Below are 144,179 nucleotides of genomic sequence, written 5' to 3'. Positions count from 1 at the left end.
AAACTCTTGCCATGTCCTAGGAGGCCCACCCTCTCCAGCTTCATCTCCACTCTCTCACGTTTGCTAAACACTAGTGTCCCCACCTCCTTTGCTCCTCGGACACATCAACGTCACTTCACTTGCAAACACTCTGCCCGTCACTCTCTTTTTCTACATGTTTCTATTGCCATTTCCTCACTTCCTTCTAGCTTATTTTCTAACGTCCCATTTCTAGAGATTGCTCCCTTGACCACCGTTTCTAAAATAGCCTTCATTCATTCTCGTCTATCCCGTCCCAGCTGTCTGTGTCTCCTGATGCTGCCTTGGGTGTTTTTTTTTTAACCTAACACTTTATCACTGTCTGAAATTGTCTAGTCGATGCATTTGCTTACCTGTTTCATATCAGTCTCCCTCCACTAGAATATAATCTCCATGAGAACCTAGACATTGTCTGTCTTTTCCAGAGCTGGGTCTTCAGAACCTAGAACTATGCCTGGCACAGAGTAGCTGCTCAGTAAATGTTTGTTGAATGAAGGAACAAAGTTATAATCTCACCATCATGTTTCTAGCTTGGGGAAGATAAAGAAAGAAAAGAAAGTGAAAAGACAAATAGAAATTAGAAAAGGGGAAGGAATGTAGTTGTGTCTTTCAAGTACCAGCAAGGAGTGAGCACGGGGCCTCAAATACAGTGAGTCCCCAGCAAAACTGTGTTTGTTGACATTCTATGCCCACAGATTTGCACACAGACTTGCACTTACTCCTTTCATAGATCCTGGAGGGAGACATCAGTGTCCCATTTTTACAGAAAAGTGACAGCATAAGATCCTGAAGCCAAAGATGTTTTTTCCCCTCCCATCACTCTGTGACTTTAACTACTACCTTTGAGATTTACTGGTGTGACCTTATGCCCTTGCATTATCTCCTTCAAAAACTTAACTGAAAAGAACATGCCTCCTAAATCCTAGGAATGTGGCCAATCCAAAAAGATAATGTTCAAAAATTGTTTCGGTCTCTTGGAAGAAGAGAACCCACTGACGGCAAAGTGTCTCTGAATTATCTGGAAGGCCAGAACAAGTCGCGTCCACATTGATAGAGTGAGGTCCATAATTGAAGGCCTGATGTGTCCACTCCTGCTCACAACCTTTCAACATAGCTTCTGTGTCTGCTGGTCTCTGGTAAGTCATGTACTAGGACCCTAGGTTTCCCCACCAATTAGGAAGCCTCACATTGCAAATGAAACACACTGTGGTCAGAGAGAATGATCACAAAACCATGAACAAATTGGTTTTTCCCACTTGAAGAACCTTCATCATGAAACAGTTTCTGAAGGAATGAATACTCTATTTTTTTTTTCAATAAAAAAGAGCACGTTGGTGTATAAAATGACATGGGCACTCTGAAAGACAGTTGTGTAGTTTCTAACACACACACACACACACACACAAAGCTAAACATATGCTTACCATATGACCTAGAAATTGAATTTATTCCAAAGAAACAAAAATACATGTGCACACAAACCTCTACACGATGTTTATAGCAACTTTAATCAAAATAGCCAGCCAACCGTGGTATATCCATGCCATGGAATACCATGCAGCAACACAAAGGAATGAACTGTTGATACAACTTGGATGGGTTTTAAGGACATTAGGCTGAGTGCAAAAAGCCAATCTCAAAAGGTCATGTACCATATAGTTCCACTTATGTAATTATCTCAAAATGGTAAAATTACAGAAATGAAACACAGATTAGTGGTTGCCAGGGTTTAGTTATGCGGAGGGAGGGGTGAGAAGCAAGAGGGAAATTTTTGTGGTGTTAGAATAGCTTTGTGTCTGGATTGCTGTCGTGGTTACACAAATCTACAGGTATAATAAAATGACATAGAAGTACACACACTCACACACACACACACACACACACACACACACACACACAGTACCAGTGTCAGTTTTCTGGTTTTCATATTCTCTAGTTATGTAAGATGTAACCAATGGGGAAACTGAGTGACATGGACAAAGGAATTCTCTATACTGTCTTTGCACCTTCCTGTGAATCTGTAATAATTTCAAGATAAATGGCTTTTTTGAAGTGTATACTTAAGTCACTCTGAGTCCCAAAGAAATGACTGGCATATAGCAGAGCACTGTCCCTTAATTAGAATAACTAAAACTTCCTATGCCTCATGAGGATTTGCACTATATCTCTTTAAATTTTCCATTCTCATTAATGACCTGAACAAAGTGTCCTCTAAATAGCTGACTTGCAACAATGGTTCTCATTTTCCAGAGGTTCTCACCCACAGTTAGCTTCCACCAGTTAGGCAGGGCTTGGTACATCCCGGTTCAGCAAGGGCCCAGTACACTGTGGCTGCCCCAAAAGAACTGGCTGAGTGCATGCATGAATTTAAAATAGTAAAAAGAAAAGAAATGTATTTAAGGATAGAAAGAGACAAATTGCCAGAGCAACCTACCTAAGAAATAAAAAAATAATAATAATAAATGAAATAACTTGTAATGCTAGAGAATCATGACTGGGATGGGGCAGGAAGGTGTTTTTTATTTAGTGCCATGAAACTTTGTGCACATGCAGAAAATACAATTCTCTCCAAAATCAGACATTCTAATACAAACTATTGAAATGAACCCTACTCTTAGGGTAGTTCCAGCAAAGCCCTTTGAGTTCCAAGTCAATCCAAAAACCACAGGTCTATCTAGGTCAATGTAAAGTTAACCACCTTCTGAGGGGTCCTTCTATTGATTAGAAATCTAGGGAGCTTCCTGAGTAAAATCCAGAGCTGACCCCTGTACACAGAGGGCCAGAAGAGACTCAAGAAAGAGGCAGACCACCCCAGATTGGTAGGTGGCAGGTTTAATAAGCAAGAGAACTTCCATGCAAGGCTATCCTGGGTGACCACAAGGCAAGTAGCTTTCCACATTTGTCACCAGAATCCTAAAAGTTTATATGGAGGCCTTACGTGGATTCAGTCACGTATACTGACCGGATGATCTCAACACCTTACTGTCCCGAGAGGCTGTGTCCTTGAAGTGGCTCCCACTGTGGGAACGGTGGGCAGAACGTACATTCCAAGGGCAGGGGAAGGGGTGTGGAGCCTCTGATGGCCCAGGTCCAGCACATGGGTCAAACAGTGGTCACATTCTCGCAGTGACTTCTTCCAACACCTTCCAATACTGATTTCAACATAGTTCTGGAGGCAATGATTAAAAATGCTAATGGTGCCCTGGCCAGTTTGGCTCAGCAGTTGGAGCATCGGCCTGAGGACCAGAGAGTCCCAGGTTCGGTTCCCGCTAGGGGTACATACAAAAAAAAAAAAAATGCTAATGGTTACATGTATCCTAGGATGATAAAGAAGCATCTGTTTTTCTCTGTATTTTCCCTACTTGGCCCAAATAAGCTCAGACTCAGTGTCTGGGCTGGCAAAGTCAATGCCTACAGGGGCTGGGCAGGTAACATAAATGTGTGAGTAAATAAGATAGATGCAGTAAAATTCAGGGTCAAGAAAAGAGCACTCCTCACCTAAAGTCATTCAAATTCAAATATTATAAAAAGAAAGAAAAACCACATGCATTGTGCCAGCCTAACACATGTGCAACCTCTGGTTTAGACCATCAGGGCCCAGCACAATTACCACTCAGCCCTGTAAACAGCAGTCTTGCAGGTGTACAGTCACTGAGGTGGAAGCCCGGCTTGTTTGTTTTCTTTTGATTCAGGATGAGGAGGCACCCATAATGAGGAAGTGCTGAATTTGTTGCCATGAAATACTGAGGGCTCCTCCCAAATCACCCACCTGTTGAGCTCTTTGCTTTACAGACTTTGGCATGAAACTTCAAAGTATCACTGATGCAATGAAATAGGCTACAACCCTAAAAACCACAGGGGTGGGATGAGCACATGAGGGTGCCCAAATGTTGCTGAATATTCTGCTTCCTCTCTCTCACAGTAATCCAATGCCTGTAACGTGGAACATGTATGTTGTTCTGGGTAAATCGCAAGGAAAGTAGAAGACGTGTCAACAGGAAGTCCTTCCTAAAAACGGTGCTAGTTGCTCTCTGTTGAGCTTCTTTTAGCACTGTAGTTCTAAATCCCACTAATCACAAAATCTGTTAGAAATACCTGCAAATTGCCAAACTCTGATTCCAGCCCCCCATCTTCCAGCAAAATAATTCTAAATTCACTAATGCACACTACAAAGCTGGAAGCTTTCGGTGTGTGAAATTCAGAAGCTCATTTGATTCAGGATTCAAATTGTTCATTAAAAAATGTCGCCCTTATGTCTGTTTACTGCTAAATGTTATTCAAATGGCTGACATCTGGTCTATTATAAAATCCTATGTAATTTGAGTTCTGATTATATTATTGTGTCTTCCTCTGTTCCCTCCTGATAAGATGCTCTTACGAATGACTTCCTTTTTAATTTCAAGAAACCAGGGATTATTTAGACTTTTTTTTTTTTTTTAGCTACGGGACAAATATAAATCAGACTTACCACTTTTCAGAGTACACATTTATTAATTTATTTACTTAATGGCATTTTTGAACAGCAACTATGTACTAGGCACCATGATAGATGCTAAAAATAAAAGAATGTGTAAACCATAACACTCCCCTCAGCAAAGTCCAGCAGAAACAAACAGAGGAGGTGGACATTTGGGATTGTCTACTAACGTGATTGCCACCAATCTAGTAAGCCTTCCAAGCAGAAGTCTGGCAGGAGAGTAGATTTATTCCTCTTATCAGTGATTGGGCAGGTGACAGTTCTCACCTACAAGCCCAGAGAAGAGGCAGGCCAGGGGGCTGGCCCATACTCTTCAGAATGAGCTTTGTGATGCTCTCTTCTGATGCATTGTTCATGAATTATATGTTTGGAATTGCTGCCTCCAATTCACTACCAGCCTGAGGATGGAGCTGACCCATGAGAGGTACAGAGCTGAGCGAGTCACAGGGAAACGGAGCCAGACTCTATGGATTAAGACAACTGAAAATCTGTGTTATGTCTTGGCCTTCTAGTTATGGGAGTCCACCAATTTTCTTTTTCATTTAAGTCCATTTGAGTTGAGTTTCCTTGTAGTTGCAAACAAAATTGTTCCGTATGTTTTCCCCAACAGCTCTTCCCATGAGAAGATCCATGGATCACACCATTGTTTTCTCAGTGACGATCATGACATGTAATGCCACCAACACGTCATGGCATTTGCATTAACTGGGCTGCTTCTTTTCCTTTAAGATACTCGAGGTTCTTGGATACTTGCTTCTCTCTCTCTCTTTGTCCTTGTTTTTGCAGGAACCCTTCCTTTCTCTCCAGCCAATTTAACCTAAACTACACCATGAGAAATGTAAGGTAAGCATAGGAAAGTTTATTAACATATGATTGTTTCTGTAAGTATGTTTTCAGTTATAAAACTCATTTGCAGTGAAAATATATTTAAAAAGAGAACTCAGTTGCATTCATCGTACATGGCTTAAAGATACTTCTAATGAACCACAGCCATAGAGAATAGATGCGGACAGAGTGGACAATCTCTCAAGAGTGGTTCCAGCCCGATAAGTCTGTGAATCAGGGCTCTTTGTGTAGCACCCTCAGCAGAAATGTTAGCCAAATTCTACTCGTTACTATTCTCAATAGAAAAGAGCTGAAAGTGGAGGAAAAAAAAAAAAGAAGGTCATTTTAGGTGGATCAACTGAGAAATGGGGACTCATCACCTAAATGGCTAATTCTAACTCTGTGTCTGCTGGTCTTGAACTAGTTGTGGCTTTGGTTTTTTACCCATCAGTATTTATGTCTCAGCTGTCAAGGGTGATGTTCTGTGTACGAACCATCATAGATTCTAAATTGGGAGGGGGGAATAAAAGAGAGAATATTCCAGGACTGATTTTAGGAAAATTGAGTTTGATTTCTGGCCCACACAGGGATTAATTGGGGATAATAGTATAGGATCCAATCCCACTCACCCAATCTCTGACCTTGCTTGCCCTTCATTGTGAGCAGCCACATGAGTTCATATATATATATACACATATATACACACACACATATATATATATATGAACAGGAGCAACAAAATGTCAAAATCTTTAAAAGAAACATTTTTTAAATCTCTCAAGTGTTTATTAAAATGCATGATATATAAAATCCTATAATGCTTATAGCTGTTCTTTGAAAGGAAAATACTTCAAGCCCAACTGTTAATGTAGCTATAAGCATTCAAATTTTACTTGTTATAGTCTATGTTGCTAAATAAAGCAAATGATGACAATTCTATTTAGGGATTTGTTTTCCTTTTTTGCTGTTATATTTCTATATCCGAGAAGAGCTTGCCCTTTTCAAAATACCATTGCTGGTTCCTCCAGCTACTGGTGATGGGCACAGGACCTGCTGAGTATTTTAAAGGGTATTTGGAAGCTCACATTGTATTCAAAGATTAAATGTACAGAAAAATATTTAACATTTCTCACTATGATGATATCACCTTTTATTTCTATGATACTTTTTGTTTGTTTGTTTATAACACCTCTTTGCGTGCATTTTCATTTTACTTTTCACTTGTTTGCGGGCTAGGTCTCATCATGCCAACATAAAAAGTGAATACACAATGAACATAAAAACAAGCACTGAGTGAAACTTAAACTCAAGTGTTCTGCCAATTGGGGCCTTTAAAAATCAAGTTCTTGCAAACACTGGCCATCCCGAGGATCGTCACTGACCAAATGCCATCTTCTTTGAGGAATTCCTCTGAGAAATAAATATCAAGGGGGCACAGACTCTGTTACTGATGAACTTACATTGTCATTGTTTTAGACGATGATGAAACTATTATTTCAATTTTAATATGTTAATCACAACTAGTTTAAGGGCAGCACCCACATGACTTCTCTTTGCCCTACATTGCTTAACTTAGTGCTTTAAATATAATAGGGTTTCAAATATTCTATGCCTTCCACCCTGCATAAGAAGGATTCAATACAGGGTACCTGCCTGGGGCAATTTCAATCCTCCCCAGAGGTTCTTCAACACATCAACAGGGGTCAAAGGGAAGTATCTTGCTCTGACTTCCTCACCTCCAACAGGGTCAAAAGGGAGCTCCAGATATCCCCCTTTGCCCAGCCTCTAACATTCAAAGCCTCATCCCCACTGCCTTGAATCTCCCAGAACAAATCTCATTAAGCCTCATATCTTTGTGCCTGTCAATCACCCTAACAAGGCCCAGATTTTCAGGTCACTTGGAGCCTTCCTCGCTCTAACCCCTCTAAAGCTCTAGCCCCTGTCCAACCCCATCTGCTGCTCCCCCCAAATCTTGGAACCCAGCCCACACTGCCCTCTGAAATTCAGAGTCTACCCTTTGTAAAACCCCTATGCCCACAAGCTGTCTCTGAATGTACCCTTCTTTTTCTTGCTCTAACTGTAACCTGGTTCTCCCCTAAGGATGCCTTTTCCCCTGCAGCCTCTCAGCTGATAGACCCCTTTTCTCTCACAGTCCTTGTATCACTTGGATGTCTAATGAGTATCTCAAGGCTGACATGTGCAAAACAACTCTGATCTCCCCCGATAAACCTCCTCAACCACAGACTCCCCTATTTTATTGATGGCAACCCCACCCTTCCAGTTGTTCAGGTCAAAATTGAAGTCAGCTTTGATTCCCTTTTCTGTCACACCCCACATTCAACCTAGAGAAATCCAGTGGGCTCAACATTCAAAACAGATCCAGAATCCAACCTCTTCTTGGCCACCCCCAGTGACCTACTACCATCCCTTGCCTAGATTACTTCACCAGCATCTTTAGACGTCTCCCCTCCTCCACCTGAGTCCATTCCACCTTCCTGGAGTCTATTCTCAATTCAGCAGCCAGAGGAACCCTTTAAATACATAAGTCAGATCATGCCACCCGCTGGAGACCTACCAAAGACTCCCTGTTTAAACCAGGATAGCATACGTTAAGGTCCTTTTAATAGCCGAAGAGCCACTACAGGATCTGGCCCCTTTGCCTGTCAGATCTCTTCTACTCTCCCTGTATTACTTTGTTCTTTACTCCCCATGCTCCCAGGAGAAACTAGTAAACACTGTCTTAGGGCATTTGAACTATTTTCTCTGCTTAAAATCACTTCTCCACATATTCCCCACCTCCACCCGGCACTCCCGATCCCCTTACTCCTAGCTCTCATCCCTTCTAACATCTATATCATTTTCCTTACATCACACATTTGTCCCCCACTCTCCATGAGAATGTAAGGGCAGGGCTGGAAGTTTTGCTTGTTTTATTCACGGAGGGGTCCCAAGAGCCCCCCTAGAGCATAGGACTGACTCTTGATCACCTCCCACAACCTGCTTCACCACAGACCCCTTCATCTCAGTTGATGGCAACTTCATTCCTTCAGTGGCCCAGTTCAAAAACACTGGAGGCATCCTTGACTCTTGCCTGTTACACCCACAACCGATCAGTCAGGAAGTCATTTGGGCTCCACCTTCGAAATAGTTGTTTAATAGTTTAATGTTGAAAGAAGGACTGATCTTTGTGAAATTGGCCAATAACATGACCCAATCCTAATAAAACACCATGACCTAATCCCAATATATCTAATCCTTTCACATATCCCACATCTTGATATACTCCTAATTACATGCATATGTATGGGTAGTCGTTTGAAATATTAATTTTGAATTTACTTTTGTCTGGCTTGACTTCTACTTTGTATAGACTTCATTAACTTTCCTAAGTGCAGGGACCATGTGTGAGATACTTTACAATCTTCTTGGTCCAGTTCAGTTCTTCTGGCGATAAGGATTATGCTGGTAATGAAAAGAGTGATTTCACAATCAGCAAAGTGAAACCTCAGAGTTCTTGAGATCCTATTAAAAAGTCAATCCAATTCGCCCTGGCCAGTTTGGCTCAGCGGTTAGAGCGTCGGCCTGCGGTCCGGAGAGACCCGGGTTTGGTTCCCGCTAAGGGCACGTACTTCGGTTGCAGTTTGTCCCCGGCCCTGGTTGGTCGTGCGGGTGGCAGCCACTCGATGTGTCCCTTCACGTCGATGTTTCTCTCTCTCTCTCTCCCTTCCTCTCTCTTCCTCCCACTCTATCTGTACAAAAAATGGAAAAATATCCTCGGGTGAGGATAAAAAAAAAAAAAAAAAAGTCAATCCAATTCAACAGATCTTTATTGCATGACTATACTAGGAATTCTACTGGATGCTACAGAGAAGGAAATATATAACTCTTGTCAAGACACACATCATCTGATAAAGAATACAACCGTTTAAACAAATCATTTGAATCCAGTGTGATACACGGAATAAGAGCATTCATAGAAGCAAGAGTGCTTTACCCCAGAAAGCCAGAGAGAGGCAAGGGCAAGTCAGAATTCATCAGGAATATAGTACGTGGCAAAGACATCCCAAGCAAAGAAAAATTGAACAGGACTTTTTTTACTTGTTGTTTAGCTTCTGTTCTTTCTTATTAGTGATGTTGTTTTTGTCTATAACAAGGCAAGTGGGCAGGAAGGAGTCAAGTCTTGGACTAGAACATGTGCATTAGGTAAGAAGTTTGGATTAAACTCTTTTCAAAATCCCTTGCAAAATTTTGGTATATAATGACTCGAATGATTTTTAAAAAGGACTTTATTAATTTAGTCAAGTTTTGACTCATAGAATGCTTTTAGCCAGGTTTTCATGAATAATATTATTTCCTGTCTCTGGTGCCCAAAACTGAAATATTAATAGAGTGGGTTAAGATTTAAATCTAGTCATAAACATGTCTCCAAGATAAGATGCATTATAATTAGGAGAAAAAATAATCTAAAGCTGTTTCTTTCTGTGAACCATTAGAACTGTGAACAGCTACAATATGTCTTTGCATTTTCCTTGAAAGTAAAATTATAAAACAACAACAAGCACAACAACAACAAAAAACCCTGCTTGTACCTATATAAGCAGTATAACTCTGTTTTAAGAAATTTTGACTACTTGTTCATGGAAACATTTTCTTCTGAAAACTAAATTAATCTAGACTTTTTTTTTTCAATAGGCATGGGTAAATACACTCACATCTTTATAAAACTAAAAATAGCACATTTTGTCTTTCTTTGGGAATAGTATGCTTCCTTTGACATTCTTTAAGCTGTTTTTGAAAGTAGAACTCATCTTAGGTGCTGACTTTACTACTTAGTAGACAATTATTTCTGAAAGCCTCAGTTTCTCTACCTGGAAAATAGAAATAGCAAGCCTTACTTTTATCTCACAAAGTATTTGTGAGGTCCAAATCAGATTTAAAAGCACATCATAAATACTAAAACATCACCTACAAAAAATATGTAGGTGAATATTTATAGCAGTATTATTTATAATAGCCAAAAAGAAGAAATAACTAACTTAAATGTCCCCCAATTGACAAATGGATAAAACAAATGTTTAGAATAGCTACACAGTGGAATATTACTTGGCCATAAAAAGGAATGAAATACTGATACATGTTACAACATGGATGAACCTTGAAAACTTTATACTAGGGGTAGAAGTTAGCACACAAAAAAACCCACATTTATATGATTCCATTTATATGGCATGTCCAGGGTAGGTAAATCTACAAAGACAGAAAGTAAATTAGTGGTTCAGGGCTGGGAGGAAAGATGACTAGAAAGTCACTGCTAATTGGGACAGGGGTGAAAAAATGTTTTGAAATTAGATCACAGAGATGGTTGCTCAAGTCTATGAATACACTAGAAACCCTTGAATTGTAAACTTTAGAAAGGTGAATTTATAGTACATGAATTATATCTCAACTTTATAAATTATATAGTACAAACGCAATATACAAATATTTTATTATTATTGTCACTATTCAGGAGTCTCTAATTCCAGATTAGGAGTCCTTTTCTGAGAATGTGCTACAATTCCTCCTCCCCGTCCCCCCTCCCACAATCTCTCTAAAGTACTAAGAGCTGCCCTACAAGCTTCTGGACAATCACTGAAAAAGCAATTAGTACTTTAATAAAAGCAGGGGTTGGGGCAGAGATGGAGTTCATAAACAGGACCACATAGAACAAGTGCCCTCAGGAGCTAGATGTATTGTGACATCACTTTTTACTCAAAGTGCTCTAGTCAGTAATTTCACCTGGGTAAAGGGGTGTGTGTGTGTGTGTGTGTGTGTGTGTAAGGAAGAAATCAATTTGATCAGGGCTCTTTTTTTCCTACCACTGAAGTTCACCAAGTTACTGCCATTTCCCATGTTTTTGAAGATGTTTTACCTAAGTACTAGAAATTTTCATTTAAAAAAATTGTCAGTAGAAAATAAATGAACAAAAATATAATACTAAAACTTTCACTAAAATTATATAATATCTTCACCCCAAATGTCCCTCAATATTCATTTCCTATCCACAAACTATTGGTCCAGTTACAATATTCCTTTTCAAACCAAAGGGAATATAATTTTATTTTGTAAGAACAACTAAGATACATCACACCAAAAAATATACTCAGTAAGAGCACAACATGAGTTGCATAGAGAATTAATTTGTTATTGGGCTAATTATTATTTTTTACCATCCATAAAGAAGATGATAGAGCAACAACCAAAATAATTTATTAAAAATAATTTCTTTAAGAGTGTAAGGGCAGAAAAAAGAGTGAAAATATTAAAAGGCAATATAGGAGATGTTCTTATTCTCATTGTTTTTAGTGCATAAACATGAAAAAAGAGGCTATGGAGAGCCGTTAATACTGGCTGTCTCTGAACAGAGGATGAGGTGAGGTGCGGTCTAATCCGCTTTGTGATCGATGGAATTTTCTGACTTTTCTGTAATAAAGGTGTAATGAAAGAAAAGTTATTTGTAAATAAAAACTCATTTTCTGAGTTCAGTTTTATCACAAGAGGCTCCCTAAAATAAAGCTAGCTTCTCTGTGATTTTGGGAAGACTGATAACAATTCCAACTTGAGAATTTTGATCAAGAGAAATTTGGTCAGATTAAGCAAGGGACATACAACGTAAATCCTTTCAAAGACAGAAACTTTTCTTATTGAATTTATTGGGGGTGACATTGCTTTGCAAAACCGTACTGGTTTCAAGTGTACAACTCAATAAAGTATCATCTGCACACTGCCTCGTGCACCCGTCACCCCAAGCAAAGTCTCTTTTCGTGTCCCCTTCTCCTCCCCCTTTCCCCACCTCCACCTACCCACACCCTCCTTCTTAAATCATTTATATTGACTAGAGTTTTCTTTTTTCAGGTTTATGGTGATCATTAAGGACTCAGTCTGAATTATAGAATGTTTAAAAAGTGCTTTCTTTTCTCATTTTAAACATATATTTTAAGAATAATTTGTAATTAGGACATTGTATGCAATGTTTCAAACTCAAACATAGGTTGTTCTTGGTTCTTGAGCCTGCTGGCCTTCGGGCCAGACCTACATCATTGGCTCTCCTGGTCTCCAGCTCGCTGACCACAGACCTTGGGACTCGTCAAGCTCCATAATCACATAAGTCCACTTCTTATTTTTTACATGGATACATATATCCATCCATCCTCTGGGTGCTGTTTCTTTGAAAACTCTGACTATTACATACCAGATTCAAAGAAATATGATCCCAGAGAAGCTGAGAAACCCAGATCACACTATTTCCCAACTATTAGAAGTGACCTCTTCCGACAGAAAATTGTACCAGGGCCAGGAAAATGATTTAGATGCACACTTTAACACTTTTACCAGAAACATTACTGAGAAATCTACCTGTGCTGGCTCCCCTTTTTTTATTTGTTTCACATATTTTTAAGTGAATCTCAGCTCTGTTATGTAGAAGGGCAGTGAGTATTTCCTCTGCTCCCTTTAAGCTGGTGTATATGGACAGATATAAACTGTACACAAAGGTTCACTTATAAGTGAACAGACTAGCTAGACCACGAGAAGAGGCTGACTTTCTAACACTTATTCTTCTATCCACGGCAGATAACTACAACTACAACAGACAACACATGCATTTTTGCAGGTGATTTTTGTATTAAAATGCCAGCAAAGCAGTGGTTGGTGTACATGTGTCAGGACCGAAAACTGTCTCGGCTCAATTCAGTTGCAACTGACAAAGGATAATAAAATCTCAGGATTTATATATCTTCCCGACATCAGGGCGGGGGAGCGTAAGAATATTTTCAAAAGGAGTTTGTCTTATCACTCGTGAGGAAAGTCAAAGGCATATGAAAAGTCTGGTAAATAGGCATTTTCTGAGGGGGAGATTAGAGCTGAATTTAAGCTTTCAGAAAATGGAACAATTTGGTGCAAAAAAGGATAAAGAGATCAAGAAAACATTTGCAGACAATGACTACAAATGCAAATAAGTAGACAGTGGAAATGTTAACATCGCTATACTTTCCTATGCGGCCTCATTTAACTTGTACATATCCATGAGGATACAGTAATGATCTCATTTTTACAAATATAGGAAATGTGAAGTTTGGAGGTTTCAGTCATTTTAGAATCCTAGACTCCAATTCTGGGCAACACAGAGTCTTATTTTATTCATTGCTTTCTATGCAGTTCCAAGACAATACTGAGTTCTTTCCAACAGAAGTGCATTATTGTGTAACCCAGGGGACAGACCTTTTCCTCCCTCTTTGTTCCTCTGATCTATTCATGGTCTACAGAAGATGCTTCTGGTACCCAGTAGCTCACAAGGAGGGCTCTGTGGGACTAGGAAGGGAAAAGAGGGCTTCCCCTGCTCTTTTTTCTTTTTTTCATTGATTTTTAGAGAGAGAGGAAGGGAGAGGGAGAGAGAGATAGAAACATCGATGAGAGAGAGAATGTCTATTGGCCGCCTCCTGCTTGCCCCCCACTGCGCATCAGGCCCACAACCTGGGCATGTGCCCTGACCAGGAATCAAACTGGTGACCTCTTGGTGCCTGGGTTGACCCTCAACCAGTGAGCCACACCAGTTGGGCCCCTGCTCATTTTTATAGTCACTGCCTCTTGTATCTTTGGCTGAAGCGATGTTGCACGAGACTGCTTAAAGAAAGAAGTCAAAGCTTGCAAACAAAACAAAAATGGGCAGAACCTTTTGGTAGAAAGGGCATTTTTCCCAAAACTTGAATCTAAGGGCCTGGAGGTGAGACCCACACACGCTACAATCCCCAGCTCTCTTACACTTAGATGCCTCTGACGTTTGGACGCCTCTCTGGCCCTTGAAGACATTTGCACCTGGAGCTCCTTTGTCAGGTCTGCACTCCAGATCTCTGTACTGAATGGGGAGTGTACGGAGATGGAGGTGGGATTGAACCCCGTGCCCCTATCTAGGTGCTCAGGTTTCTTCAGCCTGGCGATGGCTAAGATTTCATGTCTCACTTTCCCAGGCAGGGGTCCAGCCCCATGGAAAACATCTCTACTTCTCAGAGGGTGCCTTCCTGGATATCCAATGCTTCCTATCTGCTCTCCCCCTGTAACTCCTTCCCTTCTAATATCCCATTTCCATCTTTCCCAGGACTCCTTAGCCCTCTGTAAAGAATTAACCAAGTAAATGCCACAATCCCAAGCATTGAGTGCCAGCGATAATAAGAAGAAGAGTTAACATGATAGAGTTTATATTATGTGCCCAGCACTATGAGCTAAGAGCTTTAATATTTTAGATGATGCTCAAGGAACTTATTAAGCCCATTTTACACAGGAAGAAGCTGAGGCTCCAGGCAGAGAATGGCATTCCCAGTGCTACCAGGCTATAGGATTCCAATCCAGAGGGCTCATCCTGGGCCATCGACCACATTAACTCTTTGGGCTCCCCCACCCCCACCCCAGCCATTCAGCATATTCAGCTCTAAAGAGGAAAGGGCTGGTCTGTGACTCGAGAAATGGAGGCAAGCCATTTACCAGGCACGGAGTCATTTAAAATGATCATAAGGGTGCTCAAGGAACTTAGTGAGAACTTCCAGATATAAAAGTCTGCCCGAGGGAGGAGAAGGACTGGGGGTGGGGCAGAAGAGAGGGAAGTGAGAGTCATTTTTCCAGGCTGCTACCCCTTCTCCGCTGAGGCAAACCAAACCCGACCGCCAACACGAAGATTCATTTCCTTCTGAAACTTGGTCTGAGGGCTTGAATAAAAATTCATCTTCTCCCATTGACATAACTTTGACTTTTTTTCTTTCAAATTCATACCTAACTAAGTCTTATTAGGCCAAAAAGCATTCACCCTGACTTCTCCCCAGACCCCATCATGAGCACCCGGATGAACCAGACAGTGAATACCACAAAGCCCAAATCACCTTTCCCGAGAGAGGAAGTGAGGAAGGGAAGGGAGAAGAAAGCAGGGAAGGAGTCAGTGTTTCCTTTTGCAGACAATGAATACATTATATAAGCTTAATACATGATCAATTTTGATTAAACGTTGTTGCTTTTTTTCATAGTATGTCTTTAAAACTCAACATAAAAAGAGAAAAAAAGGTACCCAGAAATTGCATCCTGCTATTGGGTCCTAGGGATCCAAAAATACCCACCGATCTCAAACCTGGCTCTGTCCTTGTGCATCACAAAAGGCTGGCTTTTTAAATGGAGGTAGGGGCTCTGTGGGCCACCAGAGAGAGGCCCGCTAAGTGACCCGAAAGTCATCCACGTGATGGTAACCACAGAGCTTGTAAAAGTTAAATAAATGACTGAGAAAAATAAATAAGGCATACATGCCTTCGTACATTTGTAATGTATTCAGGGTAAAAATCCATTCAGAGTTAATTGCTAAGCAAATTAACAGACTAACTGAATTGCCCGAAAATTGTTATTTAGTATGGGTAACATAATGCAGTGTGTTAAATACAAACTGTCGTTGACCCTAGAGGAACTTTTATTTAAGAAGGGGGAGAAATTATACCTCAGAGCCTTCATTTTTTAAGCTCTTCACCATCTGTTTGGGTGAAAGACTATATAAATACCGGTAATCACCATTATCACTAATTATCTGTCAGTAGAAATCTTTTTCACTTTACCATTAGCATTCAATTTGAAGCAAGAAGCAAGCTTATTAAATCCTAGAATAGATTTTTATTTTCTACGGAGACATATAGTTTGCAAAACACTTTTGATATTTTAATGTGGACTCTAAGTCCAAAAATGTAAGATTCAAGCCAACTGTACCTCTGTGCATGGAATGCCTGTCTGGCCCTCAGACTCGGAAGGCTGCATGATCTGGGCTCAGTTTAGTTCTGGACTTGGTTAGGTTGTAGCTGGTTAGTCAGTTACCAGGGAGACTCTGATAACTGTTACAAGTAATTGCTAGAGACACCTGCCCCTGGCGTGGATGCCAAAGGCCTTGCAATTCTAAGATTTGGTGATTCTGGTCCCTGAAAGAGAAAGGTAATATAGGGTTACTGGATAGTGAATAAAACTCACGTATCTTGCTCCATTCACACAACTGCTGGTCCATAGAAGAAGCTTGATGCACAGTATTTTTATTATTGTTGTTTGTAGTTATGGTGGAACAGCTCTTGGCTTCTTGGCTTGATTTTTCATTAACTATTTTCTAGTGATCTACTAACGTTGTTTTTAGAAGTTGAGATATCAGGTAGTCTTCTTGATTACCTTACTAAGCAAACTAACATTCCAGTTGCCTTGTATCTGATTGTTTTATTTCATGGCTTGACTTCTCCCTATACACACTATAAAATCAAATTAACCTGCTACTTGATTCCGGAGCCTAGGAGCCAAAAACTATTTTCTAGAAAAACAAGACAGCTTTCTTCCATGATGTGCCCACAGAGATGACAGACACCTTGGGAAGTCCACATGCCTTGGCCTACTGCTTAATACCCTTGACAATCTTATACAATCTGCTCACACATGAAAGCTGTCTTAGATAGGATTTCAGAAATGAGTCTTACCAAACTCCTTTTCCTGAGAACTGCCATGGTGCACCACGCCCCACTAGGTCTGCTCAAGGGAAGGGTGTGGGCGACTGTGTTTGTATCGTGTATTCCCATTCCAGTTATCAGCTGAATGAATCATGTCAGGTGCACAGCTGAGCAAAACTGGAACAATGTGATTTTTTCCTGGAAATCTGGAATGAACACCCTGAGTCAATGTTGAAAGCTATGGGAAAGCTCATCTGGGGTCTATTCTACAGCTAGTACCACGTCAACCCAAAGCCATATTTGTGCAAGACAAAGTTACGAAGCATCAGAGACCAAGAGTAAGCAAAGAAAGTCAGTTTGTTAAACAGAAGAGAGCACGCTTGCAAAATTATGCACAGAAGGAGAATTATGCAGCCACTGAAAGAAAAAGCAACTGTGTGGTCCTTGGCAGCTCCCCAGTTTGCAGCTCCATGCCCAGCTGTAACTCATGTATATGAGCACTCTATATCCTAAAAATAACCACTCTTTTCAGTTGGAATTTATCTGAGTGGGTTTCTGTCCCACACAACCATTGAGTTTGCCTTTGAAAAAAAATACCCCCTCTGAGATGACAACTCATCCCAGCTGGAACCATTCTTGCCTTGCAACACTACCTTGTCACGACCTGCCTATTGTCACTGCTTTCTAGTCACTGCACCCCTTTTAGAGGCTGAACCTCCACCCTGAGACTCAGGACAGATTGTGCTTTATCCTTGGAGAAGAATGGAGAAGTCCTAGTGTAACCGCCTACTGCTGTTCTGATAGGAGTTAAAACAGTTGGACTGTAGCTTGTATCTGTGACCAAACTCATTTTGATAATTTGGTATATGAGATCTTCCTAAGTAGATTCTACCTTGCCCTGACCGGTTGTTTTCCGAAAGTCCAGTTCTAAGGCAGGGGTTCTGCCAGGGCAACCTGAGCTTAGGAACCTCTTGGTATTAGACCAGTGGTTCTCAACCCAGGGCACATTTGGTAAGGTCTGTTATCACAACCAAAGAGGGGAAGGGTGCCGCTAGCATCTAGTGGATGGAGAACAGAGATACTGCTCCAAAATGTGAACAATGCTGAAGGTGAGAAGCTGTGCTTTAGAGTACCAGAGAAATGACATTGAACCCTTATCTAACTACTCTGTGCTTCAGAATTTCCCTCCATAAAATACAGGCATGTTTCATGTAGCGTTATCACAGTACTTAATGCTGAAGTTGAGAAGCTGTGCTTTAGAGTACCGGGGAAATGACATTGAACCCTTATCTAACTACTCTGTGCTTCAGAATTTCCCTCCATAAAATACAGACATGTTTCATGTAGCGTTATCACAGTACTTAATGCAATGCCTTTGGAGCCTTTCATACTTTGTCATAATTATATTTGTATAATGAAAAAAATTAGTAAATACTTATGCCATTATCTAACTATTTCTTCTTTGTTCTATGTGTACCTTGAAGTTGGAAAAATTATTGGCAGTGATGAATTCCATATTTACTCATCAAATGTCTCAGGAGTCTAAAGGCTATGATCATATTCTTCTCTTGATTTTTTCAAAAAATAAGATGTTTTAATAAAAATTTTATGGTGGGCCCTGCCAGTTGGGCTCAGCAGTTAGAGCGTCAGCCCACGGACCAGAGAGACCTGGGTTCAGTTCCCACCAAGGGCACTTTCCTCAGGTGCAGTTTGTCTCCAGCCCCGGTTGGGGTCGTGTGGGTGGCAACCACTTGGTGTGTCTCTCTCACATCAATGTTTCTCTCTCTTCCTCCCTCTCTCCCTCCTTCTCTATCTGAATATAAATGCAAAAGTGTCCTTGGGTAAGGATAAAAAAAGAATAAAATTAAAAAAAAAATTATGGTGGTAAAACACACATGATGTAAAACTTACCATCTCAAACATTTTTAAGTGTGCAGTGTGGTGGTATTAAGTGCATTCATATTCTTGTGCATCAATCACCACCATCCATCTGCAGAACTCTTTTCATCTTGAAAACTTAAAATTCTGTACCCATGAAATAATAACAACCCATTTCCTCTTTCACCATTTTACTTTGCTCCTCTATAAATTTGACTCCTCCAGGTGCTCATGTAAGTGAAATCATAGAGTATTTGTCTTTCTGAGTCAAGCCTATTATACTTAGCATAATATCCTCAAGGTTCATCCCTGGTGTAACATATATCTTAATGCCCTACTTTTTTTTTTTAAATCCTTATCTGAGGATATGTTTTTTATTGATTTTAGAGAGAGGGGAAGGGGGAAAGAGAGAGAAAATCAGTGTGAGAGAGAAACATCGATAAGTTGCCTCCCACGCACACTCCAACTGGGGATCAAACCACATCTTAGTATGTGCCCTGACCAGGAACCGAACCTGAAACCGTTTGGTATACAGGATGACGCTCCAACCAATGGAGCCACCCAGCCAGGGGAGAATGCCTTCCCTTTTTAAGGCTGAATAATATTATATTGTACATGTATACTGCATTTTGTTTACCCGTTCAGCTGTTCGTAGACACTTGGGTTGCTTCCACATTTTAGCTATTGTGAATAATACTGCTGTGAACATGGTTGTACAAATATTTCTTTAAGACCCTACATCAGTTTTGGGAGATATATATCCAGAAGTGGAATTGCTGGGTCATACAGCAATTCTATTTTTATTTTTTTAAGGAATTGCCATATTATTTTCCATAGCACTACACCAATATACCAATTTACATTCCCACCAATGGTGCCCAAGGGTTCCAGTCTCTCCATGTCCTCAACAACATGGGTGGTTCTTTTATATATATATATATATGGTAGCCATATATATATATGGTAGCCATCCTAATAGGTGTGAGGTGGTGTCTCCTTATAGTTTTCATTTGCATTTACCTATGATTAGGGATATTGAGTGACTTTTCATGTGCTTATAGGTCATTTGCATATTTTCTTTAGAGAAATGACTATCCAAGTCCTTTGCACATTTTTGAATTGGGTTGTTTGGGTTTTTTGTTGTTGAGTTTTAAGAGTTCTCTGGGTATTCTGTATATTGTTACTTAATCAGATATATAATTTGCAATTATTTTCTCCCATTTTATAGATTGCCTTTTTACTGTTGAGTATCTTTTAATGCACAAAAGTTTTTATTTTCATGAGGTCTAATTTGACTAATTTTTATTGCCTATGTCTTTGGTATCATATCCAAAAAATCATTGCCAAATCCAATATTGTGAAGCTTCAGTCGTATGTTTTCTTCTAAGAGTTTTATAGTTTATTCATATTTTCCTCTTGATTTGATCTTAGAACTTTATTTTCTCATATAAAGTTTATAGCCCAAACATGTCTTGGGTAGAATACACACAGATGTATCATTCATCTGCAAAACCCAAAGGTAATTAGCTATCATGCCTGTGCCTGCATGTGTGTGAGTGTGTGTGTACACCCAGGTGCTCACATGCATGTGTTAGATTATCACTTGCTGCAAGAAATAAAAAATCCATATGATACCAATATAGGATAATATGGGATATTAAATAGGGTAGACTTATGGCTAAACAAATAAATGCAAACATGTATAGCATGTATAGCTGTTCAAACACAAATAGGGTTTTATTTTTATTTTTTTGCTTATGTCACATCAAAGCAAATATTTCCAATTGGTGGCAGGCTCTCCTTACAGTGATGATTCGAAGACCCATGCTTCTTCCGTCTTGTGCCATGTTTAGTGGACCACACGCACTTGTACTGCATCAAGCTGATGTAAAGGGACAGAGAGTGGAGAAGCCACACCAGCTTCTTAACCATCTTTATTTAGAAGTGACATACATAATGTCTACTCCCAAACCTTTGACAATACTTAGTCTCCTGGCCTTTCCTAGATGCAAGATAGCTAGAAAGTGAAATCCCTGACAGCAAAGTTGCTTTTCAGTGACAGCCCCATTCCCTGCACTGTTCAATATGGGAGCCACTGGTCACTGGGCCCTTGGAATGTGATTCATCCAAATTGGATTGTGACATAAGTGGAAAATGTACACCAGAATTCAATGACTTATCATAAAAATACGCATGTAAACATCTCATTGAGAGTCTTTTTATTGCTTGCTGATTGAAATGGTAATATTGTGGATATATTGGGTTAAATAAAATGTTTTATTATTGATTTTGCCTGCTTCTTTTTACTATGGCCACTAGGAAATTTCAAACTATATACAATGCTTGCATTCTATTTCTATTGGATAGCACCACTATGAAAATCAGCCTGCTCTGTACACTGATTATCTCCCAGAATCAAGATAAGGAATACATCCGGGCCACCTATGGAATCAGAAGAAGGAATTAGAAGCTCTCTGTAATCAAGATATGTATTCTCTTTTTTGTTCTCTCTCTCTCTCTCTCTCTCTCTCTCTCTCTCTCTCTCTCTCTCTCATCTCTCAATCTCTCTCTCTTTCAACACTTGGTCACTGGTTTCTGTTTCCATACCCACTGGCTTTCTTCTTCGTTCTCTCTCTGTCTCTGTATCTCTCTTTCTCTCTCTGTCTTTTTCATCTCTGCTTCAATCAGCTGTGGTCAGGGGGGTATGGTCAAAAGGCTTGCTGCCCATTCACTAGAAGAAATGGGAACAGCTTCTCAAAAACAGGGCACAGAGAGGTTAGACAAATTGATTGACATGTTGGCTCAGCATGTAAAATGTGTAAATGTTACATGGGCTTGGCAGCTGTTAACATTCCCCAATTTTTACACTTAATAGACGATATTTGCTTTGAGGTCTTTTGTAAGAACTCTGTGTTGAATAGGTGACAAATTTAATCTGAGGGTATTACTATTTAACTCATGTCATCACTAAAGAAAACATGTAACTAATCTTTCTTGCTGGGGCTTGTACAAGTGCCCAGAAACATTCAACCTCACTGACATGTCTTGAATTTCCAACAGTGCGTCTTGGGCTCAATGCATATTTATAAAACACCAGATTTAGCCCAAAGGACCAGCTTTAATCAAACCATATGCAGAAATTATATGAGGGTGCAGAGTTAATAAGTGGAGGATATACCCCCAAATACAACTCTTCTTTAGGGCTGGAACTTGTAAATTTTAGTGCCATTCTCTGGAGTTTAAGAAATGTCTTAAAATCCTGTTAGTATATACACACACTATATATTACAAATAATATATACACATATTATGTATAATATATACAGTACATATTATATATAATACATATTATGATGACTTAGCATAAAATAAGAATGCAAACATCCTATTGATAATTTTATATTGATTACATATAGAAAAATACAATATTGTTGATTTATTGGAGTGTGTGTGTGTGTATGACCTAAAGAGATTATCAGATGCTTTCATATTTTCTCAGGAAGCATGTATATGTCAGATATGATCCTAAATCTATTATGACCATTAACAACAATTAATCAAGAATAGATTTTTCAGCCCTGGCCAGTTTGGCTCAGAGGTTGGAGCGTCGGCCTGCGGTACAGAGAGACCCGGGTTCAGTTCCCGCTGGGGGCATGTACCTCGGTTGCATTTTGTCCCCGCCCTGGTTGGTTGTGCGGGTGGCAGCCACTCGATGTGTCCCTTCACGTCGATGTTTCTCTCTCTCTCTCTTCCTCTCTCTCCCTCCCACTCTATCTGAACAGAAAATGGAAAAATGTCCTCGGGTGAGGATAAAAAAAAAAAAAAAAAAAAAAAAGAATAGATTTTTCAGATTATGTTTCACCTGGCAAAAAATAAATAAATAAAATGGGAGGCCCATAAAGAATAGAATACAGGGTAATAACTTTTGTTGAAAGATAAGATTTGGTTAGTTTCAGAGTATGTACAGGGAAGATGAACTTCAATGGGGCTCTTCAGGGGAACACTGCACAGCCAGGTGTGGCTGAGGACCCAGGGCATCAGAGAGGAAAGAGGAGGTAAGAGATGATGCGAGAAGAGGGCCAATATTGTCACCAAATATACTTTGGACTGCTTTATCTTTCTGATGGAACTTGAGCTTTGATAATGATACTATTTTTGCTCGTTGAATTTCACAGCTCTGCATTGAAGCTATAGACTTCAAGGTTAGCAGGAATCTCCCAAGTCTCTGAGGTTCGTTTGGACTCATCTCTGTAAGTGGAAGACCTTCCTGAAATGAGCTAGCATTTCTTACAGCACGTTTGGGAAGCTGAGCAGGGCTGGCTGTAACTGAGCTGCATTCTTTGCCTCTCTCTCCTGCAAAGCCTGCTCAGAGTCCAGTGGGCGTGCAGGTCTGCCAGGAGATGGCCTCACACCGCCAGCACGCTGAGCTGGGGCTACCATCTCCCACGGAAATGATGACCTACCTCACGAGAAGCCTAGGCTTTTCCTGAGGGTAATTCTTTTACCTTTTCACTAAGTAGAGATGGGATGATCATGCTTCTGACAGCTGTAATCTCCTCTCAGTTTGGAATCTAGACAAATGCCAGAGGGGACATTTGCCAGGGAGTGGGATGAAGTAATGCAAACAGTTTAGGTATCTTCCACAACTTGTGGGTGGCTTTGAGGTCTACACATACATCTGGATGAATCATTGGCCTTGTGATTTCTATAACAAATAGTTCCTTCTTAGCTCATTCTCTTTCTAGTATATGTTCCTGAAATTAAACATGCATCTTATACATGTTCACCACATTTTACTAGAATTAGATTATTAGCTCTATGAAGACAAGATCCACTTCTGTCTTATTACCTTGTTTTTCCTTATATCCTTGGAGCTAAACAGTGAGTGAATGTGTGAACAAACAAGCAACAAATTTATGTATTCTCTTGGTGTTGTCTATGTTGATTGTCCATCTTTGCTATAGTCATTCCTTTAGGAAAGAATAAGATGTATTTGTCTCAATAAGACCCAGATTCCATGTTTTCATTCTGAAATTCTACTTGAACATGATCTCCATTTTTTCTTAGAAATCATATACAATAAACGTTTCAAGTTGTGCAAAAGCAAATTCTTGGCTTTCATTAGAAACTTTGGTTCTGCGTTACAATCACAGATTTACAAATTTAACTCAGGTGTTTTTTTTTTTAATTACTTAAAACATGTTCAATATTATTAATGAAAGTCAAATAGTTTCAAGTCAATGAGAAAGATTGTTATTAAAAGATTTTAAAAACATCTGTTTTACTCTATAGGAGATAGCAATTACAAGGAACCATTTGCTAATAGGCAATTGGGCAAGAACACCCAGAAATTTTAGTTGTGAAGAACAAATAACTCTTTCCTCTAAAGCACCAACTCCTTTTTTCACTTGCTTTGTGAAAATAAATAATGCCCTGGTCAGTTTGGCTCAGCGGTTACAGCATCAGCACATAGACCAAAGAGTCTCAGGTTCAGTTCCAGACTTGGTTGCAGTTCGGTCCCTGACCCTGGTCGGGGTCATGCAGGAGGCAACCAATCAATGTGTCTCTCTCACATAGATGTTTCTCTCTCTCTCTCTCTCTCTCTCTCTCTCACTCCCTCCCACTCTATCTGAAGATAAATGGAAAAGTGTCCTCAGATGAGGATTTTAAAAAAAGAAAGAAAAGAAATAATAATGGAGATCATATAGAGATAAAAGAGTATCTGCACAAAACTCTATGATGTGAAAAACGCACTTTCACTTACTTAATTTTTTTCTAATCTTCTCAGAAATAGAGCTTACATTATAATCTGTGTTATTAATAAAAGAGTAGCTTAAGACCCAGATAGTTGAAGTGTAGTTGAGCTAGAGTATCTGTGATGAAACTAGAGGGTGGGGCTCACTAATTATGATGGGCTGCTTACTTTAACCATGAAATCTGGAAACAATTTTGCATAGTGACTCTCAGGTTACAGTCTTGAAATTGTAGCTAAAGCTGTATTTTATGTCTGACTGCTACACATCCCTCAGATCTCAATTCAACTGTCTCTTCCCCCAGGAAGCCCTCTCTCTGCTCAGCAGGTTGGGTCAGGTCTCCCTAGGGTATGTTCTCACAGAGCCTGATAGCTTTCATACGTGGTATTTGTCACAGTTGTTTCTCACAATCCTTTTCTTTGTGTGTGTGGCATTATGTAATTCCTATCTTGTCTCCTTGGCCAGAAAGCATGCTAATATTATGGTGTTCACGGAGCCTAGCACACAGTAAGCATTCAACAATACCATAGCATTAATGAGTAAAAGTTGAATTTTTTTAAATGGAGTTTAAAGTCCAAGAAGGCATTCAAAAAAAAAGGTAAGAACAGAAGGTCCTTTTTTCAGAGAATTTGGATTGATGTTTACATTTTACAAGAATTTAGAAGAATTTTTACATTTTAAATGTACCAGGGATTGAATTTAATCAGTTATTACTAAATCACATTTTTATAATTACATGTAAGCACTACAAGACTATTTAAAACACTTCCTAACATCCATAAATCAGTAATACAATTTGAACTTGCTTTTTGAAAACTTGGTTTATTTTATGCTTTCTTTATAAAAGCATAAGTGCTGAATTTCATTAATTTTTCCTCCCTAATAGCCTGAGTATCCTATTTAAGATAAAAACATTTGATTCATTTTGTTTATAGCAATATGGTTTATTAAACTGAGGCTGAGTGAGAAAGAAAATGGTAAGAAAATATGAAGAAATAAAAATAAAGTCACAGTACATATGGATAAAATTGATAGGAAACTTGATCCTACTTCTTACTTTAAAAAGTTTTATAGAGCAGAAAGACATCCAAAAAAATGTTTTTTAAGTTGACTAATGGAAGAAGAGAAAGTTTACAAATTTTTTTCAACTCTACTTGATCCATAATAAAATTAAGTACCATTTAATAGAATTTAAATGTGAAAAAAAGTAGCTAAATGTACCTTTCAGTCTTATTAAAACTGTCAAAGTTTTAATATGAATCATTTTGGTTACTTTTCTTTCAGTCTAAACACCGATAATATATTTATTAAAAATTGTAATTTTCTTAACTTTGTTCATATTTGCATATATACACATATATGTTGCATTAAGATATCCTTAGACTTAGACAAAGAAATTATTACCTAAATAAGCAACTGCAAAAACGAAAAAAAAAAAAAAAGATTTTGGGTAAAATTCTTGAGACAATTTCCTTAATATAAAGACTTGGGAAATATGCAAAAGTGAGCTAGGTCTTTAAACAAGAGATTCGGAGCAAGCCAAGAGAACTGTCTGGGGAGAATAAAAGGGAATGGAAGTCAGAGAAGTTACTAGACTAGGAAATAGGCAAATCCAAAGACCTCTGAAAGTTCCCATAAATATGAGTCTCTTCCCTGGTAAGCTATAATTTTCTACTCTTTTGTTTAGCTTAATAGTAGAATTTTACCTTAATCAAGATGTAAGTAGGCTTACGAAAATTCTTGAGTATTTGTTTTGGTGAATTCCATAGTTACCATGATGCTGATTCACGGGAGTCTGACATAAATGGTACATAATGCTAGAAAATTGAGATTAAAATATACTTCTCTTTTATATTCTCATTCCCATAATAGAATAGAAAAGTGAGTCTAATGCTGCTGTGTTACTGACACTTCAATAAGATTTAATTAGTTTCTCTGACAAAGCAGTAAATCTTTAAATTAAAGAGTTCGGGAGTGCTTAGCCCCATAAATCTTCTAAAGAAATTTAAATAGGAATAATAAGGTTTAACACATCTTTCTTGGTGCTTCCCATGAGGCAGCCAATGTTGGCCTTTGACAGATGGCAAGTATAAATATGCCATTTCAGGTATTTAATAAAATAAAATTTCATAGTGTTAAGGAATTAGAAGTCAACCTCCAGAATATCAAAAAACGATCAAGACAAAATATCTATCAATCAATCAACGCCATAGTCTTCTAAAATACAGCCAACATTTATTACATGCTTAGGTAATGTTACAGCCTCTTTTAAGTGCTTTAAGTGGGTTGAATTTTCTTTAATCCTATCAACCCAGTGTGATTGCTGCTGTTATTACTCCCATTTTACAGAAGAGGAAACAAGGGGCATAAACAGGTTGAGTGACTTCCTAAATATATTGTTAGAGGATGTCTGTTGCAAAGGCTTTGGGTGTGCCAACTGTATCCCCTTCGGCCTTATCAATGTAGTGTACACCCCCCTTCCAACTGCCAACGCCCACTGCAGCCAAGTTGGCGCTGTACGCAGGACAGGCAGAAGAGCCAGAGCTCGAACACTGACCACCTCCCAGGATCCCTCAATCAGTGATAAGTGGGATTTTGTGTGAAATATCCCAGATTCCTTATCCCTCAGGTAGGATAACTCGGAGTTGCATGTTCCATATTGGCTACTAAGAGCTCTCAAGTGGGACTAAACTTTTGTTACTGACTTGAAAATGCATAATTTATTGGTTGCCTTTTTTTTTTCCTTTCATATTCAATTCTTACCAGTGATTTCTGGGATCACCTCCAAAATAAACTGTTTTCACTCCTATCCTTATCATAGAGTCTGTGTCTAGGGGAACCTAAACTAAAAGAGAGCCCTATATGGGGTTAGAGCCCTATACAGGGTGAGAGCCCAGTTTGGTCACAGAGTCTCTGTGTTTAATTACTACAATGTTAGTAATTCTTCCCAAAAGTTGATGTATATTTTATAAAAATTGTCTCAAGACATGATAGAAGGAAAAATCTTTGTATCCATTTTATACTCAGCTTTTCAAGAACTGTGAAAGGTCTGAGATTTTACCTTCTTGCCAGCAAACAAATTAGCCTGCCACAGTTTGCTGCAAGCTGGTAGAAGACATGAGATTGTTGGGTCAGAGACAAGAGACTCTGTTACACACAGCAACAGCAGTAGCCGGAGAATCTACATTTGCACCCGTTTCCCGAGGCCCATTTCCCACAGGGCAACACAGATGAGCCCAGATAGATACCTGCACACACAGTGGGCTGTGTTGTGGTAAAGAGACCCTGAGGTGAGTGGCCTCAAAACTTTTATACTGAACAGTAATCATACTGATCTTTGATCCAGAGAGAGACACAATCTCTGTCTTTCATAGATGCTATCTATACAAAACGTTTTGAAACGATAATCTTTCATGACGTTAGTCAGTGCCTGACTTGAAAGGTGTGCAGAAATGCAAGAAACCCATGGAGAGTTGTCTTTTGCCTTCTGAAATCAAGAAAGATGTTCATAGTTTCATTACACAATGAAACATGATTATGCCTTACATAAAATGGCAAAGACAAATGACAAAAATTTTAAAAACTGTTTATTGTATTGTTCTTAGTTTTTATCTTTTCGTTTTCAAAGCATCAATATATTTTCCTTTGATGCCCACGGAAAACCTGGCAGGTAAGTATATCATCGCTGATGAAAAAAATAACTCGGAAGATAATGAGCTTCACTGACACTTTGTGCGTGGTGGAGCCACAAGTAAACTCATGACTTCTAACTCCAAAGTAGCAAAACATCTGACTAATAGCATTAGAGTCGACAACATCTGCCTAGAACTTTAAACTAAAAATGTTAGTAGATCTCTTCATTTCTTCATGTCAGAATAAGACATGAGTTGGGGTGAAGGGAGAGATGCAAGTGGAAGAAAAGAAACAAATATGTTCTTTTTAGCTTTTTAATGCTCATCATCGTTTTCCTTTGTCCATGCTTTTTAAAAGTGGTTTGCACTATGTAAATCAGTCACTTCTAAAAAAAAAAAAAAAAAGTCTCAGAAAAGTCATGGGTTTGGAATTGAACTGTAAAAAAGAATTCCAGAATTATCTGAATTATAACATTTTCACTCAAATAGATGCAATAATATTTATTTCAGAATTTTATGCACTTTTTTTCCCATCAGGGAAATGTGCATAATTTGAGTTCATTCGAATGCTCAAGCTAATGTTACGTTTGGACATATAGTTTATAGCAAGAGGGTGCCATCATTTATGACATATATTACACCTGAAAAAAGTATATAGATCAAATCCCACTATGTCAAATTATTGCTAAAGTGCATAATGGAAATCTGTTACTTAAAGGAATCCTACAGTGAATCCATTTTGTAAAAAAAACACTGCACTCAGAGAGACATCATGATGAGTAGCAAAAGCCTCGGTCAAATAGTAGAAATTCTGGGATTCTAGTGCGACTGAGCCTTCTGTCATTTGTAATAAGGAGTGGGGAGGTTGAACGAGACCATCTCTCATTGCCCGCGGTTCGGATTTCCCTTTCCTGGAGTGCAGCGACGAAGGACGCTGGTTGTAGACTCGGCTGTGGTTGGACTCTCAGCTGTGCCGCTGACTGTGCGCACCCTCTCCCTTCCACAAGTTATAAAACTTTCCTATACCTCTTCCTAACTTGTAAAATTAGAATAATAATGCTTGCATTAAATTAAATTAGAGAATGCTTATTAAGCACTTTGTACAGTGCCTGGCACATACTCAGCACTCAATAAATTACAATCAATATCATTGTTAATTCTACGTTTTCATGTATCAAGTTCACTTACTGTGAGATTTTCTATAATATTTACACATCCTAGACTCTTTTTTTTAAAGAAAGTCTTACTGTAAGTAATTTAATCCATGCATTCATGGTTTGTCTAACGCTTTACTGAAATTTTTCAAACCTATTATTAAATTGAAAGAACTATGCAGTGAATATCTAAAAACTCACCACCTATATCCTACAATTAACATGTCACTAGATTTGTGTTATCACATATCTGTCTACTCATTTCTATATCCATCAAACAAAACTTTCTTATTCATGTTTGAAATTCAATGGAAGACCTCAGTACATGTTCCTCCTAAACATATCAGCCTATATATATTAGAGTCCAGAATTTAATGTGGGCCCCTTTTTCCATTTGAGGTAAAACTTAACATAAAACAAAATTATGTGTTTAATTTTATGTTTCGAATGATTTAAATACTCCAAGTAGACTCTTCTGTGGTGACTTAAATATTCAAAATCAAGTCACCAATTATATTTGCTTTATAACCTTATACTGTATTGACATGCCTTTAAAATCTTGGTGTCCAAGGGCAATCCCACCTTATTGGTCAGCTAAACCATATCAAGTATTTAATTGGTGGTGGTTTTATTTGGGCACCATTCGATGCTGGTGTTGTACATACAAATCCAGTTGTATATCAAAACCCATAAAATAATAAACTGTAATAGAAAAAAGTTCCATCACACACAAAATTTGTTACTATGTGTGGTGATGGATGTTAACTAGACTTATTGTGGTGATCATTTTGCAATAGATACAAATATTGAATCATTGTGTTGTGCACCTAAAATTAATATGCTATCAATTGTATCCGTTTTTAAATAAGAAAAATAAATAAATACCTAAATATGTAATCAGACATCAAGAAAATGAATAATGCAAGTCAATAATGAGACAAAGGTCACATTCTGGTTCTACAGTTTTTTGTTTGATTTTCCCATGTTCAAGCTCTCAAACCCAGTAGTTCCCACAAGTAGCATTAAGGTAAAGATGAGTAAGAGTTCCTCTACTGCCCAGCCAGTGTGGTTCAGTGGACCGAGCATTGTCCCATGGACTGAGGGGTCCCAGTTCAATTCCTGGTCAGAGCACGTGCCCTAGTTGTGGGCTCGATCCCCAGTCGGGGGCCTGCAGGAGGCAACTGATTGATGTTTCTCTCTCACATTGATGTTTCTATCTCTCCCTTCCTCTCTCTCTAAGAAAAAAAAAAAAAATGTTCCCCTGCTGAAAGAAAGGGCTTTTGCAATCTTGAGTTAAATTGGGTGCACTTTAAGAGAAAGGAATCCAACAATATTACCCCCTAAAGTGTACCTGTTCAAAATGTTTAATCATTCACCTTCATCCTACCCACTTCTCATAACATGTTTGTTGTACAGAGTAAACCCTGGACAGAAAAACAAAGAATTTCCACTCTAGTTACTGGAAAACATCAATTAACCATAGCTGGGACACTCAGTTATTTCTAAGTTTTCTGGTGAACTAAAGAAATTCATTATGAACCAAAATCTCTGTTGAAACTTTGGTTCCTTTCTCCAACATGCTACGTTATGTCTTCAAGTACGTAGAGATGGTCTTCATGGGTTAAGATCAGAGTGACAGAAATAATGAAGCTGCAGAAGACACGAAGATTGACTGGCTCTGTATGACCTTGTCTCAATCTCAGTTTAAGCCCACAAGGGCGTCTGCTTTAGTTACTAGTGTGTTTGGTTTGCTTCCACATTTCTTTCATGTCTGAAAACAATGCCTGATGTGATGGTTAATTTTATGTGTCAACTTGACTGGGCTAAGGGATGCCCAGACAGCAGATCAAACATTATTTCCGGGTGTATCTGTGAGGGTGTGTCCAGAAGAAATTAGCATTTGACTCAGCAGACTGCATAAAGAAGATAAACTTGATCAATGTGGGCAGGCGTCATCCAATCCTTTGAGGGCTCCAATAGAACAAAAGGACAGAGGCTACTCTCTGTTTGGCCTGGGACTTTTGTCTTCTCTTCTCCTTGAACACGGCACTCCATGGTTCTTGGGCCTTCAGACTCAGATTGATTGACACCTGGTTCTCCAGCTTGCAGAGGGCTAATGGTAGGACTTCTTAGCTTCCATAATGATGGGCCAATTGCTTATAATAAATCTATTTATCTATGTATCTAGCAAGCTAGCTATATCCTATTGTTTGTTTTTCTGGAGAACCCTAATACATCTGATTCTTGGGTTCTCGTCATTTAAGGTTTTGCTGTACATTGTACTAAATTTATTCTGCACATATTGAGAGCTTTTTCAAAGCAAGGGGGTGATTCAGCAGGTGGTCAGGAGCATGGGCACTGCAGCCACACACACGTCCCAACAGAGTTCTCTCACCTGCTAGTCAAGTGACCCCGGGTCAACGACCTCACCTCACCCAAGCCATGAATGACTGCATTTTCAGGCCATCACTCAAAATTGCAACAAGGCAGTTTGTGAGGGTCTCAGGCATAGACTTTCCATCTGCTGGCCATTCAGCAACATTTACTTAGTGCCCTCCAGGTGCTGAGCACTCAGGATAATACCGAAATAAGTTATTTCTGATCCCCAACTTTAAAGAGCTTCTTCCTGCTATTCTGCGGGAAAACAGAGTATGTCAAATAGATGATTCAACAGAAAAATAACACAGTTGCGAGATGTGCATACTCTAGGATTGGAGAAACCTTAAAGTAGATCTTTAAATGTTTAAATTCCTCTCTCATGATTTACTTATGTGGTGAGCTTCGGCAAGTTACTTAACCTCTCTCAGATATAACAAGTTACTTAGTCTCTTTGAAAACTGATTTTCTAACCTGTTAAATGAAGAAAAGAATAAAATAAGAGCAGACATTAACTAAGTGCAGATTATTTGCAAGGTGCTGAGCTAAGAGTCCTTAAAGTTCATTAACTCATTTAATTCTTACGACTGCCGGCAGGCAGGGACTGTTGTTATTATCCCCTTCTTGTACCCAGAAGCACCCAGGTCATCCAGCTATTTTGTGAGGTGCCTGGAGTCAAACCCAGTGCTCTTTATCAAGATGCTGATAATACTGAATCGCACAGGTCACTGTGAAGTTGTAGTGAGCAGAGCTGAGTCCTGGAACAGGCATGTAGCAACTGTTCCATCCACGGGAGCCCCTCTTTCCTTTGCAGAAGTGTATCCAAATACCCAGAAACTTTACTTTGTTTTCTTACATTTAAGAAATTAGTGACTGTAAAAAAGAAAAGGTAATAAATACATTAAGAATATATCTGACCTTTAATACTAACTTCTATTCCCAAGGGAATTTTCCTTCTTACACCAGCTCTTTGGGAGACATACACACCTTTACTCCTGAACAGTAAAGACAGGATCAAGAGCTTGAAAGCTTTCAGAATGATGGATAAACATTTCTGCATCAATCAAGTATAAACATTTCTAAACTAAACATCCCGATACTAAGTGCTCGCATACCCACTCATTCCCTTGATGAGGGTCTAAAATAAACCCAAGGTCATACTTCATTCTGGGGAGACGTCTTGATTAAGTTGCACTATAACGTGGAGAGGAGCCAACCTGTTATCAAAAAGCAGGCAGTGAAGAAACAAATCCCTGGACCCCGCTCAGCAGCCAGGCCAGAGGGAGGAGCTCCCCGAGGGCCACATTGGCCTCTCCTGGCTATGGTAGGGCACATGTTTGAATCTCTTGGTCACACTGTTTTCCCATGAGTTTTACATAGCTATGTTTGTCTTATTGGAAATCAGGCAAAATTATAAAGTATTTGATTTTCCCTTTTTGAAGATCCTGCCCATCTAAGGAACTTGCTGGTTTCCTGGTACACTTCGTTTTTCTGATGTAATAATGAATGCCAAGGTGTTGGTGGCTTAATGTAGTCTTCTTCCCACAGCATTTCCTTTGGAAAAGACCTTAGACAGAGCCTACTGCTTTATCCAATAGTGGAATTCTTGGCTTTGGGGCTCAGAAAAGAATACTATGGGGTTTAGGGCCTCTCACACCATGTTGCATATCTAACTATCCTGCCCACTTAAACAAATAACTACTTTGGTTCCTCTGTGTTTGGGGGGCTTTTGTTTGCTTTGTTTTGTTTTGAGAGTGGAGAGTTTGGAGAGTAAAGGGGATTCTTAATCACCTGTCTGTTCTATGTGGGCAACCAACCACCTTGTCCTCATTTGCCTATGGATCTCATCAAAGCAGAGCGCAGGGAATACGGTTTCTCCAGTGCCTCTGAAGGAGAAGCCTATGATCCCTAAAAGATGTGTGCAGGTGTCTGTGTAAATGTGCAAGCCCATGGTACGCTTTTGAAACAAGCTGTACCTTCCTGTGTGTTCCTGGCTGTGATGTGCTTCTTTTTTATTTATCTGTGCTCCAGAGCTATCCTTTCAATGTAGTTGAGGCTGAGCTCATGCCCCCTGCATTAGTCAAACACCATATTATTACACAACACACACACACACACACACACACACACACACACACTTCCCTTTATACTCCCTCAAATTCATTCGTCTTCATGTAAAATCTCTTCAGAGATAAATGTGCTCTGTACTAGTGGGTGGTAGTAGTTGACCCCAAGATCTATTCTACCTCAATTAGTATAAATAGAGACACATAACCATGCCAATAAGCCATGAGAGTCTCCTGGGATGGTTTCTGAGGATAATTTCCTGGAACATAACATAGATCCATAAGAAAGAAACAGTCTGTTTCTCTTCTTCCTCTAGTCTAGACTTTGCTGTGTCGGTGATACCTGTAATGACTGTAGACTCCTTCCCACCAGCCTAGGCCAGCGACAAAAGAGTTGCCACAAAGTGGGCCAGACTCCTGATGTTCCATGCTACCTCTGGACTTCTTACGTGAGATAATATTGAGTTGGGTTGGTTGTTACTTACAGCAAAAAAGTAATTTAGCTGATTCAGATGCACTATTTTTATAGAAAACCTTACTTGTTAGAAGTCATTTAATTTCACATATTTAATTTCATATATTTCTTGAGTTGCTCATATACTTGATTGCTTTGATACAACCATATGATAATTGCTAATATTCTTTGGGTTCAAATTACATGCCAGGTGTTGATATAGAGAAGAGCCTGTTGCCTTGTTTTATTTTTATTTTTAAATTTATCTTTATTGTTGAATGTATTACAGATGTCTCTCCTTTTTTCCCCCTTTGCTCCCCTCCTCCCCACTTCCGCCCCCCTCCTGCCTTCCTCACACTATAGTCTGTGTCCATTGGTTATGCATCTATGCATACAAGTTCTTTGGTTTCTCTCTTCCCCGACCCCCTTCCCTTTGAGGTTTGTCAGTCTAACCAATTTGTAGTTCTTAATCCCTTCACCTTTTTCACCCATCCCCCCAACCCACCTCCTATCTGGCAACCATCAAAAAATTCTCTGTATCTATGAGTCTGTTTCTGTACTGCTTGTTCATTTTGTTTGTAGATTCAATTGTTGATAGATATGTATTTATTGTCATTTTATTGCTCATATTTTTGTTCTACATCTTCCAGAAGAGCCTTCAACATTTCATATAATACTGGTTTCGTGGTGATGAACTCCTTTAGCCTTTTCTTGTTTGGGAAACTATATGGTCATTGATTCTAAATGATAGCTTTGCAGGATAGAGTAATCTTGGTTGTAGATCTTTGCTTTTCATTACTTTAAATATTTCTTGCCACTCCCTTCTGGCCTGCAAAGTTTCTTTTGAGAAATTGGCTGACAGTCTTAAGGGAGCTCCTTTGTAGGTAACTAATGGCTTTTTTCTTGCTGTTTTTAAGATTCTCTCTTTGTCTTTAATCTTTTGCATTTTGATGATGATGTGTCTTGGTGTGGGTTTCTTCGGGTTCATCTTGTTTGGGACTCTCTGTGCTTCCTGGACTTGTATGTGTCTGTTTCCTTCAGCAAGTTATGGAAGTTTTCTGTCATTTTTTCAAATACGTTTTCAAGTTTTTGCTCTCTCTCTTCTCCTTCTGGCACCCCCAAGATGCAAATGTTGGCACGCTTGAAGTTGTCTCAGAGGCTCCTTACACTATCCTCATTTTTTTTTGGATTTTGTTTTCTTTTTGCAGTTCTGATTGGGTGTTTTTTGCTTCCTTATATTCCAAATAGACGGTTTGCTTCTTGGCTTCACCAACTCTACTACTGATTCCCTGTAAATTATTTTTATTTCAGTTAGTGCATCCTTCATTTCTGACTTGTCTTTTTATGCTGTTGAGGTCTTCACTAAGTTCCTTAATGTTCTCACTAAGTTCCTTGAGCATCCTTATAAGCAGTGTTTTGAACTCTGCATCTGATTGATTGCTTATCTCCATTGTGTTTAGTTCTTTTCTTGGAGTTTTGTTCCGTTCTTTCATTTGGGACATGTTTCTTTGTCTTCTCATCTTGGCTGCCTCCCTGTGTTTGTTTCTTTGTATTAGATGAGTTGTTATGTCTCCTAGGCTCTGTAGGGTGGCCTATTAGAGCACTGCCTTGTTTTAGAAAGTGATATTGCTTATATTCAATTAATTTGTAATCCTTCCCTTTCCCTACCCATGGTCACTTGTTACCATCTATCACTGGTTAGCATAATGTTAGGTGGTAGCCATGTAAATTCACCAAAAATTGATGGTGAAGGAGTTGATTGAACCAGACCCACATGACCCATTTCTTTTGCTTCTGAAAATCTGAACAAAATTATGAAGAGAACTGCCTTCTTATCAGTAGATACAAAAACTATTTCAGGTTATATAACATTATACATGTAATCAAAACTTTAACGAGCCCTGGCCGGTTTGGCTCAGCGGTTAGAGCGTCGGCCTGTGGTCCAGAAAGACCCGGGTCCGGTTACCACTAAGGGCACGTACCTCAGTTGCAGTTTGTCCCCGGCCCTGGTTGGGTTGTGCAGGAGACAGCCACTCGATGTGTCCCTTTCACATCGATATTTCTCTCTCTCTCTCCTTCCCACTCTATCTGAATAAAAAATGGAAAAATATCCTCAGATGAGGATAAAACAAACAAACAAACAAACGAAACCTTAACGATACATTTAATTAGCTATACATTTAACATGGGCAGTGAGGCTCCTAATTTTTCAGTTACTGTAATGATGTGAGGCCCAGGTTTGCTGCCATCTTGTGCAGGACAAAAGTGACCTGGCCATGGGGGAAGAAATGCAGGAGCACAGGTGAGGAATTGGATCTCATGTAACTTCTATAGCCCAAGTTTACAAATTGTGTGTTTTGGGAAGACAGAATATAGTATAAGAAAGACCAAGAGACGTGACAGTTGGGATTCAGTGCTCTGTGTGTTTATTTTTTAAAGTCCATTGTTTAATCTTAAAAGAAGCATAATAGATTTAAAGAGTCAATCCTAGAATTATGGTGAAAACAAATCTTAATCAACATACAGAGAGGGTGCCTTGGTTATTTAAAGCTTGGGGAAGATTTTGACCGGGTTTGAAAATCAAAGCAGAGTTCCCATCATTGTTCTTTCTTGTCAGTTGTCTTTAGGAGCCTTGCTGCTCCTGGGTCTCCTGGGAGGACAATCGTTTTGGATCTTCCTCCATTGATAAGAGGCAGCTAGTGAATAGGCCTAGAGAAGTAAAAGTTGCAGGGAAATGACTGCTGTTTGGCAAGAGATGTGATTGAGAGGATGGAAGTATAGATACCAGATACAGAAGACAGGGAGGCCACCAGGTAAGGGGTGTCAAAGTGGGCATTGAGAAATAGATCAAGCAAATAGAATGATGTGGGGGCTGCATGAATAAAAGTCAAAAATGGTATTAGAAATTAACCATAAAATAGTTTTTAATATTCCTAAAGTTCAAACTGCACAGCAGGTGGGCTACATACCTTACCGACATTGTTTCATTTAATTCTCACACTGGCCTTTGGATGTTGGCACTGTTATTAACCTAATTTTATCCATGAGAATAAGTGGGGTCACTTGATACATTGCAGAACTCAGATTAGGATCCAGGTTGTCTCATTCCAGAGCTGGCACTCTTAATCACGTGCTATAGTATTTCACGGTTTCAAATATTAGTGTACTGGCAAAGCACAGCCAGCCACTGCTGGTCTACATGATGGTTTTAATGCGTAGGTAAAAGAAAAAAGCTAGCCCTGGCCGGTTTGGCTCAGCGGTTGGAGCGTTGGCCTGTGGTACAGAGAGACCCGGGTTCGGTTCCCGCTAAGGGCATGTACCTCGGTTGCAGTTTGTCCCCGGCCCTGGTTGGTCGTGCAGGTGGCAGCCACTTGATGTGTCCCTTCACATCGATGTTTCTCTCTCTCTCTCTTCCTCTCTCTCCCTCCCACTCTATCTAAACAAAAAATGTCCTCGGGTGAGAATTAAAAAAAAAAAAAAGCTAAAGGGCCCTGACTACCACCCAGAGCAATCCAGCCCCATAGCTTCACAACTTCAAGGGTAGTTGGCATCTTTGATCAAAAAAACAGGTGCTCCATCCGTCAGGTATTGATAGCACTTGTCCAACACATGCCTTGGGTATCAGCCTCCATTTACCTCCTCAGTAAGGCACCTTCCTACAATGCAAACACCCTATAAAAATGAAGGAGCTTTAAAAAAAATAATGTAGAAGTATATCTTTATCAGTCAAAAGTCTTGTCCACGAGCTCTGTACATGGATATCCCTTGTTTGCCTCTCTAGATCGGTTCTCCACCCTTAACTCTGCTCTGGACTCCTTTGCCTCCTGGTTTTGTTAGCTGCATCCATTGGGAGGCACCAGCCAGAATAGAAATCTGAGGGTAGGAGGAGTGTGAGGTCAAGGTATTTTGTCCCCTGGCTGCCTCCATACTGAGCCAGAAACTCAGGTCCTCTCCTAAGACCCCAACTTATCAGGCAGCCCGGTGGCCACTTCTCCTCTTGGACTTTCCAGCCTAGAAGTGCTGCAGGGCTCCCTGTTGTAGCTAGTCCTGAGATCCTTCCTTACTCCTGATCATTCCCTAACCCTGCCACCCCCTCCTCAGAAAATAAGTCCCTGCACTGAAGTCGCCTCCAATTCCCTGTTTGAGTGAGACATCTGTTTCCTGCCAGGACCCTGACTGACAGGCAGCAGAAACAAACATGGACTATTTTAAGCAAAAATGGAATTTGGGGAAGGCATGTTTGGAGTCACAGAAATGAGGGGAGGTGGGAGGACCAGGGCTGGAGAACAAGCAGGAATCAAAGGACTGCTGGGAAGCTGAAGAGCAGAAATGAAAGCTACAGTCACACAGTGGGAAGAGCCTAGGCCACCCACGGCTATTGCCTGCATGCTCACCAACTGTCCCTGTGTCCTTCAGGCACCTACTCAAGAGTTTCTAGGAGACAGTCTAATTGCTTGAGTGTACATTATACATCCCCAGGCCAATCCAGGGAATAGAGGGGAAAGATCAGGCCCCTTTGGCTATTGTGATAGGAAGTAGACGCCACTATCCATCAACACCAACCAATGGGAAAATCCTCTAAAATATGAGAGATCAGGGTGCTAATAGAAAGCAACACCCCTCAAAAGGACAGATGTTGCTATAATTAATGAAAGAATGTAAAGCTGCTTTCACAGTCCAAACATCTAAAGCAACTTCTTCCAAAAGATGAAGGTTCATACAGGGATAGGCACTCTCAACAAGGATTTCAGTAGCAGAGAAGTACCATTTCTAAAGGTCTCAGAAATAAAAATTCTTTGAAAGGTTCTTTAACTGGGTTAAATATAAACTTGTTGGTTTCATCCTAACAAGGTGTTTGTGTTGCACCTTTCTTAGAACTGCACATTTAATGGGTCTTCTGCCCCAATCACCAGCCACTCAAGTAGAAGATTCACAAACCAGTAACTACAAATAGACATCCCTAGAAAATCACTTATTATATTGATTTGGGGTTAGAAATTGGCCCCAACAATTTTTTTTAGTCTCTTAAAGATTATTTTAAATTTCTTCCAGTAATCCTTTGCTTTAATCAGATTTTTATTTTCACTAGTTCAAGATATAAAAAGAAAAAACAGTTTTATTGTGAACTAAAGACAAATAGCTTATTCAAGTTTAAAGCTAATACTATTTTGTTACATTTGTTGACTGTTGTATTTATAATTCACACAATTACTAAATCTACTATAAAATTCAGACTATTTAGTTTTATAGTTCTTTGGAACCATGCTTTATCTCAACTCTAAAATTAACTTACTTCACAAAGATAGAACTGATAATTTATGTCAAGATACACTTTCCTTGTCATGAATGAAAGCAATATGTATTCGTAATTGTTCCCTGGGGATTTCTTGATATGGTTACTATTATCAAAAAAAGGAAATTCTTTCTCTTCAAAATAAAATTACATGGATGCAAGGCTATAATTTTCAATTGAAGAGTTATGTTCTGTTATATTAGGTTAGTTGATTATATATTTTTATTTCTAAAATATTAATTTATTGGAAAAATGGGGAATAAACAGAACACTGTCCAGGCTGACTAGAAAGCTCCCAGAGCTAAGTGAGATGATTTTATTTAGCTCGACGCTGTGATAAAAAATTGAGATGGGTTTTTATAATATACATCTTAAGATTTTTCTTTAATTCAAGATGTAACGTGTCTCATATGCTCTTATGTCTTATATGCTTCTTGTTTTGATATATGTAAGGAAATAGTAAGTAGAAAAGGGGCATGGAGATGACCTACTACAGTTTTTGAATATGTAAGTGTCTGTTGTTATGTTTCAATGAGATACTCCTCTAACATGTCATCTTATAAAGCACATACGAATGCTACTACTCTAAGTATGTACAAATTTAATGGCCTACAATACTTATTAGGTGCCTGGTGGAGACAAGTAAGAAAGTAGAAAATCTAACTCCTACTTTCACGGAACTGATATTATCTATAAATCTCCCTCTTCGAATTTGAGAAACATACATCTTTCCCTAACAGTCTTTGTCTATTCAAAACCTTTGAACAGGTCTTTGTAAGTGAATTGGTAGGCTGTCAGCTGTTTTAATAACCAATATCAGTACAATCAAATCAGCAGGTCTGATACAGTGATTAAAGTGGCTTGGTATCCTGGATACCTAGAAACTCATGGCCAAGAAAAGGCTATTCCCTTTCACTGGCTTCTCACAGTGCATAATGTCCAGTTCTAGACTGAGATGTAGAACAGGGACTGGCTTACTCAGCCTCCCATTTTTGACTGCACGTTCTCCATGCGAATGCATGGAAATAGGGCCACTGTTCTGTGTCAGGACACCGTCAGCATAAGTAGGAATACCAACCAGGCATGCAACATCTAGTGAGTTCCAATTCCAACAATGCTTTCTCTGCTAGATCAGGTGGCAGTTGGCAGAAAAACGAACATCCTGAAAGTTAATTTGCTAGTTGCAAGTCAGGGATATCAGTTGGCATAGGAGAATAGTCTGCTGCTGCTTCAGAGAGTATTTCACATACATTTTGAGGATGCTGGTTTCCTAGGAAGAAAAAACATCTCTGATTTCGGGAACGGAGTGTATAGGCAGTTGTTATCAAATCCAACTTGGGACTGTGGTTTCCAAATTGTGAAATGTGAAAAAGAAGTATATGTTCTGTGATGGAAGGTCTCATCTGTCTTATTCACCTTAGCATTCATTAAATAAATATTTAATAAATGAAAAAAATTACTGAACAAATAAATGAGCAGTAGATTTCTAATGACAGTGGCAAACAAATTCATTTTAAAGAGTTTTTTGGGTCTTTGTGGTTAAAAGCCTACTGGAAGACATAGTTGATATTGAGTCTTTTTTTTTTTTTTTTTTTTTTACTGGGAGGGAGAGAGAGAGAAACATCGACATGAGAGAGACATATCGAGTGGTTGCCAACCATACGACCCCAACTGGGGCCGGGGACAAACTACAACCGAGGTACGTGCCCTGAGCAGGAACCGAACCCGGGACTCTCTGGTCCATGGGCTGATGCTCTAACCGCTGAACCAAACCAGCTAGGGCAATAATGATTCTTTTAAATGCAGTCAAACTTTATGTAAAGAAAATCAACACAGAAAAATTTGTGTTCACAAAACAAATAAAGGGTGATTATATGCGTCACAATTACATGAAAATATGCCTTAATGTAGAGGGTTCCTAAATGTTGGCCCATAATGGTTTCTCAGGTTCGCAGTGAAATGAGAGATACCAGCTGTGTATTGTTCTTCATAAGGCTAAATTAATCAATTTAAGAAATTGTCCTTTATTTAAAAATTGACCTACCCCAATTTATGTGGTTAAAATAGTAAATAAATAAAGATAATGGACCTATTTTATGCCAGTTATTCCTTTTCAATGCCCTTACTTGCCAAAATAAAGTTGGGGAAACCTGTATTGGTTCCCCAGGTTTTTGAAAATATTTTATTTATTTGTGAAATCCAGGTGTTGAAGACTAGCTCAGTTTTAAAATAAAATTAATTTTATAAAAGTACATAAGCTTTTTTTTTTTTTTTTTTAGAAACTTACATACTGAATAAAGGAAGAAAGTATAATTTTGGCTTTAATTATCCATAATAACAATAGGCAACAGGTGATGAGTGGCTAGTCTATGTTGAGCACTGCTCTCAGGGTTTTTTAAATGTATTAAATAAATTTCATAGCAGCCCAAGAAGGAAGTATTATTATGCCTATTTTACAGATGAAACACAAACAATAAAGTCCTTGTCCCAAAAGACACATAACAAAGTAGCAGAGCTAAGAATCAAACCAATGGCTCCACAACATATATTCTTATATTAAAGAAACTGGGCCATATGACAGTACAATCTTTAAAAACATTGGCTGTTGTAGTCTAATGACTGTACAAATGGAGGTTCAATCACCATACAGATTTAAACTCCTATCCAAGACTCATATTACCTTATATTTAAATCAGAGCCCCTCCCAATCTTACCTTATCAACCCAGTTTTTGATGACCTATTTTTAGCTTCAGTGTTTACACAGACATTGCTTCAAGCAACATCCTCATTTCTTAAGCTCATGTTTTGATTGGCTAATACAGTAATGAAAAACAAAACAAAATACATTTTCAAATGGGGCATTTCCATCAAGTAAGGGATGAAAGCATACACTTAAATTTAGTCATCAAGATTAAGTCAATTTAGGGGAAATTCAACCTTGTAGTAAACAAACAGAAAAGTATATTTCCGTTTACATGAAGATATATATATGACTCCAGCTTCCAAATGCTAATTTAAAGCATTAAAACCCCAGCTTCCAAATATAGATACCCATTTACAAGGGTAGGTTCGTACTTAAAATGAGATCACAAACTTTAGTGGGAACTCACATATTTATCTGCAGCATTAGAAATCTAAATATAACATCTTTGGGGCAAACATGCAAATTAGAAAGTAAAATTCAAGACTAATGCATCAAATTAGACCTTTTGACTACAATAGAAAAAGATATTCCAAATTTGCAGCAAATTTAATCAAAGACAATTTTGTGTTTTGAAAACCTACAATACTCTTGGTAGTCGTAAAAATGATTGTTAGACTAAATATAGGTGTCTATCATCCTATTTTCTATTTAACACCATTTACCACAATATTGCACTACATTAAGGGAGTTGTTATTTTTTGGTAAGGAAAAGAAATTTTAAGACTAAGAAGTCCTGGGTCCCTCAGAGAATATCAGGGATTCAAGAGGCCCTGGAGCTTCTGTAGTTTTAAGGACATTTTGTGGATTAGTATCTCCATCCCTCAGTCTTGGAGTTGGGGTGTGCACATCCAATTCCAATACATTTCTGACATTTCAGGTGACTCTTGCACAAACTCTTCTCTCAACTTTCTGGCTTCTGTTCAAGTACCCATCCCTAGACCACATGCCCTAGAAAAAACTAGGAACCAGTTCTATACACCTTGCACCCCACGCTCCTCCCCGAGACTATCCTCCCGCCCCAACCTCAGCCTCAGCCCCCGCCCCCGCCCTAACCCAGCCCAGCGGGACCCAGCCCACTAGAGTCAGCTGAGGCTCTCCAAACTTCCCCCGCCCACTCTGCCCACGTGACCAGGAGCCCCCCAACACGCTCCACGCTCTACCAATCAGCAACTACCTCCGCCCAGAACCCGGTCTCTGACGCTCCCTTTCAAAAAGACAATTTACTCCTCCCGCCCTCAGCCCCGCCCCTTTCCCCTCCTCCCCGCCCGCTGGTCCCTCCCCCTTCCCCAACTCCCCGTTCCCCTCCTCCCCTCCCGCGGCCTCTCCGCCCCCGGGCTTCGCCCCGCCTCACCCGGGGTAGCGCGCTAGCCCTCTTCTCGCGAGACCTGAGCGTCTCCTCCCAGCGGCGGCCGTCCACCTCCTCCTCCCGTCCTCCCACCTCCCTCCCCCCAATCTCCACTCTCCGGCTCTCCTCCCCCCTCCTCCCCCCTCCACCCTCTGGGCCGGATCTCGTCTCGCTGAGGCGGAGGAGGAGAAGGAGGAGGAGGAGGACGTTCGGCTTGCGCAGTGAGATGTTTGTCCGTCGCCGCCGCCGCCGCCATCGCGGAGGAGCGCGATAAAGGGAGCTGAGCCGGGCGTGAGGGGGACTCCGCGGAGCAGCCGCGCCAGCGCAGCCCCCCAGCCGAGCCCCAGCCGCCGGAGCCCGAGCCGCCGCCGCCGCCCCCGCCGCGGCCGCCCAGGGGCCGGCCAGCTCCCCAGCCCAGCCCGGGGGCCGCGCCGCCGCCCCCAGCGTCGCTCCTCGCCTGCCCGCCCGCCTTAAATGTGACACCGGCGCCTCGGAGTGCGACCCACAGCCGCCGCCGGAAAGGGGACGAGCACCATGTCGAATCTGAGCAAAGGCACGGGCAGCCGGAAGGACACCAAGATGCGGATCCGGGCCTTTCCGGTGAGTCTCTCCTCGGCACCGGGACCCCGGGGCTGGGGGCCCCGCCGAGAGCCGCACGCGAGGCCCGGGCTGAACTCCCCAAACAGGCCGCAGGCCCGGCCTCCCCTCCCCCACGCCGCCGGCCGCGGGGCGCGAGCCTTCCCGGCAACGGGGCGGCGCGGGGCCCCGGCTCGGCCGCCCTCCCGGGCCGTTCCCCGCGCCCGGGCCCGGCAACGCGCCCCCGCCCGGAGCTGCGCCTCCCGCCGCCCCGCGGGCGTCGGCTGCGGCCGGGGCCCCTTTGCCGGTCCCAGCACCTCCCCACATTACTAGGGTGTAGGCCCAGCCCCAGTACTCCTCTCCTCGCTCGGTCCCCGGGACTCCTCGGCCTGCGGGGATGGGGACTGCGTGTAACTTCTCACGTGTGGTTTCGCTTAACAACAAAATACCCCAGTCTAAATGACGGCCGGCCGAGCCCTGCGGGTGACGAAGGGGACTGTCCTCTCTCTTCCCTTCCTCGGGAAGCGCTGTGCCGTCAGCCTACCCTCGGCGCAGTGACAGTGGTTCCACGTAATGCTCGGTAGTAATAGACTAGTAACATCAGGTGTATTTATAGCACCTTTCATCCCAAGCTTTCAAAGCACTTCACAAACTCTGTTGTGCAGGAATTGCCTCCCCGCCCGTCGGAGGGCCAGGAGAAGCAAGCGGGAACACACTGGACACTTGCTTCTCCATTTCTTAGACCTGGAAGCCCAGAAGGATGAATAGTCACCACCCTGGGCTGCTTGACTCTGTAGTGTAGGTGTTATTGACAGCAAACGTATTCTGTCCAGAAACTTTTTCTTTTTAGCATTACGTTGAGTCATACGCTTGCGGTGTTTAGTATATAGGGTATAACTTGGGATGTCATATCTGATTCAGATAGTCAGTGGCAAGCAATTAAAATGTACTGGAGTAACAGAGAAACTGGACATACTTGCTCGTGTCGCTACAGTAACACGTATATGTCAAGATAGACAGACTAGCAATTGAACAGGAGATCTTACAACAATAAATCTAGAGAAAGATCTTGGGTTTTCTTTCTTAGAATCATAGACACATAACCTGTAAGGAGGAAAAGGGGCTTATACTCACTTTTTAAAGCATGATTTTTTTAAAGTGGTGTTTGCAGTGAAGAAAGACTTTATTAGTAAAATAATTGAAATAATTGTAGGTAGCTAAGAAACTCAACCAAAGAATGTGACCTCTCTGAATTCTTAAAATTTAAAATACTATACCTGATGCAGACTTATGAAATTGTAGTAACAAATGCTAATGTCAGTGTCTGGAGACTTCCTGAATTATGTAAACAAGGTGGGATATACTCAGGAGAATTAAGTGTTTTGAAGGCATTTTGAAATTTTGACCTTTTTTTCTAAGTGTGAGAAACTACCAAGGGAGAAATGCTGACAAAAGAGCACTAATGCAGTCCACTAGCATGTCTTCCCATGTACGGGAACAATGAACTTGGGTTTATGAGTTTTATGAGTACTGTTGGTTGTTCTAAATCAGTTCTGACCATTTTTTAGCAGAATTTAGAATTGTTTAGTATTTTAAATAATTTTATGCAACAAGTTTTCTAGGAACAGTTTCCTATTCTTGGAACCTGAGTTCTATTTCAGATTATTACTAAAATGTGGAATAGCTCCCATTTGACATCAACTCAAGTTAATATTTTGATTAGCTGGTTGTACCTTAATCTATGTATTGTCAACTCTTTGATCTCTATAGATTAGCTTGTTCCTACCTGTTCTCCCATTCCTTCATTCAACAAGTACTGAGTACTTAGTAGACCTTTTTACTCTTTTAGGGACTTGGGATGTATCAACATAGCTTGAAAGACCAAGGTCACTGCTTCTGGATCTTGTATTGTTGGGAGAGAATTTTATTATTCCTTTAGCCGAAGAATTTAATATTATGTGATACTGAAACTGACTTTTTTTTTTTTTTTTTTATCCTCACCCGAGGACATTTTTCCATTTTTTGTTCAGGTAGAGTGGGAGGGAGAGAGAGGAACAGAGAGAGAGAGAGAAACATCGATGTGAAAGGAACACATCGAGTGGCTGCCACCCGCACAACCGACCAGGGCCGGGGACAAACTGCAACCAAGGTACATGCCCTTAGCGGGAACCGAACCCTGGTCTCTCAGGACCGCAGGCCGACGCTCTAACCACTAAGCCAAACCGGCCAGGGCCTGACTTATTTTTTTAAGTAGCATATGGTTATGAGCTAATTTGGACCCTTTCTCTAACTTGTTGCCTTCTAAGTTTTTCTAAAATCCTTTAATGAAGTTTATGACTAGTGTTTGATATTCAGTAGTTAATATCTGTTAATTTTTAAAAGCATAGAATTTTTATTATTTTATAATTATTAACATCATAAGTAGTTCCCAATGAAAAGAACCATTATAGTTTGTTAATATATAAGATTATAAGTCATCATTCCTTGAGCCTTCATTAAGGATAGCGATATGCCTCAGTGCATGATATTTCCCATTGATAAATGAGTATAGACCTTCAAAATTTTTCTTTTATTCCAAGGTAGTGGTCTTTTGTGTAACTGTAGTCTGCATAAATTGGTAGTCAGAAGTAGTAAATAGTGTTTCATAAAGAAAAAATATTGTTTGTATGTGTACATATGTACATACAAAGACTGTATTTTACATTATCATTTGGATATATAGTTACTGTAATTTAAGGGAAATTATAGTTTAACCAAAGATCTGAAGTGCTCATTTCAGATTCTGTTTTATAAAATTGATGTGTAAAACATAAAAATATGTTTGAGGATTGTTTTGTTTTCATTGCAAAATAGAGTGGTAAGTGAACTTACAGGATATTTTATAGTTGTGTAAGCCTGTTCTAGATACAATCCCATCAGTAGACTCAGGTTCTTTGTAATGTTTTGAGTGCATATTTTAAGTGTACTTTCATCATTGTTCACAAGAATAGAAGTTACACCATAACAGTTTTATGCAAAACTTACATTTTAAGTAGACCTTTTCATAAGACTTCAAGAGAAATTGGTTCTTTTTAAGGTGGAAAACAAAAAGGGATTTTATTTACACATTGTTGATGGAGGAAAAGTTTATCCCAGTTTTTAAGCTTCCCTGCAGTGCATTGCGTATTTTATATATATATATCATTAAACATCTTTTTGTTTTTTGGGTATCCAAAATAGCAAGGGCCACAAAACTTTAAGGAAGGAGGCTATAAGTTGTCAACCTCCTGGAAACAATACGGATTTAGACCAGAGAATGCTGCCCCAAGAAGTTCCTGCTCTTCTTTCCTTGATGTTGCCATGTGTCTCACTCCTGAGCTTTTGTTCCACTATGTAGGATTAGTTGCTGTCAGATGAACCTTTTGTCCTTATCTCTGAAAAAGCCATTCCTCACCATCTGTACTGTCCAGGGTTTTGTCCATATGAGCTCGGAAAGATTGATTGGGTGGGAGGGTGTATATTTGAATGGAAATGCTAGCCTCTCTGATTTGCCTTAATTGGCTTAGCCTTCAGAGTTAAGACACATTTTGAAAGTAATTGCCTATAGAATGTGATCTGGAAATGGCTTCAGTTTAGTTTATAGAAGTATGCGAACCATGATAAAGAATTTCTGATTGTGATGTCCGCTCCATAATTCTAGATGAGTTTACCAGAGTTCTACCTGTGTGGCGTGGACAGGGAATGATGCGGAAGTTACCGTTACATGAAACCTATAAAGTGACTAACAGTAGTAAGAGATTTAAGTTTTAAGATTATTTTTTATGTATTTAAGAGTACAAGAACTTAATGACAAATAGGGACCATTAATGTTTCTGTTTTTCCAGCTACATACAATATTTGCCAGATTTGGGGGAACAGCTTTGATCTTCATAATAGGTTTCTCTTCCTTAGGGAAACTAATTGTTGCCTAAAACTACCTGGACTATATACATACAGGAACGCTGAATTATAGTCTTGCAAATCACACAGGGTGGGGAATTAACTGTAAGTTTGTTTTTCATTCTTTAGTATTTTCTTACAGAGAACTTCTGGAGTAAGGTGTAGCAAACTCATTAAAGTGTTCCTTGCACTTAGACCTATTCTTTTTAATAGTTTTAGGACAGCCAGCTGTGTTGTAGCTGTTTGAAGTTGAAAAATAAAAGCATTAAGTAGTTATTTATAAAGTGTTTATTTTGTGTTATCTTCCTAGGTAGCAGTTAAGAGGAACTTGGAAAATTATTAATATCAGTATTGAATTTGAAACTCTTTTTGGAAGTATAGAATATAATGTGAGAATTTGGTCTTTTAAATAATACATTAGTCACAAGGTTGATTGATGCAAACAAAGTAGAGAAAGCTTCATTTGTTTGTATATCATTCATTAAATAACAGCATTTTTCTAGTTTAGGAAGATTATATAATTAGGACTAGAAAAAGTAGTATGCCTTCCCTTTACATTCTAAATTGGGAGACCTTAGAGATAATTTTTGCTGTTATTTTTCTTCAAGATTATCTTGATATTCTTTAGCAGTTTTGTTAGATATGTATAAAAGTTGCTGGATAATTTGTAGTTTTAAATAATGAAACTTTTGAGAATAGTTCTTGTTTATCCATTATAAAGTCAACAAAAAATGTAAAGGTGTTATCAGTAAGAAGTCACTTGGATGAAATGTGAATTAACACTGTGTATCAGTATAGTGTAAAAACTATTCAGTCATAATCTGTCAAAGCAATGGATTTATTTCAGTAGCTTTTCTAATCATAAAAGTGATGCATATTCATGATAGAAAACTTAATAAATATCTAAATTTATAAATAGGAAATAAAATTACCTGTAATCCTACCACTTGGAAATAAACAGTATTAGAACATTTTGATGTGTTTTCTTTTAATCTGTCATGTATTTGTGAACACACAGAAGTGAGGTACTATATCATTTTATATACTGCCTTTAAAAAAACAGTATCTTACTGGACATATAGTTTCATGTTAAATATGTCGAAAACATAATTTTTGATGACTGTACTACTCTATAGTACCTCCATTTGCTTAATCATTTTTCTTGCCAGGCATTGTGATTAATTCCAATGAATCCATATTTTCTCTATTATAAATAATGCAGTTGTGACTAGGCATATAAATATTTGAGTTCATTTGTGATTATTGAATTACTGGGCTAAACATAATTAATATGTATTACCAAATTGGCAGAAAGGTAGTAATAATAATAGGCAACACTTACTGAATGCTATGAACTGTTCTCTGTGCTTTGCATATATAAACTAATTTAATTTGCACAATTATATAGAGTACTACTATTCTCATTTGTTATACAAACGAGGCCTTGAGAGGTTAAATAATTTGCTTAAGGTTACTATATTGTTTCAGGCAGAACTGGGATTCTAACCCAGGCAGTCTGACTCTAAAATGATGCTCTCAAGAATTAATTATACCTTTCAAGGTTGTGTCATTTTAACTTCTGTGTATCAGTGTCTTAGTCAACGTATACCTTTAATGTCATAGTTGAGAAAATAGTACTTTAATTTGCATTTCTTTACTTTTAAGAATAAAACTGGATCAAGTCTGTAGGGAATTTTTATTTAGTTTTACATTGGTGTGTTCAACATGTTTTAGGAATGTGCCTAAAAAGTGAAGAGACTGGGCATGTGAGTGCAGGCTCTGGGTTGCCAGGGTTTGACTGTCAGCTCCACCTCTTCCTAGCTGTTATTTTTAACAAGTCACTTAACCACGTCTAGCCTTGGTTTTCTCCTCTGTTTTAGCGAATACTAGTAATACTTCCCTTACAGGTTTATTGTGTGGTAAAGAAAATAAAGCATTAGAATGATACCTAGCACACAGTTAGCTATCGCTATACCAGCATGTAGATTATGCCCCAATTTAAATACTAAAATTGATAATAGTTTTACAAGTTGTTATATGGGGACGCTATACACTTATTTGAGTGATGCTGTCATTTTTTGGTACAGTTTTTAGAACTTACATTTTGAAAAACCTATAGTCTATTTATGAATGACACTGAGCAATTAGTCTCAAAGGATATAGGTGGTACCACTGGGGTACTTCAGAAGAAAGCTACCAGCTCTTGAGGGATAGATTCAAAAGAGAAGTTCCAGTAATGTGTCCCACATAATTATTGGAGTAAGTATGGAACTTTTTTGAAGGAGTAAACACGCATTTGGTATGTACATTAAATTTTTATCTAAAAATGCACCTTTTTATTTCCTTCCAATTTTTTCTCCCTTTCTCCTCCACCCTTTCATTTTTATTTCACTTATGAACTAGGTTGTGATCCTTGCTCAAAGCTTATACCATATACTCTTTTGAAATACAGAACACTTAGCATAGTGTTAGAAACAGCGTGGTTGGTTATTGAACAATTGATTAAATGAGAAACTAGTCATTTAAGCCAAACTGTAGTAATTGATTAATTTGGTAAGTCAATGCAAGTAATACTGTGAAATGTTTAAACTCTGCAACTGTAAGTGAAGACTTAAGATATAAGGTCATTAATGATCCTGTGGCACTTTTCCTCAGACAGGTAGTCAGCCTAATTTCCTAAACAATAATGACTTGAAAGTAAAGGTAGTGTGATGCATTGGCAGTAACCTTGGATTGGGCATCAGAAGACTTAATCTCTGGTCCAGTCTTTTCTGTTTACTACATGTGCTTTACATTTTGCTCCCTCCACCTTGACTCCTTCCTCCCAATATGTTCACCTGTACACTGTGATCCCTTACTTCACTCATCCATATCCCCAGCCAGTTCTTGGAATTTTTAGCCTTTTCATCTGAAACCTGGCTTTGCCCTGAGGATATTGGTTTATCTTCTTGAATTGAGGTGTCCATTCTCTATAATCCTTGAATCATTGGGCCCAGGTGCCATTTATTGAATACCACATCCATTCATTCTCTTTTGTGACTCAGGCCCTTGTGATCTAGTCTTTTGAGTGCTTCTTAGAACCATGTTCTGACTTCTTACTTATGCTCCCTCAGTCATAGAAGACTTTAATACTTTCTTCACATTCTCTCTAATTTAAATCTTAACTTTATTCAGTGCATGTGGGCATAGTCATCCATTTATTCAGTTTAAAATACATTTATTGTGTGTGCTAGGAGCCAGGTACTAGATATACAATGATAATCCCTGGCCTCTTCTATATTTGTTCTTTACCCTGTCTTGGAGCTTGTCATCCTGCTACTTTAGAAAATTTAAACTCCAATATTGCATTTTATCCTAGCTCCTTCATTTATTAGATGTAGAACTTGAGCAAGTCACCTAACCTCTGCCAGTTTCTTTTTTTGTAAAAAGGCAAAACAGTAGTACCTACCTCATAAAGTTGTTGTAAGAAGAGAGTTAATATATGTAAAGCTCTTATAGGTAGTGCCTGGTACATAGTAAGCATTATAAATAAATGCATACTGTGATTATTATTTAATTATTCTATCGTGCTTGTTTCCTTCTCACATTAATGTCCCCTTGGATCTCAGGAAGACTCCTTTTATTCTCCCAAGCTGGGTGCCTGTTATTAGTTGCCCCTTCTTTCCTGCTTCCTCCTCAAAGCAAAGCCAGAAATATCGGCAAAAAGCATCTTGGATCATTTTACCTGTCTGTCTTCACTGCTTATATCTTTTAGGCTATTTTGCACTCCTGTTGAAAATTGCAAGACACAGTGGTCTCTAGCTTAGCTGGACACTCAGTGCTTGTGGGCAGTTTTTTTGTGTCCCTTGTAAGCATTAGTTCTTTTCCATAAGTCGGTTTTAAAGTTGAAAATGTAATAGAGTAAAACTTTAAAAAAAATCCTCACCCAAGGATATTTTTCCATTTATCTTGAGAGAGAGAGAGAGATCAATCCATGTGAGAGGCACATTGATTGGTTGCCTCCTGCACGTTGGCGACCAAACTGCAATCAAAGTACATGCCCTTGACTGGAATCAAACCAGAAGCTCTAACTGCTGAGCCTAACTGGTCAGGGCTGAGTAAAACTTCTTAATTTGAATTCCATTCATTTAGTACTTGTAATCATTGAGAAAGGAATGGACCCAAATTGGCTCTTTAAATGAGAAAGTCCTAAGCAAAAGAAGAAAGACTTCATAGGGATATCTTTACCTACTTTAAGAAAATACAACATTCTTTAGAGATAACTTTTCTCAAAGCAAGCCATCGTTGCTAAGAGGAATACTTGAACATACTGATTGTAAGTCATTCTTATCTAAAGCAGCCCTTAACTGAACAACACTTAGCCTCTTCTTTTTGCCCTGTCCTCTTGATAGTAATCATGAAAAATTCTGTTTCCTTTTTCATTTCCAGTTTAGTAATAGCATGAGAAGTTTCTTTATAAGATTAGTAAACTACAACTAGTTGAATGTCTGCCTTGTAGTTAGTAGGCTCTGTTTTAGGTACCTGGAACTGTAATTATCTCAGATCCTCACAACAATCTTTAGGTGTTGTTACTCCTGTTTTAAATCTATCTAGGGCTCAGAGACATAATGAAATACATTTACACCTAGTGAAATATATTTACACCTAGGAAAAGGCTGAGCTGAGATTCAGATCCCAGGCATGTCTGACTCAAAAATTCATGTTCTTTCCACTACACCATACTGCCTAATTATATTCTGTTAAGGATTTGCTAGATTCTGAAATTTCTTTTTCTTAATAGGAATGTATTTGAAAATTAATTATAATGTTTTCATTTAAATTATTAGCCAGGGGCAGATTTGGGGTAACCTGAAGCTTATGCAGTGTAGTAGTCTTTATGAAAAGAATTCAAAATTAAGTTCTGGGCATTGGAAGGAGCTCTTTTTGCAAGCTTAAACTTTACTAGATTCAAGGTAAATGCACTACTTATAAGAGCAAATGTTATAAAAACTTGGAATCAGTCGAAGTATATATTCAGTAAAATCTGAGTATATAAATTGCTTAAAGGGGCCCTAGTATGTATTTACTTCAGTCAAAATCATAGCCTATAAAAAAGACACCTTAGTTGTCATATTTATGAGTTAACACTTTCCTTTTTGGCTTATAGACAGATATTTTAACTTCCTTTTTTTTTGTTAATAGAAATTTATTTTGTTAAGTATATGTTTAGAAAAAAATGATTTCTTAAAGTTATTAGTGTGTTATAAATACTTTAATATAGTCTTTAATTTTTTTCTTTGAGAATATACTAAGAAGCAGGTTAAATAGAAAAATGAGTTTTGAAGCACAAAGATGAGATATTTTAAAATATTTTACTTGATTCCTCATGGTATATGCAAATGAGACATGAAAGAGCTATAATTTTTGGATGAACCCTATTACTAGCCAAATAAGTGACTTATTTGCTGCTATTTGTATACATAATTTAATTTTTAAAAGCTATAAGGGACGTTAGAATCTGTTCTGATCTTAGTTAATAGATGAGGAAACAGAACCAGAGAGGACTTTAATTTATGGAAGAACCATGAATTAGAAGCCTGATTTCTAGTTGAAAACTTTTTTTTTAAATAGGTATTTTGCTATAGTGATTTATTGTCTGACTTATTTGCTATTTGTATTCATAATTTAATTTTAAAAGCTACAAGGAATATTAGAATCTGTTCTGATCTTAGTTACTAGATGAGGAAACAGAACCAGAGAGGTCTTTAATTTATGGAAGAACCTGAATTAGAAGCCTGATTTCTAGTTGAAAGTTTTTTTTTTTAATAAATATTTCGCTATAGTGATTTATTGTTAACAGTAGCCTATTCAATAATAAAATAATTTCTTAATATTGAGCACCTTGGTGATTTGAGTTGACATGGGGTAAGGGCTCATAGCTCAGGACACTTGGATTCCTTCATTATTCTAACTAACTGTGTGATCTTGGATAAACCTCTTAGCCACAGTTTCCTCAATTGTAAAATGAAGAGGTTTTAACTTGGGGTTTATAGGCTCATTGTAAAAATTTTTGTAAAGACATTATATATATATATATACATAAATCTAAGAACTGAATGCTGGTGTGGTCTCTGGCCTAAAACATTTTCTGTGATGTGAAAGTCGCCTTTTCTGCCTTAGAATTTCCTTTATATTAAGAATGGTATATTTTAGTGATGATGGTTAAATCTTAATATGAAGCAGTGGGAAAGTTAGCTATGTTCTACATCTTTCTGTGTGAGTTGATAGTTTTAGAGAAATTTTGAGCTGATTTGATAGCAGATTTTAGTAATAATTTTACGTGATAGGCCTTTCGTTGTGATACCACATTTAGCTACAGTTAGGTTCATTCAATAAAAGACCAAGCTAACTGTGGCACTTCATAGTATTTCACGTTTTTATCTCTACCTTTGGATTGTGTGTTATTGCCTTACAGTTTATAGAACTTTTACACATTATCATATTTTTAGAAAAAACTGGTTACCCATTAAAAAAAATATTTAGTGGCCCTGGCAGGGTTGCCCAGTTGGTTAGAGTGTCTTCCTGATAAGCTAAGGTTGCCGGTTTGATCTCTGGTCACTACAAGAAACAACCCTTAAATTCATAAATAAGTATAGGTGCAACAACAAATTGATGTTTCTCTCTCCCTTCCTCTGTCTCTCAAATCGATAAATACTTTTTTTTTAAAGTTACTGAAGACAAAGAGAAGATGGTATTGTCACTTCTGATTAAAATCAATAATTTTATATATATTTTTTTAATCCTCACCTGAGGACATTTTTTTCATTTATTTTGTTCAGTTAGAGTGAGAGGGAGAGAGAGGCAGAGAGAGAAACATCGACATGAAAGGGACACATCGAGTGGTTGCCACCCGCACGACCCAACTAAGGCCGAGGACAAACTGCAACCGAGGTACGTGCCCTTAGCGGGAACCGAACCCGGGTCTCTCTGGACTGCAGGCTGACACTCTAACCGCTGAGCCAAACCGGCCAGGGCTAAATCAATAATTTTAGATTATAGGATAGAAATACAGAACTCACACATATATTTAGATATAAAGTATTTTTCCTGATAACATTTCTACTGCTACTTTCAGATTTCATCCCAAATATGATTCCTGCTCTTCTGTTGTTTCTGTTTTCCAGATGAATGTTTTCTAACATTTTTTAAAAAATATTTTTAGAGAGAAACATCAATCATCTTCCTCTTGCCCGCCCCCTACTGGGGATCAAGCCCACAACCCAGGCATATACCCTGTCCAGGAATGGAACCAGGACCTCAGTACATAGGACATCACTCAGTCCACTGAGACACACTGGCTGGACCAGATGAATGTTTAAAGAGCATTTTTATATATAGGATCTCTAATAGTGTTTGGTGTTTAATAGTATATTGGAAAATAAAGCAAATATTTTTATTTTTATTGTTTTTTACTTTTTAATCCTTACCCAAGGATATTTTTCCATTGATCTTTTTAGATAGAGTGGGGGCGGGGGGGAGTGGGTAGAGAGAGGGAAGGAAAGAGAGGGAGAGACATTGATGTGAGAGAGAGACATCCTTGATTGCCTTCCTCATGACAGCCATTCAGGACCAGGGATGGAAACCTTCACTCCTCGGTAGGTGGGCTGATGCTCTAACCAGTGAGCCAAACTGGCCAGGCTGTTTTTATCTTTTTGAAGTGGTGATTTTACAAATGTAGTAACTAATTGTCTTAATAGGGAGGATCTCTATAATGTTTGAAGAGTTTTAGTCAAGGTGACTATGGTTCAATCTCTGGATAAAATGTTTTTCAGGGTGTCAAGTAACATCTTTGTAACATCAGGATAGGATAGTGACAAACTTCTAGCCTCAGTGAGAATGCTTAGAATTGAATCTTGTTATGGTCATCATCAGACTGAAATGTTACACATACATTTTTTTCATGAATGCAAAATTCATTCACAAAGATACAGTGAAATAGTACTGTATTTGAACTCTTAAATCAGTTGTGATTTAATTGGACTGTAATAGGCTAATCTGGAAGCGTGATTTGTGTCTTTGAAAAAAATTGTTGAGAATTTTCAAATTGATTTTTGAACAGTTTACTCATGTTGAGATCTGAAATGCAAATTGTAATTGAACTTGCTGTTGATGATTCAGATTTCTCATCATGTTACTGTTCTATAATTTAATGATATTGGACGCCAAGTGAGTGTAGATCAGAGTTAGTTTATGACTTCACAGAATTGCCCCCAGGCCACTATGCTTTTCCAATTGATAATCTTCTTCTCTCTTTCCTTGACATTAGTTAATACTTTTGGCAACCTAGTTCCACTCCTATCAGGTCTCCACTAGAACCAAAGAGAAACCAGTTAATCAGTAGTCTTTAACTTTACATTCAGGTTTAAGTCATTAAAACTATATATATATATATATCTTCTATGTAGTAAAGAAAGAAACAAATGGCCCTGGCCAGTTTGGCTCAGTGGTTAGTGTCGGCCCACGGTCCAGAGAGACCCGGGTTCTTTTCGCTGAGGGCGCGTACCTCGGTTGCGGTTTGTTCCCGGCCCTGGCTGGGTTGTGCGGGTGGCAGCCACTCGATGTGTCCCTTTCACGTGGATGTCTCTCTCTCCCCCTCCCACTCTATCTGAACCAAAAAAATGGAAGAATGTCCTCAGGTGAGGATAAAAAAAAGAAACAAATGTATTGAGCAAGTATTATTGTGTGCCAAATGCTTTCACAAACTTACTTAATTGCCACACAATACACCATCTACTCCCATTTCTCCCTCCCCAAGCAGATGAAGAAAGTGAAGTTTAGAAAGTTAAATAACTTGTCCGAAGTCTGAATGTGTCCCACTGGGCTCTTTTCCTCAAAGCTTACATTTTTGGCTATATTTTTGCTGGTTGAGGTTGCTTAAAGATTAACTGAGGGATAAATAGGATTATTACGGATGTCATAAATCATTACATAGTTGTTGGTCATCAAATAAGATTAATTATCATTAACAATAACTTGACTGCATTTAAGTCATATTTTTGAATGATATCTAGGCATTGTGCCATATATTATAGAGAATACAATAAAATAAAGGAAGAGAGACTTTATATTACCCTGAGGTGCTTACGGTCTGTGAGGGAGTTTCCTTTCTTAATTTATTACTTAGTTGTGTCTGACTAGAACACTGCCATTCCTCAGATATTTTTACCAAAGCAACTTTTTTGAGGCTGAAGCTTAAAATTAAGAACAAGCATTTTTCCTTGTTTATTTTTTTCTAGCTGTGTCATTCTGAATTGCTAGGAATTTCAAATTCTCACCCTTTTCCCCCACCCACCCTGTTCTAAATTTCTTGTAGAAAATTATTCACAGGGGACCAAAGACTTCTTGTCCTTTGTATATAGTGAATGTGAAGAATACAGTTCTCTTCATTTTAGTTCTAATTGGCTCATGCTGTAGTTCTCTCCAACTCTTAGTAATTACCTGATCTTCAAGATGTGTAAGTATATAATAGACTTACATCCTTTCAAATTCAGACATTTCAAAGGTTGTGTTTTTGCATTATTTGAAGTAATATGGATGAAAAGTCAGAGATGTTTGTGAAAGAAAATGACTGTTAGCATTATTTTTGCAATTGGTACTTTCTAATGAGGGAATTTTAATCTTGGATTTGGGAATGGTAAGGGGAAAAGGTCATTATTAAAAATTAAAGTCTTGATTTAATTTTTAAAGTCTTACTAAACCTTAAATTAAGACTACTTAATTATATCTTGCTTTTAAAAAGAGCTTTTGCTTCTTTTCTTGCTAAATGAATTTACTTTGCTTGCTGATCACTTGTAACTTGAGCTTCTTGGGGATAAATACTGTATACAGCTAACAATTAGCAAACATTAAATATTTGTGTATAGATGTCTGTGTGTGTGCATTTTATTTTTTTGCTGAAGTATTGGTTACCAGATTTCTTCCTGAGTATAGTTGCAGTTGTTGCAACCTAAGTAAATCAGTTTCATCAACTAAAATTAAAATGCTACTTGCACAAATAATACTTCAAGATAAGAATGTTATAACCTTTTTTTTAATAAGTTTTAATAAAACTGGGCCTTTAAATTTTGTGACAGCTAGTGTTGTTTGCTATATCAAGGATGGGTGAATGAGAAATTAAAGTTCATTATTAATGTAATTATTTTGCTACTGTTGTTGACATTATGCCAAGACCAAAATATGTATATCTAAGAATTTGCACTTGAAGCTAGTTTCCTTTAACATGTTATTATTATTATTTTTTTTGGATTTGTTTAATTTCAGGAAAGATTGTAGCTTATGGATCTCTTAATTGCCTTTTCCTTTCATTAATATTCCCCCAGTTAACACTTATTAATAAAATTAATGATTAAGTAGTCTTGTAAGGTATTTAGTTAGGTGAATGGGGAATCTGAAAATACTACTTAATACAGCGGTTCTCAGCCTGTGGGTCGTGATTCCCTTTTGGGGGTCAGACGACCCTTTCACAGGTCACCTAAGACCATCGAAAAACACATATTTCTGATGGCGATTCATAACAGTAGCAAAATTACAGTTATGAAGTAGCAATGAAAATAATTTTATGGTTGGGGTCACCACAACATGAGGAATTATATTAAAGGGTCGCAGAATTAGGAAGGTTGAGAACCATTGACTTAATATCTAAAATTTGAGTTTGTTGGCTTGCACGTTATTACTTAATTTCTATTTGAAAAAGACATTAGATTGTTTAAAAATTACATTAATTGCTGTAGATAAGCACATTGAAATACTCCATGTTACTGTGCTTAGTAATCAAATGTTCATGTTTTCAAAATTGCATTGGTGTACATAGGTATAAAATGATACTAATTCACCAGACATTTGTTTATAGCCTTCTCTAAGTGGCATTGAAGAAAAATGTACAATCCCTAAAGTATCTCATAGTCTAGTTTAAAAAAAAAGATGCACAAACATATTATGAAGCATTATGGTAATGTGTAGTGATAGATATATCCTTAGGATTAGAAAACAGCTGAGAAGGAGTCATTAGCTTTGCTTGAGGTTAGAGAAGGATCCCTGGATAACATGACACCTGAACTGTATTCAGAGGCTATATGAAGAATCAGATAAAGAAGAGGCAGAAGAAGGGAACATAAAAAAGACCTGGGAGGGTGGTGAGTGGGTAGGGAGGAGTGACTGTGGTCTGGATTTACCATTGGTTTGATGTCATTAGGGAATAATGTAAAATAGGTAGTGGTGAGTGAAAAATGAAGCTAACTTATACATAGACTAGATCTTAAAGAGTGTTATATTCCCTTTTAAAGTACACCACCCCACACAGCCCTGTTGTTAATGAGAACTGGCATGCTGCTCATATGTTTATTTTGATGATGATTTTGAGAAAGATGAATTCCAAGAGGATATTAGAGTTCTTGATGGTTGGCAGTCTTTTGCAGTGATCTAGATGAAAGTCGTAAGGCGATAGTGGTATTCAGGATGAAAGAATGGGGCATATTTGGCCTAATGAATGGATGAGAAGGGCTTGAGAGGGAGGAGAAAAGAAAATGTAAGGGCTATGCTTCTATCTTGTTTTAACTAGGCTATGTTGCCACTACTGAATCCAAGAATACAGGAGGAAGATTTGGGTGGGTGTGGAGATTGCGTTTACCAGGGATTTTGGACATGCTAACTTTGATCCTTGTCTAGAGCATTTGATTGGAGATATTCAGCATATAGTTGAATAAAATAGTTTTAGCTTCAGTGGAAGCATCTGGGCTGGCAATATAGATTTAGGAGCAATTAATGTATAAGCCAATATTTATCTTCTTTGAGGTGTGGACCAAAGTTCTTGGGAAATCTGAGCTAGGAATCTACCACCCAGAAAAGAAGTGTACACACATTATATTTGCAAAATTTTGTATACAATTTTAAGAGTCTTCAGAATCCCTTGATAGTCTTGTCTTGTAAATTTTAAAACCCTAGATGTGTAGGTAGTAGTTGTAAGCATGAATGAAAATGCTTACAGGGACCCGTATAGACTGAAAAGAGCCAAGGACAGAACTCTTGGGATTAAAATGATTTAAATGGCACTGAACGAATAGGAGACATGAAGTAGGGAATACTGTTTCGGAAAGAAGGCTACATTATACTACTGACTTGCATTTATTTAGCATAGTTGTACTTTTTAAAAAAAAAATTCTCACCCAAGAATTTTCATTTTTTTATTTTTGAGAAGGGTGGGGAGAGAAACATCAATCTGGTGCCTCCCTCACATGCCCTGACCAGGGATAGAACCTATAGTCTTTTGGTGTATAGGATGATGCTTCAAACAACTGAGCCACCTAACTATAGTAGCATAGTTGTACTCTTAAAGCACTTTTGTTTTAGCTCATATCTCTTTATTTGCTAAGCTTTAAAAGCTGTATTTTTTTCTGACATTTGGTGCCCATAGATGAGAATTCAAGAGATTCTATTATTGGACACCTTTGTTAGTCAGCTGGAGAGGAATTATATTGTGTCCTGGGCTGGGCTAAATTCTAACATTCTTCTTAGAACTATCTTCGTGATAGTCCTTTGAGATTAATGCTGTTATCAAACCCACTTTACACGTGAGGAAATAAAGGCTTAGAGGAATTAAGTAATTTGCCCAAGGCCACATGGCTTGTGAATTTAAAACAGCCATTGACACAAATTCAGGTCATACAGACAGCAAAACCTGTGTTCTCTGCTAGTATACCATACTATGTTGACCAAGATAATCAGTGACTGGCACTGATACTACTTTACCGTGTTAGCACAATGGAATATGATGTGAGTTCAGTAATATGGACTAGATTTGGGGATGTAGGAGTTCTAATCCTAGCTCCGTGATTTGGGTAAATCATTTATATCTCCATTTTCTTTTCTTTTGTTGGAACATTTTTATATCTGAGCAATCACCAGAAGAAACATTGTTCTCCTGTTGCTCCATCTATGATCTCTATAAGGCATGACTACTGAGGAAAATATTAATACAGTCTTAGATTATCTATGTGAGAAATGATTTTATTATAATGTGAGAGTACTTATACAATATTTGAAGCCTCTTGGTTTATATATTTAAAAAAAAATTTTCCCCCTTTATTGATTTCTGGAGAGAAAGGAAGAGAGAGGGAAAGATAGAAACATCCATTGGCCGCCTCCTGCATGCCCCCCACTGGGGATTAAGCCCACAACCCAGGCATGTGCCCTGACTGGGAATCAGCCAGCAACCTCTTGGTGCTTGGGTTGACACTCAACCACTGAGCCACACCAGCCGGGCTTGGTTTATATTTTTTAAGTTCTTTAATCTTCAATAGAAAATTTAGTAATTCATGCTGGGTAGAGACGTTTTTGTAAATTTTCTAGCTTTCATGGAATCTTATTTTACAAAGCTTGAAAAGATTATTTGAAGTTTTGCTCAACTGTTGGTAGTATAGTTATCTCTGGAGTTTATAATAGATATACACTGAGCTCTGTCTTTGAAATAGTTCTGAATATTCAGTCTGCTTTAGGTGTTTGTTATTTGATATTAACAGATGGTATCTTAGTTGCTTCACTTTTTCTTTTTTTTTTTTCTTTATTGATTTTTAGTGAGAGAAGAAGGGAGAGGGAGAGAGAGAAACATAGATGAGAGAGAACATTGATGGGCCACCTCCTGCATGCCCCCCACTGGGGATCGGGCCCACAACCTGGGCATGTGCCCTGACCAGGAATTGAACTGGTAACCTCTTGGTACATGGCTCATCGTTTAACTGCTGAGCCACACCAGCGGGGCAGCATCACTACTCTTGCACTTTGGGGCCGTTACTACGTAAAATAACGCTTACTTGAACACACGCACTTTGAAATTGCGACAGTGATCTAATAACCAAGAAGATAGCTGCCAAGTGGACAATGGGATGATTTGTGTCTTGGACTGGACACAGCAGGATGATGCGAGATTTCATCATGCTATGTAGATGGCTCGTAATTTTAAAATCAAGAATTGTTTATTTGTGGAGTTTCTCATTTAATAGTTTTGGACCGTGGTTGACTGTGGGTAACTGAAACTGCAGAAGGTAAAATTGTGGATAAGAGGGACTACTGTATATGGGGTATTAAGGCCATTAATATCACAGGAGCTTATATCTTATCTTTTATTTGTGAAAAGTTATAAATAGCTGTATCTTATATTTTATATGGATGGCACCCTATGAATCAGGATATCTGACAAAAAAATAGTTTTAGGTGTAGGGGTAAACTCTAAGGCCATTTCAGAAAACTCTGGTAGAGATGGGATTTGAATAATATTTAAGTTACAGAAAAGAAGTTGTTTTCTTAAAGAGTTCTTTTTTAAGCTCTCCAGAAAAGATTAGAATAATAAGACTTAGTTTGAGTCATCTGCTTAAGAATCCTCTTGATTGATAGTTGAACTGGTATTTTATTGGTAGAATGACTGAAAACTATTTTGCCCACCTACTCCTTTCTCTTTCACATTCATACCCATTAGACATGGCTTGGAGGGGATTTTTTTTCTTTTTAATCACTTTATTGAGATATGATTGACATACAAAAAAACTACGTAATTCATTTATGCAACTTGATGAGTTTGGAGGTAAGTATTCACCTGTGAAACCATCACCACAATTTATACAATAAGCATATCCTTCACTTCCAAAAGTTATTCTTTTTTGTTTTTGTTTTCACCTACCTTTTGGAGCGGATTAATTTCTGTTCAATTCAGGTTGGAAGTATGTGTGAAGCAGTTAAATAATTGTTGCAGGATTTCCCAGATTGTAAATACAGAATTTGTAAGTTTTATGTGGCATAAAAAGGGCTCCTTAGCCAGAGATTAGCAGAAAACCATTCAGTGACCAAGTATAAGTGCCTGTTAATATGCCACGTCTGATTTTAGTGGCTGAGGAATTCCACATTGAAAAAAATTTTTGCCTTCATGGAGCTGACATTTGGCTGGGAGGAGGAAAGCCAGGAAAAGAAATAAGGAATGTAGGGTTGGAATTTGAGGGTCACTGGTAGGAGGCTGCTGCTATTTTTAAGAGTGAGCAGTTAAAGCTTTATTTTAAGGTGACAGTTGAGCAGTTTTGAGGTCAATAAGTGAATGAGCCATGAAGGTATCTGGGGGAAGAACATTTCAGAGAGTAGCAGATACAGATACTTTGAAGTTAACTTGTTTGATGTCTTCCAGGGAATAGCAAGGAAGCTGGTGTGGCTGGAGCAGAGTGAGCAAGAAGGAGGACTAGTTGATGTCAGAGAGATGATCAAATCGAATAAGGCTTTGTAGCATAGTGTCAGGACTTTGACTTCAACTCCAAGCGAAATGGGTAGTCTCTTGAGGGTAGTGAACAGATGAGTGATATGATTTGATTTATGTTTTCAGAAGGTCAGTCTTGTTTCTCTGTGATAATAGACCAAGAGCAGAAACAGACCAGCTAGGAGCTGTTGCAGTAATCTGAGAGATGGTGGTGATTGGATCAGGCTAGTTTAGCGGCAGTGGGAAGTGGTGAGGAGGACTTAGATTCTGGATACATTTTGAAGATAGAGACAACAGAATTTGGTTGCATTAGAAATGAGATAAAGGTGTAAAGAGGATTACAACCTTTTTGGCATTAGCAAATGTAAGGATGGATTGGACATTTGCTTATTTGGAGAAGATTGCATGAGAAGCAGATTATGGGAAAAGATTAGGATTTCCGTTTTTGACTTGATAGTAGGCATTCAAGTGGAAACATTAGATATATTAGGGGAGAGGACCAAATAGGACATACACATTTTGAGGTTAACAAAGTCTTGAGAATAGATGAGATCAGCTTCACCTTTTAAAGACATTGTGGATAGACAAAAGGTTTAGAACCTGAGCCTTAGGGTTGGAGGTTGTGATGAGCAAGAACTAGTAAGCAGACTGACAAATACAAGTCATTAGAATAGAAAGAAAAACCAGAGATTGTAGTGCTTGGAAGGCAAATGTTCATTTCCTACCAGATAGGTCAAGTAAGATAAGAACTGACACTTTGATCATTAAATTTGCATTGTGGAAGTTACTGGTGACCTTTCCAAGAGTAATTTCAGTGAAATGGTAGAGATGGAAGCCTTACTAGAGGGGCTTCAAGATACAATGGGAAAAATAGGACTTGGGTACAGTCAATGTAGAATTCTCCTCCCCTACCCCATGATTCTGCTGTAAATGGAAAAGAGTGAAATTAGGTGGTGCTGGAGAAATATGTGGGGTTTTGAGGATTTGTTTGTTTTTAAGTTGGGAAACCAGTGATTTTGAATGCAGATGGAAATTGTGTAGCAGAGAAGAAAAAATTTGATAGTGCTAGGAAGGGAGATTGCTAAAGAAAGGGGGTCCTTGATTAGATGAGTTGTTATGGAAACAAAGCAGTACTTGTTAAACTTCATTCTGTATATGAATAACCTGGGGTTCTTGTTCAAATGCAAGTTTTATGGTTCTGTAGGTTTGGTTTGGGGTCGGAAATGCTCCTTTTCCAACAAGTTTCTAGAATTTGCCTGTGTTTATGATCCCTGTGCTTTTGAGTATAAGAACTGGGCACTTTGAGTACAAGAGCTAGTAGATTATATTGGTGTGCAATCAACTAGGTTAGTGGATATGGTGAGTTTGTACAGTTTCTTTTCAGGTTGTTCCTGTTCTCTCAGAATAGGAAGCAAGTCATTATCAGAAGAGATGGTGTAAAATCATGTAGGAGAGTTGAGTCAGTAGATTAGAAAAATTGGATTGTGGGGTTGCACTAAGGGTTCACTTGTGATTAGTGGTCATGAATTTAACTGAGATGAATTGAATATGGGCATATGTGTTAATTATTCATTTACTTTCAACTACATGGGTGCAGGTGCATTGTAGGTGGGCAGTTGAGGCTTAGAATGGCATGTTTTTGGAAGGAGGATAGGAGGACAGGTGACTTATGAATGTTACATAAAAGGTAGTTACAGATGATGGACCTTAGAGTCTAAGGTGGGAAAGGAGGAAAATGAGAGAATACTAGGTTAAACAAAGAAAATGTGGTGGGGTGTTATTTTTGGTTTTGTTTTTTGTTTGTTTTGTTTTTAATTGCAGGTCTTTCTTCAATCTTTAGTTTGCTGAGGCGCTCTATAGATCTTCAGGAGAGGAAATCTTTGAGCTTGTGTTTTACTAAATAAACTTAGGGGAAAGACATTTTACACTTTCTGCTAAAGCAAATATTAACATCTAGGACTGTGATTTTATTTAAAGTGGAGGGGTTCTGCAGATAAGAAAGGAGGGAGGTCTTAAAGGATTTTAAAAAATTGTTTCAGCTCTAAAATCTATTTTTAAGTGTATTTCTTTATTTCTGTTAAAACAGATTGTTAACATCCTTATGTCATACAGCGTTATCATCGTAGCCATATAATAAAATATTTACTATATGGACAAATACAGACAAATTTTCAACCATTGGTTTTTGTTCTTTTTTTTTCTTTCTTTTTTTTTTTTGTCTCTTTTTCTCTCTTGGATATTACAGATGACCATGGATGAAAAATATGTAAACAGCATTTGGGACCTTCTGAAAAATGCAATTCAAGAAATCCAGCGTAAGAATAACAGTGGTCTTAGTTTTGAGGAGCTCTATAGAAATGCATATACAATGGTTTTGCATAAACATGGAGAAAAGCTCTACACTGGACTAAGAGAAGTTGTTACCGAACATCTCATAAATAAGGTATCCAACTTTAAAGGACTGTTGCTAATTATATTGAATCTAGAAAATCCTATATACCATATTTGACTATGACTAGAGGTATTATTTTTAAAGGCTCCAGGAAGCCTAGATAAATGATAGTTAATGACTGTATTATAAAACCTACTCAAAACTTTTAATCTGCTAAGTCAGAGCTTCTGATAATTGAGGGAAGATGAAATTTGTGATCTATGATTAATATTCTCTATAATCATAATTAAGGAAGCAAACTTTCAGTAATTTACAAATGTTTATTTATTAATGTTATAGATCAACATTTTTTCTTTAAAATGCTTAATCAACCAATATTAGCTTTCTCCACTTTCTCTGAATAGTTGAAAATATTAAAACTACATTGTTTAAAAAATATTGTCTAAGACTTTTTACTATTTGAAATTGACTTTATTCATTTTAACTGTCTTTTAATATAGAAATGTGAATTTAAAAAAAAAATAGTGGTGGGCTGTTAACATTATAAAATGGTTCTTTGGTTCCAAAAAGATGTATTTGTTTTTTTTAGAATATATGTTTTTACAGAGCAAACTCTTCCACTGCAAGTATATCTTGCTTTAAGATTGTCAAATAAAATGTAAATACCACAGATAAGTAAAACTTTTCAGAGTTTTTGTGTGGTATTAGGGTATTCATTTTTAAATTTCATTTTGACAAAATGGAAAAGTTGTAGCAATAGTACAGTGATCTCTTTCATTGTAGATTCACCAGTTGTTAACATCTTGCCAATCTGTTTATTGATACTTGTTATTATTACAATTATTGATATTATTGCTGAATAATGAGAGAATAAGTTTTAGATTTATTTACCCTCAAATACTTGGGAATGTTTCTCCTAAGAACAAGGAAATTCTCTTAACCAAAGAACATTGTTCAAAATCAGGCAGTTTAACATTAATATAATAGTATTATCTAATACAGTCCACATATAAATTCACCCTTATCCTGTGTAGCAGTGATGTCCTTTATAGCAATTTTCTGATCCAGGATCCAATCCAGGATCACATACACAATTCCTCAGCCTTTCTTTGTCTTTCAACACATTGACATTTTTGAAGAGTATAGGTCAGTTGTTTTGTAGATTGTCCCTCAGTTTTTGGTTTGTCTGATTGTTTCCTCATGACTAGTTTCAGGTTATGCATTTTTGGCAGGAATAATACATAAGTGATGTTGTGTCCTCAGTGCATCACATCAGGAGGCACATGATGTCAGTTTATCCCATTATTGGTGATGTTAACTTTGATCACTTGGTGTCCGCCAGATTTCTTCACTGTAAAGGTACCTTTTTTCCCTTTGTAATTCATAAGTAATTTGTTCAGATATATTTTGAGACTGTATAAATATCCTGTTCCCCAAGAAGCTTTCATGTGATGGTTTTAGCATCCATTGATGATTCTTGCATGAATCATTATTACTTTAGTGGTTACAAAATAATCACTTTTTGTTTTTACTGTTCCTTCTATACTAGTCCTTTCTCTTAAGTGGGATTACATGAGCAGTAGTTAGTATCTCATGAAGCAGTTTTTTGTTAAGTGCCTACTGTGCAAAACGTTCTAGGAAAATACAGTGAATCCAAAGATATATATGAAACTCCCATCCTAGGTTTGTTTTTATTCTGATGTGAGAGATGATACACACATTAGATAACAGTGTGAGGCGTTATATAATTAAATGGCAAATAAGTTACCCTGGGCTATAAGATTTCATGAAAAAGAATCAAATTGAAGTGAGTCATGACAAATTTGGGATATAAGTGAACAATGTGGAAGGCATTCTAGGGATTACAGATGTCACATGATTATACATAAATGTTCACTTAGGTGGTAAGTTGAGTTTGAGGTATATAATAATTTATGGGGATTAGTGGATTATAGTGTTGCAAAAATTGGGACCAAATTGGAGAAAAACTTGAATATGAAGTTAAGGGATTTGGACTTAAGAGTGGAGGTTTTTTGGACATTTTTAACTAGATGATAATGTGACATAACATTTCAGGAAGATTAAGATAGAAATTATAGACATGCAGAATTGGGAGGTGGTTTGCTAGAAGCAAGAGAAAACCTGAAAAAAATATGAGTAAAGCAGTAGGCTAAAAATGAATGGATGATGTCAGAAATTCTAAAGTAAGACTAGTTAGAATTTGGTTTCTGGGAGAATTAGGGTGCCACCAATAGAAATATTGTGAAGTAATAGTGGAAAACTGATTTGGAGTGAGTAGAGGAAATGACAAATTTTGTTACAGATTATATTGAAAATTTTTATAGTTGGCAGGCACCTTAGAAATTATTTAACATTTGAGGAAAATTGACTGTAAGATCGTAATAAATGGTCAAGTAGAAATACCATGTTTGTAGAGCTCAACTCTGAAAATTCAGATCTGACACTAGGTAGCATATCTTGAGGAATAAGTGTTGGAGTTCACAGAGAATGAAAATCCCAGAGCCAAGGGATGAACCTGCAAGAGCAAACTTTGGTTAAATAGGTATGGGAAAATAAAGAAGACTAAGAAGCTTGACATCAAATGAAAGACGAAAAATAGAGTGGAAGAGTTTTAAAGCTTTTGAAGAGGGAGAAGATGGCAGCAACTGAGTTTTTGGATGTGGAGAGAGTTGGGAACAATGGGGGAATAAAAGTAGAAGAGGGGGGGGCATGTTCTCACTTGCCAGAGTTCTGTAGGAAATTATGAAAATCACTCTCAATTACTATGTGCTACGTCCAGTTCTACTGCTTTTTACAAGTATTAACTTAGTTCATGGTCGCAGATAGGACTTTATCTCTATTTTACAAGTGAAGAAACGGAGGCACAGAGAATTGGTGATTTGTCCAAATGCACTTAGCTAGTAAATTGCTTAGATGAAACATAGTCAGTGTGGCTTCAGATTGGCCTCCTGAGACATACATAGTGAATAGATCATGGTGCAGTAAATATGCTGGCCTTGGAGGGTGCATGAGGGGCTTTAAGTACATTGGCTCAGTGTTTGTAAAACTATAGTTCTTTAAATTCTAGGTCTTAGTTTATGCAATTAAAATGAAGGAATTGGAAGTAATATCTTAGATTGTTTAGTTGTAAAACTATTAGGAATCTAATTATTAAGCCATGCATCTTCTGAAAATGAGATGAAGAGTCTTGGAGTAGCCCTTGTGGAGAATTTGCTAAGGAACTGCCAAGTGAGGAAAAAGCTCAGTAGGAAATGGACTGAATGTGTGTTTTTTTGTTTTTTGTTTTTTTTTAAAGCAGTGCTTTGCAACTTGGGCATAGATACAGGAAAAAACATCTGTAATTATTGTGCTATGGTTGAAAATTGGCTTATCCAAAAAGTGAGGAGAGAAGAGAGGAGGCCAGAGTGTGAGGTCAGTGTCTAAATGATTGGTTTTTGGACTCTCCAACATGGTTAGGTAGAAATTGAAGTCATGTGAACAAATAACTCCATGGTAACTGAGAGCCTCAGCATATTTTCAGTTGCTCAAAGTGGTCCTGTATCTAAGGTTAACTGTCATTTCAAAATACGGGCAGTTCCCCCTTGTATTCCAGAGAATGTATATTCAAGTTGAATGTGCTAAAGAAATTAAAAATACATATGCTAAATTCTTTATTTCTTTTACACAGGTAGTAATGATATATCATCAACATCTAAAAATGTTCTTTACAGTTTTTTTCTTTCATAAGCACTCATTTGACCTGCTTAAACCGTCAGTTTCTGACTAGGAAATGTGCAAATTTCAGCATATCTAATTCTTTATTTCAATTTAATTAACTTTTTTAAACTGCTAGTGTCTATTTACATTTTCATTTTCTCCATTTATTTTATTTAGTTTTTACTCTTATGTTATGAAAAATTTAACTAAGTATTACTTTATGGAGACACTGCCAAAAGAATCTGTTGACTGACAGGCAGGGCCATCATACACTAGCCCAAAATGTTTGTCCCCTGATGTAGGAAGTCTCACACTCGTTCTACTAAAGGAAACTTTTAGAAATGTGTGTAAGTGTAGTTTGCAGGAAAAGCAGTTTCAACATTGCACCTTCTGACTAGAAGATGAAGGAATGGTTTAGGGTTATGTGGTGTTAATGTAACTATCTTCAGTCTTATCGAATATATCCGTTTGTGTTTTGAAAGCATTACTACATGGTCTGTTCATCAGGTTTTTGTTTTGTTTTGTTTTGTTTTATCCTCACCCGAGGACATTTTTGCATTTATCTTCAGATAGAGTGGGAAGGAGAGAGGAGGGATGAGAGAAACATCCATGGGAGAGAGACACATCAACTGGTTTCCACCCACCCACACAACCCCAACTGGGGCGGGGACAAACTGCAACCAAGGTACCTGCCCTTAGCAGGAACCAAACCGTGGTCCATACTCTGGTCCTCTGGTCCATAGGCCAACACCCTAGCCAAACCAGCTAGGGCTATCAGTTTTTTGTTTCTTACGCTTTTAGCTGTTAGCTGAACTTCCTAATGTGTTTGCATGTAAAAAATTTTTTTAAGCAAAGTGAACCTTTTAGTGTTCTAGTGTTACGGCGTAGATAGCCAGAATCGATCTTTCCATGTTGAAATAATTCACAGGAAATACAATTTTTACATGGAATCAATGGAACTGGGACTAGTTTATTATAGTTTACTTGTACCCTGATTTCAAGATGAGAATAGTGAACATTTTGACAAACAATTTTAGTAGAGCAGAGTGGTACAAACTACCAGAGGGCATGTGAAGGGAGAATACTTCTTTGGGATGAAAGTATCTGACTACTGATTTTGGAAATGAGTTCACAAAATTGAAGCAGGCATAGTAAAGCTAAATGTTAATTTCTCTTTCCTGGTAGTATTTTCTTTCTATCTCTAGAAGAATGTTCCCTTTGAGGAAACTGAGACCCGAAGGAATTCAGTGAATTTCTCAAGACCACAAAGCAGAAATGAAGGTGTGATGTGGCCTTTGTGTCTTGCCATAAGAAAAGTCTTGCCTTAGTTTAGTAAATGTGGAAACATTTCAGAATTCATAGGGATTGTTTTTTCTTTGACTTTTTTCCTAAATAAAGTAACTTTAAAAGCATGGTTATGTTGGAGGAAAAAGTTCCGCTGTTTTTGCAGTTTTAAGAACTTTTAAATTATAAATCGTTTTGTTAAGTCAAATGTATTCTGAAAGACTTATCACATAATTCAACATTTAAAGGTATTTATTATTTTCCAGGCTCTGACTTAGACGTAAGAAATATGTTGGTAAATAGAATGCATCTGATCCCTGTGCTTATGAAACAGATAAACAAGTGCTTAGTTATGAAATATAATGAAGAAAACAGGATACAGTGATAGAGAAAAATGGTGAGGGCAACTACATAGGCCAAGGAAGGGCTCTTTGAGGAAATGGTGACGTTTAAACTGGGACTTGAAGAATGAAAAAGGTGCTCATGAGACAAGTGAGTTGAAGAGCATTCCAGGCAAAGGGAATGCCTATAAAACTTTTTTTTCCTGTAAAGGACCAGATAGTATTTTCAGCTTTCTAAGCCATACATTCTTTGTCAAAGTTCCTCAACTCTCCTGTTACAGCACAATAACAGCAATAGAGCATACATAATGAGTGGTGGGGCGGTATTCCAAGAAAACTTTATTTTAAAAAGACAGCGCATTTCTGGACTAGACAAATGGCGGGGGGGGGGGGGGGGGGGGGGGATCTTGTTGTGAATGGCAAATTAAGAATTGGTAGTGAAGCAGAGTGGGGCAAGATGGTGTTGGAGAGAGAAGCAGAAGCCAGATCATGCAGGCCTTGAAGCCCGGGTATAAGAGCTTCATACTCAATTATATGTAGAAGAGGAAGTCATAAAAGGATTTTAAGCAAGACAGTGACATGTACTGATACAGGTTTTTAAAACATTACTCTGGTTACTGTATGGTAAATTAGAGACCTCAGAGTTGAAAGGCTCAAGAGTTGAAGTGAGGGGAATAGAGAGGAGTAATTTAATAGTTTCAGGTGACAAAGGGGATGAAAGTTTTCAGTTTCAAGAAAAATTTCTGATGTGGGAAGATTGGTGCCTGCGGATTGATCGTACAGAATGAAGAAGAAGGAAGAATCCAAGAAGATATCTAGGTTTTGGGGTCTTGGACAATTCAGTGATACCATTTCTTGATATAGACTTGGGGTAAAACATAAAGGAGCTCTATTTGGACAGGTTACTTTTACGATGCCAATGAAACTGGGTATGCAAATCTAGTTCTCTGAGAAGTTTGGAAATGTAAATTTATGAATTAGCATATGAATGATACTTAAAGCCCTGGAAGTGGATGAAATCACAAAGAAAAAGAAATGAGGGATGCAGGTTGAACTCTACTGAATTTAAACATTTCAGGTAGTTTGAGGATTGTGGTGAAAACGGAAAAATGGCCAGAGTGTTTAGTAGTACTTTAAGATTCAGTGCTAACCTTAAATGGTAAAATAATGTAATTTCAACATTTATTGATCTGAGCTGTGGTTCTGTGTGTGTGTGATGTTAAAAGACTATTTTAAATTTAGAAATAGGGATAATCAGTCCTGTTACTTGTGGGCAAGGTTAAATAAGAGCTTAGTCATCTTTTAAAAAATTTTTCTACAGATTTATTGAGGTATCATTAACAACTAAAATTGTAAGATATTTAAAGTGTTTTGTTTGGAGGGGATTATCTTCTTTTAGAAGATTTCTATTTGGGATTCAAACTTGACAGTCTCTAAGCTCACAGTACATTAACCTAGGACTTGCCTTTTCTTCTTTTGCTCACTGTCGAACATTCCATATTTAATAAATAACTTAGAAGCAGCTGCAATGGAAAAGTACTGGGTAGAAAGTAGGACTTTAAGTCTAATTCTGCCCCCAACAGTCTTGAACAAATTACTAGTGACTTTACTGAACATCAGAATATTAATTTATGAAATGAGATTGGGATTGGTTTTGTTAGCCTGATTGAGTCTTAAAATTTTATAGTGAGTGTGTCTAGACAGTTTTGGGTTATTGAGACTTACAGAGGATCCTAGTTTTTTGTAGTTTACCATTCATTCCTATGCCGTAATACGTTTTTAGAATAAAAACATTTCCATTTTTACTTGTTTCTTAAAGTCAGGGGAGAAACTGTTTTGTTTTAACGTGTCAAGAATTTTATCTCAGTTTTGTGGTGCTTAACAGGTTTCTTAGATTTGCTTTATGCTTCATTTCCCATTCTCTTTCAAAGTATTACTCTATAGTAATAATTTATTAATATTCCAGCCTTATAAATGAGCTTACAAAAGCTAATTCTTATACTTGAAGGTTTGTTTTCCTTTTAGAAAAGTAGCTGAACAACAACAAAAAAAGATGTTGGCCTTTTTATTACTAGAAAGAGCTTCTTATGGCTAAAAAGAACATTTATTTCATTGGCTTTTAAATTTTTCTACCCATATATCCTATTTTTCAAATAATATCTTATTTGATTAGATGGGGAATAAGGCAAAATAAGAGGAGCTTCATCCTGCTAAGCTCCTGCTCACTTTTCATTCATTTTAAAAACTTCCTATTGAGGACCTACTACATGCCAGGCACTGGTTTGCTAAATATTTGCAATATAACGAAGATCCCTGCTTTTGCAGAACTCATTTTGGATTTATATACTTGAATCTGTGCCTTGTAATCCTGCTCGATTCTAAACTCTTTGTTTTATAGGTAGGAGAGTTGAAGCCTTGAGAAAGAGAATAGTTTCAAATTTTAAGTGACTTTCTTTTTGGATTTTTTTTTTTTTTAACTGAAGTCTTTGTAGAAATAACACCCTACTGTTTACTTGCTGTATGTAGGGTCTCATTTGCTAAAAATGATGTCTCTGTGTAAGCTATTGTTTTAATATATTAATTTTTCTCCCCAGTTTTAGAGGGAAAATGAGAATAGTCAGATTTTTAGATAGTATGTTTTATTTATAGGTAAATTAACATGTTTATGTAAGGGTACTAATTGCCTATGGAAATTAAGTTGGTAATTTTATGGTAAGGTCTAGGCTATTTATAGGCCATGAAACCGACTCACCTGCTACAATAAAGCTTTTTTAGTGCTTTTCCTTCCTTTCATGGTAAATGTGAATGAATGTAGAGATATTTTTAATGGCATTTATGTATAAAATGTTATAAATGTACTGATTGCAGTGAATCATGAAGGACACTGATAAAAACACTCAAAAGTAAGATTTTCATTAGCAAAGACAGAGTCAGAGGCCTACAGGTATTCTCTCCTGTGTTTCAGCCACCGGTTTGGCTCAGCAGTTAGAGTTGGCCTGTGGCCCATGGACCGTAGGGCCTCAGGATCAATTCCTGGTCAAGGACACATACCTGGGTTGCAGGTTCGATTCCCCTACCCTAGTCTGGATCCTGCAGGAGGCAACCAATCGATGTCTTTCTCTCCCTTTTCCCCCAGCCCCCCTCTCCCTCTCCCTCCTCCTCCCTCCCTACTTCCCTCCTTCCTTCCCTTCCACTCTCTCTAAAAATCAATGGAAAAATATCCTCAGGCAAGGATGAACAAGAAATAAATAAATAAAAATAATTAAGATACCATGCTTGTCATCAAGAAGTTCCCTATTTTAGTGAGGTAATCAGATTTGAAGGGGAATTGTTGTGCCTGAAGAATGCAGAACAAGGTAGAAAGAAGAGGTCACTTTTTGAGCTTTTAAGGGATTATTAAAGACTCACCAAGTGAGTAAACAAAGGCCAAAGATAGTCTCAGTAGGGAAAATGACACAAGTAGAAAAGGCAGGTAGTTATGAGCCTTTGTCAGGTACATCAGTGTAGACCAGCAATTTTTCAACCAGTGTGTTGCAAGAATTTTTAAAACATGCAATACCTGACTATTTAATCAGGGTCACTGACCTCTTTTCCTTTAGATTATCAGATTTAAAAGTGACATCAGCCAACACAACAATAGCCATTCAGTGTGAATGTCCTATCTTGAACCATAAATAAGTCATTTAATAGAGTTGCATCTTAGTGGTCATGTCGCAAAATAACGGTTGTGGTTGGTTAATTCTTGGCACCAGAAATACTGAGTATTTCCCTAAAAGTCACTTTGGAGTGAAAAGGGTAGGTAATGACATTTTAATTTTTTTGGTAGGTCAAAATCAGCTTTTTGTCAGATTGGCAAAAGATATAATGCATTTTTTGCTGTGCTGCAGAATTTTAGTAGTTTATGTGTGTCTTGAGATGAAAATGGTTTAAAGTTCCTAATGTAGATCAAGCATAAAGGACTTCAAGTGCATTTGTAGGAAATGAGAAGGAGAGTTACTTGGACAGTTTTGAAAGACACTGTAGGGGGGTTGGCTTTGATTCTGTGGGTGGTAGAAGCCATTCATTTTTAATCTTTAAAAAGAGACTGGAGAAGATGGAGTGAAGGTTTAGTAGGAGTGCTGTTTTCAGTGTTCTATTGCGATTTACCTTTTTTTTTTTTTTTTATCCTCACCGGAGGACATTTTTCCATTTTTTGTTCAGGTAGAGTTGGGAGGGAGAGAGAGAGAGAGAGAAACATCGATGTGAATGGAACACATCGAGTGGCTGCCACCCGCACAACCGACCAGGGCCGGGGACAAACTGCCACCGAGGTACGCGCCCTTAGCGGGAACCGAACCCGGGTCTCTCAGGACCGCAGGCCGACGCTCTAACCGCTGAGCCAAACCGGCCAGGGCGCGATTTACCTTTTATTCTGCCATCTTCACTTGTCCTTTTTTTCTCACTTAAAGTTGCCAAAGAAACTGTGAGAACACATCACATTGAATATTGGAGTAGCTTAGGGTAATGACAGGAGTGAGAAAGAGGGAGGCTGTGAGCTAAGTGTATAGACCCTTAATGAATAAGAGAAGGAAGAGTTACCTGAATATGAATAGGGAAATTCCAAAAAAAGGAAGAAATTAGTAGGGAATAGGGATTATTAGAGAGCCAGGAAAATAGCTACCTTGGGATATGAGGGGCATGAGAAGTTGAGTAACTTCTACTTTGAAAGGATTAGTAGAGAAAAGATGTTTGGGAAGAGCCACTTTTGAACTGTTGTTATTTAGCAAGTTCACCTATGTTAAACTCCAGACATTTCCGCTTACATTGTTGAGTAGACTGTAAGCACTGAGGGCAGGTACCCCTCTCTGTCTTGTTTTCTGTTGTATTTCCTAGTGATAATCTTTTAATATTTATTAAGTAAGTGAATGAATAAGCTAGGACCTGTTTCGTTCATCTTTGTGTCTCCTGCTCCTTTATATAGTTGGCACTCAGTAACTATTGAAATGAATGTGTAAGACTGTTATTAGCATTTCAGTGGAAACCATCATGGTTTATATTTGTGAACTGCCGAGATATGTGTCTTCTGTATGTGGAGTAATACTTCTGTCTATCCAGATTAATTACTGCATCTAACCACTGTTTAAACAGAGTGTATTTCACCATTAAAAAGCACAGTATAATTTTTAGTCTACTGGGTATGTGACCTTGTGGAACTATGGTTCTTTTTTTTTCATGGTACTCGAGAACAAAAAAAATGAATTGCCTTATTGCCATATTTTGTATGTGTTTTAGTATTTATTCTATCCGTTTCTCCATGTTTAGCTAGCGTACTGATGCTATAATGGCTTTTAACGTATTTCTCACTGTCTTAACCATTAGAAATGGAGTACTTTTCACAGATAATTCATATTGTCCTTCTGTGGTATACTACTTTTTTCTTTTTGTTTCCCATTTAAACCAGTAGGTAAAAAGCTTCCATTATATTAATGGCATTACTTTGTACTCATAGAGAAATTCTGATTTTCTAAGGTGTGTTATTTAAAAAAAAAAAAAAAGTATTTGAACCAATAATGTATTTTTTAAAAACAGAACCAAATTTAAATGATTATGTGCTTGAACATGCAGCACATTTTCTTTATGTATGAAATTATGAGTGTCCTAATTCTCACTTTGTGCCCCTCCTTTGAATCTCATGACTTCTCTATTGCTAGTCATTGTATTCTGTTTTTTGTATTGAGGTCACATGAATGCTACTAGTATGCTCCTCTTTTCTCCCTTTCCCCATAGAGATTGTAGAGTGGCTGAATGCTTTTGTTGCTTCCCTAGTGCCTAGTTTCCTGCTTTTCTTGTTGGAAGTAATCATTAAATATTTGAATTGTTAGTTTGGGGAAAGATTTTATTGTATTGTTTTGAATTAAGAGCTTCACTTTGGACATTTAAAACAAAGAATGGGGAATATTGCCACTAGGAATGAATTTTTTTGAAATTGCAAGTAGTGTGCTCTTTGCAAAACACTTAAACTGATATTGCTACTATACACACACACACTCACACACGTAAATTACTTCGAGAAGTCTCTACAGCATAAAAAAAGTTTTCCTTGTAGTGGCTATTTTGTTTTGTTAATGATACTGTTATGATTATTCTGATCAAGATTGCCACTTTTCTTCTGTAAGTTTAGTGAAAATGAAGACAGTTCTCTCAGTCTAGAAAATACCAAGAGGGCAGTAAATTTTATATCATTCAGGAATCACTTGTCATTAGTGAATTCTTAGAAAGGTACTTTAGAAGCTTGTTTTGAAATACAGAAATCTTAAGGTTTTATATGTATTGTGAGAGATAGCAACATCTACTCACCAAACTCATCGAATATACAAATAGTAAGAGTTTGGCTACATTATAGGTTCCTCGAAGTATGGAATAAAATTCCTTCTAGATAGGAAGAAATATCTGTTATGTAGAAGAAAGGAAAGCAAGGATCAAGTGGAAACAGATGGTTTAGAAAATACTGTATTAAATATGTGAACATGTGTGTGTGTGTGTATGTTTTATGTCACTTGTTTCTCAAAATTTAAGGTACTAGGAACTTTCTGGAAATCTTGTTAAAATGTAGATTCTCATTGTGCTGCATTTCTAACAAGCGCCCAAATGATGATATGATGATGATGATGATCTTGACCATGATACTGCTCTTTGGAACATGCCTTAAGTAACAAGATTCAAATACATATATGAATATATTACGAATATGTAATACAAGAAATACTAGTAAAAAATGCTTATATGGCATTTACTACTGTAGGCTCGGCACTGTTCTAAGCATTTTGTGTATGTTTTATCCACTCAACACCTCCTAAAAGTAGGTGTGGTGCTATTATTTCTATTTTATAAAAACTGATACATAAAGTAGTTAAGTTACTCAAGGACACACATCCGCTAAGTGTTGGATCTGTGATTTGAATCAGGCAGAAGGGCTTTTCAGCATATGTGGCGGTTATAGAAAAATAGCAAAACATTGCACTATCTGTTTTTAATCTTTGAGATCAAGAGTTCTTGGGGTAAGACAAAAGAGCTGTAGAGCTCTTTTCAAACTGTTTGTGTAGGATTAGGAGAAATGTCCTTTGTATTCCATGACTTAGCTTCCATTGAGATTCACTCCTGTACTAAGCTACTTTTATTGATAGGTTCATGTCACATTACTGGTGGGATGAAGTGAAAAGTTTTTGAGATCTTCCAGAGTAATTCTTTTTAAAAAAAAATAATAATAATAATAATAATTTTTTCTTTTATTGATTTTAGAGAGATAAAAAGGGTGACGGAGAGAGAAACATTGATGAGAGAGAACATCATTTGTCCACCTCCTGCATGCCCCTCACTGGGGATTTGGCCCATAACCTTGGGCATGTACCCTGACTGGGAATCTAACCGGCGACCACTTGGTGCATGGGTTGACGCTCAACCACTGAGACACACTGGCTGGGCTCAAGTACTTCTGTAATGGCATTGTTTTGAAAAATAGGATTTACATAACTGGTAAAATTTCAGCCCCCAGATCACATATACAGGACTCTGAAAAAATTCAGATGTTATAAGTGGGAACTTAAATCCTTTTTTAAAATTATGGTAAATGTTGCATATTTATGTAAATATTCTGGCTTCATCAGATGAAATAAGCAATATATTTCAGAATTTACATCCAGAAAGCAGGCATTTCAGTGGCTATGTTATTTTAAAACAGTAGAAAACCAACCCTACTTTAAAACCAATAAAAATTATGTTTAATCAGAGAAAATAGAGCCTGCCCTGCCGTGGTACTAAAGCATCTTCTTGGTGTGTTAGTGATCTAATCAACCCCAGTCATATTACAGGTAAGAGGAGCTACAGACCAGATAGGTTAAGTTAAATAGTTAGTAGCTGCCCTAGGAGGTTGCTTGCAAATACCAATTTGATTGTTTTAGCTCCTGGGTGAATGTTAAAATACTACAGCTTCCTAGGACATACCTGTTAAAATTATGGTATCCCTGTGATACTTTTTAATGCTGTTTGTATAATTAGCATGTGCTCCTGTTATTCATGCCCCATTTTATGTTTTTTAATGTCTATTAAATTCAAAATAATGCTAAATACACATTTCTGTAATTCAGAGATTTAGTTAATATTTGAATTAAATAGTGACTTGAGGTTTTTTTTTGTTTTGTTTTGTTTTTATCCTCACCCGAGGACATTTTTCCATTTTTTGTTCAGATAGAGCGGGAGGGAGAGCGAGGAAGAGAGAGAGAGAGGAACATCGATGTGAAGGGACACATCGAGTGGCTGCCACCCGCACAACCAACCAGGGCCGGGGACAAACTGCAACCGAGGTACGTGCCCTTAGCGGGAACTGAACCCGGGTCTCTCAGTACCGCAGGCCGACGCTCCAACCGCTGCACCAAACCGGCCAGGGCGTGACTTGAGTTTTGAGACTTTTAAAGAAGAAAGTCCTTAACTTTCAGTAATCCCTACCATCATTAATTATATGGCTCAATTCTAATTTCAGTGAAAGTTAGATCTAAAATCTTTATAATTAGTTTTACTGATGAATTTTTTTGTGTTACCTAGACATTCTATTAGGATTGACTGCCTGGGATTTTGCCTCAGGCATTGACATTTAGAGGGTGAACTTTTTAAATTAATGATTAAAATATACTTTTGTATGTGTGTTAGAGGGTTGGGGGTACTGTGCAGATTATTAATATCTTTCAACTCTCCAACCAGCCAAAAGCTGCTGACTCAGGGTCAGCCTCCTTGTTAATCCATGAAGATACTTGGATGTGAAAACTCAAGGACAAATTCATGCCTGCTGGCCTTTCCTGTCATCCTCCTTCCCATGTTCCTCCTCTTCCCTTGGCTAGTAATTTGATTGATTTGAAGATGTGTTTTTTACAACATGAGCATTAATGTATCAGTGAACCTGTTTTATTACAGCATCAAAAAATAAAGATTCCCTTTTGACTTAGTAATTCCACTTTAATCTTTGCTAAGGATGTAAGAAAAACAGGAAAAACTATATTCTCAGAAATGAAGAATGTTGCATGCCAATTTGAATTATTGCAGAGTTCCAAAAAATGTCTTTAATTATTTGTCCTTTGTCATTAAAGTTGCTTTTATGTGTAAAGATTGTGGTGGTATAGCATAGTAATAAAACAGTACTCAACTTGGGAATCATATTTGCAAGTTTAAAAAAATCAATATACAATAAAATGAGCCTTTCATTTTCATGTACATTTCTGTGAGTTGTATTCCATGTATAGATTCATGCAACACCTCTCACAATCAATATAGAACATTTCCTCATGCCAGAAAGCTTCCTCAGTTTTTCCTTTAGTTACACTTTCTCCCACCCCTAATACTTGGCAACCACCAATCTATTCTCTGTCACTATAGTTTTGTTTTCTCAAAGAATGTGACATAAATGGAATCATGCAGTTTGTACAACCTTTTGAAACGTAACTCCTTTTGTTCCGCTTAATTATTTTGAGATTGATCCAAGCTGTTGTATGTATCAATAGTTTTTCTTTCTATTGCTGAGTAATATTTTATTGTATGAATGTATCGTAGTTTGCTTATCCATTTACCTATTTACTTGTTGAAAGGCATTTGTGTTGTATACAGTTTCTTCTGATTTTTGAATAGAGCTGCTTGGAACCTTTGTGTACAGGTGTTTGTGTGAATGTTAAGTTTTCATTTCTCTAGGGTAAATACCTAGGAGTGGGATTGTGGGTCATATGGTAAGCGTATAAAGCATATATTTAACTTCATAAGATACTGCCAAACTTTTCCTTTGGGGCTATACCATTTTTTGCTCTCTTCTATTGTTATGTATGAGAGTTCTAGTTGCTGGGAATCTTTGCTAGCACTTGGCATTGTCAGTATATTTTATGTTAGCCATTCTAATGGGTGTGTGCTGGTATCTCATGGTTTTTCTGTTTTCGATCCTCACCCAAGGATATATTTTTTAAATTGATTTTTAGAAAGAGAGGGAGGGAGGGAGAGAGAGAGAAAGAAAGGAAACATTGATTGGTTGCTTTCTATATGCACCCTGACTGACTAGGGATTGAACCTACAATCTAGGTATGTGCCCTGACTAGAAATTGAACCAGCAACCTTTTTTGGTGTACAGGATGTCATGTTGCTCCAACCACCTGAGCCACCAGGGCTCATGTGGTCTTAATTTCCTTCATGGCTAATATTGTTGAAAATCTTTTCATGTGCAAAATTGCTTTTATATATCTTCTTTGGTGAACTATCTCTTCAAATCATTTGCCTGCTTTTTAATTGTTTGCCCTTTTTACTTGTAAGAAGGTTTTTAAAAATATATATATTAGGGATAAAAGTCATTTGATATTTTCTCCCAGTTTATAGCTTGTCTTTTTATTGTTTTAACAGTGTCTGCAGAACAAGTTTTTAATCTTGATGGTATTATGTAGGAAGTTATGTTAAATCTCAGATGATATTTTTTGCTTTTGTTTGTTTCTAATAAACCTTTTTCTTTGAATTACTATGGTGCTTTGGAAATGATATGCTATATATAACTAGATATTTTTCTCCTAAAGAAAGCAAAGGTTAATGTTGAATTAATTGATGGCTTAAACAAATTAGGACTCAGGATTGCATCAGTATTATTATTCTCTAACTATATAAAAACATGTTTATGTTGAAGAGATTCTGCAAACAGAAGGAACAGAAATGGCTAGAATCCTTGCTGTTATATGAGAATCACCTGGGTAGCTTTTTTAAAAAACAGATTATCATTTTGGGGATCTTAGGTAGGCCCCAAATCTTTTCTTTTTCTTAATAGACTTTATTTTTTTATTTATTCTTTTTTTTTTTTAATCCTCACCCGATGCATTTATCTTCAGATAGAGTGGGAGGGAGAGAGAGAGAAAGACAGAGAGAGAAGCATCAATTTGAGAGAGACACATCGACTGGTTGCCACCCACACAACCCCAACCAAGGCTGGGGACATAACGCAACCGAAGCACGTGCCCTTAGTGGGAACAGAACCTGGGCCTCTCTGGTCCGTGGCCGATGCTCCAACCACTAAGCCAAACTGGCCAGAGCTAGACTTTATTTTTTTAGAGCAGTTTTAGGTTCACAGCAAAATTGAATAGAAGGTACTGAGATTTTTCATGTATCCCTGCCTCCACACACAAATACAGCCTCCCCTACTTTCTACATCTCACACTAGAGAATACAGTTGTTACAGTGGATGAACCCACATTGAGGTATCATTGTCACTCAGTCTATAGTTTATATTAGGGGGTCACTCAGTGTACACTGTGTGGGTTCTAACAAAATAATGAAATGTATCCTCCGTTATAGTACCAAATAGATACCCTCACTGCCTTTTCATCGTTCCCTTCCCCCTAACCCGACAGCAAGTGTTTTTACAGCCTCCTTAGTTTTGCCTTTTCCAGAATGTCATATAGCAGTTGGAACCATATGGTGTCTAGCCTTTTCAGATTGTCTTCTTTCACTTGATAATATGCACTTAATGTTTCTTCATGTCTTTTCATTGCTTGATAGCTTATTTCATTTTAGTGCTAAATAATATTCTGTTGTCTGGGTATACCGTTTCACCTCCTGAAGGATAGCTTGCTTGGTTCCAAGTTTTGGCAACTATGAATAAAGCTGCTATAAACATCTGTGTGTGGGGTTTTGTGTGGATATAAGTTGTCAACTCCTTTGGTATTTATACCAGGGAGCATAGTTGCTGGATCATTATGGTAAGAATATGTCTAGTTTTGAAGAAACTGCCAAACTGTCTTCCAAAGCAGCTGGTGCCATTTTGCATTTCTTCCAGCAATGAATGAGAGTGCCTCTTAATGTGCATCCTAACCAGCATTTGGTGTTGTCATTGTTTGAGATTTTGGCCATTCTAACTGATATATTATGGTATCCCATTGTTGCTTTAATTTACATTTCTTTAGTGTTCTGATATTGAACATCTTTTCATATGCTTATTTGCCATATGGATTTTTTTTTAATTCTTACCTGAAGATATTTTTCCATTTGTCATCAGATAGAGTGGGAGGGAGGGAGAGAGAAAAACATCGATGTGAGAGAGATATGACAACTGGTTGCCTCCCAAACTACCCGAGCAGGGCTAGGGATGAACCGCAACCTAGGTATGTGCTCTTGACCATAATTGAACCCGCAACTCATTGGTTTGAGGGCCGACGCTCTTAACTGCTGAGCCAAACTGGCCAGGGCACCATGTGGGTTTTTGTATGAGGTGGCCAGATCTTCTGTCAATTTTTTAAATTGGGTAATTTGTTTTCTTGTTGTTGACTTTTATGCATTATTTGTACACAGGAAGTCCTCAATTAATTGATATTGTCCATAGGTTCTGTGACTTCAGTGAAATGACATGTAACAAAACCAGTTTTTCTATAAGCTAAGTAACAAGGTTGAACAGTCTTATCAGATAATGTCTTTTACAGATATTTTCTCCCAGTGTGCCTTGTCTTGTTCTCTTGATCAAAATCTGCTCTTCAAGTGATTCTGATTAATCACCAAGTTTATGATCTATTTTGAACTATTGTCTGTATATTGCTTCATCCTTTATCAACTGCTCATTTTAGCCTCTTTGTCACAGTTGGCCCCATCCTACTCTCAACTCCCATGGCTTTTACTTGTTCTTGCTTATCTCACCCTTCAAATTCCAACTCTTCATCTGGATAACCTTCTCGGAGGTTTTCTTAAGTAATAATACTGATCACACTTGCCTGCAGGCCCCTCTGATTCAGAGGTTACCTCTACAGCAGGGTTCCTTCCCATTTGCCTTTGCTGATGCAGAAATTAATGGTTGTGTTGGGGTGTGAGACTAACAATGTTACACACACATACTCCCCCCACTTTCTCTTTTTTTCAAAATTTCTGTATTGCATTAATAATTTGTAAAATGAGGTGAATTTTTTTCATTTAAAGTATATTTTTCACTTATATGCCAGCTTATCTTTTTAAAAGCCTGTTTTAATTTTCATATAGGTTGAATTTTCATCTGAATCCTACCATTTTATTATATATATTTAGAGTAAAAAGATATTTTTCTGAAATAGTATTGAAGAATAATTTTTTTCTCATAGAATGATTTGAATAATTAAGAGGAGATAACAGCAAATGTATCTAAGGCATTTTACATTTTAGGCATATAGTCTTTATGCATAGTCATTCAAAACTAAATATAACAAAATTAATTCTTTTTTTATCCTCACCAGAGGACACCTTTTTTTTTTTGCATTTATCTTTAGATAGAGGGAGAGGGAGAGATGGAGGAAGTGAGAGAGAGAAACATTGATGTGAGAGAGACACATCAAGTGGTTGCCACCCACACGACCCCAACTGGGGCCGGGGACAAACTGCTACTGATGTATGTGCCCTTAGCGGGAACTGAACCCAGGACACACTGGTCTGCGGGCCGAAGCTCTAATCGCTGAGCAAAACCAGCCAGGGCACAAAATTAAATCTTAGTAGCTATATTTTGCTAAGTAATATGCCCTGTTACTGATTTGTGAGGATCATTTTTGAAGTATGATGCCAACAAAGCTTTATGACATTGTGCTAGTAGAACACATTCAGAATTTTGTTGAAAGTCAAGTATAAGTATAAATATTACGTTAATACTTGATATATTTTAGAGTGTATTAGTGATTTTGAAAAATATATTTCATAACTTTTAAATTGATCACTTTTTCATTCATCCAAATGAATATATCAGGCACATATTTGTATTCCTTAATTAGGGTGATTTTAATGTAGGTAACACATAACTTGATTTTTATAACATAGGGGTATACAGAATTTTATTCAGTCCTAAGAATAATTCATTGCTAGATATTCTGGTGTTTGGAATATATCCTTTTATTTTTGTTACGTAGTACAGTTTCTCTAGTGTTGTCATGATTTTAATTTTATTGACACTCAGAATTTAGTTGTTTAGTGAAAGAATACGAAGTTTAGTGAAGAATTTTGAAAATAGCTACATTTTCAACTTGCTGTGTTTTTTTTAATGTTAGCTACTTTGGGAATTTGTATCTGACAAGTGGTAGACTTAATGAGTTGAAATAAATGATTTATTTTATCCACTTTGCATAATAGTATTTGTTAAACACAGTGCTGTCAGCTGACATAGGTGCTTATTAATTTTGATATAGTCAACATATCTATGGAAGAATTTCTCGGTGATACATTTTGAAGTCCAGAAGCTTCGAAATACATCTTGTGTACAAGACAAAATACAGTTGTGAACAGAAGATTAACTATATAATAAAATTCTAAATTATGTAGTATAAGCTAGTGGTTTTTATACTACATGTTAAATAGAATATATGTATTGTCTTATCACTAATATCTCTTTTCCTCTAATATATAAGAGAAAATAAATCAGATACAGTTTTCTCAATTTGAACTCATTCTCTCATGTGTTGGGAATAGTGTGTTATGTGTATTTTCTTCTAGTGTTTGGTATTTTCAGACACTTGTTTATACTAGTTATAAACATAATGACATTTTATTTACTTGTGTCGAGAATTCAGGTTTATAGATATTTATGTATTTTAATACGTATGTATTATATAATTTGTCTCCTAAAAAACACCATGACTTCAGATTCTCCCCAACCTGAAAAATGTTTACTACTGCAGTTTATATATGGTAAAGGATGTTTGGAGATAAAGATATCTGTCTGGTTAGGCTGGTGTTATTGAGAATTAAGCTAGAGAATTGAACTAGACTATGGAGGATTACTTGGATTTTGAATAACTGGAGAGTTTGGCAATACAGTCCAACAAAAGTGTTATAGAAATTTAGAGGACAAACATACTACTACTTCATGATAAAGCTAGTACTAGAGTCTAGATTATGTTTCCTAGTTAAATACTCTTTCCATTGGACTGATACCATAGTAGGAAGAATTAGTGGTCGTTAACCTCTAATTGGAGAACGTTGCAGTGTGCTTGTGGACCATGAAAAGGAATTCTTGAAGTTGGGGAAGTCTTGTCAGGACTGTATTAGGAAGGCATTTCAGACCCAGAGAACTTTATGTGCAAAGGCAGATACCCTGAAAAGAGGTTATTATGTTGGAAATGGATCATGGTATTGGAGAGTGAGGATGAAATAAGGCACTGTTGTAGGTGTGGGAGGTACACATGGAAAAGACAGAATTTCTGCTGCTGTGGAACCTTCATTTTTGTGGGAGAAACAATAGATTAATAATATAGTCAGTAGTGATGATTACTGTGAGGAAGTGGTCAAGGGAAACCTGTCTATGGAGGTGGAACTTTAATAGAAAAAAGTGAGTGAGTGAGCTGTGAATCAAGGCAGAAAACATGGCAGAGCACATTTGCTGTCTGCAGCTCTATTGTAACTAGAGCATTAAATTAATAGTTTATGTTCACTGACTGTTTAATGAGTGTCAGGGACTGTTCTAAGTGTGTTACAAGTGTTAATTCAGTCCTTACAACAATCCTTCAAAATGGACACTATTTCACATACACAGAAATTGAAGCATAGAGATTAAATAACTTATCCAAAGTCACACAGCTAGTCGGGGAGCTGGGATTTGAGCCCAGGTAATTTGAGTCCAGAATCAATGTTCTCACCATTTTTCAAAGATGGGGAAGGGAAGGTGGAGTTGGAGCAATATCCTGGGGCCAGTTTTATAGAACCTTTTAGTTCCTTACAAGTATTGAGGATTTTTTTTCTGACTGTGATGTTAAGAAATGCCCAGGAGATTGCTTTATGCTTCTAGAGGTCAAGGGTAGGGTCTGGACTATGCAAAACACATTTGTTATTCATCTGTACATAGCTTATATTATAGCTTAAAATGTTTCTTCTGGTCTGTAACATATTTCTTTAATTTAAAATTGAAGAGTCCACTTCACTATTTCATTAAACAGAGATAAGTGCATGTTATAAGTGCGGGCGTGTGTGTATGAGTGTGTATAAACAAACTGTAATGAACTCTTCTGTTAATAGGTGCGAGAGGATGTACTTAATTCATTGAATAACAACTTTCTTCAAACGCTAAATCAAGCTTGGAATGATCATCAAACAGCTATGGTGATGATTAGAGACATACTAATGTATATGGTAAGTAGAACTTTCTTATTGTTTATCCTTTAAGAAGTTAGGCATTTCAAAACAATGTTTTCTTTGTTACATTTAGTTGAATAGCCTATGTCAGTGTGGAGGGTGATCTTTACAAAATAAACAGTATTTCCTTTACAAAGGTCACCTTAGCTTATATGAGTAAAAGTTTTAGTGTTTTCCATACTTAATGATTAGAATGAAAGACTGGAAGGGAAAGATGTATGGTTTTCCTCAATATCTAGCATTTTTGTTTCAAAATGGGGAATATGAAAAGCTTTATTAACATCTCTTCTTCAGTAAGGGTGATTGAATAAATGCATAATATATGAAAGGTGAATATTCTGTTACAAGTTTTTAAAACCTAATATTGTATATCTGTAATAATGGGATGTCATTAATACAGATATTTTTGGTAATAATTACACTCCAGTAGCTGCCATCTATCTTTCCTAGTAGTAATTCCCTGTAGTATATATACTCTTCAGATATATATTACATTTTTCACCTATCATTACTGTTTTTTGTTTCTCTCAGTTAAGAAAAATATCTTGTTCATCATGACAATTAGGAAAACATTCACTTGAGCTAAGGTGTTTAATTACTTTCAAGGAAAGTAAACCATCAGTTTTTTAACTTTAGTATGATGATAGAATGAAATGAAATTTACCACGCTGCCTAATTATTCTGTCACTGCAAAATTACAAAATCTAATAACATCTGGTAACATCAGTGTTCCTGTTTGGGGATTGGAAAGAATGATTTTCTTCTAAGTTTTACTCTTCGCTTTTCAAATTTTTATTGTGTTTCCTTTAGTTGTAATACAGTGGTGAGATCTTTCCTAGTTTTTTTTACTTGATAGAATACAGTAAGGTTTCACCTAGCCAATGTGGCTCAGTCAGTGCAGTGAGCATTGTCCCATGGACTGAGAGGTCCCAGGTCAATTCCCAGTCAGGGCACATACTGATGGTTGCAGGCTCCATCCCCGGTAGGGGGCGTGCAGAAGGCAGACAATCGATGTTTCTTTCTCACATGGATGTTTCTGTCTCTCTCTCCCTTCCTCTCTGTATTAAAAAAAAAAAAAGCAATAAAAATATATTTGTAAAGAAAGAATAAAGTGATGTTTGGAAAGAATTTTCACTGAGAGCAAGCAACTGTAAAGTTTTTTGTTCTGATGAATTCATCAGGCCTGTTACCCATGGTTTTGTAGGGCCTACTGGCAAGGGGGGGGTCAAGCATGGGATACTTCATTTTTCAGGGATTTGATAAAAGGTGTAACAAATTGTTTAGTCTTCCTGAGCCTCATCTTCTTCAGGATATAGATTAATATTATGTTGACATTTTGAGGAAATGAGATAGTATATAAAAACATATAATGTCTGGGATATAAATGTGAAATAAGTTAACTTCGGTTCTCTTTAAGTTCTGGACTTGGTGAGTCTTTAAATTCTAACATGGTTGCCCTGGCCACTTGGCTCAATGGTTGGAGCATCAGCCCATGGACAGAGAGTGGCGGGTTCAATTCTGGTCAAGAGCATGTGCCTTGGTTGCAGTTCATTCCCAGCCCTGGTCAGGGTTGTGTGGGAGGCAACCAATCGATGTCTCTCTCATATCATTGTTTCTCTCTCCCCCCCCTTTTTCTATTCCTCCCACTCTGTCTGAAGATAAATGGAAAAGTATCCTCAGGTGAGGATTTAAAAAATAAATAAATATATAAATTCTAACACTGTCTAACACTACGATAGAAAAATGCTTGTAATGTCATGGTCCATTGCCCTCCTGATACAAGAAGTATTTTAAAATCATACACACAATGTTATATCATGTTATTTTTAAATTTTGTTTTCTCTCTCTTTTTTTTTTTTGGTCTCATTAAATCTCAAACTTTGAGTAATATAGTTCCAGCTGGGTAGGGTAGCCATGAGGACTAAAGAAGTCATTCATGTAAAGCACTTGCAGGGCCCTGGACCATAATTGCTCAGTAAAAATTAACTAGTATTAATATTTCTTGTCCCTTCAACTTTTCATCAAACCTGTCTGGTAGTGCTACAACCCTGAATAAACCTACAAACTAAACCTTTCCTGGGCCTCTTCTGGAGGAAGCCCCACACAGGGTAGACGAGGACTTCCATTTGTACATTGTCGCAAACCTCCAGTCCACCCTCCACACTGCCCAGTAGTCTCACTCTTTTCTCCAGTCAGTTTGTTCCACCACTTTGACATAGTTGTTTCTCTTCAAGCCTCCAACTTTCCTGCTGTTCCTTTTACTTTTAATAAGTGATCTTGCCTTCTACTTCTCAGAGAAAAGAGAAAGCATAGGCATCAGGTGGAAACTGTGTCTTGCCACTGAATCTACAATTTTACCTGTATTTTCTCCTCTCTTGGTATTTTTCTTTTTCCTTCCTGTTTTAATGGAATGTAGTATCTCTCTAGTAAAGGCCAATTTTCCACCTGTGCTAAGGATCACATCTTTTCTCCCTTGTCAAAAACCTGAAGTATTTTCAGGTTCTGCCTTTTTACTTGGTCCTACTCATTAGCTTTAGATATGTGTGGGCCTTGCATTACCATTCACAGCTAAATGTCTCATAAGAACTGTTGATACTTGTTATCTCCCTTTTTTCATCTTTCATTCACTTTGCATGTGTTCCAGGTAAGCTTCTGTCTCAACTATTCTGTTCAGTCTTGCCCTTACTAGGATCACCATATCTGCACATCTGTGAAGGTGAAGATCACTGCTAGTTATCATGCTCCTTGAGTTTTTCAGCAGTACTTGGCACAGTCGACCAATCTTTTCTTCTAACATGTTGGGTCCTTAATTTCTGTGACAAAGCACTCCCTTGGTATGCTTCCTACCTTTCTGGCTTTTCCTTCTCAGCCACTCCTCCTCCTCCTACCCCGTAGAGGTGTTCTTGGGGCTTCAGACTACTTTTCCGTCTCCTGGTACACCTCATTGACTACCATAGCTTTATTTAGTGCCTATGTGTAGATGACTCCCAAATTATGTCTCCAGCCTCATTCTCTGAGATTCAGACTCATTCATTTGTTTGTTTGTTTATTTATTTATTTATTATTATTATTTTTTATTACGTGCCCCTAGCGGGAACTGAACTCCAGACTCTCTGGTCCACAGGCCAATGCTCCAACCGCTGAACCAAACCGGCCAGGGCTCATTCATTTGTATAGTTGATGGCTCCCTTTATTGTCTGAGAGGTATTTCAAACCTGGCCTTTCCAAGTGAGCTCATAATCAGTGTCATTTCATTTTTTAATGCCAGAAGCCTAGGACTTACTATTGTTAGTTTCTTCTCTCTCTCTCTACATCATGTATTTCTAAAATCTGCAGTTTCTCTGTTTTTATATCCATTACCCAAGACCAAAACACCTTCATTTTTCTTCATTCAGTAACTCGTCTTAGAACATTCATTGTGCTGCTCTCTACTCCCTTTTCCATATTCTGACGCTACTATTTTAAACCATGTGATCATGTTACTTCCCTGCTGAGATCCTTCTATCTCATCTTGGAATCTTCACACGCTTCTGTCTGGAAATGTTTCTAGAGTGTTTCCTCTCTTTATGTGATTTGCTCCTACTTATCCTTTAGAACTTAGCTTAAATTTCTGGTAGGCTTTCCCTGACCCATGCTATATGTACTGCCTGCTGGTCACAGTTGTTCTGATTATACCCAGTACTATTCCTTTGCAGAATTGATCACATTCATTAACAGCTATTTAGTCCTTATTTCCTGACTAGACTGAACTTTATGAGGGGCCAGTGTCTGTCACCACTCTAGCAGTGCTCCTTGCACAAACTAGGCATGTTTTTTTATGGTGGGGGGGTGGCGTTCACCCTGATTCCAGACTTTCTCAGGTTATATTACCTGCTAGATAGGCCATATACTGGAGGTGTATCGTTTATCCTTCATGAAGACTAAACAGATTTCTTCTTCTGATGAATATTGGCTCTAACTGTTGGAATTTTAGATCTCAGAGTCAGGAAGGATAGGAGGTGGCTTCACTGTTTACCCACCTACTACCTACTCAGCTAGCTGACTTTTTATTTTTAATCCTCACCCGAGGACATTTTTCCATTTTTTGTTCAGATAGAGCAGGAGGGAGAGAGAGGAAGAGAGAGAGAGAGAAACATCGACGTGAAAGGGACACATCGAGTGGCTGCCACCCGCACGACCAACCAGGGCCGGGGACAAACTGCAACCGAGGTACATGCCCTTAGCGGGAACCGAACCCGGGTCTCTCTGTACCGCAGGCCGACGCTCTAACCGCTGAGCCAAACCGGCCAGGGCTCAGCTAGCTGACTTTAATAAGGAGCTGTGTGTAAAATGTCATTCACCAGCCTCAATGTATAGACAACATGGGACACACTTAACTATTTATTTATTTATTTTATCCTCACCTGAGGACATTTTTTGCATTTATCTTCAGATAGAGCAGGAGGGAGAGGGGGCGGAGAGAGAGAGAAACATCGACGTGAGAGAGACACATCGAGTGGTTGCCACCCACACGACACCAACCGGGGCCAGGGACAAACTGCAACCGAGGTACATGCCCTTAGTGGGAACCGAACCCGGTTCTCTCTGGTCCATGGGCCGACCCTCCAACCCCTGAACCAAACTGGCCAGGGCACACTAACTCTTAAAAATGAAAATGTATTCACAGGTTACACAGAAGCAGCCATTGGTCAAATTTTGTCCTATATAACTTTGTTGTTTGGCAGGTTCAGTGTTTCAAAAAGAAAAGTGCTTATGCCTCTACAGTCTAGATGGAACATGTGACCTCTAGTTTCTGCCACTCCACCTCCTCCTGTTTGAGGCTACATTAGCAGTTTAGCCCCTGAAGGCAATAGAGTTTGTAATCTCTTTAGCCCCTGAAGGCAATAGAGTTTGTAATCTCTGCTTTACTTAAATTAGTTATTTTTAATTCCTTCTTCTCTTGAAGAACAGTTAACATGTTGAACTTTTAAGATTGGTTTGGGGTTGCTCAGTATAAGCTTTATTTTCAGTTTTGTTTAAAAAATTAATGATTGGGTCTGGCTGGTGTGGTTCAGTGATTGAGCATCGACCCATGCACCAATAGGTTACCGGTTTGATTCCCGGTCAGGGCACGTGCCAGGCACGTGCCCAGGTTGCGGGCCAGACCCCTAGTGGGGGGCATGCTGGAGGCGGTCATTTGATATTCTCTCTCATCGATGTTTCTATCTCTCCCTCTCCCTTCCTCTCTCTAAAATCAAGAAGAATAAAAAATTTTTAAATTAATGACTGGGACAATTTTTAAATATTTTATGGAGAAAGTTTGTTATAATGTAGGTTATTTAATACCTGTAATTATTGCTATAATCCATAATTACAGATTACTATTCAGTTTATTTGTTCCCCATTAAACCTTGTACAACAGGGTGGAATTGAATTATAGATGTTATTTTATAGCCTACTTTGAGCAATTAGAATTAATGTGAAAGGAAAGAGGAAAGCTTTTCCTATTGCGATATATAGGTTAATAGGAAAGTAATAGAAGAATTTCTGCCTAAATTTCAAAGTGGTAAATTTTCATGATTTTACTCAAATTTGTCTATATTTTTTCTGTATTTCCAGTCATTTTTACAAACCACAAAGATACGGTAGTATTAATTGTTAGTCTTCAACATTAGAGGCTATAAATTCAAAATCATGGGGGAAAAGTTAGCCCAGGAAAGGAGGTTCAGGGCTTCTTTGAGGTATTTGGAAAGTCATTAAGGGTGGGTCAAGAGGCGAGGTGGAATGTAGTATCAACTTTATGGAGAGGAGCGGAGAAACTCTCTTCTGATACTCCTCCTAGTGAAGTAGAAAGTGGGCTATCAGCCCTGGCCAGTTTAGCTCAGCGGTTAGAGCGTCGGCCTGCGGTCTGGAGAGACCCGGGTTCAGTTCCCGCTAAGGGCATGTACTTCGGTTGCAGTTTGTCCCCGGCCCTGGTTGGTCGTGCGGGTGGCAGCCACTCGATGTGTCCCTTCACGTCGATGTTTCTGTCTCTCTCTCCCTTCCTCTCTCTTCCTCCCACTCTATCTGTACAAAAAATGGAAAAATATCCTCGGGTGAGGATAAAAAAAAAAGAAAGTGGGCTATCGGTTTAGGGTGGTGATTTCCATCTGATGTTAAAACATGCAATACCTGACTGTTCACTCAGGGACACTGACCTCTTTTCCCTTAGATTGTCAAATAAGAAAATGACAACAGCCAACACAATAGCCGTCTGGTGTGAATGAATCAAAATTATACTTTTGTTTTTAAATCGGCAAAAATATATTTTTTGATGTGCTGCAGAATTTTAGTAATTAATTTATGTGTGCCATGAGATGAGAAAGGCTGAAAATCACCTGTTTAGGGTGACAGGCATGCGAGGTGTTGAGGAATGCGATAGGCTGAATAATGGTCTCCCAGATATGTCCATGACTAATCTCTGGAATCTAAGGATTGTTACCTTAAGAGGCAAAAGGACACTTTGCAGATGTGATTAAGTTAAGAATCTTGAAATAAGATTGTCCTAGGTTATCCTGGTGAGCCCAAAGGGATCACAGGGTTCTTAGCAGAAGGTTGAAGGAGGGTCAGAGTCAGAGAAGCAGGTGGTATGCTGACAGAGGCAGAGATGGGATTAATACGCTTTGAAGAGGGAGGAGGGCCACAGCCAAGGAATGCAGGTGGCCACTAGAAACTGAAAAAGACAAGGAAGTGGATTTCCCCCTCAGAGCCCCCAAAAGGAACCATCCCTGCAGACATCTTGACTTTTATTTTGCCCAGTAAAAGTGATTTTAGTCTAGAACTGTAAGAGAATATATAAGCTACTAAATTTGTGGTAATTCGTTCAGCAATAGTAGGAAACTAATACAAGGGAAAATTTTAGAATAGCTCTTTGTGCTGGGGTCAGCTATCTGTAAATAAATGGATCATCTGTGATTGTGAGTGGATAATTTAGGTGACTTGACACAAGTTTTGATAATGGAGGAAGTCAGCAGAATTTGTACTTTTTCTAAGGGGTTCACAGCAGTCTCAGAGAAGAATGTTCAAAATAAAGAAAAGCTATTAATAGAATTTGACTTATTAGATATGGGGGAGATTTGTAAGATTGTTAGTAGCCTTAATGAAATGGTTGATCATGGATTCTTTTAATAAGTAGGCAAGTGAATCATAAGACCCCAGGAAACAGAAGTATTAGCTGTTAGGGTTCAGTAGATATGAAGATCCAGTGAGAGTGAGGAGCAGGTTCCTTAAAGTGTAACAAAGTAGGACAAGGTGGGAGGGGTGGGGTGGGGTAGGGGAAGCTCTTCAGAAGAGTGCCAGAAATGTGTGATGTTTTCTCATGATAGTTCCAGGACTTGTCTATATCCATATGGGGGTAGGGGGAGGGAATCCTGGTAAGATGGGAGATGAAAAGTAAGGCATCTAGTTGTAAAGAGTGTGTCAGGTTGGACCTTGTTATGATTGTTACAATTACCAAAGGTACTAGATGGCTAGGAGTAGAGTTTTGAGAAATAATGTAAACTATTTATTGAAGCGAACAAGGATTTGTGTGTTCTTGGAAATCAGAAATAGAATGAGAATATGGCGATGGTATCATTTTTGAGTCTATTTTTTTTTCTATAGATTTTGATGCTTTTAGGTCCAAAAAACTATTTCTTCTTTACTGTTCTAGATTACACATTTAGAGAAGTTTGAAAGTAGTTATATTCTGGAAGAGCATAGATAAGCTGCTTATGAATCTTGGTGCTTTCTCTGCTTTCAAAATTATATCTTAGAAGAAAGTGGATTCAGTGGTTCTTGGGCTATTAAGCTTCACACCTGTTCAGAATGTTTACTGACTGCTTTTGCAAGAGGGGTTTGTTCAAGACAGGTTTCCCTGATATCTGTTCTATAGTTTGTGACTGATGATACAATACACTGGCATCTTTTTATGGTTAGGTCAAAAGCCAAGTATTAAGCCTTTATTTTAAAAAACAAACAAACAGGGCATCATCATAAATACTTTAAAGGTTCTGTTGTACTTGATAATTAGGAATTCTTCATTGCTTTCCATCAGTTTGAGTTTCAAACAAATTAACAGAACCATGGACACCTTGATTACTATGACCTGTGAACTGTTTTTTGTGTGTGTGCAGTGATATAGCAAGTAGTCCATGGCATTGAGTTCAGGGAGGCAAGTATATATTCACATGAAATAGGCCCTGTGGTATAGTCAGAAATAGAGCACGTATTTCCTGATGTAATAAAGGAAGTGAAACTTTTGTACATAAAGGGAACCTTCCCAATACTATGTATATAGGAAATTTGGAGTAGTGAGAAAAATATTTAGTGATGCATTAAGAGATACTCAGCTTTAGTTTCTACTTTGCCATTAATTTGCTTAAATCATTTAATCTCTCAGGGTAAGACTCTTGTTTCCTTATCTATAAGGAAAATAAATTATATTAATTGGGTGAGAACTCTGGGTTTTATTTATCTTTTGGAGGGTTATACACCCCTTGGAGAATGGTCAAAATTCATGGGCCCTCTCCTGGAAGACGCATGTGTGCATGCACACGCTACAAAACATACCTTTTTTATATGCAGTTTCAAGGGATTATAGGTTGATTTCCTGAAGCCTATCTATGGGTTGTGTTTGGAAGATGTGTCAGTTAGATCATTTTAAATTTTAGAGCTCCTCCTGCTCTGAAGTTTTATACCATTTTAAAACTGAAAGTGAATAACTAAGTGGTGTCTGGAGCATGGTAATGAAGGAAAAAACAGGAGGTGTGGGTTGATCAGTATTAAGTTGATAGAGCCTTGGTTGCCTGTGAGTCTACCCAGTACTTTTCCTTATACTAGAAGATAGCACCTTCACAGCCCTTAGTGTGTGCCAGGCACTGTTTTAAGCACCTTAAGTATATTAATTTATTTAATCCTCACAATATTTTTATTGTAGTTTGGGAAAGCAATAAAAATTTTTTTATTCAAAAAAGCAAATAAAAATATTTTTCTGAATACATAGCAACAGATAACATTTATTATATGGCTGTATCTCTGTGCAAAATGTTTTAAATACCTGAACCTACATGTGAGTATTGTGTTCTCCATTTTGCAAATGAATAAACTGAAGTTAGAGAGATTAGCCTGCCAAGAGCACACAATTACTACATTACTGGAGAGTGAAGTCCTTTTTTGTTCCAAAGCTTGTGGTCTTCACCTCATTGCAGAAGAATTATGTATGACTGCTTAACAGAATTTATGATAATATACCCTGAGTTGAGCTAACATTCATTCTCCTTGGTGTTTATGAAGGTAAGTTCATTCATTCAGCAGGTATACATCAAGTGTGTATTATATATCAGGCCCTGTTCTGAAAAACTATGTTCCCTTTTTCCAAGTTCTTCTATCATTGGGAAAGTTTATGGTATGGACATCTGTTTGGGCAGATAACCCTGGTTTCCCAAGCCTAATTTAAGAACAATGACTGTCTCTGATCCAAGCCAGGAATTTTCAACTCTTTTTATCTCATGGCACACATAAACTAATTATTAAAATTCTGTGGCACATCAACAAATACATATTTTTCCAATCTGACCAATATACATATATATATATGTATATATATGTGTGTGTATATATATATGTGTGTGTATATATATAATTTTGATTCATTCACACATCATTCACAGATGGCTATTGTTGATTGGCCATTGTCATTTTTTACATTTGATCTTAGCTAAAAGGCCAAGAAGTGATGTTGTTGCCTTTTTTGACAATCTATAGGAGAAGTCATTGCCTCTGACTAAATAGTAAGGTACTGCCATGTTTTAAAAATTCTTGCAGCACACCAGTTGAAAATCACTGCCCTAAGCCTATCGAGCCACATTGGAAATCTTTGGTGTTCTGTTTCTTTTCTCATTTTTATTTTGAATCTAATATTAAAATCCTCATTGAAAAATTGACTTTCTAAGACATAGAATCCTAATTGTCATCAGAAGTTATTTACAATCATTATTATTGTAATACTCAGAAACTCACCAAAAAATTTGATGCCTTAGCAGTTAATCTATCCACTTGATGGTATACTAGCCCTACACTAATTTGAAAGTTTTCTAATTTTTGAAAACATTTTTGTTAAAAGTACTAAGGTCATTTTTAAACCCCCCCCCCCCTTTTTAATGTGAGTTTCCTGGGGTTTGTTTTGTTCTGTTTTGTTTTAGTACTTCGTGAAAGTTCGTTATATATTATACATTCTATATTCTGGATAGATGTTCTTTGTTAGATAATATGTATATGAAATATTGTCTCGAATTCTGGGCTTGCTTTTCTCTCTCTTAATGGTATCTTTGAAGAAAAGTTTTAAATTTCAACTAATTCCAGTTTTTCAGTCTGCTGTTGTTAGTGTTGTATACATACCAGTTTGGACAAATTTATTAACCACATGTTCAAATCTTTCACATCTTAACTAAATTATTTTTTTTGTCTGCTTGTTCTATCCGCTATTGGGAAATGTTAATATCTTTAGGTTTGTAATATCACTTATCATAAATTTGATTTTATTTCTCCTTTTATATATTTTGAGATTTTTAATTTAGGATCGTTTTATCTTTCTGTTTAATTTTTATGAAATACTCTTTATCTCTAGTAATGCTTCTTGCCTTAAAGTCTACTTTGTGTATAGTATTACTATATGAGCTTTCTTTTGATTCATGCTTGCATGGCAAATTTCTTCCCGTTTTTTCTGTCTACCTTTTTGTACCCTTATATTTAAGGTATGTCACGTCTAAGCACCACACAGTAACATGCCTTTTAACCCCATCTGATAATCTTAGTTTTTAAATTGAAGGGTATAGTTCATTTACATTTCATGTAATTATTGATACATTTGGGTTTAAATTTGCCATCCCACTATGTTTTTGTATTTGTCTCATGTTCTTTATTGATTTTCCCAGCTTTCTTGACTTCTTTAGGTACATTTGATTGTCCCATTCTTCTTCTCCATTAGCTGTTTTCTTATATATATATATTCTTTTAAAATCATTTGAGTGGTTATCTTAGCAATTACAACATAGGTCCTTGATTTATAGTTTATTTTATATTAGTTTTGTTCTGTTTTCAACTACTTCCTGCATAGTATGAGTCTCAGAATATTTAGACTTCCTGGGTCTTTTCCCCCTTGCTTTCAGACATTTGATCCTGGAGTGTTTTATTTTGCTAGGGGAACAAACCTGGTAATTTTTCCAACACAGTACATAAAAAATGTGGCTACTGTCCTCCTTCAAGGAAATATAATTTTCTTTTGGCAAGCAGGCACAGTATGGACAGCTTATGATTTTGTTGAAGTTGCCTTTTAGGCTATGGTGCGATTGGTCTATTTTTAGTTTGCCTCTATTTCCAGAGCATATATCTACTCACAGGGAATAGCCCTTCTTGGGTCTCAGCTAAAAGCCTGAAGTGTTTATCATTTTTCTTTCTATATTACTGTGCTTAGAATTCCAGCTTTTGTCTCCTTACCACTGCAAGTCAGCCAGTAGTCTCTGTTCAGCTCTTTTGCTTCCCAGTACTACTGTTTCATGTTTTGATGTCTTATCCATGCTTAGGTAATGTGTCAGTGAACATCTTGATGAATTTTGCAGAATTCCTGGTTCTTTGTGGATTCCTCTCTTCAGTCTTTGGCCCTTCATGAGTCCTAGCTGCCTGATAGCCAACCCACTTGTGACTTTCTGCTTGTCCTCCTATTTCCAGTTCTCCAAATACAACAAACGACCCAAGGGAACAAATGAGTGAGGGTGAATCTGGGGCTCCTCTCAGTATACTTGCCTTTTCTCCAGAATCTTGATCCCACCACAGTTCCAGGTTGCCTTTGTTGCTCTTTTCATGCTTTTAAATAGTTGGCTTTTATAATTTTTTTTAATGTGTTTTTATTGATTTTTTTTTTTTTTTTTTTTACCGCGAGTGACATTGATATGAGAGAGCAATATCGATCGGCTGCCTTAACCCCGGCATGTGCCCTGACCAGAAAGGAACCAGGACCTCTCAGTCCATGGGATGATGCTCAATCCACTGAGCCATACTGGCTGGGCTAAATAGTTGGCTTTTAAAACATTGTTGTAAAGTAAACATAACAAAGTTATTATCTTAACCATTTTTAAGTGTATGGTTCAGTGATATTAAGTGCATTCATACTGTCATGCAACTGTCACCCCCATCCATCTCCAAAACTTTGATTGTATAAAACTAAAACTCTGTACCCTTTAAATAATAACTTCCCATTCACCCTTATTTTCAGTCTCTGGTCACCCCCGTTGTACTTACTGTCTCTATACATTTGACCACTCTAGATACCAAATAAGTGGAATCAGAGTATTTGTCCTTTTGTGACTCAAAATTCATCTGTGTTATAGCATGTGTTAGAATTTCCTTCTTTTTTAAGACTAAATAATAATTCTATTGTATGTATGTTCCACCACTGTACAATGAGTCCTAAATCTCTCTCTCAGGACTGTACAACTTTTAAAAGCAATGTAGTTAGCCCAGTTGGTGTGGCTTAGTGGGTTGAACGTCGTGGTCCCTGTTTGATTCCCAGTCAGGGCACATGCCTGGGTTGCTGGCTCGGTCCCCTGAAGTGGTTGTGCAGGAGGCAGCCAATTGAAGTTTTCTTCTCACATCCATGTTTTTATCTCTCCCTTCTTCTCTCTCTAAAAAAAAATCAATAAAGACAACCAAAAAAACCACACACACACTGTAGTTATAAGAAAGTCAATTTAAATATAATTTTCATTTAAGAACTGTATCCTAGGATGTTTGACAAATCAAAACCTGTCATGTTTCTCTAAAGTTGTGTAAATCCCACCAAATCATAAAAGCACTGTTTTGTTCTCCTAAATTTAAACTAAGAACACCAGGAAATAGAATGATAAGGCTTACACTCTCAAGGTCCTGAATCAGTGAGATTATAAGACATTTAGGAAAGAAGACCTGAATTAGAGAAGTGATCTAATTCAGTGGTTAAGAGCATAGATGTAAGAGCCAGACAAGCTGTTTCAATTATATTGCTGCAGTTTACTAGATGTGACCTTACATCTGTCAGCTTCCCATCTATGAAAGAACATCTACCTCATAGTGCCAATCCACTTATTGTCCACTTCTAAACCTGAAAGAACAGATTTCATAAGACCAACTCCTCTGGCAAGAACAACTGTAAAAGCTGAATGAAAATAAAAGCTACCACACCTCACACCCATCAAGATAGCTATCAAAACACAAAACAAAACATTGCCCTGTCAGTGTGGCTCAGTGGTTGAGCATTGACCCATGCACCAAGAGGTCGCCAGTTTGATTCCTGGTCAGGACACATGCCCAGGTTGTGGGCCAAATCCCCAGTGGGGGGCATGCAGGAGGTGGCCAATCGATGTTTCTCTCTCTCTCTCTCCCTTTCTCTCTCTCTAAAATCAGTAAAGGAAAAATAAAAAACATAAAACAAACAAAAAAAAACCACAGAAAATAAGTGTTGGGGAAGATATGGAGAAATTGAAGCTCCCGAGTAAAGCGAGGTTTTAAAGAATTAGTTGCATACCTGTGTTCGTAGTACCATTATTCAAAATAACCGAAGGGTAAAAACTACTCAAGTGTCCACTGACAAATGAATGGATAAGCAAAACATGGAACATACATACAGTGGAATTATTATTTAGCCTGAAAAAAAAGAAGGAAATTCTAACATATGCTATAACACAGATGAACTTTGAGTCACAAAAGGACAAATACTCTGATTCCACTTTTTTGGTATCTAGAGTGGTCAAATGTAGAGAGACAGGAAGTACAACGGGGGTGACCACAGACTGAAAAGAAGGGTGAATGGGAAGTTATTATTTAAAGGGCACAGGGTTTTAGATTTGTACAAAGTTTTGAAGATGGATGGAGGTGACAGCTGCATGACAGTATGAATGCACTGTACACTTAAAAATGGTTAATAATTTTATGTATAAGCAGGATAAATGTTTAATTTTTATAAAGATATTTAATGCTAGTTACATTTATCTTTTCCTATTCTCTTTTTAAAAAATAAATGAAAATACAGTTTTAGATCCTTTTGCTGTGAGTACAAGAAACTGAAGGAAGGATTATTTAAGAGTTTGATTAACCAGTTCTACAGTTTGCTTGATAAACCAACTTTCAGAGCTGTTTGCTACAACTTGTAACAGTGGTCTTAGCCTAAATAAATAGCTACCAGTGACCTCAAGTGGGACCAGGCCAGGGAAGTGAAGATGAATGCATACTAATCCATAACTGCCCTTGTTTCATTAGTGGTGTTATTGAAAGTACTGAACTACTTGTATTTGAAGCAAAAATTTTATGAAAAACTCCTATAATTAAGGCAGAGGACTATTGTTATTTATATTTGTAGTACTAATTTTCAGAATTGAATGTGACCTGTATGTTGGTTTTAGAATTTGCTTTCCAAATACTTGTTTAATTTTAAAAGAAAACATTTTTTTCAGTGAGACTATGGATAATGAGTGATACTATGGGAAAGAGCTTATAATTTGTTTCTTTTGTTGGGTGTACCATTGCCTACTGTGGCTAATATCCATTTATCCTACTTTGCTTTTCTGTGACATAACAACTGTTGATTAAAAATATTTCCTTGCCTGCCTCGTGTGGCTCAGTGGATTGAGGGTCGTCCCATGGATTGAGAGGTCCCAGTTCAGTTCCTGGTTAGGGCACATGCCCGGGTTGCTGGCTTAATCCCTAGTAAGGGGCATGCAGGAGGCAGCTGATCGATGTTTCTCACATCGGTGTTTCTCTCTCTCCTTTTCTTGCTCTCTAAAATATCAATAAAAACATTTTATATATATTTGTTGAACCATTTCTTTTAAATTAAATAGTAAGAGTTATGTTACTTTTTGAACTTTAATAACAAATTTGCTTTGTTTTGTTTTAATTTGTATATAATACCATTCTCTGAGTAATGAAGCAGCTTAGCCTACTTAGAGGCACTCTGTGACTTTGCAGAGGTTTATCTTTCATAAAATGTACATTTTTACATAGCACATCTAGGAATGTTTTTGCATGCTGAGTTTGATTTGTCATACATTAGATGTTTGTCTTGATGGATTAGCTATCTTGGTGAAGCCATTAGTTAAGGGGAAAAGGCAAATCTTTTTCAAGATGCTAGTAGTAGTAAGTAATATCTGTGGCCTTGTAGGGCCCAGCACCTTGTAGGCTGATGTCGTCTTGTCCACTGACAAAGTGAAGAGCCCTGTGTCATGTAGCTATTTGCCAAAGGGGTTTTACATGGACACTGGCTGATTGAAGTTCCTTTTTCTTATAGCAGAGGGAGAAAGATTGCAACACTTTCTTGACCTCAACTCCTAGACATCGTCCTGTCCTAGTTCATGCTTTTAAACAAATGGTACTTTTTTATTTTTTATGTAGCTTTTGTAATTGTTTTTGGCAGGGAAGTTGGTCTTATAAAAGCTATTCTATCAAGGATAGAAGTGGAAATAAGTAGAATAAAATTGTGAGATGGGTGTTGCATTACATATGAAGTACTTCTAGATTTGTTTATCGAGCTAACTGTACAGATAAAAAGTCAAGTGCAAAAGCAGTCTGACCCTTTCCCAGCTCTGTGAAAACAGCAATGAAGAAATGGTCCTATCATTGATTACTCCTTCTCACCACCAACCCTCCAGTCCATCTAGCTTATGAAGGTTCTCACCCACTTCAGGTGAGCAACTCCTGAAAGAGAACCATAAATTTAGAGATTAAAATGTAACATATCTCTGGTGATGAAACTCAAATCTCTTTAGTAAATCCAACGTTTGACCTCAGACATTAGGCTTTCAGACATGCTTTTCAGAACACTGTATTTAAAATGCCTGTATTTTGCTTAAAAAGGCAAATAGAAGCAGCCACTAACTTTCTACCTTTGGTGAGCTGTCTTCAATAGATAAATGACTAATGTTGTATTCATACAGACTACATTTTGGTTAAAAAGCCTGGAATTAAAATATTATTTTTAGGTTATTTAATATTTTTTTTCTCTTGGGATGATTTTATCTCATCTGTACTTTGACATTGTATTTTAACAAAGAGGTTCCTATTAGAATCTATTATGAAAATGCTATTATGAATTCCTCCTGATAGTGCTAATAAGTAACAAACAGAGATTTAGCATGATATTTAGCAAATATTTTCATATATAACATGTATATATCACAGGTTTATTGTGAATATATGCATGCATATCTTTAACATATGTACACATAGACATGCAGGTGTGTGCATGTATAACTTATTTTTCTTGATGGTAATTAATCATACGTACCACAAACATTTAATATATAAATGACTATTTAGTATTACTAATTTAAATAGCCACACTCAAGTTTGTGGGTTTTTCCCTTCTTCATTGTTACCTCTCTGGTGTGTGTATAATCACATTTTAGTGTTATATTATATGTCATTTAATTATAATTATTATGTGCACCTTGACAGTCTCACATTAAAAGACAAAGGTATAGCTTTTGTGCTACAACATTGGTATCTCCCTTACCCACAGTCATCTCCCATGGACTTAAACGTTCTATGCTTTGTTCAAACACTTTAGCCGTCACACAGCCAGTTAATGGTAGAGCCAGAGATCATATGAAGAGTTCTTAACCCCACATCTAGTATTTTCATACTCAAAAATTTATAATTGATACTTTCATTTTAGGGAAAAAAAAACAGGCACTTTTCATATGACTCAGTATTTCCACTCCTAGAAATCTATCCAAGAAAACTGAAAGCATATGTCCACTAAAAGGTTGTACTTAAATGTTCATAGCAATATTACTCATAGTAGACAAAAACTGGTAACAGCTCAAAATATCTTTCAACAGATGAATGAATAAACTAAATGTGTGGCTATCCATACAATGGCATACTATTCAGCACTAAAAAGGAATGAAATACTAATTCATGTTCCGACGTTAATGAACCCAAGCAACTTTATGCTTAGTGAAAAATCAGACACGAAAGATCACATATTACATGATTCCAGTTATATGAAATGTCTAGAAATGGGCATTTATAGAAAGAGAAAGCAGGGTTGCTGGAAGTGGGGATTGACTGACTGCAAATGGCTTTAAAAGATTTTGGGGAGGGGGGTGATGGAAATAGTGCAGGACTGGATTGTGGCAATGGTTACACAATTATAGAAATTTACTGTAGATTATTAAACTGTAGCCTTAAAATGAGTGAATTTCATAGCTTATAAATTGCACTGCAATAATACCAAAAGGGGAGGGGCATTAAAAATTCACTCTAGCGCTATTTATTTACTCTGAAGATTACATTATACGTGCCTTTGTTTTGTAATTCTTATAGGTAGTAACCTTTCTTCAAAAACAATAAAATCTGCTTACCTGGTGTGGCTCAGTGGTTGAGCGTCGACCGGTTTGATTCCCGGTCAGGGCACATGGCCAGGTTGTGGGCCCCAATCCCTCGTGCAGGGCATGCCGGAGGTGGCCAATCAGTGTTCTCTCTCATCAGTGTTTCTATCTCTCTCTCCCTCTGCTTTCCTCTCTCTCTCAAATCAGTAAAAAAACAACAGCAATAAAATCTGACCTAATTTTTTGACATTTCTCTTAGCCTAAATTAAGGAGATTAGTTTCTATATTAAACTTACTAATATCATAAATATATATATGTATATCTCCCCTGCAAGATTTGCTTCATGTCCTATACAATGTAGTACAGTTGAAACTTAACAGTACTTGCCAGATTACCAGCAATTCTATTTTAGCTGTGAAGTAGCCTGACTGATAATAAAGATAAAGTTCTCTCTCTCTCTGCTATTCAGTCACTTCCTAATATATCTTCTCTGTTTGCTCTTAACCATTTGAGCTTTGTGCTTACTGAGGGTCAGTTGTACTTGTTTTCAAATCTGTTTATACCAATTGTACTACTACTTGTTATTACGTAATTTAATATGTGTAAACCAATAAAATGGTGTGGAAAGCAATAGAATTTGTTCTTTGGCAAACTAGATCAAATGTTTTGAAAAGACTTGACAAAGATAAATCACTAAATACTGGTTTGAATTAGGTGTGGGTAATTTAAAAGATTGGAGTGGAAATTGTAAGAATCTAAGAGAATTTTACATTCAGATTGCTTGCTCATGCTCCATCTTAATGAAACGAGAAGAAGAAATGTTAGGCAATGTATTATGTATGAGTATGTGTAAGAAAGACAACTTTGGGATCTAATTACAGGACTCCTTCAAAGAAAGCCGATATCTCAGTGCACATTTTTATATATTTTAGATTAAAATGTTTAAGATGCAGGTGTGTGTGTGAATGCTTATTTAATGCCCTATTTTATTACATGTCTTCAATTAACCAACTAGTTACTGGTTTTGATCTGTATATGGTACTTTTTTCCTACCACAGAAAATTTATATTCAAAAGTGTAAAAATAAAATTTATAAATAATTTATACTGTAATTAGAGTGGTTATTTGCACAATAAAAAGGATTATTATTGATTTTTAAATTATTAGATTGTGCCAGTTTTTAAGTGCAACTCTTTTATACTAAAAGTGAGCCAAAATCTGAATGACAGGAGGAAAGGTAGAATTTGAGGGGCATGAGTGTTAAGAGTAAGTAGCTTCAGTGCATAGGAAACAGTGAGAGCCATCAAAAAGGAGGTGGGAGGTGTTCAGGGGAATCTTGGTATTTAAGATCTTGAGGATGGTAGTGTGACGCCTGAGAACTTGTCATAGAAATTAACAATGAAAATTTTGAACTCACAAGTTGATGTCAGGTGTTCACCAACGATGCTAATAAAAGAGCAACTTTCCTTGCATCCATTAGGTATGTACCATTATATAAGATAAATCAAAGACGATTGGAGGTATGATATCATATGAAGGGAGTACTAATGGAGAATATAGTAAAAATTGGTTGCAAGGTTAATTAATATATTTTAGTTGCATTGCTAATATGGTAGAATTTCTGTTCCTGTTCAGCTTGTAGCTTTGATGTTGCCTGTAATGAGTGTTCCCATTAAAAGAAATGGTACAAATCTTCCTTATCTGTTTGTTTTTGCTTTATAGCTTGTAAAATTTGCTAAATCTAAGTACTGTAGTACTTTGAGTAGTAAAAACCATCTAAAATGTAAAAAGAAAATTAAAAGACCACAGTTTGAAGTCGTTCTTAACTGTTCTTGAATTACAGGTGCCTTTAAGAATCTGGTGAAAGCTCTCATCTCTGTTTTCAAAGTACTTATATATGAACAGACAATAATTTTATAATTTAAAAACAGAAAGGAATTATTTTACTAATCCTTTAGTGAGTTAAAGAACAGTAGTTATTTCTATGTATTTTGATTTAAATATTGACTTTTAAATAATGCCCAAAATAGGGCTGTTATAGCCAATAATTTTGGGTTCTTGTGCTCTGTAAAGTGAGACACTGTAATCATGTTGGTAAGAACTTGAAAATAAGATGACTACTATTGAGTAATCAGTTTGAAATGACAGTAACTGGGAGTGTTTTAATTATGTAATTTTTAATGCTGCTCTATTACAAACCTTAGAGCCTTTTAATATTTACCAGTAAGCAATCATTTTCAGTCATTTGAATCTGTATTTCATTCAAGTAGAGTATTTAATAAAGTAAGAACCATGTTTGGGTATAGTATGGCTGTGGAGAGAGAGAAAGATTTGGCTACCTCTTCTTTGCTTTCTGCTTACTGCCCCTCCCTGGATGTGCGCTTGCTTTTTTTACCCCCCCCCCCTTTTTTTAGGGTAAATGGGCATCGTTTGTTTCAGTAACAACTGAAATATGTAAATTGTGAAGTCTTTTATATAACTTAGGAGGTAGTAGAAAATTCCATATTGCTTACGATAGTTTGAAGTGTTTCTCACCCGAAAAATTGACTGCTTATGGAAAATTTTATTTCCTTTGCTGTTGTAACTTACAATGATTTATTATGTCTGCAAGAGTTGTACTCATGATTATATGATTTTGTTTTCACTTCAGGACCGTGTATATGTACAACAAAATAATGTGGAGAATGTCTACAATTTGGGATTAATTATTTTTCGAGATCAAGTTGTACGTTATGGGTGTATTAGAGATCATCTACGACAAACATTATTGGATATGATTGCAAGAGAGCGGAAAGGAGAAGTTGTAGACCGGTATTAATCCTCTTTTAACTAACTGGGTTTTGGTTTTTAGCAGTTACATCCTGAGAACTAATTCACTGTCAGAATTTTATTAAAATAAATGAAAGTTTGATTGTCTAACACATTATGAAAATTCTCAGAAACTTTTGTGTCACAGTTAACAAAGTTACATTGATGTTAACTTAAAAATATACTTCAGTTATTAGACGAGACCATCCTAAGCTTTTGTTTGACTCCTAAGCTTTTATTTGGTGTACTTTTTTTTAAAGCAAATCATCCATTAGTCTTCTCATTTGATTTTTCATGTGGGTTTTTCTTTTTTTTTGTTTTTGTTTTCTTTTACATTTCACTAAAAATATTTTATTGGCCTTTTGGATAGAAACAGGAATTTATGTGCCAGGAAGGATGATCCCATCATACTTCTGCTGGAACCAGCACATGGCCTTCTCTTTGCTGGTTCCGTGTTTGGCCCCATTGATGCCTGTCCTGTGTTTCTTGACTTTGATGCTGAATCCTGGCCTACCCAGCACCACATAGAAGTTCAGGCTGTAAATACCAATGCTTGGGTCATATTTGATTCCCAGATGGATATGTTTTTGGACCCCAAAACCAAAGTTTCCAGTATTTGAGAGGTTTTTTTTTTTCTTCCGTAATTCATACTCTTGTATGTTTAGACCTTTCTGCAAGATTTCTTCTGCCTTGGCCCCACGGACTGTGTCGTGGACGGCAATCTTCTCATTTGATTTTTATGCTGGCATTTTGTTCTTTTTTTCTGGCTGCATGATAACATTTTTTTTTCTTTATTTTGTCTTTGTCTTTAAGGGCTTTTGGTTAGCCTTCATTCTTAACATATTTAAGAAGAATATTGAACATAGTATAAAACAACTGAGAACTACTGTACTGTTCTGTCATGTTCTTTCTCCTTTCTAACATGATTACAGTGCCATTTTTGTGACACCAGCTAGAGTGGCTTGAAACATGCCGGACTGTTTTCTCTGCTTCTCTATTCATAAAGCAGCTATTAGATGAAGACTTGTAAAGTTTTTTATTTCCACTTTGGTGCTTGCTCAGGATTGCCCAAAAGCCATTTGGTACAAAGGTTTATATGTCAAGCAATACAGCCTCCTTCCCTCCTCCCTGCTTCCTAATAAGCAGCATTTTGAAATTCACAGGGACATTTAGACATCTTAAACATGTTTCTTCAAATGTTTTAAGTTACCACCACATGAGAACAACTTGAGATAAATAACCCGTGCAGCCAAGATATGCTTTCCAATTAAATTACTTTTTAAAACCTCATATTATAAAGAAGCTGCTTCTGGGAGATTGGTCACTTTGATTTAAAAAAATGCTCTGAAACTGTAGCCATTTCTGTTGTATTTTTTACATGAATCTTTGATATAATTTGATTTTCAAGTGACTTTACCTCCTTTTGGACAGAGGCGCGATCAGAAATGCGTGCCAGATGCTGATGATTTTAGGTCTTGAAGGACGATCAGTCTATGAAGAAGATTTTGAGGCTCCTTTTTTGGAAATGTCTGCAGAATTTTTTCAGGTAATCATTGAAGATATAAAATAAGTGCTCTTTTAAGATATTCTTAAAGTTATTGAATGTGGTTACTAATTTGAACATTTTGACCTTTTTTTACTGAGACCCTTGGGGGAAGAGCATGGAAAAAGGTATCCTTTAGCAGACCTACCCCACATTCTCATATTCCTGTGAGGAACTCATGAAAACAAATAGACGACTTTGGACTTACGCACATTGTTTTTTAAATTATATCTTACAAAACACATAACCCCAGAAATAAACGTAACATTTTATTAGATGTATATGAATTATTAGATTTTATTAGAATTATTTACCACAAGTTAGTAAGCAGTGAATCACCAGTGAAGTGTCACTATTCAGGCTCTTGGTAATATAAGTAACTAGTAAAATGAATATAGGAATATGCATGATCCCATAATGCATATATGTCTTTAAGACTGTTTTGGGGGAAATTATAGGTCAATGAGTACAATTCATACAAATTTTCAGCAGTATATACAACCCAAAACCAACTAAATTGCTGAAAGTGAAGCTAAACCCATACTAATTTATAATGAAATGATAATAGCAGTAACTGAGTACCATGATGAATGTAAGAGAGTATTTATAAATAAGGTAATGATAATAACCAGAGTTTATCAAGATGGTCTTGCTAAGATTTTTGTTTCATATTATAATGTCTGTTCTTAGAAATTTGATTATTTTCAAGGACTAAAGCTACTTTTTGTTAAGAAAGTAGGAACAGTTATTAAATTTGTATATAGTTCATATCAACGTGACTTTTACTATGTAGTTCTTACGTATATTCATTAATTCCACTTTCAAATTGGTTTAAATTATTTGGGATAACAATTTAATGGAACCTCTAAAAGGCTGGTGTTGGCAGACAAGATTAATAGTTATTTAAAAGTTCTAGTTTTTCAACTTCAGTATATATACTCCTTTGAGACTGGGAGTGGGGTGGTAGGAGGACTTTAATAACTACAGTGTACCAGCAAAACTATATGATAAACATGATTACTCTTTCTAGGCATAATTTTACAGTAAAACAAATCAAAGAAGAATTTTCCACTTTCACTTGGAGTCAGATGCTTTATTCTGGCATGTGTTTACTTTTTTCTGCTATTTGGAGTACTTTGGCAGTATTTGAAAAACACTGCTTAAGGATAATGTATTAATTTAGTCTAATGTAAGTAATGCTTTAAAGGATATAACTCAGACTGAATACGTGTAAAAAACTAAATAAAATGTTAATAGTACTTATGATAGTTTGGTTTATGATAAACACTATAGAATCCTAGTTTAAAGCAGAAACATATTTTTCTTCTATGTTTTTAAAGAATCATACTTCCTATTTGCAGATGGAAAGCCAGAAATTTTTAGCAGAAAACAGTGCTTCAGTATATATAAAGAAAGTAGAAGCTAGAATTAATGAAGAAATAGAACGGGTGATGCACTGCCTTGACAAATCAACTGAAGAGCCAATTGTAAAGGTGGTTGAGAGGGAACTTATTTCCAAGCACATGAAAACTATAGTAGAAATGGAGAATTCTGGGCTAGTACATATGTTGAAAAATGGAAAGACAGAAGGTAAGTCTTGGCAGTTGAAAAATAAATCCTTATAGTACTGAATTCTCAGTAATTAAAAAAGTTTTTTTTTATAATTAAAATAGGTTATTAATGTCAGTTTTGTGGTGTATATCATTAATTTACTTGTTACTTTGATAGGATAGCTTTATCTCTCTTTCATCTTAAATCTTCTCACTTTGGTTTTTCTTAACCCAGAAGATACATCTAATATTAGTGAGGCCAACGAGCTCCTCATCTATTTCTATACTTTGGTGTTATATGCCCCAGAGGGTTTGGGCTCTGTTCCCAAATATTGTCCTGCAGTTTTTGCGATTCTTTTAAAATCTGATGTTCCAATTTGCTTTCCTGTGGGAGTTCATTGTGCTAAGGATTCCAGAAATGCAAAAATAGGTGCCTTCCCTGTCAGTGTATTTAAATAAATTAGTAAACTGGTTTTGGGGACTCTGAAGTTACAGACTGAGAAAGAAGAAGGGAGAATTGCATAGAAGTAAAAATAAACATTTTGAGATAACTGTAGCATTTACTCATTTTTACTATTTACCTTTATTGTTCCAAAAATAGTATTTTCTAACAGGTACCCTAGAAGAAATAAGTAAACAGCCACGTTGTCCTTGTTCTTAATTTCTAAAGCTTTGCTTTAATACTGTGACTTTATAAATAAATCACTAACATGATATTGAAAAATAAGCTTAGTACTTTTCTATTCTCCTTCTTAGATGAAGTCTTAGCTATATTTTAGCCCCTTCTTATAGAAGAAATATGTATTGCCTATTTGGGGTAATGACCTAGGTAGGGAAAGAAAAGAATTTTTCTGTGAATAATTTTAAGCAAAGGAGGGTGTAAGTAATGGAGAAGAAAGATGGTGAAAGAGAGCTTGTCCCACGTGTCCTCAACCTGTGGGTCACGGCCCCTTTGTGGGTTGAACGACCCTTTTACAGGGGTCACCTAAGACATAACAGTAGCTAAATTATAGTTAGGAAGTAGCAACGAAAATAATTTTATGGTCGGGGGTCACCACAACATGAGGAACTGTATTAAAGGGTCGCGGCATTAGAAAGGTTGAGAGCCACTGCAAGTTGACTAGAATTTTTGCTTTGTGTTTTCAAATGGTTATGTTTCTGTGTGTGTAATAATTTTCTAAAAAGTTGTACATAACTGTAGATTTTAATAAACCCCAAAATGTGACATTTTAAAAGACCCTTTGGTAAACCATTTTTCTAAAGGCAACAAAACAAAAATCATTTTAAGTATGTTTGTCATATTTTCTAAAATAAGCTACTCGTGGTTGAGTATTGACCCATGCACCAAGAGGTTGCTGGTTTGATTCCTGGTCAGGACACATGTCCAGGTTGTTGGCCTGATCCCCAGTGCGGGGCATGCAAGAGACAGCCAAAAGCTGTTCTCTCATTGATGTTTCTATCTCTCTCTCTCCCCCTCTCTCTTCCTCTCTCTAAAAATTAATAAAGAAAAAAAATTTTTTTCAATAAAATAACCTACTTCTGAATGTCTAAGATCTAAGTTGGGTTAGCAAACTTTTTTTATCCTCACCCGAGGACATTTTTGCATTTATCTTCAGATAGAGCAGGACAGAGAGAGGGAGGAAGAGAGAGAGAGAGAAACATTGATGTGAGAGAGACACATCTAGAGTAGTTGCCACCCGCACGACCCCAACCAGGCCCGGGGACAAACTGCAACAAAGGTACATGCCCTTCGCGGGAACCGAACCCGGGTCTCCCTGGACCGTGGGCCAACGCTCCAACCGCTGAGCCAAACCTGCCAGGGCTAGCAAACTTTCTTGTATAGGGGCAGATAGTAAATATTTTAGGTGTGTGGGCCACACAGTAAACTACTTATCTCTGTGGTATATTGAGAAAGTAGGCATAGACAATAACACAAAAGAATAAGCTTGACTATGTTTCTATAAAACTTCATTTGATTTTTTTTTCAACCATTTAAAAATGTGAAAACCATTTTTAGTTCATAAGCTGTACAGAAAAGACAATGGGCTATATTTGTGTTTGGTCTATGAACTACAGTTTGATGACCCCTGATCTAAATGGTCCCTGGCAGATTTGGAATTTATAAAAAGTATTTTCTCTACTTAAAACTAGAATCCATAAATTTTCTAATGTACTGTTTAGTTATTGCATTGATTTTTTTCTCACCTACCTGAGGCAGGTGGGAGGGGAAAGTTTAAGTGGGTTGAAGATTAGGGACTATGAAATGTTTGATGGAGAGGTTGTTAGACATGCCTGAATCACAGTATCTCTGTAACCTGCATGGATGGAGATGTGAGTTAAAGGCATTAAGTATGCCTGACACATGACAAGTGCTTAATAAGTACAGGAATGAAGAAATACCACACTTAGTTCTCTATTTAGCGCTTAATGTCTTCAACAAGAAAACAACTCTCTGCGATTCTAAATTAAATTGTAAAATCCTGTCTTCAGTTTTCCTGACTTTGCACTAGACACTTAATTGCCCAGTGTTTTAATTTTGCTAGCCGCTCTCTTGAGCATTATGTCGAGAATAGGTCAGGGCACAGCTTCACCATTATGAAACCAAATATTTCAAAGTGAAAAATAGTTCTCCCACCATGAATAAAGGGTGCATTGGACTGATAATCAGATGCAGATAGTACTATGAAATTAAGTTCAAATGACATCTCATTGTATTGTTGTTTTATGTACAGAAAAAATGATACTTAAATTTTGAATGCTAGGTATTTTTCATTTTCTCTTTTGCATCCTCCACTACACAGTACATTTATATACAGTAAAAGACAATGAAATTGTATCAGTTTACATATAATTAAGCACAACTGTGACAGCATAGGAACAAAATAGGTAAGTTGGGAACCATCTTATTAAAGGTATTTGAAATGCCAAATTTACTCTTAGTATATGTCCATACTGTTGAATTTGTAATACCTGCTTTTAACATGGGAAATTTGGTTGTGTGCTAAATGTGAGAAACTATAAGCTTTGTTGTATGTAAATATTTGGACATACATTGTTGATGAAAACTTATTTTTAAATAAATTTGCTTTTGCAAGTCACTGAAACAAATTTTAGAAGCCCTTTTTGTAAAAATTGTATTTTTTAAATACATACTTAATTTTTAGGATCTAAATTTCTCTTGTAAATACAGACCAGCCTAGGTAAATTATAGCCTGTTTTCCAAATATGGCCCACCACCAGTTTTGGCTGGGAAAATAATAAAAAAAATAATGTTTTATTACATATGAAATTATATAAATTTAAAGGATTTAATAAACAAAGTTTTATTGAAACGCAGTTATTCCCATTTATTCACGTGTTACCTATGGCTTCTTTGCACATTGACAAAGTTGAATAGCAACAGAGACTACATGTGCCTCACAGATCTAAAATATTTCTCAGCCTCTGATACAGAAATTGTTTTAACTCTATTTTCAAGAGTTTTTCATTATAAAACTTTTTTTATATCATTGTAAATTCTGACACTATAGTGTCTTCCTACAAGTTCTTATTTCAAAGAAACACTAGTCATATGGAAAAGCAGTATTCCACCTCCACATTTTAATCTTGTAAAAATGATATACAAAATGGACAGAGTCTAAAGTTTTCGTTCTAATTAAAAACAAGATGGTGAGATAAACCAATTTTTAAAATACAGATCTTGGTTGTAAGACATCACCTGGGAAATCTTTCAGATTGCTCTGAGAAAAATATTAAAGAATGGGAACTTATGATATGAATGGTTATTGTTTGAACTTTCGGAGTAGACATGCTTAAAAATAAGACTTTAATTGGTTTTAAATTTTCTTCTTTATTACGTTGACTACAAATTTCACCATAATTAAAGTTATCTTTTTTTTTTTTTTATCCTCACGCGAGGACAATTTTCCATTTTTTGTTCACATAGAGTGGGAGGGAGAGAGAGGAAGAGAGAGAGAGAGAGAGAGAGAGAGAGAGAGAGAGAGAGAGACATCGATGTGAAAGGGACACAGCAAGTGGCTGCCTCCCACATGACCCAACCAGGGCCGGGGACAAACTGCAACCGAGATACGTGCCCTTAGCAGGAACTGAACCCGGGTCTCTCTGGACCACAGGCTGATGCTCTAACCGCTGAGCCAAACCGGCCAGGGCAAAGTTATCCTTTTGATATATCATTTGTAGTAATACTAGGTTCTAGATTCGAATTATATAGGATAAATTTGCAGGAACTAAAAATTGTAGTTTTTATTTTTATGGCTTTGATTGTTATGCTGTTTGGACATCTTTTCCATGTAAACTAAAACTGCTGTGATTTTTTATTGATGCTTTCAAAGCGTCTCATCTGAAACCTATATCATAAATTGCAATAATAACCATTAACTAGCCTGTTTTTTGCCTTTTTTCTATTTTGTTGTTTTTTTTTTAGTAGTTTTTTTCATGTGAGCAAATGATTGTAATGGAGACATAAGTTTAAATATCACAAATCAGCAAGAACAGAGATTTAAATTTTTTTTCCTTAATCTTAAATGTAGCCAATTTATGTTTGCTTTCTGATTGCAGACCTTGCTTGCATGTACAAGTTATTTAGTCGTGTGCCAAATGGTTTGAAAACAATGTGTGAGTGTATGAGTTCCTATTTGAGGGAGCAGGGTAAAGCCCTGGTTTCTGAGGAAGGCGAAGGAAAGAATCCTGTTGACTATATCCAGGTAAGTAGATACAGAAGATTCTCTTTAAGTTTATGATTAATGTTGACAGGTGCTAAAAAGGCCACTATTACTCTGCCATGTATTATGTATTTCTGACTTAATTGTCCCCATGTTAAACTAATATGTGTAATTATCCTAAATATTTTAGATATTTGGAAAGTATATTTATATCAGGGAGCCAGATTCAGCTACTTCCATTCATTCATTGTGAATGGTAAAGACCTTGTTTAAATAGTCTTAAGAATGAAAGTTATTCCTTTGTACTTTTTTATATGCCTAAGTGTTAATACATTTTAGTGTGTTAAAAAACCACGTGTTAAATACCTTTTGTTTCAAAATGTTTTGCTTTCAAGCAATAATAGGAATAAATTATGCCCCAAGTTTTTCATGTTTTAATAAATAATTGGCTTTTGTGGTATATTTTTAAAGCTGGTTTTCTCAGGCTTGCCCATTTAGTAAAGACAGACGATGGAGAGAAAGAAACAAGTGAGGATGTTCATTGATTCATCTTCAGTAAAGTAATACATAAATGGAAGATAGCATACTTCTCATCACTGACATTTTTAATACAGCCTTAGATAAAGGCTTGAAAATAATATAGAATCTGTAAGTTTAACACTGAATGCACACATTTATATTACCGTCAAGGTTAAAATAAACATGCACGTTCATACGTGTATTGTTTCTAAAAAAAATATTATAATGCATCTTAAATTCCTCTGTTTTTATTTGGAAGGGCTTATTGGATCTGAAGAGTAGGTTTGATCGCTTCCTGCAGGAATCATTTAATAATGACCGGCTCTTTAAACAAACTATTGCGGGTGACTTTGAGTATTTTCTCAACCTCAACTCCAGGTCCCCTGAATACCTCTCATTATTTATTGATGATAAGTTGAAAAAGGGAGTTAAAGGGGTAAGTATAATGTATTTAAAAATACATTTAAATTTTACTTATAGATATAAAATTATAATAAACTTAGGTAATCAAATATAAAATTAGGGGATTTTGTAGGTATAAAAATAAGCATAGCCCTTTCCCATGCTTAAGGGTAAAAGGATTAGTTACGGTATTCAAAATGGCCAGAGGTACTTTGACATTTTACTTAATGTGTAAAAACAAACAGCTACACAGCTATAGTTGTTGAAGTCTTTAGACTGAGGGTTTGATACGCTGTAGAGATCATAGGAATTAGAAAACAACTATCCATAGCACAGAATGTTGTTGCTCTCATCTGGTTCTTGGGGTCATGTATCAAATAATACTTGGATGCCAAGAATTTGAAGACAGACACTAGAATAACTATCAGAAAATAGTTTGAACGCATATATGGAAGCTCGGTTTCAAACTTTTATTGTGTATCTGGGACCTTGGAAGCTCAATATAGCGTAGAAAATTAAATTGAGCATGTTGTGATTGCTTTTTTACCTAACCTTGGAATTTGAGACAAATGAGAAAAGCACAAATGACCACAGGTTTTATAGGGTTCTGTATGTAACAGAAACAAACAGAAGAAAGATTAAGACACAGAATAAAAAGACACATTTGTTTAATCTTCCATATATTTTAATATAAGCTTAATACAACCTGCCACATATCACCTTTCCATTATTTAAAGATAAGGGCAAGGGGCCTTTTTATTTTTTTAATTATAACAAATTATCATCCTTTTGTGTGCACAATTTAGATTTTGAATGACCTAATATGAAAATACCTGTCTTTTGGCTGTGTAAGTTCCTGCCTAAATATTATGTAAAGGTATCATAAAATACTCTTTTTGCAATTACAATTGTATTTCATCTATTCTTCGTCTTTATTATTTTACTTTTTTAATTATCACCCCGGGATACATTTTCATTGATTTTTTTTTTTTTCTCTCCTTTTTAGGTAGAGTAGGAGGGAAGGAGGGGGAGAGAGAGAGAGAGACAGACAGACAGACAGACAGACAGACAGACATACATTGATGTGACAGAGAGACATCAGTTGGTTGCCTCACACATGACTCCTGGGGCTGGGGTTCGAACCCATGACTTTTTGGTCCATGGGCCAACGCTCTAACCATGGAGCCTTACTGGCCAGGGTTTTATCATCCTTTAGTCTAGCCATATCATTTCAGTGGTAGCCCTCTAAGAAATAGAACTCTACATCAACCCCTAAGTAATACTGCACTAGAACAGGATGTAAGAATTGTGGTATGCTACTCTATGAAGTAGGCACCTTCTCTAACCAGATCCCTCCTGACATAGCTCAACCAGATATTTATATTTGTTGTCATTGTATTGTTTTTAAACTGTTGAACTGTAGTGCTGTTTTTGTATAACTAAAATTTTGGAATTAATTGATTTTGCAGCTAACAGAACAAGAAGTAGAAACAATATTGGATAAGGCAATGGTCCTTTTTAGGTTTATGCAAGAAAAAGATGTATTTGAACGTTATTATAAACAACACTTGGCAAGGAGACTTCTCACAAATAAAAGTGTTTCTGATGACTCTGAAAAAAATATGATATCTAAGTTAAAGGTAAGATAAATGGAATGTACCTAACTAATGTTTGGCCCATGATTGAACACCAGCAACACTTGATTGGGAAGTATTTAATTGATTTAAAATACTTTTTATAAATTAATAAAGCTGTACTTATATTTATTCAAGTTCTCGGACATTCAGAATTTGGTGGAATTTCTCTTGGTGTGTCAGGGCACATTCATGGTGATGTGGGTAGGATTAGTGCAAGGGAAACAAAAGGACTTGGTATATGGTTCTGTCACAAAGGTGTGGTCCATAGACCACTTACCCGTATCACTTGAGGTGCTTGTTAACACACAGTTTTGGGCCCCTGCCTTTAGGAGTTTATTGGAGCCTCCAAAAGAGACTGGGAATCTGAATTTTAAAATAAAATACTTGGATTATTTTTAACTATTGAAAAAATTTAGACATGGTAACAATAACATGGAATAGTTTATTTCTTTGTAAGTTTTGTCATAAAAAACCCATCATTTATTAGTGTATATTTGTGTGTTTTTTTTTACCACAGACTGAGTGTGGATGTCAGTTCACATCAAAACTGGAAGGAATGTTTAGGGATATGAGCATCTCAAACACAACTATGGATGAATTCCGGCAACATCTGCAGGCAACTGGGGTAAGATTCTCTTTTAATTTCTACTTTCATATATATGTTTTTATGTAAAGTTCTTGGTAATGGACAGTTTCATCCATATATTAAATAACTGAACTGCTGTTGTTATTTGTAAGTATGTCAGTAAGTGATAGCATATGTATTGTCTGTGAGTACTTTAAAAATTATTTTCCCCTAGGTAACCTCTTTTTCTAAATATTAATGTTTAAATTATTATTTTTTTTATTCTTCTAAAACTTAGTTTATCTGTCCCACTGGAAGAAATGTGCTGAAAATTTAATAAATAAAATGATTCTGCTGTTATAGATTATGGAAAGAATAGTGGGCTTATGCAAACTTACTGAGTTATAGTTCTTGTCCTTTCACTTTGCCCCAGGATTGTGCTACCTTTGTGAGCTCCTATTTAATTGATACTAAATGGGCCCAACATCCTCAGCATTGGTGGGGGGTGAGCCGAGTATAAAAACTCAGACAGTAGTGTGATTCCCAGGAGGCAGCGAGCTGCAGCTTGTATGGCTTTGGAGTCTGGTGGGGTTTTGTGAGGATTTAATAAAGTGCAGAATTTTGTTTCTTTTTTGAACTGTTTTTCAACTTTACCTTACATTTAGAGATTTGCACAGTTTTTATTTAAGTTTTCTCAAGTGACTGCATATCACTTTGTAATTAAGACATGTCACAACCATTTTTTAAAAATAGGTCTTTTATATTTAAGTATTAGATTATCGCTTCTGTGGTCTTCCAGTCTCATAACAAACAGAGTATGTGGAAATAGCTAATTCTGTAGAAATGGACAAGTACATATTAAGGAATTATGACCCAAAGGGATGTGTGGTCCCTCTTCATTGTAGGTAGTTATATAATGATTTCCCTCATAATGTGTACAGTGGAGAAGAGCTGAGTGCAAGAAAGATACAGGTGCGTGATGTAGAGAAATTTGAGGTGGGCAGGAACTGAATAATGTGATTATCTTAGTATTTTTTAGATTGTTTAGGGATTTCTATTTCAATTTGTCTAATATATTGATGTATTATATTTTCATGTGATATAACTTTTTTCTGTTAATTTTTGCCTTCCACTAATCTTGCACATATTGAGGGATATAGGGAAGTAACCTGGTCATATAATCTATTTGAAACCATCTGTGAGGGACTGTTCCTGTTTAATTACTTGCCTATGATACTTCAAGGCCTTTTGATACGAAAATTATATTATTTACTCTTGATCATTTTGTTGCTATTGTTTCATTTAAAAAAGGAGTGGTGACTGTTGAACATGTTTTCAACAGATTTTTTTTTGTTTTGTTACAAAGTTTGTAAATTTTCTATTCTTTCATTTTCGTTATTCAAATATATCTACTTCAACTTGTATGCATGAACAGTGGACATGGACAACAAAGCTGGGGACAGGGCAGGAAGGGGGGGAAGGGGGTATCAGTGGGGGAAAAAAGAGAAACATCCATAACAAAAATTAATTAATTAATTTAAAAAAATCTATCTACTTCACTGTGTGGTTGAATATTTAATAATTTGTTAGCTACAATAAGTAGAGTACTTATTAAGATGCCCAGAGTTATATAATCTGCTAATTCAGTTGCAGCTTCTACTTACTGTAAGGCCATTATTTGCATGCATTTCTTGACATTTTATAATTGTTTATGCTAAGGCCATAAGCCTTAAGTATCCTAAGCCTTAACCTACATTAGAAAGATTTGATGACAGAGTAATCAAATAAATGCTGAGCTTTCTGAAATCTTTCAGCACTTTTAAAATATCACCAATTGTCAAGCAGGGGATTCTCTATAACATCTTGGCTTATTGAAATATACAAAGAGAGTGACTCTTACATTTAATTTTAGAAGTCATGAGTACTTTCCTAAAGTTCTCATAATACTGGAGGTATACTTTATTTAGATAAATCATCTTTATTATGTTGAAAGTAACTTAAGTGTGTTAGTCCATTTTCCCTATGTTTTTATTTTCAAAATGAGGGTGGGGTAGTAAAGCCACCTTGCTATAATATTTGTTTATTTACATCAGGAAGTCATATACCCTGACAGAACTTTTCTGGAACCTCTGTCTCTCTGTACTTGCCTCTGTCATGTGCTGTCTTTGGATATAAGCTTAATGGCTTCAAAATATTACTAAAAGAGTGAGGAAAGGAAGATACAAAAACCACTAGAGTAATAGTTCTTTGAGGCTCTTTCATTTTTTTCTTTTCCAGTTAACAAATAATTCACTAAGTTCTCTCTATGCCAAGCATTGTTCTAGGCACTGGGCTTAGGGCAGAAAAGGGAACAGACAAAATTCCCTACCCTATGGAGTTAACGTTCTAATCGGGAGACAGATGGTAAACAAGATCAGGAAACGTACAGCATTGTAGCTGGTGATAGAACATACAGAGGAAATCTCTGAGAGAATTGATCAGAGTGTAGGCCTCTTTTAAAACATGGCATTTTAAGACTTGAAGATTAAGTCTTTGTGTGGCTATGTGGAAGAAGAGATCAAAGACTACTGTTTGGGATGGATTGAACCAGATTAAGAGTCCATCCCCCAACTTGGCAAAGTGCCAACGGTTCTCAGCCCTTCTCAGTTCAGTATCTGAGAGCTTCTGCTAAGGTCCCCTCCTATGTATCATCTCTAAGATTTCGAGTTTTAGTTGCTGTAAAATGGGGTAATCATTTAGTAGGTATTTGTGAAGAAATCTGAGTTTGGAATAATACTTTATGATATTTTTTTATAAGCTCATTTCTTCCTTTTAGAAATCTATGTCACTAAATCATTCAGGCTAGAAAAAATGCAATAATTTAGAACAAATAGTATAATAAAGATACTATTTCACCTTTAAGATTTGTTTGATGTGCCTTATTTTTGTTTTCATAAAAATTTACTTTGTTTAAAAAGAACATATCTAATGTGACAGTAACGCTAGCATATATTTTGTAGAGGTGGTAGTTATCTATTATTCAAATATTCATAGAGCACCTACTGTGTAGAACTGGATCTAGTGTCCTGTGCAAACAAAGATGTTAGAATGTAAACTACAAGCAAAAACAGGTTGATAAACTACTTCAAATGTGAATGGGATAGGAATATGTTTTATGTGTTAAAAGCTGAGATGAGAGATAGTATCCTAGAATTTTCTTTAAAATAACACAGATATAACCACTTAACATTTTATCTAAAAAAGCTTCAGGACCAAAACTTTGCATTTCTCAGTGACACTAGTAATCCTTTGTTTACATGCTAACAACTGTCCATTGTTCAGTGTTTTAAAGTCAACATCTTAAGCAAAAATTATAAATATTTTCCACGAGAGTTAAAATATGAAAAACGCTGGTGCTTCTAAGAACCTTTAAGAAGATAATGTTTTATTTGCTCCATATTGGGCATGGAGCTAACTACTTTGATAATTGACACAGTGTCTGTCAGGAACGGATAACAGATTCTAGTTCATTGTTGGGGAACGTCTCTTTCTCCTTTACACAGGTATCTTTAGGTGGTGTTGATCTCACGGTTCGGGTGCTCACAACAGGATATTGGCCCACTCAGTCAGCCACACCAAAGTGCAACATCCCACCAGCACCAAGACATGCTTTTGAGATATTCAGAAGGTAAACGTAGATCAAACTTTGTATTTCTAAGAACAAATAACTATCCAAAATTGAAATAAATATGAGCATTTGTAGTGTCCCTGATTGAGGATGAATATATTCCACTTTTTGACCTCATGTTCAAAAGAAAGGGTTATCCTATATGCTTTTAATATGCATTGCATAAACTCCTTTCAGAGGAATGTTTTATTGATGTCCTTTGACATTAGTGCATAGTTAGGAATTGAGTTTGTATTGTTGATGTCTCCCACTGATTTAGGGCAAGTTAATTGTTGGGTTACTGTGGAGAAAGGTGGTCTTACGAGCAGCAGTGGCTGAGCAGCAGGCCAGGGCCAAAAGGGTACCAGTAGAAGTTATTTAGTGTGCTGCCTTTCTCCTGTAATATCTGGCTAATTGAGGTCTTTTTTCTCTGCATCTCGCTCTGCCTCCCTGTCAGTTTTGTTTCCTCTTATGTAAAAAATTGGATCTGAGCCCTGGCTGGTTTGGCTCAGTGGTGTAGAGCATCGGCTCGCGGACCAGAGAGTCCGGGTTTGGTTCCTGCTATGGGCACATACCTTGGTTGTGGTTTGTCCCCGGCCCCAGTTGGGGTCGTGTGGGTGGCAGCCATTCAATGGGTCTCTCTCACATCAATGTTCCTCTCTTTCTCTTCCTCATTCTCTCCCTCCGGCTCTATCTGAAGATAAATGAAAAAAAAAAAAAAAGGTCCTCAAGTGAGCATTAAGTAAATAAAAATTGGAACTGAACTTTATTCTTAAGGTTTTCTTTATCTTTTAAACTCTCCTTTACATATGTGTTTGTTAAGCGTTATTATCCTATAGTTTATCATTTCAAATATGTAAATTCTATGATTTTCTAAAACCTGGTTTGATTTGCTGAAGGTTTTACTTAGCGAAACACAGTGGTCGACAGCTCACACTGCAGCATCATATGGGTTCTGCAGATCTCAATGCCACCTTCTATGGACCAGTTAAAAAGGTAAATACTGGTAGTTTGAACATATTTATAATAAGTAACTTAAAATAAGTGTATAGAACTGATTTGTGATTTTTGTTGACTTAGGTCAATTATTTCTCTTATTACGCTACCTATTTCAAATATTTAAGGGGGTATTTGGCTTTGATTTATTGATCTCTGTTCCCTCAGTTGCTAAATAACTTTGACAGTATGAAGATTATACCAGTAGGCTTTCTTAAGGAATAAATAATAAGATAATTACACATTTTATTTATAAGATTAGACTTGAGACCATATTGCATAAAATAATAAAATGTAAGTTGATTTGGGGGCATACAAAGCTGTGAGTTCCTTTTCAAAATTCTTAGTCTCTTATAGTCCTTACTAGTTTTCAACCGTCAAAAGTGGGAACATTAACACTTGAGATTTGTGAGATGTAAAAAAGGTTACTAAAGTGATTATTTTAAAATGAGCACTTTACTAGTGAATTTCCTTCATTTAAAAATCACTTTTTTATATCTAAAATTATAAGGTTTAGAGTACTTTCATTGCTTGGTATAACTTAAATGAGGATCGTTTACTTTAAAATAAAGTAATGAGAAGCTTCCAACAAAACATTAAAGAATAATACCTGAGTTGTCATCTAGGCAGCAAATAATTATAATTACAATTTTAGTAGTTTTATATGATACCACTATAACACCAAAGTTTTTTAAAAATATTGTTGAAAATAGCTACATGTATTCTAATTTTTATGTTTAACTGAAATGGGAAATGTTCCTTACAATTCATTTAGTTGAATAATGTTAGAAATTATTACATACAGGGTGGGGTAACAGTAGGTTTACAGCTGTCCATATGGAAAATAATACAGTGATTAATAATAATACAAGAATAACTCTATGCTTCTCATACTCAAAACCTCCTTTTGCCCTTTCCTGTATTTAAGTGGAAGTGGGAAGGTCAAGGATACTAAAAACTCAACTTTTAATTATTGTTTGTTTTTATTTTAAAGGAGAGGATTTTTCCCCTAAATAATCATTTTATCTTTTGAAGTTTTATTAAACAGATCAGTAGATTTTTAAAACAATTTGTATGTTAATTATTGAAGACTTAAATTTCTGCTTTGTACTTAAGTCATAGAGCAGGAACAGGCTGTAAGGGCAACAGATGATTTTCCCCACATCCTATGCTATCTTTTGGTCTCTTACTGTAATCAGACCACACAGAAAGAAACCTAACCCTACAACTTTTGGTAGTGGTATAATGGAATGATGTCTTTTAAGTCCATTATTATTCTGTGGTGTACTATTAAAATAATGTTAGTTGTAAAATTAAAATGTTCACACACACACACACACACAAATGACAATCCTAAATATTTTGTGTGTGTGTTCATACACACATATTTTCAAGTATTTTATATAGGAATAAGTTATGTTGTTTTGTAAAGGAGGGGTTTGTTGTCATTACAGGGGTTATTTCTCAATCATAGTGTTAAAGTTACCAGATGATTGTATCTTTTTTATGTTTTTTTAAAAAAATAAAACAGGAAGATGGATCTGAGGTTGGTGTTGGAGGGGCGCAGGTCACTGGCTCTAATACCCGGAAGCACATACTGCAAGTCTCCACTTTCCAGATGACCATATTGATGCTCTTTAATAACAGAGAAAAATACACGTTTGAGGTATGGGTTGGTTATATAAATTTTAACCAATTGTATTGTTTCTAATTTTCACATGTTACTTGAATTTTTATTATTTGAATAACCTTTGGAGTTATTATTTGAGGATTATTGTTACTGTTTGAGTAACCTTTGAGTACCATGAGAGGAAAGAGCATGAAATTGAGCTATGGAACTATATGAATATCATATACTTTTTGGGTCACATTTCATTTGACTTTTTAAAATCAACTTTATTGAAGTATAAGTTTTATGTAGTAAACATACCCCATTTAAGTATACACAATTTGTTGAGTTGTAAGAGATGTGTGTACCTGTGTAACTGCCATCACAATCTATAGAACATTACCCCCCAAAATTTTTATACTCCCTTCTAGTCGATTTCCTCCCACTGTCCCCATATTCAGGTGGCCAGTGACCTGCTTTGTGTCACCATAGATTAGTTTTGCCTCTCTAGTATTTCCTATAAATGAAATTATACAATACGAATTGCTTTTGTGCCGATTCTTTTACATAGCACAGTGTTTTTGAGAATAATCCTTGTTGCGCATGTAGTTTCAGTAGTTTATTCCTTTTTATTACTGAGTGATACTCCATTATATCAATCTACTACTACGTTTTCTGTTGATGGGTATTTGCGTTGTTATCAGATTGAGGCTGTTATGAATACGGATATATGTTTAACTTTCTAAGAAACTGCCAAACTGTGTCCCAAAGTGGTTGTACCATTTTACATTCCAGCCAGCAGTTTAGGAGAGTTCCAGTTGCCCCACGTACTCTCCAAAATTTAGTATTATCAATCTTTTTAATATTAGCCATTTTAACTGATGTGTAATTGTATCTCATGGTGGATTTAGTTTGCCTTTCCTTGATGACTAATGATGTTGAGTATCCTTTATGTGTTCATGTGCCACTTATGTGTCTTGTTAGTGAGGTGTCCATATCTTTATTGAGGTTTTTAAAAGCTCTTTATAAATTCTGTATACAAATTCTTTGTCAGATTTGTGTCCTATGAACATTTTCTCAATGTGTCACTTGCCTTTTCAGTTTCTAAGTGGTATTTTTTTTCTTTTTATATTGTTGACACTATTACAGATGTCCCCCATTTTCCTCCCTTTGCCCCACTTCACCCAGTGGCCCTTACACCCCTGGCCTTCACCACTTTATTGTCTTTGTCCATGGACTATGCATTTATGTATGTTCTTTGGTAAATCTCTTCCTGTCCTCCCTACCCCCTCTCCTCTGAGATCTGTCCGTCTGTTCCATACATCCATGCCTGTGGCTCTATTTTGTCAGTTTAATTTGTTGATTAGATTTCACATATAAGTGAGATCATGTGATACTTGTCTTTCTCTTACTGGCTTATTTTGCTTAGCATAATAATCTCCAGGTCCATCCATGCTTTCACAAAGGGTAAGAGTTCCTTCTTTTTTACAGCCGTCTAGTATTCCATTGTGTGAATGTACCACAGCCTTTATATCCACTTATGTGTTGATGGGCATTTGGGCTATTTTAAAGAGCAATACTGACAAAGTCCAATTGCCCCCTTTTTTCCTTTTATCGTTCTTGCTTTTGATAATCCTATCTACAAAATGATTAGCTACCGCAAAATTGCAAAGAATTTCTTCTGTGTTTTCTTCAAGTGGTTTATAGTTTTAGATTTTACATTTATGACTGTGATTAATTTCAAGTTAATTTACTGTAACTTTTAATATGCTGGCTTTTTAATTTATTTTTTCTTTTCCCCCATATCTTTAAATGGGTGTGTTGTAGCTGAAATGAAGATCATGTGATACTTAAGTTTAAATTTAAAATAAAGGATGAATATTTTTTAAAAGCTAAAATCACTGCCGTATTTATATTTAATTGAAAGCTAGTTTTCAGATATAGGTGAGCATAGTAAGGTATAAGTTTAAGTTTGAAATTAAGAGCAAGATTAAATTCTAGGCTTATTCATCTCCATACTTCCATTTATGTGAAGGGTATAATTAAGAGATGACCATTTTTATGTGATATTCCTCAAGGAAATGGTTTGAAACCTAAGTGTCTTAGGTCAGTGGCTAAGTCAAATATGTGTCACTCTTACATATTTCCAGATCTGTCTGTCTTAGGTAATAACCTTAATTTTTTCAAGTACAAGTTACACATGATTGAGTCCCAAGAATATTGATTAAGCAGGCATTGAATACTTTACCTCAGACGTTGTAAGCTTTTTCAAACAGGTGGGATTAAATTATCTTTAACAGCATGGATGTTTTCATCTGCACCTCTCATGGAAAAAATATTCTAAGCAAATTAAGCTACCTGAAAAATGTAAGAGTTGGTTGTATGACTTATTATATCATACATTTTTTCTAGTTGTATAGCGACTAAATCGTATCCATATGCAATTCTCTTAATGTCCCATTGATGTAAGATTATAATGAATTTTAAAATGACATAGTTGAGCCTTGGCTGATGTGGCTCAGTTGGTTGAGCTTCGTCCCATGCACCAAGAGGTTGCCGGGTTTGATTCCTAGTCTGGACACATGCCTGGGATGTAGGTTCAATCCCCAGTAGGGGGTTGAGGGGGTGTGCAGGAGGCAGCCAATTAGTTTCTCTCTTTCATTGATGTTTCTTTCTCTTACCCTCTCTCTTCCTCTCCCTCCCTCTAAAATAAATAAAAACATATTTTTAAAATGTATACAGTTGGCCCTTGAACAAGGTAGAGCTTCAGGGCTAGCTGCCCACTCCAAGTTGAAAATTCACATGTATATTTTGACTCTACAGTCGTTGGCCCTTTGCATTCCCAGATTCAGCCATGACTGTAAAACTGATGGGAATGCAAAAATACTGTCTTCCATTCAAGGTTGTTTGAGTCCGTGGATGTGAAACCCACGGATGCCAAGAGTCAACTGTATTTATTGACAAATATCCACAGTGTGTACCCAAACAATTCAAACCCATGTTACTCAAGGGTCAACTCCATATTCATTCTTTCCTGAAATGCTTTTGTTTTACTTAATAACATATAGCAACAATTATCACCTGTACTTCAAAACAATCTATTGCTTTTTATATTTAGTATTAATTACCAAGTACTTATTTTTTTTTATTTGGTCACACAGATAATAGATATGGTCAACTTAGGCAGTAAATTTTGATTGTCTGATAGAAGGCTTTAGTTCATGCTTACTTTGCTTCTCTCTACAAAAGAAGTTGCTAAGCAAAAGAAAGTTGTGGATGAACTTAGAGGGAAGATGTAGAGTATTTCTAAAAGTGGCAATTGTATGTTGGTTAACACTTATTTTTACCTAAATATTAAAGCAGGTCCCTAATGTTCTCTGCTGGATGATGTTTTTAGATAGATTAAGCTTATGTCTCCTGAAACTAAAAAAGTACATATATTTTCAATATTTTGTAATTTGAATCACCTTTCATCTTTTTTCAAATTAATGAGATTTTAGTGAAGTACCATAATAGGGAATTCTTGGTCGCAAATTATTTAATGGGATTACCTTTTTAACTGCTGGTTGGTATTTTCTACTAATTAATCAGCTTTAATCTGCTAAAGTGTCTATTTATAATTATGTCAATCTGATGAAATTTCAGGAAATTCAACAAGAAACAGATATCCCTGAGAGGGAGCTTGTTAGAGCCCTGCAGTCCCTCGCCTGCGGTAAACCAACGCAGCGGGTTCTCACCAAAGAACCCAAGTCAAAGGAAATAGAAAATGGTCACATATTCACTGTTAATGATCAGTTCACATCCAAACTACACAGAGTCAAGATTCAAACAGGTATTATATTTTTCCTCTTAAAACAAATTGTTTTTTCTCTAAAAATTCTTATTTGTTTGATTTTTTTTTTTTTTTTTACCTTTTTTAAAGGTAATTCTTTTCTGGTGCTATGTGTCATGCATAAGGTTGCATAAAAGCTCCCAGTGCAAGCTTTTATTGATGAGTGTTCCTATCAAATGCAATTGAATCCAAGTACAGAAAACATTTTAAAAAGTAATTCATAGTGGTGAAAGTGATAACATTTATTTCCATAGGTTTTTGACACATAAAGTACAATTTTATGAACATAATATACTTATAAATTCTTTTTAAGTGGGTAACTGTCTTTGGATGTCTGTTTTGAAACTGATTTACAGATTTCTCAAACTTGGTAGTTATCTATCTTAAAGATTGATCTTTTAGATGCACCTATTTATATTTTGATGAATATTTTTAAGTTTGAAAACCTTAAAATTTATATTCTCTCACTCGGAAAAAAAAGAAGTGACGCTGTTGTGAGCAGTTTTTAGTACAGCCTTATTTTTAATTGAAACTCTAATGTAGTTTTCTACTTCGTCTTAAAACTAGTATTAGATAAGTTTCCCAGTACTAATTTATTTATTACAGCTAATATATCTTGTGATAAAACTATTTTTGAAATAAGAAAAAATTTTTAAATGACTAGAGTTTTTTTTTTAATCCTCACCTAAGGACATTTTTCTATTTTTTGTTCAGACAGAGTTGGGGGGGGGGGGGGGAGAGAGAGAGAAACATCGATGTGAAAGGGACAGACACATCGAATGGCTGCCACCCACACGACCTAACCAGGGCCGGGGACAAACTGCAGCTGAGGTACGTGCCCTTAGCGGGAACCGAACCTGAACCCAGGTCTCTCCAGACCGCAGGCTGACACTCGAACCGCTGAGCCAAACCGGCCAGGGCTAGAGTTTTTTTTATTTAAAAAAAATTATATTTGCATTGTATGTTAGTAAAAAATAGTTTTTTTTTCATTGTTTTAATGCTAAATATACAATTGCTTGCCAGAATACATTGATTCAAGAACTTTATTCCACACTTTTGTTTTCCTTTTTGAACCTGATTAGATCCAGTATGTTTTGCAAAGTAGGGTGGTATGTATCTGTCAGAGCCTTGATTGCTTTGTTCCATAGTTGAAAACCATATCATTGTATCTTCATCACCAAGATTGACCCTATATCTTTGGGACACAGATGTAGATTAAAAAATAAAATAGAACTGTGCCAACGAGTTCTCCCAATGCAAGACATATGAATTTTTAATTAATAATGCTGTACAGCTATATATACCATCTGTGTTTGTATGTCTGTACTGTCTCAAAAATGTCTTTTATACCTTAACTCTTTGGATCCAGGATTCAGTCAAGGTTTTCACATTAAATTAATTTGTATGTCTCTTTTTAATTTAGTTCTGTTTAAAGCAATACCTATCTTTAAAATGACATTAACGTTTTTGAAGAAAAGCATTATCTTCTTAGTAGACCATTTTAATCTAATTTTACTCTTTCATTAAAATTGATTATCTTTAACTTGGGAAGACACTGAAGGCAGAATTCTCAACCAAGGGATTCTAGTTAGAAACAGCTAGGTGGGTATGCACACCAGAAGGATCTAAATTATGCAGTGTACTGTTGCCTGGTTTGCCTGTGACTAAGTCAGCAGTATCTCATGTGGTTCTTTGTAATTTTCCAATTTCTACCACCAGAAACTTTACATCTATCTTCTATTGAACACCAATAAGCCAAAATTTAGTTACTACTATTCTTTCTCTGCTACTTCAATTACAGCGAAGTTGTAGGAGAAAAGGAACTTCTATATTTAATCCCTGTTAAGGGGTTTCTTTAATTGACATTCTAGTGATACTTTTTAATTATTTATTGAGCTAACTAAATCTTGGCAGTACATGCTCTCTCTTCCTCTTTAAGTGTTAGAGATTACAGCCACAATTATAGTTGGTAATCTATCAGGTATTCTCTTATCTGAGATACCTTTGATGAGGTTTATTAGGGAGTTGAGGTGGTAGAAATACTAGTTGACCTGGAAGTCACAGGCAATGAAAATGACTGCTAACTTAACTACTAAAGATAACCAGCTACCATTTTTCTTCCAGGAAAGGAATCATTATATTCTATAAAAATAAATTTTTTTTTCTTATCTCCTTAAAAATAAATGTTTCCTAATGTTTAAAAGGAATAATTTAGGATTTTAGTATTTTTATATCACTACTTGTTATTTAAATATATATTAAACACTGAATTAAGCACTTTTTAGCTGTTTACTAGGAATGAGTATATGTATATATTCAGGTTCAAATTGGTTTTTCTCAGTGGACATTACTAATTTACAATGTTTGTTTTTAAACCACTTTTTTTTTCATTACATTTGAAATTACATGATAATCACATAAATGCCTTTATTTCTCTTTTAGTTGCTGCCAAACAAGGTGAATCTGACCCAGAAAGGAAAGAAACAAGGCAGAAAGTAGATGACGACAGGAAACATGAGATAGAAGCTGCTATAGTGCGGATAATGAAATCTAGGAAGAAGATGCAACACAACGTGTTAGTAGCAGAGGTGAGGACACTAAGGCGGCAGAAAAGCAAAACAACATTGCCAGTCGAAATTTAGGAAAGTACAACATTCAACTGATTTCAATATAATTTTAAAATTAGGAAACTGTAATCAGGTAATACTTATAAAAAGCATGACACCTGATATCTAAACACAGCAATACATCGAAATATGTACACACTTATAGAACTAATATGTTTGTTAAGAAAATCATAGAATATTGTCACACAAAGAGGAAACAAAATTTTCACTGCTATTTAATATTTTTGTGTGAAACAAAATACCTTTATTCCTAAAATTAATCATTGTTATTTATTGAATGTCTACATGACACAAATTTCAAAAATTATGGAAAAAGCAAATCAAATAAGCAGTTATGACACATTGGCAATTAGGTAAGTGACTGGTTAGTTTTCCCAGGCATTTTCATTGTACTGCTAAGATGAGTATTTGATGGCAGTGCCTTGAGCGGTGCATGGAGGTGTGACCATGAGAATGGCAACTTGTCCTTTGACATTTTAGCTCATAGGAAAGGGCAGAGAGGAATGCCACAGGGTTGAGTGTTGAGTTGAGGGGTTCTGGGTTTTGTTTTTCTAGATAGAAAAATATTGAGCATGTGTAGGAACTGAGGGTTGAAAAAACGGAATGCTCAGAAACAAAAGGGAAATAATGAAATTAGGGGATAATTAAGGTACCAAAGTAAAAGGAAAGGTGAGAGGCTTGTACAGAGCACAGGTAGGTGGCAGGTGTGTTAACAGGGATGTTACTGAATAGTCCTTTTCCTGAGAATACAGGGTGCAGGGGTGTGTGATAATAAAGGATGGATACAAATATGGGTAAACATATGTGTGTGGTGGGAGTTTGAGGAATTTCTCATTGAAATGTCCTCTTTCCCTAGGTAAAACAGGATGTGAGGTTATTGTCCTCAGAAACTTGCTGAACTTTGAATACTATAAATTTGTGTTATCAGTCTATTTCAGAGATTGGCATACTGTGATTTTGTTTTGTTTATTTTTAATAACCAGTTGTAGCATGAAAGTACCATAGATAACAAATGAGTGTGGCTGTGTGTACTAGTAAGAATTAATAAAACGGGCAGTGGGCTGTATGAGGCCTGTGGGCTGCGGTTTGCTGCCTCCTAGTCTACACACAAGGTATTACAAACTACAACTTGACTCAACAGGGAGCTGAGTAGTAGATTTTGAATGATGTAGTAAGTATAGAAAGGGTGTTTATGGAATAGAACCAAAGGAATCAAGGAGTTGAGGGAAGTGTTGAGTGTGTTGCTGAAATGATCTTGTATGCAGTCTAAACCCCATCAGAGATGAAGATAAGCTCAAAAGAAGGTATTACTAGCTTGGAAGAAAGGGTCAGAGGATTAGAGATCTCAGGTGAATTGAGAACAAGTTTTATTGATACTGGAATGATAATATTAGAAAGACGCTAGATTTTAGTTGGAGAGTGAAATGCTGAAGTTTCAAATTTCAAAGAATGATCAATTTGCTGTGGCCTTGGGAAATGAACTGATCCAGCAGGGGTGAGAGAGGAGCTGGCTTACGTTATGGGTGGTTGCTCCGCGAGAGGTGGATTCATGGGGAAAGCATGGACTTGGGGAAGAACGGGATGGCTTCTCTTCTCTGACTGCTGGCTCTGTTTACTGCTTGTAGATGTAGGTTTTCCTCCCTGGCTTATTTTCTTCATTTGAAGAAGTTAGACAACCTATTTTAGGGGGCTAAGAGCATTAAATAAATTAATATATACAAAAATGACTGATACTAGTGCACAGACTTCATCTGCGCTATAGTTGCTGTTTTATGATAACTGATGTCACAGTAATTTAGAACCCTAACAGTTGGAGAAAAGAATGGCAACAGCAGTACTTACTAGGGACTAGGCATTATTCTAAAGATTTACGTCTGTTAACTCATTTAATATACACAGCAACTTCTTGTTCTATAACTTTTCCAAGGTCCCAGAGCTAGTAAGCGGGAGAGCTGGCATTTAAGTCCAGGCAGTTCAGGTCCAGAGGTTGTGCTCTTCCACATGTGCTATTCAAACTCTGTGAATTGAGAGGGTAACCCAGAAGTCAGGTGGTTAAATTGTAGGTGGTATACATTCCTACTGATCTATTCCAACTAATTCTAACCTACTTTAGTATTCACATTACATTTTCAAATAAGACCTTTTTAAACTTTTGGTATTTTTAACTTTGCTAATCAAATTACTAAAATTGATCTGAGTCTTCAAGTGGCATATCAGTTATATTCGAAGATACAACTTTTTGTGTTAAGATAGAAATGGTACATCTTTTTAAATTTTCTGGTGAGAAATCATTTTTTGTGTGTTTTTTATATCTTCTATTTTAGGTAACTCAGCAGTTGAAGGCTCGATTCTTACCAAGTCCAGTTGTTATTAAGAAACGTATTGAAGGACTTATTGAAAGAGAATACTTGGCACGAACACCTGAGGATCGCAAAGTATACACATATGTAGCATAAAATGCGTTCAGAAATTTGATTTATTGGACTGTACTCTTCGCATGGACTTGGAAGTTCTTTTAAGTAATTAAATATTAAGACAACCATCTCTTCTAGTAAATTACAGTACATGTTCTAGACCATTCAGATCAAGCCTTTACTCCCTTTGAGAGTTTTCAACGTCAATTGATTGAGCTACAGGCTTTACGACGTTTATCCCTGTAGAGATCATCTTTACAGTTCCTCGGGAAAATGTGAATGTGCCGCGTTTTGTTTTCAATACTGTATGAAAACAGGAAAAAAATAAAACAAATTTAGAAAATACAGCTCATTAAAATAAAATTGTTGGATTTCATTTCCCCAGGTCTTCAGTGTTGATGTAAATGTGTTTTTGTAGTGTTGCTTAGCACTTTGCGCATTGTATAAGTTGGGTAACAAAAATGGTAAAAGAAATGACACAATTCCCAATTATCTTGCTCTGCTTAAGGCATTTCTTTAGCTAGTCTTGTTTAATTTAAAGGTTTGATAAATATACAAAGACCCAAGCATACAATTTGAGCATGCTTTTATCCTACCACTTGCACTTACTAATCTTACCGCCTTATGACCAGGAACCTTTGTTTTGGGCTCAATACGCACCCTGATTTGTTTTTTCCCTATTGTAATTTGAGATTTCCCAAATTGAGTTTTATAATGATTAGGTTTTGTTCTGCATTATCTCTAGAGAAAGAAAATATTTTAGTATGTATAAATTGTACAATAATTTTTTGCTGTTGTACTCACTGCTAATAGTGGATTGTATAGGGCAGTGTTTTTATTTCGTTTATTGTTGACAGAAATAAATGAAGTTAGCATACACATACCCACTAATTCAAGTATGTCAGAGCACAACATTGGCAGCTGGTTATATTTAATTCAGCCCCTTTGAAAAGCACACATAGTCTACACTTTGTTTATAAAATATCGTCGGTTTCCCCTCTCTTAAATATATATATTTTGGTGAAGCTGAGGTGCATGTTAATTTTCTGTTTCAAAATGCATTTTAAAGATGCAATAAATATGATTACCTTGATATTTTTTAACAAGATCTTCGGTTCTTGCAGCTAACTCTGTTTTGGAAAGTGATTAAGCAATATTTTTCAAACCTGATGATTCTTGGATATTTAGCTCTTGTCCTCCAAAAAGTCATCGTTTCATGTTTTCAAAGATGTGCTTTGTGCTGAAGATTTGTGTCAGTTACCCTGTGCTTCCAACTTTCACCAATGTTTCTTACCTGATTGATCTGCCAAGGACTGTAGTTTGCTTTATTTTTAATAACTTCAGAGTATTTTTATCTTCAATTTTATTTAATTTTGTCTCATTTTGTTTTCATAAGACATTGTTTCAGATATGTAATTGGGGCAAACCACTATAGATTTCTATTGGATAGAAAAATGAAATGTTATTAATAAGTTCCAATAACTGACCCTTTGTTGACTATCAATACTGTTGATACATTTATTAGACTGTATGTCTCAGAAGATGGTTTCTGTTTAAATTTATGGTCAAGTTACAATAACCGAATTCTAATATGGATTAAAAACTCCACATAAATCTTTTCCCCCATGCGTCCTGGGTTATAATTTTCCTTTTAGACTTGCAAATATGCTTTGACTGCATTTAATTTTGCCTTTATTTGTACTATAGAATTATAAACCTTATGCTCTTAATCTCTACATTTTCCACTTTTACATGATGCGATTAAGATACAAACAAAAACTATCATGAACGTTATTCTCAGGATACTCTCACCATACTTGAGCTATAGTAGGTCAGGTATAACGTGGAAAGCTGTGAAGGGTTTCACTTCTGATTTTTACATAATTGGAACTTCTGTAACAAATCTACAGGAAGATACTGGTATTTCAGGTTTCAGAATTGCTCTCAATTCCCAATTAAGTAATATGTAACACTTTGGGGATTAGAGTAACTTAGATTGTCACGTTAATAAATATGAAGGATGTAAAAACTTCATTTGAAATCTAAATGAGACAGTAAAAGAAAATTTAAGTTCTAGTTTAAAGTATTAAAAGTCAGTAAAGTGAAATTTATGTCATTGTCTCAAGTGTGGACATTACAAATCATATCTAGAGTTTAGAGACATACTTTGTTTTGGAGCACAGGTTTGGTGTTTATGTTTTAAAGGCTTATAATGCAATTTCTGAATTGTGGTTGGGTTGAATGGTTGGAGAATGCAACCATTTACACTCAGTTGCATTTCAGTCAATTGCAGTTTAGTTGAATGATTGGAGAATGAAACTGCATTGAAAGACAAAACTGGTTCACCTAACAGGCTTGTGTGTTAGCTCATGAGTATTATTTAAGCTCATACTGATACATTTTGACGTTGCTTTCTTTTCAGCAAGAAGTCATTTATGTTATTTTTTTAATGTCTTAATTTCAAGGATTAATACATCCTTACCATTTATTTAATCCTGTTGATGTGAATAAATTTTGGTGACTTATACTTGAAGAATTTTAAGGAGGGTGGATATGTAGTTTTCCAACTGCAAAAATGATGTAATCTTTGTTCACTTGTTTAATTGTAATTCTCTGATATAAAATCCAGGACAGTGTTTACTTTGAATTGTTATATAGTTATATTATTTAAAGATTGAAAATTCATTGCAATTAGGGAGCAGCCTCACAAAATAAAATGTGGTTGTCATTGCAAGGATTCTTTATGTTGGTGAATTTTAAAAGGGGCTGGGGAAGGGATGCAAGTCTCTAAAGGATGTATTAGAATCACCTGTGTAGCATTGTGAACACAGACATGTTCCACCCCCAAACCTCAAGATGCCGATACACCTCAGTAAGAGTTCTTGTCATGGTAAAGCACTATTGACGTTCTGTTCCCTCAGTAACTTAATGAAGTTATCAAATTCCAATACTCAGATAAGAAAGTACAGTTCAAAGAATACATAAAACTTGATGTAGGAATTCTTACAGTGTGGAGATAATTAAAATTGCTAACTCTAAAAATTCTTTCTGCAATTGCGATACTTAATTGCCTCAGCACAATGTCTGGCATGTGGTGGGCGTAGGCGCTCAGTAAATCTCTGATGAATGTGCTTCATGATCACGGCATATCTTGGAAGAAAGTCTTAAAAGAATCAAACTTGATAAATTAACATTTGTACTGCATTATTAGGGGTATGACATAATGGCATAAGGATTTCTATTTTTACTTTTCTAAATGGGAATTATTTGATCTTTGGTTTTTGGCTAGCTAAAAAGTGGAAAATGTAGACCAACTGCTGGGTTGTTCCAGATGATATTAAATGGTAATTTTAAAGCTCTCTGAGTCACAACATCGTATGAAAACATTCAGACTTAGTGATAGAGAAATTCATTCGAGATCCCTCTCCTAGTTAATGGGGTGCAAGAATTTGGGCCAATTCTGATTGCAAAACCTGTGCGTTTAATGAGTGTTTGTGTATCTTCAGTTTTGACAGATTCTGGACAGACTATCAATGGAATTTGGATCTGAAAGTAAAATTTTTGGTGAGTATTTTGGTGAATGTTTGTTTTGATTAATTAGAAAGTATTCCTTGAAGAATTTGACATGGTGGAACCTTTATAGACCCTGAATGAGAGAAGGTTTTGTGATACTACCTGTGCATATTGGTGTGTATGGTACGTGGGGATTATTTTGTTTACAGAATTGATATATCTGTAGAATCAATTTTAACATTTATTTCCAATATGATGCTGTTCTCTGTATTAGAGAGTAACCACTAGACTGATTTTTTTAAATGGATGGAATTGTAGGTCGGAAGAAGCAAAGGTTAACCAGAGGACGTGGCATCAGGTGGGGGACAAAATCTGTGCTTTGTTCCGCTGCAGCCTTAGCAGTAGGCAACCAGTATGTGTAAGTATAAAACAGTGAGACTCTGCCAAAAACCTATTGCAGCTTCTGCATCTGAATGATAGGGAGCTGAGGAGGAAGTACCCTTTCAAAGTAAGAAAGTCTGTATATACTGTATTCATCACATTTCTGAAATTGCCCCCTGAAGATTGCCTGCAAAGCAATTTTGCAATACTAAGGAAAACATTCTTACTGTTTTTAAACCAAAATTAGTATTATCCAAATTTCTAATCAGGCATTTGTATTCACCAAACTGACTTGAACTGAATAAAAAATACTATCATCCATTCTCAAAGAAATGAAGGGTTGAACTTATTAAACTACTACAAGAGTGTCCTGTGGACTAAAAAGCTATTCCAAAAGAGTGGCAAGTGCCTGGGTGTTCTCAAACACCACGTTCCTGGGGAAGCTTCAGAGCAAAGCAGATGCCTCTTGTAGTTTTGATTTTGTAGGTCTGAGGTGATCTTTTGTGCAGCAGAATTGGAGGACCATTGCTTTAGATTAAAAAAGTATAACAAAGCATATAAACTCCCAATTTTACTAATTGGGAGAGGACATATACAAGTTGTGAGGTCTTCAACATCTTACATGCACTTAACTATGTCTCAGCTGGTTAAGGCAATATGTTGGTCAAGTCAGGAGGTTTGATTAAAAGTGTGGCAGTTAATGTTATGCTACATGTGGTCACAGATCACAGTGATAATCGCAACCAACCAATTGTCCCAATCCAACTGATTGGTGGGGAGGGGTGCTAATAGTGTCCTTACAGTCAAAGGGCAGCCTATGGTCTTAAAATTTTCATTAGGCAGTCCCACTGGGAGCAACTGAATTCAGAAACCGGTGTCCACAGCTCGGTGACCTCCATCCCATTAGTACAAGTGTAGTTAACATTGAAAGGGGTTCCAAGCAAAAAAGCAAGTGTCTATTGAACAGGTTGAGACTTTTCCCCCATTAGAACCTTTGCGAAGCAATTTAGTGAGATCTGGGGCACAAAACTTGGGCTGTTGGTGCTGCCAACTTGTAAGGTGATAAACAACTATGACCACAGTGTGGACTGTTAGTGTCATCCGAAAGGAGCCAAGTGTTTCCGGGGAGTTCAGTGTTTGGCTTCTTGATCGTCCACTTAATCTGAGAAGAAGTGATGCCCTTAAGACCATGATACAACTCCTTACTCTTGACTTTGGATTACTTTTCAGCAATAGGCTTTCATAGAGTTACCTATATTCTCCACTACTGGTAATTAAGCAAAATATGTAGTTTTAATTTTTTCCTCTTTAAAACATTTGAGAGCCATAAAAATAGCTCCCCTTTAAAATTGGTGCATGGATTAAGATCTAAGTGCATAAGGAAACCCATAAGCTCCTCGACAGAGAAACTAATTCTCAAGGTTGGTGAAGCAGGGAGAGCCCCCTTCCAGACTGGCTCTAAAAGGTACACTTTGGAGATTTCTCAGTTATTACTACTCTCACAACCTTGGTCACAGTAACAGCTGCTTCAGCCCAGGTGTGGATGCACAACCTGTTAATACTTGCTTCTCTCTATAACTTATTCTCCACAGGCTCAACTGTGAATCCAGTGGTAGATCTGGGTGACAAAGGCCATCACTGCTTCTGAGGGAGACATTTTCCTCTAGCTTCTAGAAGATTTGGAGCTTAGATTTACCAAAGCAGCAGCAGGTGGCATGCTCTTACTGTGCTGGCTCTTAGCATGATACCTATCAGCAAGTTCTCGGTCAGTGCAGACTTCATTCCATCTCATTAACAACGGCATTCATCTAGGAGACACTGTTAGGGCCTGCCCTTCTGTATAGCTAAGAGCCCTGCACATGAACCTGAACTATTGATTAGCCTTATCACATACTCAACAACTCACTGCCTAAAAACTGACTTATGCACTAAACCAGTTCAGACTGGTCTCCCCCCTGCTTTGAACTAGTGAAATGTAACTTCTTGAACTATAATGCTTAATTTCTGTTAACTTCCTATGGTCCTTGCTTAAATGTTCCCTTTTTCCTAATTTTGCAATCAATATGACCACAAAGTGGGTTATTAAAAGTTACAATAAATCACAATGTTGAAATCACTTTTGTGTACATTTTGCAAATGTGTGTGTGTGCAAATTTGCATGAGCATGATGAGTGGCATTGGTTCTTAAAAGCAGTGGGTAGCTGAAAAACAGATTGGTAATTTCTGTAATAAAGTACTAAATATAGTTTATCAAGTGGCAAACCACATAGAAAGAACCTGTTTTATTTCACTACCTTTACTAAGAAACATTGTATTATTAAATATCAATAAAGTCTATGATAGGCAAAAATGTACACATACATGCAGGCCTGCATGGATGGAACTCTGTGTTGACTAAGAAACTATAAGTTAATTTCCCGTGTTACTTGTGTTATCAGATGTGATTAAACTCTTTGGTAAAAGATGTAGTAGGAATGCATAAACATAAAGATGTCTCCATATAGTATACAAAAATGTTACCTATATCTAAAGCAGCCAAATATATGATTTATATTCTTTTCATACTCTCTGATGTCATTTTTCTGCAACTATTACACATGTTGGCACCTTTTGGGAAGAGGTGAGTGGCTATGTCACCTGGTAGGTCTCAGACCCGTATGGAGGCCATCACTGCAGTCACCAAGTTCTTTCTGTGCCTTTTGGAGAGTCCACAGCCTCCCTCCAGCCAGCTGAGTGATGCTTCCTCTCTCAGTGCACTTGCTTCTCTGCTGGAGACAGAAACAAAGTAACCACAGGTGCCACAGGGCGCATCCAGAAGGAAGGGAGGAATGACATGCCAAACTCTGAGAGTGTTCTTTGCCAGGCAGTTTGGGCTTGGATTCTGACATTTGGGGGAAATCTAACCTCCAGAGTAATGATGTGTACCTGTATAATATAAAGTTATTTAAATGTATTGGGGTGACATTGGTCAATAAAATTATGTTTCAGGTGTACAATTTATAATACATCATCTGTATATTCTGTGTTCACCACTCCAAGTCAAGTCTCCTTCCATCACCATTTATCCCCCCTTTACCCTCTTCTACCTCCCCCACCCCTTTTCCCCTGGTAATCACCATGTCACCATACTATTTTTGTAAATGTCTGAGCTGTTTTTTGTTTTGTTTTTTAACTTAATCCCTTCACCTTTTTTCACCCAGTTCTACAACCCCCCTCCCCGATGACAGCTGTCGGTCTGTTCTCTATCTATGAGTCTGTTTCTATTTTGTTTGTTAATTTACTTTGCTCATTAGATTCCACATGAGTGAAATTATACTGGTTTATTAGTATAATACTCTCCAGGTCATCCATGCTATCACAAAAGGTAAGATTTCTTCCTTTTTTATGGCCAAATAGTATTCCATTGTGTAAATGTACCACAGCTATTTTATCCACTCATCTACTGATGGGCACTTGGGCTGCTACCAAATCTTGGCTATTGTAAATAACACTGCAATGAACATAGGGGTACATATATTCTTTTGAATTAGTGTTTCCGGTTTCTTCTGATAGATTCCCAGCTGTGGAGTCGCTGGACCATAGGCAGTTCCATTTTTAATTATTTGAGGGAACTCCATACTGCTTTCCACAGCGGCTGCACCAGTCTGCATTCCCACTAACAGTGCAGGAATCTTTAAACAAGATTCCCAGGTGAGTGGCATCTCTAGACTTAAAGTATATGGGGCAGCTAACTGCAGTCTTGTGGTTTCTAACCCCCTCGTTCCTTTCTAACATCATACCTGGGACGTGAGGTAGGGGCAACAGAGTCTCATGTCATTTGCGGGTAAAAGGAGCCCCTGATCTCAAGTTGGTCCTTGGACGTGCACTTGGGTCTGCTGAGAGGTCTGGTCCCATCCTGCTCTGGGCATCTTGCCGATGTCTGCCTCTGGCCTCTGGAGGTGATGACTTCATAGTTGATTCTGTCCAGGCTTTGTCAGCGCCCAGCTGCTTCCTCTTCATCCATCATTCGCCCTTTGATTTTCACTGAAGCTGAGACCCTCACCCACAGGCTTCACCCCAAATTTAGCTCCACAATCCACCCAGAGCCTTTGTCCATCGCTGCCTGTCAGCTCAGTATCCTCTGCCTGGACATTCGAACAAGGATGGATTGGGTCCTCATACCGAGACCCACCTGCTGTGTACCTACAGGGCCCTCCCTAGTTAGAGCAGAGCCGCCTGCCCATCAGGCCCTCCTCGGTCCTGGGGGAGCAGAGGCCTCAAGGCAGCAGAGCAGGCTTGAGAGTAACTGGGATGCACATTTGCCTCCCTCCCACCTGTGGCAGTCTCCCCTGGCCTCTTCCCCTTGGCCTCCCAGCCACCCCCAGGACCAGAATGGACAACTTCTCATACTCCTGGTTAATCCCTTCCCTGTACTTGATTCCACCTTCTTGGCTAAAGCCTACTTACTGAAAAACATTATTTTTTTATGAGCTTTGGGAGCATTACTATTTTTTTTTTTTTGGCCTAGCATTTGATATATTAAGTAGAAGCAAAGGAATTTAGATATTTCTTTGTTTTCAACTGACTTTCAAGCATATGCACCTATTGTCTTCCTGCAAAATACTATTTCAATGTCAGAAACTGAAAACTCTGTTCACTACATTTCTTTTTCTATAAGTGAATTTTAATCTCATTGTCCAACATCTCTTGACAGATGAACACTTTGGACACATATATTTGAAAAGGCAAAAGAGAAAAGCATATACATTTCTTTAAAAATGTTATCTTCATTATTCTACAGAAACTTTATGGTTATGTGTAGTCTTGAGGTAGGAAGTTTACAGGTGGTAAAAATAATTTTTTAAATAGGGACACAATATGAAAAACATTTAGTAAAAATTTTACAGTTTACTTTCACTGTTGGCAAAGCAAGATAACATATTAATAAATAAAAAGGTTTTTTAAAATCCCAGTTGGAAATGTAAGACTACTCTTCTAAATAACTCCTGTCACAATGGAAATTACAAGCTCCTTAGAATTGAATGACAATGGAAATATTAGATATCAATAACTATGGAATTTGGCCACAGTCATATGCTAAGGGAAATTCAGGATTCTAATTAATAATACTTTTATTAATAAAAGACTAAGCATTCAATTCAAGCAGATAATAAAAAATAGCCACAAAAGAAAGGGAAAGGATATAATAAATATAAAACAAGTGATAAGTAAGATAACATAGAAATCATGGCTTAAACCAAAAGTTTGACCTTGGGTAGAAATTAGTGAATTAATCAGGATACATTTGTAGCAAGGCAAATTGGTTCTCAAGTTCATCTTAAAGAATAACTAGAGATCACTCATTAAAGATGTCAGATTGGACACAATAAACCTCCACTTGCTCCTGAAATCCTACAAAAATGAGAGGTGGTATTTTTTTCTCTCTCTGGTTTTGGCATAAATCCTCAAGACCAGAGAGGCCAGGAGAATGTTAGGATCAGCAAAGCAGATGGGTAATGACCACTGACTGAGCAGTTCCTAGAGAGCTAAACCCTAGACTGGCAGTGGAGGAGATGCACCTTTCACATGGGAGAAGATGCAGATTTTCTCCAGTGGCGAAATGATACCAGAAATGTGGTTAAAACAAAGGGAATGATGGTGGGGACTGACAATTGGTTATTAAATTTAGTAGACAATAAGAAGCCACTGATATTTCAAAGGGAGACATCAGACAGATGCTGGAAAGCAATTCGATCATTTTAAATCACAAGAAGAAAAGATTAGGTGCCCTTTAACAATTACAAATAATTAAAATATCCTTAGTAGATCTGTAACTTGGATTTTTCCGAATTTGGACTGTTTGGTTCAGGAACACCACTGCCCTACTTATACAATTCACTCTTACTCTCTTTATGCTCTTCAGTTAAAAATACAGAATATTAAAATTAGTTTCTGAGTTTAAATTCTTAAACTTTAAGAAGACTGCATAAAAAAGCAGAGAGAAAAATTATATCACATTTAATATTTTAACTCAATGTTTCAAATAATATCTAGGGAAAATGTTTTTTACTTAAAACACAGAAATATATAAATTCACTTGAAGATTAATATTTTCCCTTCATCGGGCTTTGTCAAAAAATGTGTCACTTTAATTTACAATAGTAGCCCATTATAGCATTACTGACTTTTTGCTACATTTTTGGGAAGTAAGAGTGAATCATGGAAAGATCTTTTATTTGTTTACAAAACAAGCTTTGGGTGTGACCTCAGGACAGACAGAGGCTTGCTTAACCTTTCTGTCTGTGACTTAAATATGGAAAATCAGGCCGAACTGACTGGCCCAATCACCTGTGTATGTTTTACCAACATTATTTTTAAAAACATTGAGTGTATATGCCTTTGCTCTAGCCTGCATTCTCCAGTTTAATCCTGATTGGCACCTTGATCTACTGTCCTGTACAGCATCACAACACATTGACATGACCTGTCTGGCCTCTGAAGGCATTTGGATCTGTGACTCATGACTAAGATCTATCCCAACTCCAAAAATAGTAATAAATAGGCACTTGCTGAATCCACCAGGGGTCAGCACACCAAGCATCACCACTCCAATAGCAATATAAATTGAACCAACAAAAAAAATTAGCTTAGGGAAGAAAAATGCCTTTTGAAACTTGTATATGGCCATAATTAATCCCCACCCCCCTTGGGGCAAGTTGCCACGCTGGCTTGCTTTGCACAGCTTTGGTCCTTCCCTTGAGGACCAGGAACCCAGTAACCATTAACTGACTTCTAGTCAGGATGACTCCATTAGCTAATCTTTTAGCTCAGACAGACCCCTGGCTCCAAACCCATAGCAAAAACAGATAAGCCATAAAAACGGAAGGCCATTAAGAAGGATCAAGATCTAAATAAATTATTTCATGGACGAGAAATGAACTGAAATGCAAGGCTATGGAAAGAGCCGAAGCCACACAAAGCCCCTCAATGAAACGATGACTAGAGAACATACTTCACCCACAAGGAAAGAAAAGGAGCTAGAGGAAACAT

At 37.0% G+C, this 144,179-nt stretch overlaps 1 protein-coding gene across 21 annotated transcripts; it reads left to right on the top strand.

The window, feature by feature from the left end:
• Positions 1–43,680: 43,680 nt before the first annotated feature.
• Positions 43,681–134,255, top strand: CUL3 (cullin 3). 21 transcript variants are annotated; one of them, XM_036254927.1, is made up of 17 exons: positions 65,551–65,664; positions 66,822–66,972; positions 68,933–69,045; positions 86,952–87,065; positions 107,077–107,237; positions 108,666–108,780; positions 110,139–110,367; positions 114,906–115,051; positions 115,788–115,964; positions 117,400–117,570; positions 118,085–118,192; positions 121,675–121,799; positions 122,678–122,774; positions 124,306–124,440; positions 128,029–128,215; positions 130,658–130,803; positions 133,167–133,636. In XM_036254927.1, the coding sequence occupies exons 2-17, from the start codon at positions 66,897–66,899 to the stop codon at positions 133,296–133,298; spliced, it is 2,232 nt and encodes a 743-aa protein (XP_036110820.1). In that variant the 5' UTR covers positions 65,551–65,664; positions 66,822–66,896; the 3' UTR covers positions 133,299–133,636. The 21 variants fall into 21 exon arrangements, with proteins under 21 accessions (XP_036110813.1, XP_036110822.1, XP_036110815.1 ...); XM_036254923.1 differs by having other exon boundaries at positions 68,930–69,045; XM_036254928.1 differs by having other exon boundaries at positions 65,552–65,664; positions 66,877–66,972.
• Positions 134,256–144,179: the final 9,924 nt, after the last annotated feature.

This window comes from Molossus molossus, unplaced genomic scaffold (genome assembly GCF_014108415.1).
Source record: "Molossus molossus isolate mMolMol1 unplaced genomic scaffold, mMolMol1.p scaffold_m16_p_11, whole genome shotgun sequence".
Lineage (NCBI taxonomy): Eukaryota > Metazoa > Chordata > Mammalia > Chiroptera > Molossidae > Molossus > Molossus molossus.
The sequence above is the reverse complement of the archived record's forward strand: the minus strand, read 5'-3'. Positions and strand labels throughout refer to the sequence as shown.

Excerpts from the sequence above, each read along its gene's own strand:
- CUL3 (XM_036254920.1), top strand. The coding sequence starts at position 43,994 with ATGTCGAATCTGAGCAAAGGCACGGGCAGCCGGAAGGACACCAAGATG. Across the intron at positions 118,193-121,674 it reads AACATCTGCAGGCAACTGGG|GTATCTTTAGGTGGTGTTGA; the intron begins GTAAGATTCTCT and ends TCCTTTACACAG. Across the intron at positions 122,775-124,305 it reads TCTATGGACCAGTTAAAAAG|GAAGATGGATCTGAGGTTGG; the intron begins GTAAATACTGGT and ends AAAATAAAACAG.